This window comes from Cherax quadricarinatus, chromosome 8 (assembly GCF_038502225.1).
Source record: "Cherax quadricarinatus isolate ZL_2023a chromosome 8, ASM3850222v1, whole genome shotgun sequence".
NCBI lineage: Eukaryota > Metazoa > Arthropoda > Malacostraca > Decapoda > Parastacidae > Cherax > Cherax quadricarinatus.
The window spans coordinates 58,749,531-58,893,709 of NC_091299.1; the positions used below are offsets into that span (position 1 = coordinate 58,749,531).

At 42.2% G+C, this 144,179-nt stretch overlaps 1 protein-coding gene across 6 annotated transcripts; it reads left to right on the plus strand.

Annotated features, from left to right (window-relative positions):
* The first annotated feature begins 11,761 nt into the window (after positions 1 to 11,761).
* Positions 11,762 to 87,656, plus strand: LOC138852422 (zinc finger protein 84-like). 6 transcript variants are annotated; one of them, XM_070083061.1, is made up of 5 exons: positions 11,762 to 12,095; positions 38,794 to 38,897; positions 60,121 to 60,323; positions 79,132 to 79,369; positions 85,013 to 87,656. In XM_070083061.1, the coding sequence occupies exon 5, from the start codon at positions 85,133 to 85,135 to the stop codon at positions 86,099 to 86,101; it is 969 nt and encodes a 322-aa protein (XP_069939162.1). In that variant the 5' UTR covers positions 11,762 to 12,095; positions 38,794 to 38,897; positions 60,121 to 60,323; positions 79,132 to 79,369; positions 85,013 to 85,132; the 3' UTR covers positions 86,102 to 87,656. The 6 variants fall into 6 exon arrangements, 5 of the variants coding, with proteins under 5 accessions (XP_069939162.1, XP_069939161.1, XP_069939164.1 ...); XR_011391743.1 differs by lacking the exons at positions 79,132 to 79,369; positions 85,013 to 87,656 and adding an exon at positions 60,973 to 62,030; XM_070083060.1 differs by lacking the exon at positions 60,121 to 60,323.
* The last annotated feature ends 56,523 nt before the right edge of the window (positions 87,657 to 144,179 follow it).

Sequence of the window (144,179 nt, forward strand, 5' to 3'; positions counted from 1 at the left end):
TTGTTGTATACCTCGATACAGTTTTAATTTTCTCAAGTTTTCCATATCTGAGTAGTTGAAGTTTGTCTTCATTGAACTTCATATTGTTTTGAGTGGCCCATTTGAAGATTTGGTTGAAGTCCGCTTGGAGTCTTGCGGTGTCTTCGATGGAGGACACTGTCATGGCAATTTGGGTGTCATCCGAAAAGGAAGACATGGGGCTATGGCTTACATCTCTGTCTATGTCAAATATGAGGATGAGGAATAGAATGGGAGCAAGTACTGTGCCTTGTGGAACAGAGCTTTTCTCCTTAGCTGCCTCAGACTTTACTATGCTTACTATTTTATTTTTCTTTTGTTCTATTTATCAGGAAGTTATAGTTATATCTATTGTGGAAAATTTTTTGATTTTCCGAAACTATAGTGCCTAATAGGTGTTTAATGTGTCTATATGGGTCAAAAATGTATTTGAAAATAAGAGTAGAACCAAGAGTTCCCTTTGCGCATGCGCGGATGTGCGGGGGGGAGAGCGCGTATTGTTTTGAATGGTGGTGAGGAAGCTGAGAAAACATGGAACCACGAAATTGACGTTCACGGTGGCCTAAGGATTAATATAGGCCTCATTTCATAATAAGAAGTGTCGTAATTGTTCCTGGTGGAGAGTGAGGGAACGGGATTTACGGGACCACAGTAATAGAGTGGTAAAAGTGTGATAAGAGAAGGAGCGGGTGACTGACGCGTCACAATGGACTGTGTCCTGGGGAAAATTACCCTTGGATTAATCAGCACTCATCGGTCTCAGATCTTAATGGAGTGACCTCTAGTTTGTATAATAGTTATGAGACGTTAAATCGGCTTGTGAATTGTAATGTAATTAATGATAATAACGCTAAGTTAAGAGAATATGTGAAGTGAAATAAGTCGTTTGCTCCGAGTGAACACGCTAGACCTCGTTGTTAACGAGACGAGGAAGGGAAACTCCTTGAGTCACGATGTCTAAAGCAGGACAAACCAGCGGATACCTCGTCCTGCTGGAATGAGAATCGTGTCGGTGTAGCAGGACATCGAAAATGAGATGGTGAATCAAGAAATGAGGAATATCAATCACCCACAGTTAAGTAACCCTTCTAGTTATAGCAACCTTAGACTGGCCAGTAGTGGTATGTTATAATTAGATAGGTTACGAGTGATCCAGCTACATCAAGTGACCACCAGAGAACATCTGGTAAGTATTGGGATTATGTACAAATGTTTTCCTTGACGGATGTATCCAGGTGTATCCTACCCCCCTCCCCTTCATTCAGCTAAACTAATATAATCTATACAGTCCACAATTAATTAGTAGCACCGTACTTGTGGGTGCTACCCAATCCATACTGGTCTCGGATAGATATGGATAAGATTGTGAGGTCGAGGGGACCACTTGGTGCGACCAGGGGTGGTTAAGTTTTCTCACATGTCTACATGGGGTGACTACGGTAAACAATATGATTGTCTCCCAATGAGATTACTGGTATGTATATAATGTTGAGGTACATACAGGTAAGCACCCTAGAAAATTTTCCATATCTGCCCGTTGGTCCTTCGAGAACGGATGCAATCAGTGAAAAAATTAATTGAATTAATTACTTAATAATTAAGTGACTGATTGAAGGAAGTGGGTGTAGGGTGCACAAGTTTAATCGATCGTGTGATGGATGACAATTAGCCCAATTAATTGCTAGCACATGTGTGGCTAGGATATATACAAGAGTAAAGTGCAAGAATTACTCTTATAAGGCGCCTACTTAAGTTGTATAATCAGTGATTAATAATTCTCTAACCATGACTGGATCTAATGGAGTTAATGTGGCTGACAAGTCCGTGAATTTTAGAGTAATGAAAGCATCATTACAGGCTATTAAAAGCCATGTGACGAAGGCATTTGATTTAGTGAATCAAAGAACCGTGAACCCTAATGAATTAAAGTTATATTTAGATGCTTTAGAGAGGAGATTTGATTGGTACAAATTGTGGTTTAAAGACTGTGAAAGAGATCTGCTAGAGAATTGTGCAGATGGAATGGAAATGAATGTTTTAATTAATCAACATTACGAATTGGAAGAAAAACTGTCTTGTAAAAGTAAGGCTTTGAATAAATTAAAGGGTGTAAGCCAGGCAGTTGATCAACCTATTAATGCAAAGGGTGTGTTTGCCAAAACCTCCATAGTACGGTCTGGAGGAAATCAGACTAGGTCGGCAGGAATTAATTGTTCAATTGCAGACCAGTCAGCCAAACAGTTCTAAGGATATAACACATAATGACTCTGAAGTATCTGTCAAGCCTCAAAAGGGAAAAATAATCCCAGTGGTAATAATCATAGTTAAGAGTTAAATAGGCACATATCAAGTCAGGAATCAGTAATAGTGGTTCCTCACATCAAGGTAAGAGGAATAAGTACCTCAGTAAGTGTAACCCAGTTAATAAGAGGTCAGGCAAGGAAAAGCGAGACTGCCTCTTCTGCCAGGGTACTCATTTCACTAAAAATTGTAATGCCTGTAATTCATGGGATATTAAAGTGGAAAGAATGAAAGAACTTGACAGATTTATCAGATGTCTAGACAATCATAATGTAAAGGATTGTCATACCAAATTGAACAGTTGCTATCAATGCAACAAGGGAAAGCACCATACAGTTATGTGCAGGGTTGTATGTGATTCTTATAATAATGGTGACAATAATGATAATGTTAATAACCCTGACACTACAGTGACTGATGTAAAGGTTGCAGCTAATGGCAATAATGATGGCCTAGCTGAGGTAGCCTTGACGGTGTTGGATGTAAAAATTCAGGATAAAGGGCATAAATCCAAAACCATACGGTGTCACTCTCCTCAACACTGGTACGGGCCATGTAATATATGGCAGACTACCGCCTAGTAATAATGACTAGAGGAAGTAGTGAATACGGTCACGGTGTCTTACTCATGAAAGGTCAACCCAGTACAAGTATTCTTCTATCGAGAATGATGTTGAACCAGTCTAATTTGTGGGAGCTGGACAGCATAGGGATTAATGTAAATGAGGAAAGTCCAAATGATTCCTTTACTCAGGAACAATACCTGAAGGATGTTAAATGTGAATCTGGACATTACTGGGTGCGACTTCCGTGGAAGCTTGACCGTCCAGAATTACCTACTAATTATAGGATGGCGTATGGACAGTTAAAGGGCCCAGCTCTGCGAACTGAGCAAGACACCAAAATTGTTGACTGCTTATAATGATATAATTAATAAGCAGTTAAATAATAAATTGTTCTTACTTCAGGCGACGATAAATGCACACCTTAAATGCACAGGCGGTCCACTGAGCGAAGTAATTGGGTAAATAATCTTATGTGGACAATTTCCGGGTGTGACGTCAACTGAAGAGGAACTAATGAGGATATGTGAAGGGGTTAATGAAATAATGAAGAAATGTGCTGGGACTGACTTGGGATACTGAGAGACTTGTTATTGTTAAAGTCTCAAAATTCCAGTATGCCCAATAAATTAATCCAGGGAGCATAGGCTTATGCCCCTGAGAGAATGGAACACTAATTAGTCCATTTTGAGGGATCAATAAATACAGATGGCCATGGAGTTGGTGCCTATATGCAGTAATGTGCTGGGGCTGACTTGGGATACTGAGAGACTTGTTATTGTTAAAGTCTCAAAATTCCAGTATGCCCAATAAATTAATCCAGGGAGCATAGGCTTATGCCCCTGAGAGAATGGAACACTAATTAGTCCATTTTGAGGGATCAATAAATATAGATGGCCATGGAGTTGGTACCTATATGCAGTAATGTGCTGGGGCTGACTTGGGATACTGAGAGACTTGTTATTGTTAAAGTCTCAAAATTCCAGTATGCCCAATAAATTAATCCAGGGAGCATAGGCTTATGCCCCTGAGAGAATGGAACACTAATTAGTCCATTTTGAGGGTTCAATAAATATGGGTGGCCAGTGAAGATGGGAAAATTGTACTCCACATTATGTAAGTCGTCTAGCAACGACCTCCGCCCGGCCGCAGTGTGGAAAATTTTTTGATTTTCCGAAACTATAGTGCCTAATAGGTGTTTAATGTGTCTATATGGGTCAAAAATGTATTTGAAAATAAGAGTAGAACCAAGAGTTCCCTTTGCGCATGCGCGGATGTGCGGGGGGGAGAGCGCGTATTGTTTTGAATGGTGGTGAGGAAGCTGAGAAAACATGGAACCACGAAATTGACGTTCACGGTGGCCTAAGGATTAATATAGGCCTCATTTCATAATAAGAAGTGTCGTAATTGTTCCTGGTGGAGAGTGAGGGAACGGGATTTACGGGACCACAGTAATAGAGTGGTAAAAGTGTGATAAGAGAAGGAGCGGGTGACTGACGCGTCACAATGGACTGTGTCCTGGGGAAAATTACCCTTGGATTAATCAGCACTCATCGGTCTCAGATCTTAATGGAGTGACCTCTAGTTTGTATAATAGTTATGAGACGTTAAATCGGCTTGTGAATTGTAATGTAATTAATGATAATAACGCTAAGTTAAGAGAATATGTGAAGTGAAATAAGTCGTTTGCTCCGAGTGAACACGCTAGACCTCGTTGTTAACGAGACGAGGAAGGGAAACTCCTTGAGTCACGATGTCTAAAGCAGGACAAACCAGCGGATACCTCGTCCTGCTGGAATGAGAATCGTGTCGGTGTAGCAGGACATCGAAAATGAGATGGTGAATCAAGAAATGAGGAATATCAATCACCCACAGTTAAGTAACCCTTCTAGTTATAGCAACCTTAGACTGGCCAGTAGTGGTATGTTATAATTAGATAGGTTACGAGTGATCCAGCTACATCAAGTGACCACCAGAGAACATCTGGTAAGTATTGGGATTATGTACAAATGTTTTCCTTGACGGATGTATCCAGGTGTATCCTACCCCCCTCCCCTTCATTCAGCTAAACTAATATAATCTATACAGTCCACAATTAATTAGTAGCACCGTACTTGTGGGTGCTACCCAATCCATACTGGTCTCGGATAGATATGGATAAGATTGTGAGGTCGAGGGGACCACTTGGTGCGACCAGGGGTGGTTAAGTTTTCTCACATGTCTACATGGGGTGACTACGGTAAACAATATGATTGTCTCCCAATGAGATTACTGGTATGTATATAATGTTGAGGTACATACAGGTAAGCACCCTAGAAAATTTTCCATATCTATTATTATTATTATTATTATTATTATTATTATTATTATTATTATTATTATTATTATTATTATTATTATTATTATTATTATTATTGCTTCTCAGAGTTAACGACTTTATTTCTGCTGATAAAGTTGTTGAATATTTCACTTCTAAGCTCGTAGCAGTTATGTGTATTGTCCACACCAGAACAAGTGGCTCAGCTCAGAGGCATCTAGCTTCATTCCTTGGCGGAATAATATCCACACTTTATGAGCAGCTGGGCTCAGCTATCACACATACCGCTTATTGAAACCACAGTTTAAGCAGGACAGGTATTTTTGTGTCCCTCAAACCTCCCTCTAGGCATGAGAGACTGACCACCAACTACTAAGGGTGACGGACGGATCACGTCAAAATTAGTCCTACCGTCTCCACTGTTGTATTCGTCTATACTCGACTTAAGAAGCTAGTTGTGCAGGCTAAACGTTTCGGCAATAAAGATACCCAAGTGATGCACATGTATCATGCTCACGAATATACAGTGTAGGTGTGCCAGAGCACTGATTTGAACAATGCTAGTATCACCAGTATTATCATTGTACCATGTCAAATAAAGATCACTTTTGGCTAATGCAACCACTCCAACCCCAGAGAGATGAACCCCATCCCTTGCATACATATCATGCTTGCCATAGAATTTGTCCCAGTTATCAATGAATGGAATTGCAAGTTCCTTGCAGTACCTGTCTAGCCAACAATTTATACCAATTGCCGTAGACAGTCATTCATTGCCCACTCCCCTTCTAGGAAAGATGCTAAATATGATAGGGATCCATCCCTTAGACCTGACTGCTTCTATGGCTGACCTGTACTTATCCAGTAGCTCCTGTCTCCTGCCCTTCCTAATGTCATTTCTACCAACACTAAGACAGATAATGAGCTTGTTCCCATTACCTGACATAATATTATCCAACCTGCTGACTATATCACCAACACCAGTTCCTGGGAGGCACACCCTCTGTCTGACTTTTCTATCTCTGTTACTAAAAGCACGGTCCATATATCTTACGTGAGAGTCTCCCACAAACAGAATATTCTTACCTTGATTAGCAGGGGAGTCAGAGGTACCTTTAACCTCACTAACCACTGTAGTACCCTCGTCTTGGAGACCACAGAATCGATTTCCTACCTTCACATCATCTTTATTAACCCTCCTTATCTTCTTTCTTCCTGAGCTGTGAACCACTTGCCACTTAAAGCAGCTGCCTCTCTCACTGGTGGTAACCATTTCCTCCTTACCAGCACCAACTGTCTCACACTCACTGCCAAACACATCTAGGCGAAGCTTCAGCCTCCTATTCTCCTGAAGAAGTAGAACCTCCTTCTTCAACACCTTAATCTGAGATTCTAAGACACTACAACAAGCCATGGTGCTTGGTAACACACCACACTAATACCCAGACAGTTCAGGACAGGTATGGCCACACGTGACCACTGACCTCAGTGTTATATAGCATGTTCAGTAGGTACTCTATGTTCAGTGTTATATAGCATGTTCAGTAGGTACTCTATGATCAGTGTTATATAACATGTTCAATAGGTACTCTGTGATCAGTGTTATATAGCACATTCAGTAGGTACTCTATGATCAGTGTTATATAACACGTTCCAGGATTTCATTCCTGTGTGATGACATAAGAAAGCCTCTTTGGATCAGCTTCAAATTTTAACTCTGATGTTTACTACACAGAAGAGTGTTGGGACTGTTCTCCAAGTGTGTAGGTATCATTTTATTAATACAATTTTAAAAAGGCGCAGAGGCACAAAAGAACATAAGATAGGAGGAACAGTGCAGTAGGCTTGTTGTGTTGAGAGGGTTTGTTGAGATATGATGGTTAAAGTTAAACATACTTGTTAGATGGTAACACTTATATTAGCAGAGTGTGAGAAGGGGAGCCCAGCCTTTGCCCTGTTGCCTGTTGTAGACCTATGCATGGAGTGAGAAAGGGACAGCACATCCGATGCTCACATGCGGCAACATGTGACATCACACATGCTAGCCACTGAGCCTAGCAAGGGGCCAACTATGTAAAACACATGGATGGTAATATGATACTCAGAGAACATATACATATACAGAGGATCAGCAACTATGCTGACAGCTCAGTCATGTTACATACGTCGTCTCGACATATGAGAGAGCCACAAAATTTGATTAACACAAGCCTATCCGATGTTATCCTGACGCCAAATGACTTCGAACAGGCGATAAATGACATGCCCATGCACTCTGCCCCAGGGCCAGACTCATGGAACTCTGTGTTCATCAAGAACTGCAAGAAGCCCCTATCACGAGCCTTTTCCATCCTATGGAGAGGGAGCATGGACACGGGGGTCGTCCCTCAGTTACTAAAAACAACAGACATAGCCCCACTCCACAAAGGGGGCAGTAAAGCAACAGCAAAGAACTACAGACCAATAGCACTAACATCCCATATCATAAAAATCTTTGAAAGGGTCCTAAGAAGCAAGATCACCACCCATCTAGAAACCCATCAGTTACACAACCCAGGGCAACATGGGTTTAGAACAGGTCGCTCCTGTCTGTCTCAACTACTGGATCACTACGACAAGGTCCTAAATGCACTAGAAGACAAAAAGAATGCAGATGTAATATATACAGACTTTGCAAAAGCCTTCGACAAGTGTGACCATGGCGTAATAGCGCACAAAATACGCGCTAAAGGAATAACAGGAAAAGTCGGTCGATGGATCTATAATTTCCTCACTAACAGAACACAGAGAGTAGTCGTCAACAGAGTAAAGTCCGAGGCAGCTACGGTGAAAAGCTCTGTTCCACAAGGCACAGTACTAGCTCCCATCTTGTTCCTCATCCTCATATCCGACATAGACAAGGATGTCAGCCACAGCACCGTGTCTTCCTTTGCAGATGACACCCGAATCTGCATGACAGTGTCTTCCATTGCAGACACTGCAAGGCTCCAGGCGGACATCAACCAAATCTTTCAGTGGGCTGCAGAAAACAATATGAAGTTCAACGATGAGAAATTTCAATTACTCAGATATGGTAAACATGAGGAAATTAAATCTTCATCAGAGTACAAAACAAATTCTGGCCACAAAATAGAGCGAAACACCAACGTCAAAGACCTGGGAGTGATTATGTCGGAGGATCTCACCTTCAAGGACCATAACATTGTATCAATCGCATCTGCTAGAAAAATGACAGGATGGATAATGAGAACCTTCAAAACTAGGGAGGCCAAGCCCATGATGACACTCTTCAGGTCACTTGTTCTATCTAGGCTGGAATATTGCTGCACTCTAACAGCACCTTTCAAGGCAGGTGAAATTGCCGACCTAGAAAATGTACAGAGAACTTTCACGGCGCGCATAACGGAGATAAAACACCTCAATTACTGGGAGCGCTTGAGGTTTCTAAACCTGTATTCCCTGGAACGCAGGAGGGAGAGATACATGATTATATACACCTGGAAAATCCTAGAGGGACTAGTACCGAACCTGCACACGAAAATCACTCACTACGAAAGCAAAAGACTTGGCAGACGATGCACCATCCCCCCAATGAAAAGCAGGGGTGTCACTAGCACGTTAAGAGACCATACAATAAGTGTCAGGGGCCCGAGACTGTTCAACTGCCTCCCAGCACACATAAGGGGGATTACCAACAGACCCCTGGCAGTCTTCAAGCTGGCACTGGTCAAGCACCTAAAGTCAGTTCCTGATCAGCCGGGCTGTGGCTCGTACGTTGGTTTGCGTGCAGCCAGCAGCAACAGCCTGGTTGATCAGGCACTGATCCACCAGGAGGCCTGGTCACAGACCGGGCCGCGGGGGCGTTGACCCCCGAAACTCTCTCCAGGTAAACTCCAGGTAATACAATATTGTGCTATAGGCTGAACAGGCAGGCTGATTCTATACAATAGCAAAGACATATGTAACTTAGAACTAATGGATGGTATCGTAATTGATGGTAATGTAATGCATTACGAATTATAAGAACAAATCATAGTATAATAAAAGATGGAACTGATCGATCGATCTGTATTCATGCACTCTACAGATTCTGAGGAAGAATATATACATTTACAAAGGTGAAAGTAATTAACAGCAAAGACAGACCAGGCACGCACAGGTCATACTGCTAAATCTCAGAATTCAGAGGGAACGTGAACACACAAAAAAAATGTTTCTGAAAACTGATCAGCTAATATTAAAACACAGAGTTGACAACTTCATTCAACCTGAACATCTAATTATACAGACTATGTACATTTAAACCCAACTCTGCGAGGGTAAGATTTACATATGCAGAATGGTTATCATCTCTGGGAATTCTTTTGCAATGGCTAACACATGCCTTGACTGAGAGTGATCTGAACAAGTATCTACAAAACATACTTAGGGGTTTCTCATTACTTGTCTTTATGAGAAGTGCAACCCCTCTTCCCCCTCTACTCCTATGTTTCCTCAGGATCTGATATCCTGGTTGGATGATTGCATCTGTTATTGTCTCAGTGAGTTTCATTTCTGTGACTGCTATGATGTCTGGGGATTTCTCATTCATTCTTTCATGCCACTCCTCACATTTATTCATTATTTTGTCTGCATTCATGTACCAAACCTTCAGCTACTTTTCTATCACTGTAGTCCTGAGAGAATATTGGGGTTGGGGGAGTGGGAGCCTATGGGGGGTTGTGGTGTGGGTGGGGTTTGTGATGAAGGAGTGGGTTCAGAGTGCCCATATGGGGCAGCTGTTTGTGATGTAGGGGTTGGTGGCAGAGGGAATAGTGTGTGGGTTTTGGTTTAGATTGCTCAGTTGCGTTGGGGTTGTCATAGTTGGAGTCCTTCTGCAGGAATTTCTGGGGGATGGGGTGTTAGCCCTTCCTACTGGGTCTGGGTCCTGCTCATCTTCACCATTGCCTCTCATTTCTCCTTACATCTTTGTACCCTGTCTTTCAGTAACACCCTTTCTCCTTGTGTTCTGTCGTGGTACTCTAGTTTGTCTCTCAGTCGTGCTTTCTCTTGCAGGATCCTGGTTCGAGCTGATTCCTTGAAAATTACTTTGACAGGCCATTTCCCTCCACTCACAAACCACCCAATTCTCCGAAAATTAGTCACCTGGATCATGTTGCCCTCACCTATTGTTTTCATGATACCTGCAATCGCTTTTTCCTCCTCCTGTTTTCTTTCATTGTAGGTTTCCCCTTCGGCTTCTTGGAGCCCATGGACAAAAACTGACCTCTCCCTTTCTTCCTCTCACTGTGTCTCCCTTTCTTCCTCCCACTGTGTCTCCCTTTGCATCCTCTGAGGTATTTTAGTTCCTTCCATTGAAATGTTCCTGCCTTCAATCCCTGTCCTTGCTGAAGCTTCTATGCTCAGTGAACTGCCTTTCATGATCAGCTGTTCCTTGTTACTGCAGTTGGCTGTTAGAATCTCTGCATATAGCATACCTTTTGTTGCCTTCAGAAATGTCATTTGATTTTAGTTTGCTCATCGTCTTTTCCTTGGTCCCATGTGGGTCTGATAAGGCCATCCCATACGGCATATCTCCTTTGTTTCCTATCATCCCATTGTCTGTGTCTGACATAGAAGTTCCTGATGTCACGTCTGTACTGCCATTTGTCTCTCTAATCTGTTTCAGGGCTTTTAGATCCTTTTATAAGCACTGTATCCTAGCTTCTGCTGCTAAGACTTGTAGCCCCCAATTGTAGACGAATGGTAAAGTTAGTTTAATATGTTTATTATGCACCCCATACCCATCCTGTATGGTAAAAAGAACCTACATGTTAATAAATTAGACACATGTTCAACTCTTGGGTATCTTCGTTGAGGAAACGTTTCACCACACAGTGGTTTCATCAGTCCATACAAAGAAGAATCTTGAAGAACAGGAAGAGAATGAGGTAATAAGTCCCTCAACCTTGAGTCTATGTCGTCAGTCCATCAATCTTGAACAGAACACAGAATATGTGCAGAGAAGTAGCTAAAGGGTAAGTAAGTAAGTAAGTAAGTAAGTAAGTAAGTTTATTCAGGTATACACAAATACAGTTACATAGAATTATCATACATAGCAGCATATGTGTAGAGAACCTAGGATAACCCAAAAAAGTCAGACAGGGTGACTTATTTCCATTGGGGTGCTTAGTTAATCTTAAGTTAATTTTAAGCCAGCCCGTAATGCTATGCATATAAGTGGCTTTGGCATGCTGCTCTTACCTGTATTTTTTTGTACCTCTGTATGTATGCTCAAATTACTAAATAAATAAATAAATAAATAAATAAATAAATCAAGTTTCCATTACCACTCTGGGGATTTTTACGGCCATAAAGGAGCCGGTTACTACCTCAGACGCAGTGTAGTCGTATCGCTTTGTTAGGATTTGGGATAAGGACAACCTGAGAAACTAGATCGTTTTTTTTCCGTTTTAATTTTGAGTGAGGGTAGTCACTTCCTTCCTAACAACCACCTAGATAAGGTGATGTTTCTGTCCTGGACACTGGAGGCCAGAGGCTCTATAAGGTGTAAGTTGTAGTGACCCTCAAAACCTGCAACAACAACAACAACAACAACAACAGTGAAGCTGCGGCTGGTGTAGCCTTAGGAAGGTATTGTAGGTGATACAAGTATCCTCAGGGACGACCTTCAGGTGATACAAGTTTCCTCAAGAAGGACTTTCAAATGATACACGTATTCTTAATGACCTTCAAGTGATATATGTATCCTGAAGGACCCTCAAGTGATAAATGTATCCTCAAGGACCTTCAAGTGATACATATATCCTCAAGAAAGACCAGGTGATTCTTGTATTGTCATAGAGAATATTCAAGTGATTCATGTATCCTCTAGAACACAGCTGTAGAGATAACTGGTGAGTACATGCAACTTATCTGTTTTACGTATCTCAGGTAGACAAGAATTTTAATGGAATATTAACTCATTTGCTATATTTTCCTTAATATCAATATAGGTCACACCGTTGACAATATTGAGTCATCCAAGGTTAACTCTAGTGTACTAGAAATGGAAATAAGTCACTCTGGCTTTTTTTGGGTTATCCCAGGTTCTCTACACATATGCTGCTATGTATGATAATTCTATGTAACTGTATTTGTGTATACCTGAATAAACTTACTTACTTTATGTACCAGTAACACCTTTGTGCTCTCATTACTATTATAAAAAATAAAAATGTATTCTGTGTACCCAGATTCTGAAAAAAATCTTTCAGTGCTAATTTGTGTTGAGTGATTGCTGCACATTATTATATTCATGTTTTGTGCCGAGTAAAACATAATTTACCAGGGTGGAGCTGGTATATCGTTTACTTCATAGTGTTGTTTGTAGCTCAGTTGTTAACTGCCTCATGTTGGTTCAACAGTTTGGAACCCTCACCTAGCCAAGCATGTAAGGAAACTAGAGAAAGTGCAAAGGTTTGCAGCAAGACTAGTCCCAGAGCTAAGGGGTATGTCCTACGAGGAGAAGCTTAGGGAAATCAACCTGATGACACTTGGGGACAGGAGAGATAGGGGGGGATATGATAATGACATATAAAATACTGAGAGGTATAGACAAGGTGGACAGAGACAGGATGTTCCAGAGATGGGACACAGCAACAAGGGATCACAGTTGGAAGTTGAAGACTCAGATGAATCACAGGGATGTTGGGAAGTATTTCTTCAGTCATGGAGTTGTCAGGAAGTGGAATAGTCTGGGTAGTGATGTAATGGAGGCAAGATCCATACATAACTAAGAAGAGGTATAATAAAGCTCACGGAGCGGGAAGAGTGAGTGAGTAGCAGCTGGTTGATGAGGCGGACCCAGGAGCTGTGACTCAGCCCCTGTAACCACAACTAGGTGAGTACAACCAAACCATTTTTTTCCATCACTTTACTCTTAAAAGGGGAGTGTTAATATGACATTACATCAGTGAATCCTTGGTGTTTGCCACACGGTTTGCTCCAGCTGGTGCTCCCACAAGGTACTAAGTGGTCCCAGAGTTTTTTAATATGGTGCATACTGAGTATTAAGACCCATTCTCTGCTGACCAGGCATCTCAGGGCAATCGTGCCAAATTTAGAGGCAGGAAAATTAAAACGTGTATATACTTATTTAATAAATGTATGGAAGAGGGTAAGGTACCTAGGGATTGGCAGAGAGCATGCATAGTCCCTTTGTATAAAGGCAAAGGGGATAAAAGAGAGTGCAAAAATTATAGGGGGATAAGTCTGTTGAGTGTACCTGGTAAAGTGTATGGTAGAGTTATAATTGAAAGAATTAAGAGTAAGATGGAGAATAGGATAGCAGATGAACAAGGAGGCTTCAGGAAAGGTAGGGGGTGTGTGGACCAGGTGTTTACAGTGAAACATATAAGTGAACAGTATTTAGATAAGGCTAAAGAGGTCTTTGTGGCATTTATGGATTTGGAAAAGGCGTATGACAGGGTGGATAGGGGGGCAATGTGGCAGATGTTGCAAGTGTATGGTGTAGGAGGTAGGTTACTGAAAGCAGTGAAGAGTTTTTACGAGGATAGTGAGGCTCAAGTTAGAGTATGTAGGAAAGAGGGAAATTATTTCCCAGTAAAAGTAGGCCTTAGACAAGGATGTGTGATGTCACCGTGGTTGTTTAATATATTTATAGATGGGGTTGTAAGAGAAGTAAATGTGAGGGTCTTGGCAAGAGGCGTGGAGTTAAAAGATAAAGAATCACACACAAAGTGGGAGTTGTCACAGCTGCTCTTTGCTGATGACACTGTGCTCTTGGGAGATTCTGAAGAGAAGCTGCAGAGATTGGTGGATGAATTTGGTAGGGTGTGCAAAAGAAGAAAATTAAAGGTGAATACAGGAAAGAGTAAGGTAATGAGGATAACAAAAAGATTAGGTGATGAAAGATTGAATATCAGATTGGAGGGAGAGAGTATGGAGGAGGTGAACGTATTTAGATATTTGGGAGTGGACGTGTCAGCGGATGGGTCTATGAAAGATGAGGTGAATCATAGAATTGATGAGGGAAAAAGAGTGAGTGGTGCACTTAGGAGTCTGTGGAGACAAAGAACTTTGTCCTTGGAGGCAAAGAGGGGAATGTATGAGAGTATAGTTTTACCAACGCTCTTATATGGGTGTGAAGCGTGGGTGATGAATGTTGCAGCGAGGAGAAGGCTGGAGGCAGTGGAGATGTCATGTCTGAGGGCAATGTGTGGTGTGAATATAATGCAGAGAATTCGTAGTTTGGAAGTTAGGAGGAGGTGCGGGATTACCAAAACTGTTGTCCAGAGGGCTGAGGAAGGGTTGTTGAGGTGGTTCGGACATGTAGAGAGAATGGAGCGAAACAGAATGACTTCAAGAGTGTATCAGTCTGTAGTGGAAGGAAGGCGGGGTAGGGGTCGGCCTAGGAAGGGTTGGAGGGAGGGGGTAAAGGAGGTTTTGTGTGCGAGGGGCTTGGACTTCCAGCAGGCATGCGTGAGCGTGTTTGATAGGAGTGAATGGAGACAAATGGTTTTTAATACTTGACGTGCTGTTGGAGTGTGAGCAAAGTAACATTTATGAAGGGATTCAGGGAAACCGGCAGGCCGGACTTGAGTCCTGGAGATGGGAAGTACAGTGCCTGCACTCTGAAGGAGGGGTGTTAATGTTGCAGTTTAAAAACTGTAGTGTAAAGCATCCTTCTGGCAAGACAGTGATGGAGCGAATGATGGTGAAAGTTTTTCTTTTTCGGGCCACCCTGCCTTGGTGGGAATCGGCCAGTGTGATAATAAAAAAAAAAAAAAAAATACTTTTGGGGCACTACTCGTACGAAGTATATATATGTTTGGACCGTTTAGGGGTTAAGAATTTACCTAAAGATGAGTATTTAGATCCATCAATGACTATTTCTGTTGTTTACCTGGAGTTTACCTGGAGAGAGTTTCGGGGGTCAACGCCCCCGTGGCCCGGTCTGTGACCAGGCCTCCTGGTGGATCAGCGCCTGATCAACCAGGCTGTTGCTGCTGGCTGCACGCAAACCAACGTACGAGCCACAGCCCGGCTGATCAGGAACTGACTTTAGGTGCTTGTCCAGTGCCAGCTTGAAGACTGCCAGGGGTCTGTTGGTAATCCCCCTTATGTGTGCTGGGAGGCAGTTGAACAGTCTCGGGCCCCTGACACTTATTGTATGGTCTCTTAACGTGCTAGTGACACCCCTGCTTTTCATTGGGGGGATGGTGCATCGTCTGCCAAGTCTTTTGCTTTCGTAGTGAGTGATTTTCGTGTGCAGGTTCGGTACTAGTCCCTCTAGGATTTTCCAGGTGTATATAATCATGTATCTCTCCCTCCTGCGTTCCAGGGAATACAGGTTTAGAAACCTCAAGCGCTCCCAGTAATTGAGGTGTTTTATCTCCGTTATGCGCGCCGTGAAAGTTCTCTGTACATTTTCTAGGTCGGCAATTTCACCTGCCTTGAAAGGTGCTGTTAGAGTGCAGCAATATTCCAGCCTAGATAGAACAAGTGACCTGAAGAGTGTCATCATGGGCTTGGCCTCCCTAGTTTTGAAGGTTCTCATTATCCATCCTGTCATTTTTCTAGCAGATGCGATTGATACGATGTTATGGTCCTTGAAGGTGAGATCCTCCGACATAATCACTCCCAGGTCTTTGACATTGGTGTTTCGCTCTATTTTGTGGCCAGAATTTGTTTTGTACTCTGATGAAGATTTAATTTCCTCATGTTTACCATATCTGAGTAATTGAAATTTCTCATCGTTGAACTTCAGCCCACTGAAAGATTTGGTTGATGTCCGCCTGGAGCCTTGCAGTGTCTGCAATGGAAGACACTGTCATGCAGATTCGGGTGTCATCTGCAAAGGAAGACACGGTGCTGTGGCTGACATCCTTGTCTATGTCGGATATGAGGATGAGGAACAAGATGGGAGCTAGTACTGTGCCTTGTGGAACAGAGCTTTTCACCGTAGCTGCCTCGGACTTTACTCTGTTGACGACTACTCTCTGTGTTCTGTTAGTGAGGAAATTATAGATCCATCGACCGACTTTTCCTGTTATTCCTTTAGCGCGCATTTTGTGCGCTATTACGCCATGGTCACACTTGTCGAAGGCTTTTGCAAAGTCTGTATATATTACATCTGCATTCTTTTTGTCTTCTAGTGCATTTAGGACCTTGTCGTAGTGATCCAGTAGTTGAGACAGACAGGAGCGACCTGTTCTAAACCCATGTTGCCCTGGGTTGTGTAACTGATGGGTTTCTAGATGGGTGGTGATCTTGCTTCTTAGGACCCTTTCAAAGATTTTTATGATATGGGATGTTAGTGCTATTGGTCTGTAGTTCTTTGCTGTTGCTTTACTGCCCCCTTTGTGGAGTGGGGCTATGTCTGTTGTTTTTAGTAACTGAGGGACGACCCCCGTGTCCATGCTCCCTCTCCATAGGATGGAAAAGGCTCGTGATAGGGGCTTCTTGCAGTTCTTGATGAACACAGAGTTCCATGAGTCTGGCCCTGGGGCAGAGTGCATGGGCATGTCATTTATCGCCTGTTCGAAGTCATTTGGCGTCAGGATAACATCGGATAGGCTTGTGTTAATCAAATTTTGTGGCTCTCTCATAAAAAATTCATTTTGATCTTCGACTCTCAGTCTGGTTAGCGGCTTGCTAAAAACTGAGTCATATTGGGACTTGAGTAGCTCACTCATTTCCTTGCTGTCATCTGTGTAGGACCCATCTTGTTTAAGTAGGGGCCCAATACTGGGCGTTGTTCTCGATTTTGGTTTGGCATAGGAGAAGAAATACTTTGGGTTTCTTTCGATTTCATTTATAGCTTTTAGTTCTTCCCGCGATTCCTGACTCCTAAAGGATTCTTTTAGCTTAAGTTCGATGCTTGCTATTTCTCTGACCAGTGTCTCCCTGCGCATTTCAGATATATTGACCTCTTTTAGCCGCTCTGTTATTCTTTTCCGTCGCCTGTAAAGGGAGCGCCTGTCTCTTTCTATTTTACATCTACTCCTCCTTTTTCTTAGAGGAATAAGCCTTGTGCATACATCGAGTGCCACCGAGTTAATCTGTTCTAGGCATAAGTTTGGGTCTGTGTTGCTTAGTATATCTTCCCAGCTTATATCGGTTAGGACTTGGTTTACTTGGTCCCACTTTATGTTTTTGTTATTGAAGTTGAATTTGGTGAATGCTCCCTCGTGACTAGTCTCATTTTGTCGGTCTGGGGCTCCACGCATACATGTCTGAACCTCAATTATGTTGTGATCTGAGTATATTGTTTTTGATATGGTGACATTTCTTATCAGATCATCATTGTTAGTGAATATGAGGTCTAGTGTATTCTCCAGTCTAGTAGGCTCTATTATTTGCTGGTTTAAATTGAATTTTGTGCAGAGATTTAAAAGCTCGTGTGAGTGTGAGTTTTCATCAGAGCTGCCTCCTGGTGTTATTACTGCAACAATATTATTTGCTATATTCCTCCATTTTAGGTGCCTTAAGTTGAAATCCCCCAGGAGCAAGATGTTGGGTGCAGGAGCTGGAAGGTTTTCCAGACAGTGGTCAATTTTTAACAGCTGTTCCTGGAATTGCTGGAATGTTGCATCCGGAGGCTTGTAGACTACCACAATGACTAGGTTTTGGTTCTCGACCTTTACTGCTAAAACTTCCACTACGTCATTTGAGGCATTAACCCTTTGACTGTTTCAGGCCCCTCTCTGAAACTGTCATTCTATGTCGCTCAATTTTTGAAAAAAAAAAAAATTATTTTTTCTTATGAAATGATAGAGAATCTTTTCCCGATGGTAATGACACCAAAAGTTCGAAATTTGGTCGAAAACTCGTGGAATTATGCTCTCGCAAAGTTAGCGGTCTCGGCGACATATGCGTATCGGCGATTTCGCCGACTTTGAGCCCAATTTTCAGCCAATTCCAGTGTTCCAGTTGACCAAACTCATAGCTATTTCTTTAGAACTCCATTTTATCTATCAGCTGAGTAAAAGAAACCTCCCATTTACTAATTTGGACTACCCAATATGGTGGTCAGAAATTGGCAATTTGGCCAATTTCACGCAAAATAAAAAAGATGCCAATTTCAAAATAGGGTCCAGAATAAACAAGTTAGACATTCGTGGCACTAAAATAACATATGCTCTGTTCATTAGTCACATCTCTAGGCCCCTCTTATATTATTATTGCTTTCTATTTTGATTTTTTATTCATACAAAAAAATACAAAATTTACTGTTATGCAGACGACTGCATTATTGTAAAAATGGTATAAATAATATCAGCGCACTAGTGAAAGAATATTAGACTCCCCAGTTGATGTGTATTGGACGTGTGGTGTGATTTATTTACTCTTGAACATTGGTAAAAATCGAACATTTCCGCTACTTTGAGCTCAGTTTCAAGGTCGTTTTCATCATAAAAGTAAGGAAAATCATCTCTATTTCTGTAATATGTTTTCCATTTTATCACCTAAGACCATGAAAACGCGAATACAACGATAAATACTATACGAAAATACACCTCAAAGTCGCCATTTTATTCCAAAAAAACGATCAGAGTTTTTTTTTTCTCATTACGCAATGTGTGCTGCAGGATTTTTTTTATGTGGTGCACACTGACCACACAGACCCATTCTCTCACATGTGGGCCTACCAGCTTTCTCCCACTTGATTTGAAGCCGCTAGAATTATTGAGTATATATACGTCAGAAACATTGGCTCGTAAGACGTATTTATACGTCGAAAACAGTCAAAGGGTTAAGCAGTTCTGTGCAAACAAGTGACTCTGCAATGTACAGGCCAACCCCCCCCCTTTTGCCTGTTCACTCTGTCACATCTGTATAGGTTGTAACCTGGGATCCATATTTCGTTGTCCAAGTGATCCTTTATGTGTCTGCAGTATTTACACAGATTTCTGCTGTGTTCAAGTAGTCTGTTTCTTCTGGCATAATGTGAGCTTTTTGCTGAGGCCAGTTATTTTCATTAGAGAGTCAGTTCGGTCCTTGGAGCCATAATCTATTATCCACAGATTTCTTGAGTGGGACACCACGTGACAACATGTCAGCTGGATTCTCTTGGGTAGAGACATGGAGAAAGAGATAATTTCTCTGCATCTCTTTTATTTCTGCTACTCTATTCTGTACATAGACCAACTTACTCTTATTTCTTAACCACTGGAGAACTTCTTCATTATCACTCCAGATCACGGTTTTTTCAATAGTGAGATGATCAAGTACTTTGTTGAGATAGACAGCTAATTTTGTACCTACATAGAGTGCTGTCAGTTCCAATTGTGGTACTGTTCTGACCTTCAAGGGTGCAACCCTGGCATTTGAAGTAATTAGTGTACTTCCTTCAGCATTACTCATGTAAGCTACAGTGCCATAACCTCTGGTTGACGCATTACAAAACACATGTAATGTGTACTTTTTCCCTCATGAACTATTTGTCTGGGAAATTGAATTTGATAAAGTTGTTTAAACTCCGTGGATATTTCATCCCATGCTTGACTCATTTCTAGAGGCAAGTTGTCATCCCTTCCGATTTTGAGCTTCCATGGATCTTGCATAAGCATTTTACCTTTTATGGTAATTGGTGAGACACGTCCTAGAGGATGAAAACATTGTGATACCTCTGACAGTAAACTATGTTTGGTGAGTGTACTGCATGATTTATTGTTTATCCTTTTGAGACTCAAAGTGTCTTCATGTGTGTTCCAATTAAGTCCCAGCATATTGTTGCAATCAGGAATTTCAGTTTCAGGGAAATCTTCTTTGATACGTTCCCTTAATTGCATTGAATTTGTATTCCACATCCTTAGAGGCATATTTGCTTCTTTCATCTCCTTGTTAGCTTCTCTGTATAAGGATTTCAAATCCTCCTCTTTATTCACAGTACCTTGAAGATTGTCCACATAGAAACTTTTCTTTAAGATCTCTTTGAAGGGACTTTCAGATTTCTTCAAATGTGTATTTAGAGTAGCTTCTAGTAAGAATGGAGAGGATGTTGCACCAAATAATGCTGATCTGAAACGATAAGTTTTCACAGGACTTTGAGGATCATGTGGATTTTCAGGCCACAAGAATCGAGTATAATCTGTATCTATTTCTTGTAGTCCGACTCTTAGGTCGTATTGTGCCTTTTTTTGTTATTTATCTTAGGGAAGCTTTGGAAATATCAGCCATGTAGGCATATGGGTTTGTGTGAAATTTCATAAGCATGTCTCCAAACAGTCATTAAGACTTGCTACATCTTTATTTGCACGTGCGCTGCAATTATATACAACACATAGTGGAGTGATTTCAGAATCTTTTCTGACTCCATGGTGCGGGAGATAATGAGCTTCTATCTTCAACTTATCTTCGACTACTTCCTCAATGAATTTATTGTCCAACTGTTCTTGTATGATATTATCATAGACAGTCAGTAGCTCTGGATTGTTCCTAAGCTCATGTATTTGTACTTTCATTTTTCCAAAAGCCATGTGATAATTACTAGGCAGATGTGGTGGATTTAATTTCCATGGTAACTTAACCCAATGCTGTCCTTCTTCATATTTGACAGTGTCCAAATATTGCTTATAAGTCTGAGACTCTTGTGAGCTTAGTTTACTTACATCAATAGGTATCGGATGTAAATCCCGCAGCTTGTCAACTGGTTCATTCATTTTTTCCAGTAATGATAGTTTTTGCTGTGGTACATGATCAGCGGTTATTCTTGTTACTAGTACATTTTCCACTGAATCAATATCAGCTTCTTTCCCACTTTGAGAGGGAATGGGACCACATATCATGTGGCCTCCTGCTGTTTTCAGCAAGTGAACATCATGTTTACTTACTAATAGTGTCCGTCTGTATGTCAGGACAGGCTAACTTGACCTTAGCTGCTTTCAGCGCTACAACTGTTTTCTTTAATCCCTGGATCTGCACAGACTTAGGCAAATCATCTACTACCACAGCTTCTACTGTCTATTTCTTGTTTCCTAGACCGATAGTGAATCTGGCTAGGTCAGATGTCTGTTTACCAGAATTTTGGAAAAAAACAGCTATATCTAACTGTACTTTGGCATAAGGTTGTTTATTCATTTTATGTAACACCGTTCTTCCTATGAAGGATCTTTGTGAGCCTTGATCAAATAGTGTTAGCACATTGGTTTTGTGTAATTTATTAGATAACTCAAGTCGAGCTATTGGGAGAGCAGTCGCTTTAAACTTATCTCTCACATTTAATGCTGTTGCTTGCTGACTTCCTACTTCTGTGGAAGTCTTCTGCTGTTCAGCAAAATTATTTGGGCATAATGCTGTACGATGCATGCCCTTGCATTTAAAACACTTCTTCAGTGAGCATTTACCTCCCCTGTGTTCTCCTAAACATGTGGTGCACCTTTTCAGCTAATGAGTATGTTGTTTCTATGTCTTCATTGTTGTGTGTTGACTACAATACTGTGCCCAATATGATCCATCACAAAGTACACATTTTGGAGTACATTTATGTGTGACAGTCTGTTTACTGTCTATTGTATTCACAGCTTGATAAATGCCTACATGGGAGTTCCCATTATGTGGTTTAGTGGGAGTAGGTATACTCTTTTTATACTAAGTTGAAGGTTTGTTATCCACAGGATTTGTGGATGTTTCATCTTGTCTCATCGCTTGCATGCAAGAAACTATTGCTTGTAAACCATTGCTAGTTTCTTCTCAAGTAAAATAGCATTTATTGAACATAATATTTAATCGTTCAATAGTTTCTGGTGACAGCTTATCCTGTACAATACCACTGATAAACCAATCACATTGCCTTAGGTCATATTTAGCACCTTGAGATCTGAGACTATTGTCTGTGATCCTAAATGACTGTAAGTCTGAAAAACAATGTTTGGGTAGCTTCAAGCTTGATATTAAGACTGCATGTTTAACCCGTAAATGGTCCAAACGTATATATACGTTCTCTCCCATAGTGCCCCAACTTTTTTTTTTTTTGAGAAAAAAAATTGTTTTTTTTTTAATAGGAAAAAAGAGCACATGGTACCCAGGCATCCCCAATTATTTTAATATGGCACACAGTGAATGTGCACATCCATTCTCTCATGTCTAGGTGACTCAGGCTTATCGTGGCATTGTTGAATGTATTACAAAAAAATATATACGTTTGGGGCACTAGCGGTAAAAACGTATATATACGTTTGGACTGTTTACGGGTTAACCCTGGCCTTGTCAGCATCAAGGTAATTGTCTGCTAAGACATGTAAGGCTATTTGATAATTGCCTTGGAAAATAGGCAATGGCAAGGTAGGTAAGCTTGGTAATGGGACACCTGTTGTGGCAGTTGTAGTTTCAGGTATAACAGGTGTTTGACCACTAGTTACAGTAGCTCTCTGTGACAGCTTTGCGGCAGGTAGCCTGTTCTCCTTTCCACCTTAATTGTTGATCACTAAAAGTATCCAAAACATTTTTAATATCATCCTCAGATGGATTTGATTCTAGGAATTTACTGTCATATTTTCCATAATCTGAATTAATTATTTCCAGACCCTGTGTAAGTAATTCCAATTTTACCTCAAAATCGTCAAACTCTATGTTTGTATCTTGAGTTAACCCTATACAAACTGACATCAGATTTTCTAATTGTGTAGTCTTAGTCTGTAAAGAGTGAAACCGAGTTTTCAAACAAGCCATTTTAATGTGAATACTATGTGAATAGTAGGTTGGTAGACAGCAACCACCCAGGGAAGTACTACCATCCTGCCAGATGACTGTGAAACAGAAACCTGTAACTGTTTTGCATGATGGTAGGATTGCTGGTGTCTTTTTCTGTCTCATAAACACGCTAGATAACAGGGATATCTTGCTACTCCTACTTACACTTTGGTCACACTTCACAGACACGCACATGCATATATATATACATACATCTAGGTTTTTCGCCTTTTTCTAAATAGCTCTTGTTCTTTATTTCTTCTATTGTCCATGGGGAAGTGGAAAAGAATCTTTCCTCTGCAAGCCATGCGTGTCGTATGAGGCGACTAAAATGCCGGGAGCGATGGGCTAGTAACCCCTTCTCCTGTAGACATTTACAGTGGAACCTCAAAAATCGAACATATCACATATCGAATGTTTCGAAAATAAGACCATTTTTTCGGACAAACTGTGTCCCTATTATCGAACGCGCCCCTATTTTCGGACCACCGGGTACGGGACCTGTCCGCTGGCCCGCTCTGTCCGTGTCCCCGCGCAGGCACCGTGAGCAGTCTAGCTTTGTTTATGCTTGAGTGAACACTAACCTGCGCTCTCATTCACACGTTTTACGATTATTTAATTGTGTTTAGTGCTTGTGGGGCTGTGAAATAAGCTGCCATGGGCCCAAAGAAACTTGCTAGCGGTACCCCTGTGGTAAAGAAAGTGAGAAACACCATAGCTGTGAAGAAGGAAATAATACAGAAGTATGACATTGGTGTGAGACTTGTTGAGCTTGCCAGGATGTACAGAGGACTGTGGACAGTTATTTTGTGAGAAAGAAACAGACGACTGTGGACAGTTATTTTGTGAGACAGAAACAGACGACTGTGGAGTTATTTTGTGAGACAGAAACAGACGACTGTGGAGTTATTTTGTGAGACAAACAGACGATTGTGGACAGATATTTTGTGAGACAGAAACAGATGACTGTGGACACTTATTATGTGAGACAGAAACAGACGACTGTGGAGTTATTTTGTGAGACAGAAACAGATGACTGTGGAGTTATCTTGTGAGACAAACAGACGATTTTGGACAGTTATTTTGTGAGACAGAAACAGACGACTGTGGACAGTTATTTTGTGAGACAGAAACAGACGACTGTGGAGTTATTTTGTGAGACAGAAACAGACGACTGTGGAGTTATTTTGTGAGACAGAAACAGACGACTGTGGAGTTATTTTGTGAGACAGACGACTGTGGACAGTTACTTTGTGAGACAGAAACAGATGACTGTGGAGTTATTTTGTGAGACAGAAACAGACGACTGTGGACAGTTATTTTTTGAGACAGAAACAGACGACTGTGGAGTTATTTTGTGAGACAGAAACAGAGGACTGTAGACAGTTATTTTGTGAGACAGGGGTCCAATGACTCTCAAGCTGGTCCTAGTGGCATTAAAATACAGAGAAGGGAAGCAACCCCAGAGAGGGCTTTGATGCCAGAAGTCCTCATGGAGGGGGATTCTCCTTCCAAACAATAACCCCAACTCCCTCTCTCCTCCTCCCTATCTTCCAGATGCCATCACCAATCTTCAATAAAGGTAAGTAAAAATGTTATTTTATATTACTTTACATAATTAAAGACTATAGCATTTGTTGTGTGTATGTAAAACTGTAATTAATCTCTATAAAATGTATTTTTTTGGTGAATATTTTTGGGTTTCTGGAACGGATTAATTGTATTTCCATTATTTCATATGGGAAATATTGCTTCGAATTTCAGACTTTTCGAATTTAGAACTAGCTCCTGGAACGGATTAAGTTCGAAATTTGAGGTTCCACTGTACTAAAAAAGAGAAGAAGAAAAACTTTATTAAACTGGGATGCTTGAATGTGCGTGGATGTAGTGCAGATGACAAGAAACAGATGATTGCTGATGTTATGAATAAAAAGAAGTTGGATGTCCTGGCCCTAAGCAAAACAAAGCTGAAGGGGGTAGGGGACTTTCGGTGGCAGTAAATAAATGGGATTAAATCTGGAGTATCTGAGAGAGTTAGAGCTAAGGAAGGGGTAGCAGTAATGTTGAAGGATCAGTTATGGAAGGAGAAAAGAGAATATGAATATGTAAATTCAAGGATTATGTGGATTAAAGTAAAGGTTGGATGCGAAAAGTGGGTCATAATAAGCGTGTATGCACCTGGAGAAGAGAGGAATGTAGAGGAGAGAGAGAGATTTTGGGAGATGTTAAGTGAATGTATAGGAACTTTTGAACCAAGTGAGAGAGTAATTGTGGTAGGGGACCTGAATGCTAAAGTAGGAGAAACTTTTAGAGAGGGTGTGGTAGGTAAGTTTGGGGTGCCGGGTGTAAATGATAATGGGAGCCCTTTGATTGAACTTTGTATAGAAAGGGATTTAGTTATAGGTAATACATATTTTAAGAAAAAGAGGATAAATAAGTATACAAGATATGATGTAGGGCAAAATGACAGTAGTTTGTTGGATTATGTATTGGTAGATAAAAGACTGTTGAGTAGACTTCAGGATGTACATGTTTATAGAGGGGCCACAGAGATATCAGATCACTTTTTAGTTGTAGCTACACTGAGAGTAAAAGGTAGATGGGATACAAGGAGAATAGAAGCAACAGGGAAGAGAGAGGTGAAGGTTTATAAACTAAAAGAGGAGGCAGTTAGGATAAGATATAAACAGCTATTGGAGAATAGATGGGCTAATGAGAGCATAGGCAATGGGGTCGAAGAGGTATGGGGTAGGTTTAAAAATGTAGTGTTAGAGTGTTCAGCAGAAGTTTGTGGTTACAGGAAAGTGGGTGCGGGAGGGAAGAGGAGCGATTGGTGGAATGGTGATGTAAAGAGAGCAGTAAGGGAGAAAAAGTTAGCATATGAGAAGTTTTTACAAAGTAGAAGTGATGCAAGGAGGGAAGAGTATATGGAGAAAAAGAGAGAGGTTAAGAGAGTGGTGAAGCAATGTAAAAAGAGAGCAAGTGAGAGAGTGGGTGAGATGTTATCAACAAATTTTGTTGTAAATAAGAAAAAGTTTTGGAGTGAGATTAACAAGTAAGGAAGCCTAGAGAACAAATGGATTTGTCAGTTAAAAATAGGAGAGGAGAGTTATTAAATGGAGAGTTAGAGGTATTGGGAAGATGGAGGGAATATTTTGAGGAATTGTTGAATGTTGATGAAGATAGGGAAGCTGTGATTTCGTGTATAGGGCAAGGAGGAATAACATCTTGTAGGAGTGAGGAAGAGCCAGTTGTGAGTGTGGGGGAAGTTCGTGAGGCAGTAGGTAAAATGAAAGGGGGTAAGGCAGCCGGGATTGATGGGATAAAGATAGAAATGTTAAAAGCAGGTAAAAGAGGGTAAGGTACCTAGGGATTGGAAGAGAGCATGCATAGTTCCTTTGTATAAAGGCAAAGGGGACAAAAGAAAGTGCAAAAATTATGGGGGGATAAGTCTGTTGAGTATACCTGGTGAAGTGTGTGGTTGAGTTATTATTGAAAGAATTAAGAGTAAGATGGAAAATAGGATAGCAGATGAACAAGGAGGCTTTAGGAAAGGTAGGGGGTGTGTGAACCAGGTGTATACAGTGAAACATATAAGTGAACAGTATTTAGATAAGGCTAAAGAGGTTTATGTGGCATTTATGGATTTGGAAAAGGCATATGACAGGGTGGATAGGGGGGCAATGTGGCAGATGTTGCAAGTGTATGGTGTAGGAGGTAGGTTACTGAAAGCAGTGAAGAGTTTTTCGAGGATAGTGAGGCTCAAGTTAGAGTATGTAGGAAAGAGGGAGATTATTTCCCAGTAAAAGTAGGCCTTAGACAAGGATGTATAATGTCACCGTGGTTGTTTAATATATTAATAGATGGGGTTGTAAGAGAAGTAAATGTGAGGGTCTTGGCAAGAGGCGCGGAGTTAAAAGATTAAGAATCTCACACAAAGTGGGAGTTGTCACAGTTGCTCTTTGCTGATGACACTGTGCTCTTGGGAGATTCTGAAGAGAAGTTGCAGAGGTTGGTGGATGAATTTGGTAGGATGTGCAAAAGAAGAAAATTAAAAGTGAATACAGGAAAGAGTAAGGTTATGAGGATAACAAAAAGATTAGGTGATGAAAGATTGGATATCAGATTGGAGGGAGAGAGTATGGAGGAGGTGAATGTATTTAGATATTTGGGAGTGGACGTGTCAGCGGATGGGTCTATGAAAGATGAGGTAAACCATAGAATTGATGAGGGGAAAAGGATGAGCGGTGCACTTAGGAGTCTGTGGAGACAAAGAACTTTGTCCTTGGAGGCAAAGAGGGGAATGTACGAGAGTATAGTTTTACCAACGCTCTTATATGGGTGTGAAGCATGGGTGATGAATGTTGCAGCAAGGAGAAGGCTGGAGGCAGTGTAGATGTCATGTCTGAGGGCAATGTGTGGTGTGAATATAATGCAGAGAATTCGTAGTTTGGAAGTTAGGAGGAGGTGCGGGATTACCAAAACTGTTGTCCAGAGGGGTGAGGAAGGGTTGTTGAGGTGGTTCGGACATGTAGAGAGAATGGAGCGAAACAGAATGACTTCAAGAGTGTATCAGTCTGTAGTGGAAGGAAGGCGGGGTAGGGGTCGGCCTAGGAAAGGTTGGAGGGAGGGGGTAAAGGTTTTGTGTGCGAGGGGCTTGGACTTCCAGCGGGCATGCGTGAGCGTGTTTGATAGGAGTGAATGGAGACAAATGGTTTTTAATACTTGACGTGCTGTTGGAGTGTGAGCAAAGTAACATTTATGAAGGGATTCAGGGAAACCGGCAGGCCGGACTTGAGTCCTGGAGATGGGAAGTACAGTGCCTTCGCTCTGAAGGGTGTTAATGTTGCAGTTTAAAAACTGTAGTGTAAAGCACCCTTCTGGCAAGACATTGATGGAGCGAATGATGGTGAAAGTTTTTCTTTTTCGGGCCACCGTGCCTTGGTGGGAATCGGCCAGTGTGTTGATAAAAAAAAAATAATGTTAATAAAATACTTATAATTCTAGCACCACACTTAGAGTGTTTAAAAAACATTGCACTACTATAAACAGCTGAGTTTTTGTTATGCTCAAGTCAGCAATAATCGAGTCAGACACTACTGACCCACTAAGCTTAACCTCAGGGTCAATGACCTTGAAGGGTACAGGGTACATATGGTTGGACCTTGATGTCAGCTGTCCTGTGTTGATGCGGTCTCAGGTTGAACTGCTGAGTCACAGTAAATAACGTTATGCACTTCATTCACTTAATATCTGTATAAATGTCACTGTATAACTGTAAATCACATGTGTATATTTCTTAAACATATATAAATGTCACTGTTAATATGTATGAAAGCTTACACTTTATATACAGTGGACCGTCATTTAGCACGAGTTTATTTGGCACGGTTTGGGTATGATTGAAGAATTGTGGCACAATTTTATGTAACACTTCGTAAGATGAATTTAAAGCGGTTCAGTTTGCTGGAAGGAAAAAAAACTTCCCTTTTAGACCATCCCAGCATTCGTACTTCATACGTGTCCAGTCCAACTTCTCTGCCACAAGCTTGTGATTGTGAATTGTGTTTTGATCTTTTAATTGCTATATCTTGTATCTGCCAAGCAATCATGACACCCATTAGGCATACCAGTGTTGCTCAAAGTGGCAAGAAAAGGTGTATGCATTTTAGTTTTAGAATTAACGAGGGAAACAAAGATATTAGATAAGACATCCTGTGGCCATAATGAAGTGTTACTTTGTACACATAAAAACGAGGTAAACATAAGTTTGTGACTGACTTACTGAATGACTGACTTTCTGAGTTACTTGACTGACTTATGGAATTATTTGACTGACTTACTGAATGACCTGACTGACTTACTGAATGACTTGATTGATTACCAACAGACCCCTGGCAGTCTTCAAGCTGGCACTGGACAAGCACCTAAAGTCAGTTCCTGATCAGCCGGGCTGTGGCTCGTACGTTGGTTTGCGTGCAGCCAGCAGCAACAGCCTGGTTGATCAGGCTCTGATCCACCAGGAGGCCTGGTCTCAGACCGGGCCGCGGGGGCGTTGACCCCCGGAACTCTCTCCAGGTAAACTCCAGGTAAACTTACTGAATGACTTGACTGACTTACTGAATGACTTGACTGACTTACTGAATGACTTGACTGACTTGCTGAATGATTTGACTGACTTACTGAACAACTTGACTGACTTAATGAATTGACTTGACTGACTTACTGAATGACTTGACTAACTTACTGAATGACTTGAGACTTACTGAATGACTTGACTGACTTACTGAATGACTTGACTGACTTACTGAATGACTTGACTGACTTACTGAATGACTTGACTGACTTACTGAATGACTTGAGACTTACTGAATGACTTGACTGACTTACTGAATGACTTGACTGACTTACTGAATGACTTGACTGACTTGCTGAATAAATTGACTGACTTACTGAATGAACTGAGACTTACTGAATCACTTGACTGTCTTACTGAATCACTTGACTGACTTACTGAATCACTTGACTGACTTATTGAATGACTTGACTACTTACTGAATGAATTGAGACTTACTGAATCACTTGACTGTCTTACTGAATGACTTGACTGACTTACTGAATGACTTGGCTGGCTTACTCAGTGACTTGATTGACTTATTGAATAACTTGGCTGACTTACTGAATGACTTGAGACTTACTGAATGACTTGATTGACTTACTGAGTGACTTGGCTGACTTACTGAATGACTTGACTGACTTACTGAGTGACTTAGCTGACTTACTGAATCACTTGACTTACTTAATCATTTGACTGACTTGCTGTATGACTTGAGACTTACAGAATCACTTGACTGACTTACTGAATCACTTGATTGACTTACTGAATCACTTGACTGACTTACTGAACAACTTGATTGACTTACTGAATGACTTGACTGACTTACTGAATGACTTGACTGACTTACTGAATGACTTGAGACTTACTGAATGACTTGAGACTTACTGAATCACTTGACTGACTTACTGAATCACTTGACTGACTTAGTGAATCACTTGACTGACTTATTGAATGACTTGACTACTTACTGAATGAATTGAGACTTACTGAATCACTTGACTGTCTTACTGAATGACTTGACTGACTTACTGAATGACTTGGCTGGCTTACTCAGTGACTTGATTGACTTACTGAATGACTTGGCTGACTTACTGAATGACTTGAGACTTACTGAATGGCTTGATTGACTTACTGAGTGACTTGGCTGACTTACTGAATGACTTGACTAACTTACTGAGTGACTTGGCTGACTTACTGAATCACTTGACTTAATCATTTGACTGACTTGCTGTATGACTTGAGACTTACAGAATCACTTGACTGACTTACTGAATCACTTGATTGACTTACTGAATCACTTGACTGAATTACTGAACAACTTGATTGACTTACTGAATGACTTGACTGACTTACTGAATGACTTGACTGACTTACTGAATGACTTGAGACTTACTGAATCACTTGACTGACTTACTGAATGACTTGACTGACTTACTGAATCACTTGACTGACTTACTGAATGACTTGACTGACTTACTGAATAACTTGACTGACTTACTTAATCACTTGACTGACTTGCTGTATGACTTGAGACTTACAGAATCACTTGACTGATTTACTGAATCACTTGATTGACTTACTGAATCACTTGACTGACTTACTGAACAACTTGATTGACTTACTGAATGACTTGACTGACTTACTGAATCACTTGACTGACTTACTGAATGACTTGACTGACTTACTGAATAACTTGACTGACTTACTTAATCACTTGACTGACTTGCTGTATGACTTGAGACTTACAGAATCACTTGACTGATTTACTGAATCACTTGATTGACTTACTGAATCACTTGACTGACTTACTGAACAACTTGATTGACTTACTGAATGACTTGACTGACTTACTAAATGGCTTGATTCGCTGAATGACAAAGTTAGACACTCCAGTACAACCATCAACTTCAGTACCAGAACCTCTACCATCCACCTCAGCCCAGTAGGACCACAACATAACTCTCCACTCTCTTCACAATCATCCACAAACACCAGCATCCACAATTTTAAGGTAAGAAATACTATTATTTCTGTTATATTTGTAGTCTTAAGCAGTAAAAACAACAAATACATCACAACAATGAACTACAATTACATATTCACTTTTATTTTTGTAAGAAATGGAGGCCTAAAAAAAGTTGTTTGGCTTTTTTGAGGCTCTCAGGAACGTAAGCCTATTTTTCCCCTAAGTTCTTTAGTTCATCTAACACGGTTTTTACCTAACACAGTGTTTTCAGGAACGTAACTTCCATGTTAAATAACAGTCTACTGTAACTTCCTTTAATATAACAGTTAAATCTATAAGAGCAAACATAAACACACTCTCATCTCTTAATTTCTGTCTATAAACATTATAAACACTGTGTATATACACTCAACACAAACTGAACACCATCTGGCTTGATGCTGTCCTCAGCGATTCTTGAGTTTGGTCACCATTTGGTGGCTTGAGTGGGTGCTTGGGTGAGTCAGCCAGCCCTTGTTTTCTTTGGGTCATGGGTGACAACTGGGTGAGCACCTCTCATTTTCTATTGGCTGCCCATTTTCTTTGAGCCTAGAGGGACTCATTTATACTGATTTATATTGTAAAAACACTATTTTTACACCTTTTTTCGAAGGACCTTGGCTTATTAGTTATTTGTACACTGTAGTACAACATATTTGGACCACCATGTGGCCTTTATCCGGTTCGAGCACGACCAACTGTTGAGGGTAATACTACAAGCTATTTCAAAGATTAAATAATGGACTGAAATGGGACTTAGCTTGAAAGACAGCTTTCGCCTACACAGCTGTCCCTGCACGCGATGTCTTGAGAAGCTGGTCATTGTTATCCCTCAAGGGCTGGAAATTAAATAATTATGTGTAAGTTTAATTACCCCTAGGGGGTGTTATGTCAGTAATTTCATTAATGAATACTGACTGGATCTATTGAATCCTATACTCATGTGTGTGGACTCAAAAGTCCGTACCTCACTGCCGACTATCAGATGACTTCAAACCCCTTGTGACACAAGAACTGCACAGTCCTCTGTATGACAAGATAGTTCAAAACCTACCTTGTTAGGTAAGACACATATGCAACAGTTAGGTATCTTTATTTCGAAACGTTTCGCCTACACAGTAGGCTTCTTCAGTCGAGTACAGAAAAGTTGATAGAAGCAGAAGAGACTTGAAGACGATGTAATCAGTCCATCACCCTTAAAGTTTTGAGGTGGTCAGTCCCTCAGTCTGGAGAAGAGCATTGTTCCGTAGTCTGAAACTACGGAACAATGCTCTTCTCCAGACTGAGGGACTGACCACCTCAAAACTTTAAGGGTGATGGACTGATTACATCGTCTTCAAGTCTCTTCTGCTTCTATCAACTTTTCTGTACTCAACTGAAGAAGCCTACTGTGTAGGCGAAACGTTTCGAAATAAAGATACCTAACTGTTGCATATGTGTCTTACCTAACAACCTGTCGGTATTTTATACCATTTTAATGTTCAAAACCTACCTTGCTCTTGTAGCATGAGCTATGGTGTTGTTTACACCTTACTTGACAGGTATCGGTGACTTGATAGAAGCTGAAGTGTCCTTTGGTGTCCACATCTTCCACAGTTTAGGAATACGCACACTGGTACAGGAGGGCCCCGCTTTACGGCGTTCCGCTTTACGGCGTTCCGCTAATACGGACATTTCAAATTATGACCAAAACTCACTATACGGCTCCCCCCACCTGACTTTCTAATACGGTCACCTTGCCCCACCCTGTTTGTTTACATTCTCCATGAGCTCAGTAAGCACTAAGTCTCTCCATTTTGTCTGGAAACTCCAAAATTTCAAATGTTTTTAAAAGTTATTTCATATTTTATATATACTCTGATAATTATACTTATGTATACCTGTACCTAAATAAACTTACATACATCAAGTCATTTAAATGTCGTATATTACGTTAATATACACATTTTCATTAATCCATCCATGATATTTTTTTCAAAATTATATAATAAACACGATGCATAACATATAAATAAGATAAATACACCCCACAGTAGAATAAATAAACATAAATGTGAGCTGTGTAGCAGACGACTTCCACAAGTGGTGATAATAACAATACTGAGTCTCATTAAATGTCGTATATTACGGTAATATACACATTTTCATTAATCCATCCATGATATTTTTTTCAAAATTATATAATAAACACGATACATAACATATAAATAAGATAAATACACCCCACAGTAGAATAAATAAACATAAATGTGAGCTGTGTAGCAGACGACTTCCACAAGTGGTGATAATAACAATACTGAGTCTCATTAAATGTCGTATATTACGGTAATATACACATTTTCATTAATCCAGCCATGATATTTTTTTCAAAATTATATAATAAACACGATACATAACATATAAATAAGATAAATACACCCCACAGTAGAATAAATAAACATAAATGTGATCTGTGGTAGCAGACGACTTCCACAAGTGACGCCATAATAACAATAGTCACGGAGTCTCATTAAATGTCGTATATTACGGTAATATACACATTTTCATTAATCCAGCCATGATATTTTTTTCAAAATTATATAATAAACACGATACATAACATAAAAAGATGATAAATACACCCCACAATAGAATAAATAAACATAAATATAAGATGTGGGAGCCTGGTTTGTTTACTCTGTGCCTGGCCTGTCACCTCTCATGTACTCATTCTTTCTCTCTCTCATTTATTCGTTTTATCTCATTTACTTACTCCTGACCCTACATTAAGACTACAAATATTTTAAGGTAAGTAATGAGTGAACTGTATATACATTTTATCGCTCTGGGATGCTTAAATATCATAGAATAGTATGTGTGGGTGGGGTGGCCTGGTAAGGTAGCCTGGCTGACTACCATACATACCACACTTGATTTCTTACAATAAATACTACTTGTCTCACCCTAGATTAAGACTATAAATATTTTAAGGTAAGTAATGAGTGCACTATGTGTGTATTGTACCTTTTTATTGTTTTTTGATGCCTGGTTCTATTGCTAACTTAATATATGTTAGTGTAAACTTGTTATCTAGTGTTTGTATGCATTTTTAAGTGGAAAAAAAGGGTGTTCCACTTTACGGCGATTTCCGCTTTACGGCGGTAGCCTGGAACCTAACCCGCCGTATAAGTGGGGCCTTCCTGTACACTATGTTCCACAAGGTTTGTCTTTATTATTCACAATAACACTAAAGAAGCTGATCATACCTCTCTGTAAGAGTTTTGATGAGTTATGGAGATTGTCTGAGGTACAGCAATGCACAATTCACTTCCTTTGTTCGTTCTTAGCGTGAAGTGGTATTTACTGCAGCATTATACAGTGGACCCCCAGTTTACGATCAGCTCCCAATGCAACCAATTATGTAAGTGTATTTATGTAAGCGCGTTTGTATGTGTATGTTTGGGGGTCTGAAATGGACTAATCTAATTCACAATATTCCTTATGGGAACAAATTCGGTCAGTACTGGCACCTGAACATACTTCTGGAATGAAATAATATCGTAAACCGGGGGTCCACTGTATATTGCAATCTGAAGACGCCACAGCACCCTACGCTGCCACTGTCCCACGCCACAAAGAAAGAGCTGATCTAGCACAGTTCCCCTCCTTGCCAAACTTCCCCTATGAAGCAATGCTGAATGCTTGATTCTTGCTGGTAATAAAGTGGGTGCAGGATTTCTTTAATTGCCCTGCTAAGGTAAGAGATTGATTGTCTCTTATTTAAACTACACTACTTGCAACACTGGTCTCTTGCAAAGAGTCGTATGACCATGACACGCTCCTACTGCATCTGGGATCATTTACTTGATGTAGCAGCAGTAAACAACATGCTTGCCCCTTCTGAAAGGGCTGGGCCCCTCTGGGCTGAAAGGGGCTGAAGGGGGCCAATACCCCCTCCTGGAGAAAATTTCTCCACAGGCACCGTGCCACTCACCACCTCTTCCTCCATCCCAGCATATTCACCTTCATTATCACTATCAGTGGTTTGGGTTTTGTATCGTGACCTGCCACGACCCTTGCCCCTGACTGCTTATGGCACACTGCCTGAACGTAGGCACTGCTGCCTAAAAGTACGTTTCGACAAATCCTCTTTGGGCATAAAATTGATTTCATCATTGTCACTTATATCACTTTCACTATCGTCAACACCATAAAGCATGAAAAATGATAATTTCCTCTTGCGGAGTTGCCATTATGTGGTAACACTAGCAACCCCAGAAGTGCTGGGCTGAGGGTCTGTTGTGGAAACTCTGGCCACATTAGCCACACTGTCCACACTGACCACCCCAGAGGTGATGGGCTGAGGGTCATCTGGGTTGTCATCAATAGTTTCACTAATTCCTTGATCATTAGTGGCCATATCAGTGTCAAATGCACTAGACTCACATTCTGTTTCACTGTCCAAGAATAGTAGTGTTAATACGACGAGGTGTGAGTGAATCATTGGGGGGGGGGGTTTGCCATGATGTTCACCCAAGACGGAGCTGAAACTAACTGGCGCTACCACGCAGTACCTCGGTGTCCCTGACTTTTTCATGCTGCACACACTGAGGGCACAGACCCATTCTCTCATGTCTAGGTGACTCAGACCTATCGTGCCAAATTTGAAGGAATGAAGATAAGATAAGATAAGATTTCGTTCGGATTTTTAACCCCGGAGGGTTAGCCACCCAGGATAACCCAAGAAAGTCAGGGCGTCATCGAGGACTGTCTAACTTATTTCCATTGGGGTCCTTAATCTTGTCCCCCAGGATGCGACCCACACCAGTCGACTAACACCCAGGTACCTATTTGCTGCTAGGTGAACAGGACAACAGGTGTAAGGAAACGTGTCGAATGTTTCCACCCGCCGGGAATCGAACCCGGGCCCTCCGTGTGTGAAGCGGGAGCTTTAGCCACCAGGCCATCGGGCCACGAAAAATAAAAAAAAAAAACATAAAACATAGCTCTACTTTCAGAGTGCTACACAAGCAAACGTATATCTATGTTTGGACAGTTTAAGGGTTAACTGACTGACAGATTTGACTGACTTAATTGACTGACTGACTTGATTGATTTACTTGACTGACTGACTGACTTGCTTTACTGACTTGACTGATTTACTGACTGACTTTTTCAATGAAGATGGCCCTGAAAGGCTGTTGAGAGCAGCTGATGCCTTACCTTCAGTTGTATAATGTACTGAGGGGTAAAATAGAACAGAAATCCATTACAGAATTTATGCACACTCCTGTACAGCCATCTACTTCAGTACCAGAACCTCTACTATCCACTTAAGCCCAGTAGGGCCACAGCATAACTCTCCACTCTCTTCACAATCATCCACAAACACCAGCACTCACAATTTAAGGTAAGGAATACTATTATTTCTGTTGCATTTGTAGTCTTAAGCAGTTAAAACAACATAATACATCACGACAATGAACTACAGTTACGCATTCACTTTCATTTTTGTAAAATCTGGAGGTCTAAAAAAAGTTGTTTGGCTTTTTGGGGCTCCCAGCAGTGTAACCCTATTTTTCCAATAAGCTCTTTAGTTTATCCAACACAGATTTACCTAACGCAGCGTTTTCAGGCACATTACTACCGTGTAATATGACAGTCTACTGTATACAGTAGACCCTCATATAGCACGGTAGTTATGTTCCTGAAAATGCTGTGTTAGATATATCTGTGTTATAAAAACTGAAGATCTTAAGGGAAAAATAGAGTTACGTTCCTGGGACCCTCTCCCCAAGAGCCAAACGACTTTTTTTTTAGACATCCAGATCTTACAAAAATAAAAAAGATAATGTTGTTGCTTAAGATAATGTTGAAGATTGAGACACTTGTGCAACATATGGGAATCTTTATTCAGGAAACGTTTCACCACACAGTGGCTTCATCAGTCCAATACAAAGTAGAAAGGCATAAGGAGAGGAGGAGTTTGAGGTAATCAGTCCCTCAGCCTGGAGTCGATGTGTTCAGTCCATCAATCTTGTAGAATGTACAGCATAGGGCCGTAGACGTGGCTTATATACTGTAGTGAGGTGAGGCGAAGCAGGAGGAGGTGGGGTCATAGTGGTATCATCCACTAGTCGAAGTAGGTCTTCGTCCAAAGGTTGGACAAGTGTTGAAGAATTCTTTGTAACAAGATCCCATGATGCTGCAGTGTCTGACAGTTGTGATGAATGGTTTGAAAAACCGACAAGTTGAAGATTGAGACACTTGTGCAACATATGGGAATCTTTATTCAGGAAACATTTCGCCACACAGTGGCTTCATCAATCCAATACAAAGTAGAAAGGCGTAAGAAGAGGAGGAGTTTGAGGTAATCAGTCCCTCAGCCTGGAGTTGATGTGTTCAGTCCATCAATCTTGTAGAATGTACAGCTATGACCCCACCTCCTCCTGCTTCACCTCACCTCATTACAGTATATAAGCCACGTCTACGGCCCTATGCTGTACATTCTACAAGATTGATGGACTGAACACATCGACTCCAGGCTGAGGGACTGATTACCTCAAACTCCTCCTCTCCTTACGCCTTTCTACTTTGTATTGGATTGATGAAGCCACCGTGTGGCGAAACGTTTCCTGAATAAAGATTCCCATATGTTGCACAAGTGTCTCAATCTTCAACTTGTTGGTTTTTCAAACCATTCATCACACATAAGATAATGTTGTTGCTTAATACTAACAAATGCAACAGAAATAATATTTACCTTAAATAGTGGTTCCTGGTGTATGTCAGTGATTGTGAAGAGACTGGAGATGCATGGTGTGGCCCTACTGGGCTGAGGTGGATGGTTGTTGGTTGTCAGCAGAAGTGGATGGTTGAGGTTCTGATACTAAAGTTGATGGTTGTATTGGAGTGTGCATAATTTCTGTAATGGATCTCTGGCTTCTTTTACCCTGCAGTACATAACACATTACTCCAGAAGCTTGAAACTGCCAGATTGCAGTCAGAGTCCATTGATGAAACTAGTTTTTTCATCACTTTAATTGTGCAGTTACACTTGAATGATTTAATAACTCCTCGATTCAGTGGTTGTATTAAAGATGTTGTATTTGGAGGTAGAAATACAACTTTTACATGTTGATCACATCCAGCAAAAGTTCTGGATGAGTATGGGAATTATCAAGAATGAAGAGAGCCTTGAATGCAAGGTTCTTGCTGTGCAGGTAAAACTTGACTGCAGGAATAAAGTGATGGTTAAACCAGTCAATAAATATTTCCTCTGTCATCTATGCTGACTAGGTTGACCTCCAAATTACTGGTAAGGTGTTTTTATCTACACATTTCAAAGCATGAGGATTCTTAGAGTGGTAAATAACCACGGGCTTACACTTGAAATCACCTGATGCATTACTGCAAAGGAGCAAGGTGAAGTGATCCTTTGCTGCATTGATGCTTGGTACACTTTTCTCTAGCTGACTGATGCAAGCTCTTGTTGGCATTTTCTTCCCCAAAAACTTGTCCCATCAGCACCTTGTCTCTGGACTGAGAACCACTCTCGCCCACTGACCATCAGACCATCATACACATGTTGTATTGCAACTCAAAACTAAATTTCTTTAAGAGGGTAAATTCACACTCAAAATTATTTTAGCTCAATGGACTACTGTATAATGTTCAGATATGCTAGAAGAAAGTTCTCAGAAGAGCTGATAGTCTGGATACTTTAATATCAGATATTTAGCATGAGTTAATTTGAATATCTCATGTTGTGATAACCTGTCTTTTGTTTTTACAGATCCACCAAACTTCTAAAGAGGTGCATGAGTACTGCCAACACACAGTTTCGAAGGCTTATGTAACTGGCAAGCTCACATGGATTTATATACTGACACCATTATCGTAAGTTCTATGTGTATGTCATAAGGAAAACACTTTGAAAATCATATCAACATCCTCAGTTTCACCATCACAGCCACTGTTCATATCACTTCGCATCCAGATGTTGCAGGGCTGGATTTATAAGGGGGCAACTGCCCCAGGCCCCCCTGCCAGAGGAGCCCCCAGACGAAGGACTTCCTTTATAAAAGGAATTAACAAAGTGTGTGTGGGGGGCATCAGAGAATAGAAAGAAAGGCTGCCCCTCCACCCTCTCTCCCTTTGAATAACTTGACTTAACTATTTCTGGTTAGCATCAGTTTAGAGGTAAATGACCAGATATTGAAGCCAGAGGCGAACAGGGTGTGCATGCGTGTGTGTGTGTACTCACCTAGTTGTGGTTGCAGGGGTCGAGTCCCAGCTCCTGGCCCCGCCTCTTCACTGGTCACTACTAGGTCACTCTCCCTGAACCGTGAGCTTTATCATACCTCTGTTTAAAGCTATGTGTGGATCCTACCTCCACTACATCGCTTCCCAAACTATTCAACTTCCTGACTACTCTGTGGCTGAAGAAATACTTCCTGACATCCCTGTGATTCATCTGTGTCTTCAACTTCCAACTGTGTCCCCTTGTTGCTGTGTCCCATCTCTGGAACATCCTGTCTTTGTCCATCTTGTCAATTCCTCTCAGTACAGTGGACCCTCGACCAGCGATGGCATCGTCTAACGTTAAATCCGACTAGTGATACATTTTAATGCAAAAATTTTGCCTCGACTAGCGCTAAAAAACTCTACCAACGCAATTCGTTCCATTCGAGACACGTCCACTTGTGGCCAGTGTTTACAAGTCAGCCTGCCACCGCGGTCCCATCCAAACATACAGTTGGAACATTTCATATTATCACAGCAAAATGGGTGAGAATTACTATGGATATGAAGAAAGAGATCATTGCTAAGGGGTTGGAGGTTAGTGGGGAGGATGTGGAAGTGTTGGTGGAGGATGACAATGATGAACTAACCACTGATGAGCTGCAAGATCATCTTCAACAGCAAGAGGCCAGACCTGTGGAAACTGCTCCGGAGGAGGGGATAGAGACATTGAGGAAGTTGCCTACTTCAAAGATTAAGAAAACGTGTGCAATGTGGCTTAAAGTGCAAACCTTTTTTGATGAAAATCACCCTGACACAGCTACTGCAAGCCGTGTTGGCAACCTGTACACTGACAATGTTATGGCCCATTTTAGGAAAGTCTTACTGGAACAGCAGGTATGTTGTGCGACAGAGGTCCAGTGACTCTCAAGCTGGTCCTAGTGGCATTAAAAGAAGAAGGGAAGTAACCCCGGAAAAGGACTTGACACCTCAAGTCCTAATGGAAGGGGATTCCCCTTCTGAACACTAACACAATCCACACACTCCCCTCCTCCCATCCCATCAATCATCACCAGATCTTCAATAAAGGTAAGTGTCTTGTAATTGTACATGTCTTCTTCAGTTTCTGTGTATTAAAATTAATATTTCATGTGGTAAAATTTTTTTTTTCAATACTTTGCGGTGTCAGGAACGGATTAATTTGATTTCCATTATTTCTTATGGGGAAAATTAACTTGTCTAACGATAATTTCGACTAATGATGAGCTCTCAGGAACGGATTAATATCATTGGTCGAGGGTCCACTGTATTTTGTATGTCGTTATCATGTCCCCCTATCTCTCCTGTCCTCCAGTGTCGTCAGGTCGATTTCCCTTAACCTCTCCTTGTAGGACATACCCCTTAGCTCTGACTAGTCTTGTTGCAAACCGTTGCACTTCTAGTTTATGTGCTTGGCTAGGTGTGGGTTCCAAACTGGTGCCGCATACTCCAATATGGGCCTAACATACACGGTGTACAGGGTCCTGAAGGATTCCTTATTAAGATGTCGGAATGCTGTTCTGAGGTTTGCTAGGAGCTCATATGCTGCAGCAGTTATTTGGTTGATGTGCGCTTCAGGAGATGTGCCTGGTGTTATACTCACCCCAAGATCTTTTTCCTTGAGTGAGGTTTATGTGTGTGTGTGTGTGTGTGTGTGTGTGTGTGTGTGTGTGTGTGTGTGTGTGTGTGTACTCACCTATTTGTGGTTGCAGGGGTCGAGTCATTGCTCCTGGCCCCGCCTCTTCACTGATTGCTACTAGGTCCTCTCTCACCCTGCCCCATGAGCTTTATCATACCTCACCTTAAAACTATGTATGGTTCCCGCCTCCACTACGTCACTTTCTAGGCTATTCCACGGCCTGACTACTCTATGATTGAAGAAATACTTCCTAACATCCCTTTGATTCATCTGAGTCTTCAACTTCCAATTGTGACCTCTTGTGTCTGTGTCCCTTCTCTGGAACATCCCGTCTTTGTCCACCTTGTCTATTCAGCGCAGTATTTTATATGTTGTTATCATGTCTCCCCTGACCCTCCTGTCCTCCAGTGTCGTCAGGCCGATTTCCCTCAACCTTTCTTCGTAGGACAATCCCCGCAGCTCTGGGACTAGTCTTGTTGCTAACCTTTGCACTTTCTCTAATTTCTTGACGTGCTTGACTAGGTGTGGATTCCAAACTGGTGCTGCATACTCCAGTATGAGCCTGACGTAAATGGTATACAGAGTCTTGAATGAATCCTTACGTAGGTATCGGAACGCTATCTGTAGGTTTGCCAGGCACCCGTATGCTGCAGCAGTTATCTGATTGATGTGCACCTCAGGAGATATACTCGGTGTTATACTCACCCCCAGATCTTTTTCCTTGAGTGAGGTTTGCAGTCTTTGGCCATATAAAATATATTGTGTCTGTGGTCTTCTTTGCCCTTCCCCAATCTTCATGACTTTGCATTTGGCAGGGTTAAACTCAAGGAGCCAGTTGCTGGACCACGCTTCCAGCCTGTCTAGGTCTCTTTGTAGTCCTGCCTGATCCTCATCTGATTTGATTCTTCTCATTAACTCAACATCATCTGCAAACAAGGACACTTCTGAGTCTATCCCTTCCGTTATGTCGTTCACATATACCAAGAACAACACAGGTCCTAGGACTGACCCCTGTGGAACCCCGCTTGTCACAAGCTCCCACTCTGACACCTCATCACGTACCATAACTCGTTGTTGCCTCCCTGTCAGGTATTCTCTGATCCATTGCAGTGCCTTTCCTGTTATGTGTGCCTGATCCTCTAGCGTTTGCAGTAACCTCTTGTGAGGAACTGTGTCGAAGGCCTTCTTGCAGTCCAAAAAATGCAGTCGATCCACCCCTCTCTCTCTTGTCTTACTTCTGTCACCTTGTCATAAAACTCTAGTAGGTTTGTGACACAGGATTTTCCTTCCCTGAAACCGTGCTGGTTGTCAATTATACACTTGTTTCTTTCCAGGTGCTCCACCACTCTCCTGATGATCTCCATGACCTTGCATACTATACACGTTAGTGATACAGGTCTGTAGTTTAGTGCCTCATGTCTGTCTCCCTTTTTAAAAATTGGGACTACATTTACCATCTTCCATACCTCAGGGAGTTGCCCACTTTCAAATGATGTGTTGAAGATCTTTGTTAATGGCACGCACAATATCTCTGCTCCCTCTTTAAGGACCCACGGAGAGATGTTGCCTGGTCCCACCGCCTTTGAGGTGTCAAGTTCACATAGCAGCTTCTTCACTTCCTCCTTGGTTATATGTACCTCATCCAGCACTTGCTGGTGTACCCCCCTGTTCTGATTTCCTGGAGTCCTATTGGTTTCCACTGTAAATACTTCTTTAAATCTTGTGTTGAGCTCCTGACATACCTCTCGATCGTTTCTTGTGAATTCCCCATCACCCTTCCTCAGTCTGATTACCTGGTCCTTGACTGTTGTTGTCCTCCTGATGTAGCTGTACAACAGCTTTGGGTCAGTCTTGACTTTCGATGCTATGTCATTTTCATATTGTCGCTGAGCCTCCCTTCTTATCTGTGCATATTCGTTTCTGGCTCCTCGGCTAATCTCTTTATTTTCCTGAGTTCTCTGTCTTCTGTACCTTTTCCATTCTCTAGTACACCTAGTTTTTGCCTCCCTACACCTTTGGGTGAACCAAGGACTCGTTCTGTTCTTCCCATTATTTCTGTTTCCCTTGGGAACAAACCTCTCCTCTGCCTCCTTGCATTTTGTTGCCACATAGTCCATCATTTTTTGTACTGGTTTTCCTGTCAGTTCCCTCTCCCACTGAATGTTTTGAAGGAAGTTCCTCATGCCTGAATAGTTCCCCCTTTTGTAGTTTGGTTTTCCCACCCTATTCCTGCTACTCTCTCCACTTGGAGCTCAACTATGTAGTTGAAGCACAGAACCACATGATCACTAGCTCCCAGGGGGCTTTCATACAAGATATCCTCGATGTCCGAACTACTCAAGGTGAATACAAGGTCCAGTCTTGCTGGTTCATCTTCTCCTCTCTCTCTGGTAGTGTCTCTAACATGTTGATGCATGAGGTTTTCCAGTACCACATCCATCATCTTGGCTCTCCATGTTTCGGGACCCCCATGGGGCTCCAGGTTTTCCCAGTCAATCTCCTTGTGATTGAAATCACCCATAACTAGTAACTTTGCTCCCCCTATGTGTGCTTTCCTGGCCACCTCGGCTAGTGTGTCGACCATTGCTCTGTTGCTCTCATCATATTCTTCTCATGGCCTCCTGCAGTTCTGTGGTGGGTTGTACATTACTGCAATTATCACCTTATGTCCCTCAGACTGGATTGTTCCTACTAAGTAGTCCCTTTCACCCGTGCCATCCATTCCTTCCATTTTCTCAAAACCCCACTGGTTTTTAATGAGCAGTGCAACTTCTCCTCCCCCTCTCCTCCCTCTGTCTTTCCTGAGGATTTGATATCCGGGTGGAAAGTTTGAATCTGTTATTATTCTTGTGACTTTTGTTTCTGTGAGTGCTATTATGTCTGGGGATGTCTCCTTGATTCTTTCGTGCCACTCCTCATACTTGTTATTCCATCTGCATTTGTATACCACACCTTCAACTTCTTTTCTAAGACTGTGGTCTAGGAGGTGTATTGGGGTTGGGGAAGTGGGAGACCTGATAAGGAACTATGGGTGGTTGCTGTGGGGGTGGAGTTTGTAATGTAGTGGGTGGGGGCATTGGATGTGGCATGGGTGTTTTGGTTTAGAGTGTTTGGCTGCGCTGGGGTTGACCTGGTTGGGAGGCTTCTATAGGAAGCTGTGAGGGAGGTTGTATTTGATCTTCTTCCTGTGTCTGGGATCTCCTGTCTGTCTTCTCCATCCTCTCTCTTTCCTTCTTTCGCCTTTGTACCATCTCTCTCAGTTTCTGCCTTTCTTCTTGTGTTCTGTCGCGGTCGAGATACACCTTTCTGTATGCTGGCATGTCCCTTAATCGTGCTTTCTCCTGCAGGATCCTGTTACGAGTCAATTCTGCCTTGAAGGTCACTTTCACTGGCCGGGTTCTTTTTTTTACAAACCCCCCTATTCTCCGAAAATTTTCCAGCTGGGTCATGTCGTCTTCTCCTATTACTTTCATGATGCTTTCAATTGCTTTTTTCCCCCTTGTTTTCTTGCTTCATATGTTTCCCCTTCAACTTCCTGGAGCCCATACACAAAGACTGACCTCACCCTTTCATTCTCCCACTGCATATCCCTGTGTATCCCCTCATTCAATTTGATTTCCTCCATTGCAGCTTTTCTTTCTTCAGTTTCACTAGCTAATGTACTTGGGCTCAGTGGCCTGTCATTTTCCCTTCTTGGCTTTCCCTGGGCTCTGCTGTGGTCTGTTAGGGCCTCCACATATAGCTTAGCTCTTTCATTTACTACAGTCTCCACTGATAGAGCTTCTACATGCAGTTTTGCTCCTTCTTTCCCTACAGTCCCCTTATTTGTGACTGAGGTAGCAGTCTCTGTTGTCAATCCCAAAATGTTCTTTAGTTCTTTAGGCTGTTTCAGATTTTTCAGTTCCTCTTCTAAACTCTGTACCCTGGCCTCAGCTGCTTTGACTTGCACCTCCCACTTCCCATTACTATCCTCTCTTCCATTCTCATGCTAAGTTCTTCTAGTTTCCTTTCCCATTCATGTTCCCTTTTTATGAGCTCTGCTGCCCAATCTTCCTTTGCAGCTTCCTTCTCCTGTCCTTTGGTTTTTCTTGTTGCTCTCTGGCAACCCATTTTTGTTTTATCCTGATTGCCTCAGAGTGGGAAACCTATGTAATTCTATGTGTTAGGTTAGTAGTGTGTATGTCAGAGTGTGGGGGGGGGAGATAGAGGAGGAACTGTGGCTATGTGGGAGAGGGGTGGGGAGGGGGAGTAGGAAGAAGGGAGAAGCAAGTGGGTGAGTGGGAGGGGTAGAGGGGAAGGAGGGAGAGGTGGGGAGGGGGAGGGTGAAAGAGGGAGGGAAGGGATCAGGGGAAGGAGTGAGATGTCGGTGGGGAGGGAGGGAGTGTATGTGTGTGTGTGTGTGTGGGAGGGTGTGGGGGTGTGTTGTGTGTGTGTGTTGTGTGTGTGTGTGTGTTGTGTGTGTGTTGTGTGTGTGTGTTGTGTGTGTGTGTGTGTTGTGTGTGTGTTGTGTGTGTGTGTTGTGTGTGTGTGTTGTGTATGTGTTGTGTGTGTACTCACCTATTTGTGGTTGCAGGGGTCGAGTCTTAGTGTGTGTGTGTGTGTGTGTGTGTATGTGTACTCACCTATTTGTACTCACCTATTTGTGGTTGCAGGGGTCGAGTCCTAGCTCCTGGCCCCGCCTCTTCACCGGTTGCTACTAGGCCCTCTCTCTCCCCGCTCCATGAGCTTTATCAAACCTCGTCTTAAAACTGTGTATGGTTCCTGCCTCCACTACGTCATTTTCTAGGCTATTCCACTGCCTTACAACTCTATGACTGAAGAAATACTTCCTACTATCTCTCTGACTCATTTGTGTCTTCAACTTCCAATTGTGGCCTCTTGTTTCTGTGTCCCCTCCCTGGAACATCCTGTCCTTGTCCACCTTGTCTATTCCACGCAGTATTTTATATGTCGTTATCATGTCTCCCCTGACCCTCCTGTCCTCCAGTGTCGTCAGGCCGATTTCCCTTAATCTTTCTTCATTGGACATTCCCCTTAGCTCTGGAACTAACCTTGTCGCAAACCTTTGTACTTTCTCTAGTTTCTTGACGTGCTTTATCAAGTGCGGGTTCCAAACAGGTGCTGCATACTCCAGTATGGGCCTGACATACACGGTGTACAGTGTCTTGAATGATTCCTTACTAAGGTATCGGAATGCTGTTCTCAGGTTTGCCAGGCGCCCATATGCTGCAGCAGTTATCTGATTGATGTGTGCTTCCGGAGACATGCTCGGTGTTATACTCACCCCAAGATCTTTCTCCTTGAGTGAGGTTTGCAGTCTTTGGCCGCCTAGCCTATACTCTGTCTGTGGTCTTCTGTGCCCTTCCCCTATCTTCATGACTTTGCATTTGGCAGGATTAAATTCGAGAAGCCATTTGCTGGACCAGGTGTCCAGTCTGTCCAGGTCTCTTTGAAGTCCTGCCTGGTCCTCATCAGATTTAATTCTCCTCATTAACTTCACATCATCTGCAAACAGGGACACTTCTGAGTCTAACCCTTCCGTCATGTCGTTCACATATACCAAAAATAGCACTGGTCCTAGGACCGACCCCTGTGGGACCCCGCTCGTCACAGGTGCCCACTGTGATACATCATTACGTACCATGACTCGTTGTTGCCTCCCTGTCAGGTATTCTCTGATCCATTGCAGTGCCCTTCCTGTTATATGCGCCTGATGCTCTAGCTTCTGCACTAATCTCTTGTGAGGAACTGTGTCAAAGGCCTTCTTGCAGTCCAAGAAGATGCAATCAACCCACCCCTCTCTCTCTTGTCTTACTTCTGTTATTTTATCATAAAACTCCAGAAGGTTTGTGACACAGGATTTGCCTTCCGTGAATCCGTGCTGGTTGGCATTTATACTCCTGTTCCGTTCCAGGTGCTCCACCACTCTCCTCCTGATAATCTTCTCCATAATTTTGCATACTATACACGTCAATGACACAAGTCTATAGTTTAGTGCCTCTTTTCTGTCTCCTTTTTTGAAAATGGGAACTACATTTGTCGTCTTCCATACCTCAGGTAGTTGCCCAGTTTCCAGGGATGTGTTGAAGATTGTGGTAAGTGGCACGCACAACATATCTGCTCCCTCTCTAAGGACCCACAGAGAGATGTTGTCCGGTCCCATTGCCTTTGAGGTATCGATGTCCCTTAGCAGTTTCTTCACCTCCTCCTCATCTGTATGTATGTCGTCCAACACTTGTTGGTGTATTCCTTGCTGGTGTCCCCATCTGGTCTGTCCCCCCAGAGTCCTTCCTGTCTCTACTGTAAATACTTCCTTAAATCTCGTGTTGAGCTCCTCACATACCTCTTGATCATTTCTTGTGAGTTCTCCACCTTCTTTCCTCAGCCTTATCACCTGGTCCTTGACTGTTGTCTTCCTCCTAATGTGGCTATACAGCAGTTTCGGGTCAGATTTGACTTTCGATGCTATGTCGTTTTCATACTGTCGCTGGGCCTCCCTCCTTATCTGCGCATACTCGTTTCTGGCTCTTCTACTAATCTCCTTGTTTTCCTGGGTCCTATGCCTCCTGTACCTTTTCCATTCTCTGTTGCACTTAGTTTTTGCCTCCCTACACCTTCGGGTAAACCAAGGACTCGTTTTGGTCTTCCTATTATTTCTGTTTCCCTTGGGAACAAAACTTTCCTCTGCCTCCTTGCACTTTGTTGCCACATATTCCATCATCTCGTTTACTGATTTTCCTACCATTTCTCTGTCCCACTGAACCTCCTGCAGGAAGTTTCTCATACCTGTGTAGTCCCCCCTTTTATAGTTTGGCCTGTCCCCTTCAGTTCCTGTTACCTTCTCCACTTGTAACTCTACTATATAGTCAAAACTCAGAACCACATGATCGCTAGCTCCAAGGGGCCTCTCGTAAGTGATGTCCTCAATGTCTGAACTGCTCAGGGTGAACACAAGATCCAGTCTTGCTGGCTCATCCTCCCCTCTCTCTCTGGTTGTGTCCCTGACATGTTGATGCATGAGGTTTTCAAGTACCACATCCATCATCTTGGCTCTCCATGTTTCGGGACCCCCATGTGGTTCTAGGTTTTCCCAGTCGATCTCCCTGTGGTTGAAATCGCCCATTACCAGTAACTTTGCTCTGCTCGAGTGAGCTCTTCTTGCCACCTCAGCCAGTGTGTCCACCATCACCCTGTTGTTTTCTTCGTACTCCTCTCTTGGCCTCCTGCAGTTCTGTGGTGGGTTATACATCACTCCAATGACTACTTTATGTTCTCCGGACTGAATTGTACCTACAATGTAGTCTCTTTCTCCAATCATGTCCATGCCTTCCATTTCCTCAAATCCCCATTGGTGTTTTATGAGCAGTGCAACCCCTCCTCCCCCTCTACTCCTTCTATCTTTCCTCAGGATCTGATATCCTGTTGGGAAGATTGTGTCTGTTATTGTCTCAGCGAGTTTTGTTTCTGTGACTGCTATGATGTCTGGGGATTTTTCACTGATTCTTTCATTCCATTCCTCATGTTTATTCGTTATTCCATCCGCGTTTGTGTACCAAACCTTTAGTTTCTTTTCTCTCATTGTGGTCATGCAAGAATATTGGGGTTGGGGGAGCGAGAGCCTTGGTGGGGGCCTATATGGGGCTGTGGTGTAGGTGGGGTTTGTGTTGATGGGGGTGGGGTCAGAATGCCCATAAGGGACATCTGTTGGGGTGAGGTTTGTGATATGGGGGTTGGTGGCAGAGGGAACAGTGAGTGGGTTGTAGTATAGGTTGCTCAGTTGCGTTGGGAATGTCGCGGGTGGAGTCTTTTGGTGGGAGATTCTGTGGGGTGTGTTTGCCCTTCCTCCTGTGTCTGGGTCCTGCTCATTTTCATTGCTTCTCGTTCCTCCTTGCGTCTCTGTACCCTCTCTTTCAGTGTAGTCCTTTCTTCTTGTGTTCTGTCGTGGTCGAGGTATACTCTCTGGTACCCCTCTTTGTCCCTCAGTCTTGCTTTCTCTTGCAGAATCCTGGTTCGAACTGATTCTTCCTTGAAAGTTACTCTGACAGGCCGTATCCTTCCACTCGCAAACCACCCAATTCTCTGAAAATTTGTCACCTGGGTCATATTGCCCTCCCCTATTGTTTTCATGATGCCTTCAATCATTTTTTTCTCCTCCTGTTTTATTTCTTCAAAGTTGGCCCCCTTGGCTTCTTGGAGCCCGTACACAAAAACTGACCTCGCCCTTTCCTCCTCCCACTGAGTCTCCATCTGCTTCCTCTGAGGCATTTTATATCCTTCCATTGACATGTTCTTGCCTTCAGTCCCTGTCATATCTGAAACTTCTATTCTCAGTGAACTGTCTTTCCTGACCAGCTGTCCCTTGCTACTGCAGTTGGCTGTTAGAATCTCTGCATATAACAAACCTTCATTGTCTTCGGACCTGTCGTTTGATCTTAGTGTGCTCATCGTCTTTTCCCTGGCCCCACGTGGGTCTGATAGGGCCTTCGTGTACGGCATGTCTCCGTTGTTGCTTACCATCCCCTTGTCTGCGCCTGACTTTGAATTTCCTTCATTGTCTTCGGACCTGTCGTTTGATCTTAGTGTGCTCATCGTCTTTTCCCTGGCCCCACGTGGGTCTGATAGGGCCTTCGTGTACGGCATGTCTCCGTTGTTGCTTACCATCCCCTTGTCTGCGCCTGACTTTGAATTTCCTGATGTCACATCTGAATTGTCATTTGTCTCTCTATTCTGTTTCAGGCTTTGCAGTTTCTCTTCTAAGCACTGTATCCTAGCTTCTGCTGCTAAGACCTGTACTTCCCACTTCCTGCACTCTTCAGCTATCTGCTCCTCCATTTTCTTACCAAGCTCTACTATCTTCCTTCCCCACTCTTCCTCCCTTTTTTGGAGCTCTAACTCCCAGTCTTTCCTCCCTGGTTCGTCTACCAGATCTCTGGTTTTCCGTCCTCTAAGGCCACCCATTTTTTTTTTTTTTTTTTTTTTTTCTTATCTTTTTTATTACCACAGACAGAAGGCTAGAGGACGGAGGGGGTGTGGTGGGGAGAAAGGGTAGAAAGAGGGGGAGAGAGAGGAGAGAGAAAGGGTGGAAAGAGGGAGAGAGAGGAGAGAGTATGGGGGTGAGGGATAAGACCAAGGGGGAGAGAGAGAAATGTGAGGGGGGAGAGAAAGGGTAGAGAGAGGGAGAAAGAGAGGGAGAGGGAGAGAAAGAGAGAGGGAGAAAGGAGGGCGAGGGAAAAGGCTATGAGAGAGAGAAATGGAGAGATGGAGAGAGAAGCCTATAGAGAGAGAGGAGGGTGAGAGATTGGGTTATGGGAGTGAGGGAGAGAGAGAGGGAGAGAGAGAGGAAGAGAGAGAGGGAGAGAGAGAGGGAGAGAGAGAGGGAGAGAGAGAGGGAGAGAGAGAGGGAGAGAGAGGGAGAGAGAGAGGGAGAGGAAGAGGGAGAGATAGAGGGAGAGAGAGAGGAAGAGGGATAGGGGGAGAGAGAGAGGGAGAGAGAGAGGGAGGGAGAGAGGGAGAGAGAGAGGGAGAGAGAGATGGAGAGAGGGAGAGAGAGAGGGAGAGTGAGGGAGAGAAGGAGGGAGAGAGAGAGGGAGAGAGAGAGGGAGAGTGGGAGAGAGAGAGAGAGGGGAGAGAGAGAGGAGAGAGAGAGAGAGTGGGAGAGAGAGAGAGAGAGGGAGAGAGAGAGGGAGAGAGGGAGAGAGAGAGGGAGAGAGGGAGAGAGAGAGAGAGGGAGAGAGAGAGGGAGAGAGAGAGAGGGAGAGAGAGAGGGAGAGAGAGAGAGGGAGAGAGAGAGAGGGAGAGAGAGAGAGAGGGAGAGAGAGAGAGAGAGAGAGAGAGAGAGAGAGAGAGAGTGAGTAGGGGGAGGGAAAAAGGCTATGAGAGAAACGCGAGGGAGGAAAAGGTAGGAGGGAGTGAGGGTCTGTGGGGGAGGCGGTCAAATTCCAAGGATCAGCTGTGTGTACTCACCTAGTTGTGGTTTCAGGGGTCGAGACCCAGCTCCTGGCCCCCAGTGTGTATGTGTGTGCGCGCGTGTGTGTGTGTGAGCACGTCAGTTGTTTATATGTCCCAGAAATACAATTCACTTCTGTGTACCCGTAATACTAATGAGATACCATTAACACTGAGAGTAGTTCTAATAATTATAATACTAGCGTGTGTTAACAAGTCATTCTTTCACCCAGTTATGTACTACCTTTTACTACATGTGTACCCAATACTTGCTTCTCAGATTGTACTGTCTTTGTGTCCTAAAACATTATCTCTCGAAACTGTTGTCAGGGCTGTAGTCCCATTAGCCACGACTTAATCCTCCTGCCTAATCCTTGCTCCTACAAATTTTATCTTCCTACTACTGCTAGGTGTTGTGTGTATGATAATCCCTCTGGAGCAGGGTTTAGATAGCGAGCCACCAGTGACCGCAGGGCCGGCTCTACCACTCAAACTTCCCGCCAACCACAAAACAGGTGATTTGTACGTTACAACTCAGAGGGGACGTCCATCCAGATGCCTGATGTACGATGCTCGCTGTACGATGCTCGCTGTACGATGACTCGTGCACCTCGCCCTTCCGCCGCTGACTTCTTCGGCTATTCTTTTCTCATTGCCCTTTTGAGTCCTCATTTACCACACTTATCACTTGTATACTGCTACTTTTATAATTTACACTTCACTTTTGGTAAGTACACTACTTATTTGTGATGACACCCAACCTGTTATGGCGGCGCTACTCCCTCAGGCCTACTGCTGCCACCACCTCTGCTTATATATATTTATGTATATGTATGTATATATATATATATATATATATATATATATATATATATATATCCCCTTTCTGGCTAGCTTGTTCACGCTGTGTGCTACATCACATTTTGTCGTTACCACCCTCTCTTAATTCTATTTGGTCTTTTCTCTTTAGTCACTCGCTTTGTACTTTGTATATGTGTAACAATGTGGCAACAGGTGCCAACTAGGCCTCAACGAACTGGCACTTTGAAATTTTGTTGTATAATTTCAGGCTTTCTCTCGCCTTTACTTTATTTATTTTTGCTAATACATTGGTTATCACTTGTAGGGTTGTTCACTGACGTTGTCACTAACACTGGTTGCTTCTAACTGCTGAAACACGCCCTAAAAGCACTAAGATCCTCGGAGCCTGGCGCTTGTGACCCACTACACTCACTGTGTGTGTAATTATGTGTGGAATTAAGTGTGTGTGTGTGTGTGTGTGTACGTGTGGGGCAGTGTAGAGATCAATGACCAACAAGTCATTTGGTTGCCTGGGGCTTTATATGTGTCTGTGTGTGCTAGGCAATGGTGTGGGGCAGTAGTGTCCATGTTTTACATCTGCGTATTGCCACAAAGGTTTACAATATATCATCGTTTTGCAATTACATCTTATACGTGCACACACACACACACACACACACACACACACACACACACACACACACACACACACACACACACACACACACACACACACACAGTGCGTACAGTGAACCCCCGACTTACGAAGGCCTCATCTTACGATAAAATCGACTTACAAAAGCATTTCAGTGTAAAAAATTTCCCTCTACGTACGAACAAAAACTCGACTTACATCATTCGTCCCGAACGTGTCTACACGTCTCTCTGGCCTCAGCATGCCTTAGCTGCCCTGCCTTCAGTTAGTGTGCCAATGTTTACAAGCCAGTGCGGTCGTTCCCACATATACATTCGGTACATTTTGTATTCCAGTGTTTTTAGTGCTTGTAACTGCTAAATAAGCCACCATGGGCCCAAAGAAAGCTTCTAGTGCCAACCCTGTGGTAAAAGGGTGAAAATTACTATAGAAATGAAGAAAGAGATAATCAAAAAATATGAGAGTGGAGTGTGTGTCTCCAAGCTGGCCAGGTTGTACAACAAACCCCAATCAACTATCGCTGCTATCTTGGCCAACAAAATGGCAATCAGGGAAGCTGTTGTTGCAAAAGGTGCAAGTATCTTTTCGAAACACAGATTGCAAGTACTCGAAGATGTTGAGAGACTGTTATTGGTGTGGGTGAACGAAAAACAGATATTAGGAGTTAGCATCTCTCAAGCGATCGTATGTGAAAAGGCAAGTCAGTTGCATGATGATTTAATTAAAGAAAATGCCTGCAGCTAGTGGTGATGTGAGTGAATTTAGGGCCAGCAAAGGTTGGTTTGAGAGATTTAAGAATTGTAGTGGCATACACATTGTGATAAAGCATGGTGAGGCTGCCAGTTCGGACAAAAAAGCGGCTGAAAAATATGTGCAGGAATTCCGGGGTTACATAGAGGCTGAAAAATTGCAACCCCAACAAGTGTTTAATTGTGATGAAACAGGCCTGTTTTGGAAGAAAATGCCAAACAGGATCTACATTACACAGGAGGAAAAAGCACTCCCAGGACACAAGCCTATGAAGGACAGGGTTACTTCAATGTTGTGTAGTAATGTTAGTGGGGATTGCAGAGTGAAGCCTCCACTTGTGTGTCATTCTGAAACTCCCAGAGTGTTCAGGAAAAATAGTGTCATCAAGGCTAATTTGTGTGTGATGTGGAGGGCAAACAGTAAGGCATGGGTCACTAGGGACATTTTCTATGACTGGTTTTACCACGTGTTTACCCCCCCCTGTGAAAAATTACCTCCTGGAAAATAAATTAGACCTTAAGTGCCTCCTGGTATTAGACAATGCTCCTGCTCATCCTTCAGACTTGCGAGAGCGAATTTTGGGGGAGTTGAGTTTTTATCAAAGTGAAATTCTTGCCTCCTAATATTGACAACGTTTCACCAACACAGTGGGCTTTATCAAGTCAGAAACAAATCTACCTGGGTGAAACATACGAGAGTATTTATAGGATGAGAATGTCAGGTGGAGAAAGCTGCATGTGACAACCTTCCGAGTAGAGTGATAAAGTCTAAAAACTTGCTAAACACCACTCTAAACTTTTGGGCATGATCATTCCAGCACATCTCAAACACTTGGGTTATCTTCTCAATCACATTCGCAACATCAACATTAGGAACAAGAAACTCTCCAGCCTTGACATAACTTCCCTATTCACGAAAGTACCTATAAATGTACCTGTAAATGAGGGTGTGTACATGCGCCAAATAAATGTTACGTACTCTTTGCATGCCACACCCTCACCCCGAGAAGACTCAGGATTAGGCTCCCACCTCCCAGTGGTTACTGTGCTGCCATGGCACAAAATAATGGGGCCACCTTTCCTCTCAACCATCCAACTCTTAGATAGAGCTCAGCTTTTCACGTGACAAAAAGCCAAACCCTAAACTCAGAGCGAGACAGCAGACAGTCGGGCTAGCTTAGGTCCAAGACACAGGCGGACGGTAGCCCACATCCCCTCACTAAAAAAAAAAACCCACACCAGGGGATAAAAAAAAAAAGCTTGGAAGGGGTTATCACAAGTAACCTAACACATCCTAACCTAATATATAATTATTATAAATAATATTGTTAGACTCTAGATAAAAAGTCTGCCAACATATTTTCTTTGCCGGCAATATGTACAATTCTCAGAAAATAGGGTTGCATTCTTAGCGTCCATCTCATGAGCCTTGTGTTGTGGTTCTTCATGGTTTGGAGATATACTAGAGGATTGTGATCACTGTAGACAGTGACCACCTGTGAAGTTTGTCCCACGTATACATCAAAGTGCTCCAAAGCCAGTACCAGCACGAGGGCTTATTTTTCAATGGTAGAGTAAGCGCTCTGATGAGGCTGGAACATGGCCGAGAAGAAGGCAACTCCTTGGCCCCGTTTTGCAACAGTACTGCCCCAACCCCAGACTCACAAGCATCAACCTGTAATGAGAAAGGTTTGGAGAAGTCTGGAAACAAAAGAATGGGTGCAGTACATAATAATCTTTTTGCTTTGTCAAAAGCATCCTGAGCAACTGAAGTCCAAATAAAGGGAACTTTGTGACTGATAAGAGAGGTAAGAGGGGCTACAATATCTGAGAAATTCTTACAGAATCTTCTGTAAAATCCTATCATGCCTAGGAAATGTTGAAGAGATTTCCTATCATGTGGAACTGGATAATCTTTAATGGCAAGAACTTTAGCAAGTTTAGGAGCAACTTTACCACTATCTACTTCATGGCCTAGAAAAGTAACAGTTGCCTGGCCAAAGGAAGACTAAGATAAATTAACAGTTAAATGGGAACTGAAAGGTCTCAAAAAGAGCCTTAAGTCTAAATAGGTGTTGATCTCAAGTATCAGACACCACAACAATATCATCCAGGTACGCTGCCGTGCCTTCAAGTCCTTTAATAGCCTGATGGATAAGTTTTTGGAATGAAGAGGGGGAGTTTTCCATTCCCCACTGCATTGGAGGCAGCCAGGTTGGCTGATGCCTTTGAAACTAACCGCTCCTTGTCCGAGCGGTCCCGTCTCTCTTTTCAACAGCCTGGCATAAGCAGAGATCGTCAACCTTGGAGAATGAAGTGCCAGCCGGAGGGAGAACATCTACGTCAGCCAACTAAGTCCCCTGGTGAGCCACGCTTCTCAACTTATGGTCCACCTGGTGAGAGACAAACTACTCAACATGGTGCATCTCGACAAGAGTATCCAGAGAGACACCAGCCAGAGTGACACCAGTTGCAACGTCAGCAGGGAGTTAAAGGCAAACCTGTCGTCTGCTACATGTGTAACCAAGTAGGTCACATCCGTCCCAACTTCCCCCACAAACCCCAACCCATTGGGAAAATCTCTAATATCCCTAGTAACATGTCCCCGAGAGAAGTAGAAAAAGGGATGGCCCCTTATTATTGTAAGAGTTTTATTTCCCTTCAGGAAAACTCCGAAACAACTTAAGTCAAAACCTTTAGAGATACTGGAGCATATTGCTCACTTATAAGAGAGGTAATATTACCCCTTTCAAAGAACACTTCCTTGAATTCCTCTGTTTTATTGGAAGCATTTGGAGGAGCTATATATTCTGTCCCTTTGCATAAAATTTATGTACAGTGCAAATATTACACTGGATACTTGACTGTGGGTGTATCCGAAGGATTCCCCATGAAAGATGCCATGTTATTACTGGGTAATAACATTACCACTGCTAGTGTATGTCCTGAACCCATAATGATTAATTCTTCTCCGGTGGTGGCCATAACTCAGGCAACATCCCAAGGGTTGTCTAGCGAGAATGTTGACCTATCCTTGGATGACTCCGATCTCGGAATAGCCGCGTTGTTTTACGAGGAAAACCAGCCTGGGCCTCGTAGATCAAGTGAACAAACCCCGATCAAGCCTTTCTATTCCAAGGTTGCAGGATTGCCAGATATCTCTGCTTCCATGCCCGAGGGACTGTCCTTCCGGGAGGAACAACGAAAGGACCATTCTTTAAATTTCGCTTCTCAGGCAGCTATGGGTAAATCCTCTTTGGATGATCCGGTCAATTATGAACTTAAAAATGACTATTTGATCTGCACTGAAACTGGTAAGAAGATAGAGGCCTGGCAATTGTCTTACAGGTTAGTACAGTGGTCCCTTGTTTTTCGTAGTTAATCCGTTCCTGGAGTTGCTACTATTAACGAAATCTATGATTTGCAAATCAATTTTCCCTATAAGAAATAATGTAAATACAATTAATCCGTTCCTGACACCGAGAAGTATTAAAACAAAAAAATTTTTTACATGAAATATACATGTACGTAGTACATAAACAATACAATGGGAAATGATGAATGAAACATTAACAGCATAACACTTACCTTTATTGGAGATTCTTCTTAGTGTATGGGAGACTAGAGGAGGAGAGAGATTGGATTGTTTATGGTTTGGAAGGGGAATCCCCTTCCATCAACTCCTCGGGTACCAATTGCTTTTCTGGGGTTGCTTCTCTTCTCTGTCTCTTAATGCCACTAGGACCACTTTGAGAGTCACTGGAGTCCTGTCTCGCAAAATAACTGTGGAGAGAGCTCTGTTTCTGGCGTCTCTCTAGCATTTCCCTAAAATGGCCCAAGACTTTGTCACTGTACATGTTGCCAACATGGCTTGCAACAACCTTGTCAGGGTGATGTTTCTCCATAAAGCTTTCCATCTTACCCCACATGGCAAAAATCTCTTTAATTTCTGAAGAAGGCACCTTCTTCCATCTCTCTTCCTCCTCCTCTGCAGCAAGATTCTGAGCTGCGATGTGTTGCTGTTCCTGCTGAAGCTCTTGCAGCTCCTCAGTGGTGAGCTCTTCATTGTGGTCTTCCACCAGTTCTTCCACATCCTCCAAACTCACATCCAACCCCATGGAACTCCCCAGTGCCACAATTGATTTAACAACAGACATAGGCTCATCAGGGTCAGTCCCAAACCCTTCAAAATACCTCTTGTCGACACAATCTGGCCACAGTTTTCTCCAAGCAAAGTTCAAAGTCCTGGTAGTTACTCCCTCCCAAGCCATACCTGTAAGGGTTATGCAATGGAGGATGCTGAAGTGTTCTCTCCATAATTCCCTTAGGGTCAAGTGAGTGTCTGTGGTCACAGTCAAGCACCTGTGAAACATTGCTTTGGTGTAGAGTTTTTTAAAGTTTGCAGTGACCTGCTGGTCCATGGGCTGGAGGAGAGGAGTGGTATTCAAGGGCAAGAACTTTACTGTGATGAACCCAAACTCCTCGAAAATTAGGTCATCGAAGTTTGGAGGATGAGCAGGTGCATCGTCCATTACTAGCAGGCACTTGAGATCCAATTTCTTTTCCAGGAGGTAATTCTTCACACTAGGGCCAAACACTTCATTGAACCACTCGATGAAAATTTCCCTCGTGACCCATGCCTTACTATTAGATTTCCAAAACACACACAATTTACTCTTCATAACATTGTTTTTCCTGAACACTCTGGGATTTTCAGAATGGTACACTAGTAATGGCTTCACTTTGAAATCCCCACTAGAATTAGCACAGAACATAAGCGCCAGCCTGTCTTTCATAGGCTTGTGTCCTGGCATTGCCTTTTCCTCCTGTGTAATGAAGGTCCTCTTTGGCATTTTCTTCCAAAAGAGGCCTGTTTCGTCACAGTTGAACACTTGTTCAGGTTCAGTTCTTCAGCCTCTATGTACTCCTTGAATTCATGCACATATTTTTCAGCCGCCTTGTGGTCCGAACTGGCAGCCTCATCATTCCTTACCACACTGTGTATGCCAGTGCGGTTCTTAAATCTCTCAAACCAACCTTTGCTGGCCTTAAATTCACTCACATCACCAATATTTATTTACCAGATCATTGTGCAACTGCCTAGCCTTTTCACAAACAATCGAAGTCATAAGAGTATCTCCTGCTAATTGTTTCTCATTTATCCACACCAATAATAACTTTTCAACCTCTTCGAGTACTGGTGATCTCATTTTTGACAGCATAGTTACCCCCTTTGCAACAACAGCATCCTTGATTTCCTTTTTCTTGGCCACTATGGAACATATGGTTGTGTAGGGTTTCTTATACATCCTGGCCAGTTTGGCCACACTTGTGCCACTTTCATATTGTTCAATGATGTTTTTCTTAAATTCAGTCGTATTTCTCACCTTCTTTACCACAGACTTGGCACTAGGACCTTTCTTTGGAGCCATGGAAATGAGTGGAATATTATGAAATATTTCATGGGAGCACGTGAGGGGACCTTCGCTCACTGGTAAACAATGCCAGACTGGCTGCCGTCCCGGCTCACACCGTGGGTACGCGTCCCGGACGAACTACTACTTGCGAGTCAACCTATGAAAAGCGAGCCCATGTTTATACGAAAATATCCCTATGATTTCCTAAATCTATGATTCCCGAGAACTACGAAAAGCGAGGGACCACTGTAGTTCCAACAAAGTTTAGACCTCAAATATTGAATATAGCTCATAATACTTCATTAGGAGGTCACTGTACTAAAACCTTATATAGAATCACAAAAGAATTTTATTGGCCAAAATTAAAGCAGGATGTGAAGAATCATATCCGGTGTTGCCGAGAATGTCATCAAGTAGGGAAACCTGGACATTCCATTAAACCTGCACCTCTCCAACCTATACCTACTGATGGAGAATCTTTTGCAGATTTAATTATAGATTGTGTAGGTCCACTACCTAGGTCAAAGTCGGGAAATCAGTATTTATTTACCATTATGGATAAGAGTAACTAGATATCCTGAAGCAATTCCCATGCGGAGTATTAATACTAAAGCTATTCTCAAAGCTTTAACAAGATTTATTTCTTGTTTTGGCATTCCTAAAACTATTCAAATTGATCAAGGTACTAACTTCACTGCCAAAGCATTTAGGGAAGCATTAACTAGGTTAGGGATAATCCACAACTTATCCACTGCCTGGTCTCAGACCGGGCCGCGGGGGCGTTGACCCCCGGAACTCTCTCCAGGTAAACTCCAGGTATCATCCTCAGTCCCAAGGCCCCTTGGAAAGATTCCATCAGACATTAAAAACCATGAGAATTTTTTGCATGCGTTTTCCTACAGACTGGGGTGAATCATTACCTTTGTTGCTGTTCTCAGTATGATAAACGGTGCAAGAGTCTACTGGGTATAGTCCATTTGAGCTGATCTTTGGGCCCAATGTACGAGGTCCTCTTCGGGCGCTCAAAGAAGGATGGATGGGAGAAGACGTTAGCTCAACACTCTACAACCCTTCTTCAAGGTTGCAGGTGGCACATCAGTTAGCCAAGGCTAACGTTAAGGCGGCTCAAAATAAGATGAAACAGAGGTATGGCAGAAATGCACAATTCCGCTCCTTCCATCCAGGAGACAAGGTGTTGGTGCAGGAACCTATACCTGGCCACACCTTGAAAGCTAGATTTATGGGACCTATGCAAATTGTAAGTAAATTATCTGATGTAAATTATGTGGTAGCTCCCCTTGATAAGACCTCAAAAACTAAAACTTACCACATTAATCAATTAAAATCTTTTCATTCACCAGATAAAGTCCCAGTAATGACTCTGTTCTCTTCCTCTGAGGATGACTCTGACTCTTTGCACTCTATTTCTGAAATTAATGTCAAACTTCCAAACTGTCCTCCTCAAGGACCCTAGCCCTTTAATGATGGGGCTGTCAGAAACTCAAGCAACAAGTTTAACTGTGCTTCTACAGTCGTACCCTGATATTTTTTCGGATGTGCCGAAAAAATGTACATTAGGTTATCATGATGTAGATGTGGGAAACTCTAAACCTGTTAAACTCTCCCCCTACAGAGCTAATCCTGAAAAGCAGAGACTACTTCAGCAGGAAGTAGAATTTCTGTTACAGCATGGTTTAGTGGAGGAGGAGTCTAGTCCATGGGCTTCACCGTGCATCCTTGTTAAAAAAGCTGATGGAGGGTTTTGTATGGTGAATGAGGTCACAATCACAGATGCTTACCCTCTTCCTCGTCTGGATGACGTAATCGACTTTGTGGGTAAGGCTACTTTTGTGTCCAAGTTAGATCCCCTTAAAGGTTACTATCAGGTACCTTTGACAGATAAGGCGAAGGAAATCTCTGCCTTCGTAATTCCAGATCATTATCAATATACAGTTACCCCCTTCGGAATGAAAAACCCCCCCTCTTCATTCCAGAAACTTATTCATCAGGCTATTAAAGGACTTGAAGGCACGGCAGCATACCTGGGTGATATTGTTGTGGTGTCTGATATACTTGGGATCAACACCTATTTAGGCTTAAGGCTCTCTTTGAGACCTTTCAGAGTTCCCATTTAACTATTAATTTATCTAAGTCTTCCTTTGGCCAGGCCACTGTTTCTTTTCTATGCCATGAAGTAGGTAGTGGTAAAGTTGCTCCTAAACTTGCTAAAGTTCTTGCCATTAAAGATTATCCAGTTCCACATGATAGGTAATCTCTTCAACGTTTCCTAGGCATGATAGGATTTTACAGAAGATTCTGTTTTAATTTCTCAGATATTGTAGCCTCTCTTACCTCTCTTGCCAGTCACAAAGTTCCCTTTATTTGGACTTCAGTTTCTCAAGATGCTTTTGATAAAGCAAAAAGATTATTGTGTACTGCACCCATTCTTTTGTCTCCAGACTTCTCCAAACCTTTCTCATTACAGGTTGATGCTTGTGAGTCTGGGGTTGGGGCAGTACTATTGCAAAATGGGGACAAGGAGTTGCAGCCTGTAGCCTTCTTCTCTGCAAAGTTCCAGCTGCATCAGAGGGCTTACTCTACCGTTGAAAAAGAAGCCCTCGCGCTGGTACTGGCTTTGGAGCACTTTGATGTATACGTGGGACAAACTTCGCAGGTGGTCACTGTCTACAGTGATCACAATCCTCTAGTATATCTCCAAACCATGAAGAACCACAACACAAGGCTCATGCGCTGGACGCTAAGACTGCAACCATATTTTCTGAGAATTGTACATATTGCCGGCAAAGAAAATATGTTGGCAGACTCTTTATCAAGAGTCTAACAATATTATTTACAATAATTTTATATTAGGTTAGGATGTGTTAGGTTACTTGTGGTAACCCCTTCCAAGCTTTTTTTTTTTTATCCCTTGGTGTGGGGTTTTTTTTTAGTGAGGGATGCGGGCTACCGTCCGCCCGTGTATTGGACCTAAGCTAGCCTGACTGTCTGCTGTCTCACTCTGAGTTTAGGATTTGGCTTTTTGTCACGTGAAAAGCTGAGCTCTGTCTAAGAGTTGGATGGTTGAGAGGAAAGGCGGTCCCATTATTTTGTGCCATGGTGGCACGGTTACCACTGGGAGGTGGGAGCCTAATCCTGAGCCTTCTTGGGGTGGGGGTGTGGCATGCAAAGAGTACGTAACCTTTATTCGGTGCATGTACACACCCTCATTTACAGGCTATCTCCCCCAACCAGCGAACCAGGCGACTGAGGGTTGACGATGGGGCCCCGTCGTTCAACCAGTACCCAGGTTCCAGCCAATGAGAAAATGGTTTTGGCAATCGCAGAGGTTATGTGGGTACCACTCTCCTGTTTGCCCTTGTCATAACCATTCTAGAGCTGATTGAAGCATGGTCTGCTCTCTAGGGGCTTGTATTCTGCCTCGCTTACCGTGGAGTGCACTAATACCTATCACTGTACATAGTGTATATAGGGTACATACTTCTGTTCTAAATTGGTGAAGGATAATATAAGTCAAAAGTTTTCTGCTGTGTTTATTTTGCTCCCTTTACACCCAGGATAACAGGCCATTTGGACTCCTGGGTGTTATTACCCACAAAGTCGATTACGTCATCCAGACGAGGAAGAGGGTAAGCGTCTATGATTGTGACCTCATTTACCTTACGATAGTCTGTACACATATGAAACCCTCCATCAGCTTTTTTAACAAGGATGCACGGTGAAGCCCATGGACTAGACTCCTCCACTAAACCATTTTGTAACAGAAATTCTACTTCCTGCTGAAGTAGTCTCTGCTTTTCAGGATTAGCTCTGTATGGGGAGAGTTTAATAGGTTTAGAGTTTCCCACATCTACTTTATGATAACCTAACGTACATTTTTTCGGCACATCCGAAAAAATATCAGGGTATGACTGTAGAAGCGCAGTTAAATTTGTTGCTTGAGTTTCAGACAGCCCCACCATTAAAGGGCTAGGGTCCTTGAGGATGACAGAGTTTGGAAGTTTAACATTAATTTCAGAGAAAGAGTGCAAAAAGTCAGAGTCATCCTCAGAGGAAGAGGACAGAGTCATTACTGGGACTTAATCTGGTGAATGAAAAGATTTTAATTGATTAATGTGGTATGCTTTAGTTTTTGAGGTCTTATCAAGCGGAGCTACCACATAATTTACATCAGATAATTTACTTACAATTTGCATAGGTCCCGTAAATCTAGCTTTCAAGGTGAGGCCAAGTATAGGTTCCTGCACCAACACCTTGTCTCCTGGATGGAAGGAGCAGAATTGTGCATTTCTGTCATACCTCTGTTTCATCTTATTTTGAGCTGCCTTTACGTTAGCCTTGGCTAACTGATGTGCCACCTGCAACCTTGAAGAAGGGTTGTAGAGTGTTGAGCTAACGTCTTCTCCCATCCATCCTTCTTTGAGTGCCCGAAGAGGACCTCGTACATTGTGCCCAAAGATCAGCTCAAACGGACTATACCCGGTAGACTCTTGCACCATTTCTCGTACTGAGAACAGCAACAAAGGTAGTGGTTCATCCCAGTCTGTAGGAAAATGCATGCAAAAAGTTCTCATCGTGGTTTTTAACGTCTGATGGAATCTTCCCAAGGCGCCTTGGGACTGGGGATGATAGGCAGTGGATAAGTTGTGGATTATCCCTAACCTAGTTAATGCTTCCCTAAATGCTTTGGCAGTGAAGTTAGTACCTTGATCACTTTGAATAGTTTTAGGAATTCCAAAACAAGAAATAAATCTTGTTAAAGCTTTGAGAATAGCTTTAGTATTAATACTGCGCATGAGAATTGCTTCAGGATATCCAGTTACTCTATCCATAATGGTAAATAAATACTGATTTCCCGACTTTGACCTAGGTAGTGGACCTACACAATCTATAAATAAATCTGCAAAAGGGTCTCCATCAGTAGGTATAGGTTGGAGAGGTGCAGGTTTAATGGAATGTCCAGGTTTCCCTACCTGATGACATTCTTGGCAACACCGGATACGATTCTTCACATCCTGCTTTAATTTTGGCCAATAAAATTCTTTTGTGATTCTATATAAGGTTTTAGTAATTCCTAAGTGACCTAATGAAGTATTATGAGCTATATTCAATATTTGAGGTCTAACCTTTGTTGGAACTACTAACCTGTCAGACAATTGCCAGCCCTCTATCTCCTTACCAGTCTCAGTGCAGATCAAATAGTCATTTTTAAGTTCATACTTGACCAGATGATCGAAAGAGGAATTACTCATGGCTGCCTGAAAAGCGAAATTTAGAGAATGGTCCTTTCATTGTTCCTCCCAGAAGGACAGTCTCTCGGGCATGGAAACAGATATCTGGCAATCCTGCAACCTTGGAATAGGAAGGCTTGATCTGGGTCTGTTCACTTGATCTACGAGGCTCTGGCCAGTTTTCCTCGTAAAACAACGTGGCTATTCCGAGATCGAAGTCGTCCAAGGATAGGTCAACATTCTCGCTAGACAACCCTTGGGATGTTGCCCGAGTTATGGCCACCACCGGAGAAGAATTAATCATTATGGGTTCAGGACATAAACTAGCAATGGTAATGTTATTACCCAGTAATAACATGGTATTTTTCATGGGGAATCCTTCGGATACACCCACAGTCAAGTATCCAGTGTAATATTTGCACTGTTCATAAATTTTATGCAAAGGGACAATATATAGCTCCTCCAAATGCTTCCAATAAAACAGAGGAATTCAAGGAAGTGTTCCTTGAAAGGGGTAATATTCCCTCTCTTGTAAGTGAGCAATATGCTCCAGTATCTCTAAAGGTTTTGACTTCAGTTGTTTCGGAGTTTTCCTGAAGGGAAATAAGACTCTTACAGTAATAAGGGGCCATCCCTCTTTCTACTTCAATCAGGGACATGTTACTAGGGATATTAGAGATTTTCCCAATGGGTTGTGGTTTGTGGGGGCAGTTGGGACGGATGTGACCTACTTTGTTACAGAGGAAGCAGACGACAGGCTTACCCTTTACTCCCTGCTGACGTTGCAACTGGTGTCGCTCTGGCTGGTGTCTCTCTGGATACTCTTGTCAAGATGCACCATGTTGAGTAGTTTGTCTCTCACCAGATGGACCATAAGTTGAGAAGCGTGGCTCACCAGGTGACTTAGTTGGCTGACATAGACGTTCTCCCTCCGGCTGGCACTTCATTCTCCAAGGTTGACGATCTCTGCTTATGCCAGGCTGCTGAAAAGAGAGACGGGACCACTCGGACAAGGACCGGTTAGTTTCAAAGGTGTCAGCCAACCTGGCTACCTCCAATGCAATGGTTAAGTCACGATCCTGCAGAAAGACTCGAACCTCTGATCCCACAGACTCCAGCAGGTTGTCAATCAGAATAAGCTGCACAAGATCATCGAAGGTAGCAACACCACTTGCTTTATAGCAGCTGGTAAAAGCTTTGGTCTGCTGTCGCACAAAATCAACCAGGGATTGACCAAGCTGTCGTCTCTCTAGCTTGAAAAGCTTCTGATACTTAGCTGGGATACAAGTATATGCTCCCAACACTGTGGTCTTCACTACTTTATAATCGGAAAAATCAGTGTCATTTAACACTGACGTAAATTCCTGTGCCTTACCAAACAATGCTGTGTGAATCAACGATGCCCAATGCTGTTCCAGCCACCTGAAGGCTTGAGCCTGATTTTCAAAAGCTTCGAAAAATTGTTCTGTTCCTCTTTCGATCATCTGGTTCATTGAAGCGGGGAACAAGCTGTACTGCTTTCTGTAAACTAAAGTCATTTACAGAATGCGAAAACTGCCTCCTTTCTTTTCCCCTATCAAATTCTTCTTTTGCAAATGCTCTCTGTTCCCTAGTCTGCTCAAGATTGATTTTTGCCAGCTCAAGTGCCAACGCCGCTGATTCACCTTGAGACAACCCTGCTGCACTAGACTGACGATTTTGTTCCGTTGATATATCATCTTCCTCCTGCAAGAACATGGGAGTTTTGTTCCTAGCTACCGTAGAGGGAGGAGTCTGATGTGCCATCTCTTCTTCTCGAAGTTTGTCAGTGATCAGTGAACGCAGTTGCACAGCTGTAAGAGTGTGTTCGTAATCAATGCCAATGGAACGAGCAATTTGCCAACAACGCTGTAGGGACAATTTAGGTAGGTTAAACAAAGTATATGCCGACACCAGACGTTTGACTTGTCTAGGTGGCATACCCCAATGTATAAGTTATTTGCTATGCACAGTACGATTGCAGAATACCCCAACGTAACACGTTATTTGCAGAACACGCTTAGCTATGCACAGTACGATTGCAGAATACGCATACAAGGTGGATACGCAATAGCAAAGCTGACTGCAAAATCTGCACACCGAACAGGCTAGTAGCGAGCTGTTGAACAATCACACAATAGCAAGGCTGACCATAGCAAAGCAACTGACACGCAAAATTTGTAAAGTGTTGGCAAAGGTGAATGCAATGCCCGACAGCAAGCTACACTCTGTTCCACAAGATTGACCGTAGCGAAGCGAGCACACCGAACAAGCTAGTAGCTGTTGAACGATCATACAATAGCAAGGCTGACCATAGGAAAGTAACCGACACGCAAAGTTTGTAAAGCGTTGGCAAAGCTAAATGCAATGCCAGACAGCAAGCTACACGATGTTCCTGCTTCCAGCTTCACCCTAGGCTCAACCCTTTCTCTAAGTCCAGCTCCAGCTCTCGGACAGGCTACCCATATTACAACCCAGGAGTCCAAATGGCCTGTTATCCTGGGTGTAAAGGGAGCAAAATAAACACAGCAGAAAACTTTTGGCTTATATTATCCTTCACCAATTTAGAACAGAAGTATGTACACTATATACACTATGTGCAGCAATAGGTATTAGTGCACTCCACGGTAAGCAAGGCAGAATAGAAGCCACTAGAGAGCAGACCATGCATCAACCAGCTCTGGAATGAGAATGACAAGGGCAGACCGGAGATTGGTACCCACATAACCTCTGCGATTGCCAAAACCATCTTCTCATTGGCTGGAACCTGGGTACTGGTTGAACGATGGGGCCCCATCGTCAACCCTCAGTCACCTGGTTCGCTGGTTGGGGGAGATAGCCTGTAAATGAGGGTGAGTACATGCGCCGAATAAAGGTTACATACTCTTTGCATGCCACACTCCCTCTCCATAGGATGCTAAAAGCTAGTGATAGGGGCTTCTTGCAGTTCTTGATGAACACGGAGTTCCATGAGTCTGGCCCTGGGGCAGAGTGCATGGGCATGTCATTTATCTCCTGTTCGAAGTCATTTTGCATCAGGATAATATCCAATAGGCTTGTGTTAACCAAGTTCTGTGGCTCTCTCATAAAAAATTAATTTTGATCTTCGACTCTCAGTCTGGTTAGCGGCTTGCTAAAAACTGAGTCATATTGGGACTTGAGTAGCTCACTCATTTCCTTGCTGTCATCCGTGTAGGACCCATCTTGTTTAAGTAGGGGCCCGAGACTGTTCATCTGCCTCCCAGCATACATAAGGGGGATTACCAATAGACCCATGGCTGTCTTCAAGCAGGCACTGGACAAGCACCTAAAGTCGGTACCTGACCAGCCGGGCTGTGGCTCTTACGTTGGATTGCGTGCAGCCAGCAGTAACAGCCCCTTTAGTCAGGCTCTGATCCGGCAGGAGGCCTGGTCACAGACCGGGCCGCGGGGGCGTTGACCCCCGGAACTCTCTCCAGGTAAACACCAGGAGACATCTCAAGATTTGGGGTTGCGACAGTCAAGGGGATAAAGAGTGTTGCAATAATTGGTGACAATACTTGAGAAGCTTTTTTTGTTTATAAAAGCAGGCAAGTTGTTTATGCTTCCTGCCTTGTTTTTGAGGGTGTTGATTATAAGCGAAACATCTGGTGGGTTGGTTGAAGCAAGGAATAGTGTATTTGGGTAGGCACCTATGAGGTAGTCTGATGGACGGGTATTTGAGCTTGGTATTTTGTTCGCTAGATTTTTTCCTATGGTGGAGAAGAAAACATTGAGTCTGTTTGCTGTTTCAGTTGGTGTGAGTAGGGGTTCATCTGATTTTGTTAATTTGATTGTTTTGTTTTTGGATAACTTTTTAGTTCCAAGAATTTCAGATAGAGTTTTCCAGGTCTTTTTCATATCACCTTTGATGTTATGTAATCTATTTTCATAATACAATTTTTTAGATCTTCTTATCAGGCTGGTAAGAGCTGACGAGTAACGTTTAGACTGTTCTCTAGTTATTTGTCCCATTCTGTACTGTTTTTCATATTTGTGCTTTGTGTTAATGGATTTGAGGATGCTGGGTGTTAGCCAGGGACTATTCAATCTCTTTGCTGTGCTCTGTTTAGTTTTTTTAGGGCAATGTTTGTTGTAGAGGTAATGGGCTTTTTTTAGAAAATTGTTTATACATTCATTCATATTGGTGTATGTTTCGAGCTCATTTTGCCAGTCGATGTTATTCAGAGCTGCTATAAAATTGTTAACAGCTGTCTTGTTATGTAGTCTGAAGGTAACTTTAGTAATGTCTTGGGGCAATCTACCTAGATTAGTTATGAGAAAAGTTGGGTAGTGGTCTGTAGTGTTGTCTGTGATTATGCCTGATTTTAAAGGGGATATGGTGTTGGTCCATATGTGGTCTATTAAGGAGATACTAGTCTCAGTGATTCTTGTAGGTTTAGATATTGTTGGTAGCAACAGGCAGTTGCTCATAGTGTTTGTGAATTCAGTTACTTGTGGGTCCTGGTCATGTAGAAAGTTTATGTTGAAATCTCCTGTTAGTGGCAGGTGGTCTTTATTCATGTGTGCATCAGTAATCATGTTTCCTAGTTTTTCACTAAAGTGGTAAAAGTTTGACTGTGGTACTCTGTAGATGTTTATAACTGTAAGGTTTTTTTTGCAGGTCTTTTGATTTAAATTTGGCTATGATATATTCACTATGTACATCCCTTGTGCAAGATTTTTTGATACATTCGAGTTGATTTGAGTAGCATATAGCTGTTCCTCCCCTTGCTGGCTGTCCTACAGTTGTGTATGGCCATGTAACCAGGAATGGCATAGACATCTGTAATATCAGGCTTAAGCCAGGTTTCTGTGAGTGAGATGATTGATATATTGGAATGAAGGGAATTGAGTAATGCTGTGAGGTCGTCATAATGTTTGCTCAAGGTTCTGACATTGTAGTTAAAGATGGTTATGTTATTGTTTGCTCTGAATAATGTCTTTGCTTGGTCTGCTGTATAGCAATTACAGTTGCTGTTTGATTCGTGTAAATCATTTAGTAAAAAGTTTACATCAGGATCTATACCTGTAGTCATAAGAATGAGAGTGACTCTGCAAACTAGATTTTTTGAGTAAAATATTATAAGATTTATAGTTGGTAGGTAAGACACATAAGCAACAGTTGGGCAACTTTATTCCGAAACGTTTCGCCTACACAGTAGACTTCTTCAGTCGAATACAGAAAGTAGGCAGGAACAGTAGAGATGTGAAGACGATGTAATCAGTCCATCACCCTTGAAGTCGTAGAATTTTGAGGTTGTCAGTCCCTCAGCCTGGAGAAGTTCAGTTCCATAGTCAGGAACTATCTAGTTCCTGATAGATAGTTCCTGACTATGGAACTGAACTTCTCCAGGCTGAGGGACTGACAACCTCAAAATTCTACGACTTCAAGGGTGATGGACTGATTACATCGTCTTCACATCTCTACTGTTCCTGCCGACTTTCTGTATTCGACTGAAGAAGCCTACTGTGTAGGCGAAACATTTCGGAATAAAGTTGCCTAACTGTTGCCTATGTGTCTTACCTACCAACCTGTCGGTATTGTATACCATTTTGATGTTCAAGATTTATAGTGAATCTACAACTAGACTTAGGAATAAGACTATGTAAATATTCTAAAACTTATAGAGTACCATACACCAACAGGAGTCAATAAAGGTGTGATGTTAAATGTTCATTTATCCATTTTATTAGTGCTTTATATTTATTTGTCATTGTTTTCTGTATGTATATCTATATTTAATCTCTAAAAAAAATATTTTTTTAATACTTTTGGCTGTCTGAATTGGATTAATTGGATTTCCATTATTTCTTATGGGGAAAAGTAATTCGGCTAATGGCAAAATCAGTTAACCCTTTGAGGGTTTTCGTCGTACTAGTACGTCTTACGCGTAGGGGTTTTTGACGTACTAGTACTCATAAATTCTAGCGGCCTCAAATCTAGTGGGAGAAAGCTGGTAGGCCTTTATATGAAAGAATGGGTCTATGTGGTCAGTGTGCACAGTCTAAAAAAAATCCTGCAGCACACAGTGCATAATGAGAAAAAAAAAACTTTAACAATTTTTTTTTAATAAATCAGCGACTTTGCAGTGTATTTTCGTATGGTATTTATTGTTGTATTCTAGTTTTCTTGGTCTCATTTTATAGAATGGAAGACATATTACTGAAATTGAGATGATTTTGACTGGTTTTACAATGAAAGGTGCCTTGAAATTGAGCTCAAAGTAGCAGAAATGTTCGATTTTTACCAAACTTCAAAAGTAAACAAATCGTGCCAAGCGTGCAATACACGTCAACTGGTGAGTCTAATATTCTTTCACAAGTGCACCAATAATATTTATATCATTTTTTACACTAATGCAGTAGTCTGCATAACAGTAAATCTTATATTTTTTGTGAGAATAAAAATTCAAAGTGGAAAGCAAAAGAATATAAGAGGGGCCTTGAGACGTGACTAATGACTAGAGTAAATGTCATTTTAGTGCCAGGAATGTCTTTCTTGTTTATTCTGGACCCTATTCCGAAATTGGCATCTTTTGAAATTTGTGTGAAATTGGCAAAATTGCTAAATTCTGACCACTGTACTGGATAGTTGAATTTATAAATGGGTGGTTTCTTGCACCCATTCGATAGAAAAAATGGAGTTCTAGCGAAATATTCATGTTTTTTGTCGACTAGTACAGTGAAATTGGCCGAAAATGGGGCTCAAAGTGGGCAAAATCGCCGATGCATAAACATCGCCGAGACCGCTAACTTTGCGAGAGCATAATTCCGTAAGTTTTCTATCAAATTTCAAACTTTTGGTGTCGTTATGATCGGGAAAAGATTCTCTATCTTTTCATAAGAGAAAATAATTTTTTTTTTTTTTAAATTTGGCCGACCCTGAGAACGAGTTTCGGAGAGGGCCTGTCGACCCTCAAAGGGTTAAAGGCAAGCTCTCTAAAACAGATTAATACTGTTACCCGAGGGTCCATTGCATATCTGTGGCCCCTCTACAAACATGTACATCCTGAAGTCTACTCAACAGTCTTTTATCTATCAATACATAATCCAACAAACTACTGTCATTATGCCCTACATAGATATGAGATGGAAGTAAATGGTATAAAATACCGACGCAATGGAAATATAAACACATATTCAGTATAATGTGATTCTTTATTGACAATGTTTCACCCACATAGTGGGCTTGATCAAGTCAAAAACAGATCTACCTGGGTGAAACATGCGCGAGTATTTATAGGATGAGAATACTGGGTCAAGTGGAGAAAGCTGCATGTGACAACCTTCCAAGTAGAGAGATAGAGTCTGAAAATTAGGGTAGCTTTTAATGGCTTACATACTACTTAACCCCTTGACTGTCGAAACCCCAAATCCTGAAGTGTTTCCTGGTGTCAAAAAATATTAAAAAAAAAAAAAATTTTTCTTTTGAAAATTTTAAGATTATTTTTCTGATTGCTTTAGTTAAAAAAAATATAGAGATATAGAGGCATGAAGTTGGCAGAAAATGAGCAGCGTATGGCAACAGTGGCAACTTCCGCTCACTTAGTAAACTTTGGTTTACCTGTATTCGAAGGTTTCTTGTTTTTCACTATTTAATTTTTTCACATGACTTATGTCATGTGTCTTTCAAAATCTCTTCTCAAAAATCACTTACTCACCCACAACTAAATAAATACTGAATAATTGTATCTCATAAATTGTATCTCATATATGTATCTCATTATTGTATCTCATAAATGTCAACTTGTGACCCAGTCAGACTTTGTTACTATTTAACTTCATTACCTAACATAATACTCCATTCTACTGATTACACAGCAACACAGTAAATGACCATATGACCTGTCTTTGTAATACTCATTTGTACTAAATTGTTATCTGTTTTACAATATTTTTTGTACCACTGAATATATCATTGCTTAGTTAATCTTAAGTTAATTTTAAGCCTGCCCATAATGCTCTGCATACAAGGGGCTTTGGCATGCTGCACTTTAAAAATTTTATTCCTTGTACTTCTCTGTATCATGTTCAAATTAATGAATAAATAAATAAAAATAAAAAATGTGGCCTGTGAGTCCAAAGTAAGGTGCAATGTACATATATACACCCATTGTATACAACACAATAAGGGCACAAACATAATTATCAATATATTGTTTACAAAACTTGTTTACACAAACAAGCAATACAAAAATTTTTTTTATTACTATTGTTTTATAATATACAGTGGACCCCCACCTTACAATATTAATCCGTTCCTGAGAGCTCAATGTATGCTGAAATTATCGTAAGGTGAATTAATTTTCCCCATAAGAAATAATGGAAATCAAATTAATCCGTGCAAGACACCACAAAGTATGAAAACAAAATTTTTTACCACATAAAATATAAATTTTAATACACACAAACTGACACTTACCTTTATTGAAAATCTGGTGATGATTGATGGGATGGGAGGAGGGGAGAGTATGGAAGTTGTTAATGTTTAGAAGGGGAATCCCCTTCCATTAGGACTTTAGGTAGCACGTCCTTTTCCGGGGTTACTTCCCTCCTTCTTTTAATGCCACTAGGACCAGCTGACCATGGTGCAGCAACAGATGATGGTGGTGTAGCAGCAGCTGATTGTGGTGCAGCAGCAGCTGACCGTGGTGCAGCAGCAGCTGACCGTGGTGCAGCAGCAGCTGATCATGGTGCAACAGCAGCTGACTGTGGTTCAGCAACAGCTGACTGGTACAGCAACAGCTGACCATGGTACAGCAACAGCTGACCATGGTGCAGCAACAGCTGACCATGGTGCAGCAACAGCTGACCGTGGTGCAGCAACAGCCGACTGTGATGCAGCAACAGCTGACGGTGGTGTAGCAGCAGCTGACCGTGGTACGATAGTACATATTTCTCACCCTTTTTACCACAGAGTTTGCACTAGAAGCTTTCTTTGGGCCCATTGTGGCTTATTTAGCAGTTACAAGCACTATAAACAATGGAATAATACAAAATGTATTGAATGTATGCATGCAACCGGCCACCCTGGCTTGTAAACAATGACAGCAGGGCTGGATGGACAGGTTCAGGACGAGTCATGTTGGTCAGAATCAGCTGATGGTGGTGCAGCAGCAGCTGACTGTGGTGCAGCAGCAGCTGACCGTGGTTCAGCAACAGCTGACTGTGGTGCAGCAACAGCTGATAGTCGTGCAGCAGCAGCTGACCGTGGTACGATAGTACATATTTCTCACCGTTTTTACCACAGGGTTGGCACTAGAAGCTTTCTTTGGGCCCATGGTGGCTTATTTAGCAGTTACAAACACTATAAACAGTGGAATAATACAAAATGTATCAAATGTATGCATGCAAGTGGCCACCCTGGCTTGCAAACAATGATGGCAGTCCAGCTGAGGCGCTCAGGCTAGACGGACAGGTTCAGGACGGGTCATGTTGGTCAGAAACAGCTGATGGTGGTGCAGCAGCAGCTGACTGTGGTGCAGCAGTAGCTGACCATGGTGCAGCAGCAGCTCACCATGGTTCAGCAACAGCTGACTGGTGCAGCAACAGTTGACCGTGGTGCAGCAACAGCTGACGGTGGTGTAGCAGCAGCTGACTGTGGTGCAGCAGTAGCTGACCATGGTGCAACAGCAGCTGACCATGGTTCAGCAACAGCTGACTGGTGCAGCAACAGCTGACCGTGGTTCAGCAACAGCTGACCATGGTGCAGCAACAGCTGATGGTGGTGCAGCAGCAGCTGACTGTGGTGCAGCAGCAGCTGACCATGGTGCAGCAGCAGCTGACCGTGGTGCAGCAGCAGCTGACCGTTGTTCAGCAATTGCTGACTGTGGTGCAGCAGCAGCTGACCGTGGTGCAGCAGCAGCTGACTGTGGTGCAGCAACAGCTGACCGTGGTGCAGCAACAGCTGACCATGATGCAGCAGTAGCTGACCATGGTACGATAGTACGTATTTCCCACCCTTTTTACATATGATCGCTTGAGAGATATCTCCTGCTATCTGTTTTTCGTTTATCCACACCAGTAACAGTCAACATCTTCGAGTACTTGCGATCTCTGTTTTGAAAACAAACTTGCACCTTTTGCAAGAACAGCTTCCTTGATTGTCGTTTTGTTGGCCACAATAGTAGCGATGGTTGATTAGGGTTTGGTATACAACCTGGCCAGCTCCGAGACACTCACTCCACTTTCATACTTAGCAATTATCTCTTTCTTCATTTCCATAGTAATTTTCACCTTTTTTACCGCACGGTTGGCACTAGAAGCTTTCTTGGGGCCCATGGTGACTTATTTTGCAGGTACAGTCACTAAAAACGCTGTGATAATATGAAATGTTCCGATTGTATGCGTGGATGCGACTGCAGTGGCTGGCTTGTAAACACTGGCACCCATGAGGCAGCTGAGGCGCGCTCAGACGAATCGCGTGAGGTGAGGCAAAATTTTTGCGTTAAAATGTATCGTATGGATTTAATGTAAGGTGATGCCATCGTATGGTGGGGGTCCACTGTATATATAAATGTACAGTCACTGAACATGTTCCTAGAAGTTCTGCAGCTTGTGGAACTCTTTGAAACATGGTTTCATACACAATGGTGTTTTACACTCCTTACACATAAAACGAGTGTGTGTGCATTTTTGTGGGCTTTTTTTTTTTTTTTTTTTTAATGTGCAAAGACAAAACACCTTGTATGAGCAGTTTTCTTCAAAGTTTTAGCAGGCAGTTGTGTTACGTAGTTATCCTAGGTAAATGGTCGTGTGTCATTATTCCTTCCTTCCTACCATCCTGCATTCCTTTTCTACCTTCCTTACTTTTTTCCTTCCTTTCATCTCGTCCTTCCTTTCATCTCATCCTTCCTTCCTTCCTCCCTTCTTCCTTCCTTCTGGTTTCTGTAATATATATACACATATATAGTCACTGGATACTTTCATATAGCTGCTATTATCTTCATTCAGCAAGCTTGTGTTGTGTGTGAGTGTGTCGCTTCTAATTGTTCTTAGTCAGGGTAGCAGCTGTCAAAATGATATATTGTCTCACTACTCACTCCCCCTACTGCCTGTCAAAACAGTGGGGTTGGATGCTTGCTTCCCCTCCATCCTATCTAATTATCTTTCTCCCTCATTCTCTCCCTCATTCTTCATTCTCCTTCATTCTTCTGGTATCCTGGGCTATTATCTTCATTCAGCAAGCTTGTGTTGTGTGTAAGTGTGTCCCTTCTAATTGTTCTTAGTCAGGGTAGCAGCTGTCAAAATGACATATTGTCTCATTACTCACTCCCCCTACTACCTGTCAAAACAGTGGAGTCAGATGTTCACTTTCCCTCCATCCTATCTAATTCTCTTTCTCCTTCATTCTTCATTCTCCTTCATTCTTCATTCTCCTTCATTCTTCTGGTAACCTGGGCATTGCTTTTGGTCACAAACTCCTCAAAACCATGAAATTGATCTTCACTGACACTTCCATCTGTGTTAGAGCATCACTTGGGAAGAGTAGAGCCCCAGATTTCCTGGGGAGTCACATATTTCTTACTGCTAGGCATGTTGAACAAGGACTACTGAAATGGCATTCCCACAATGCACCACTGGCTCCCCGATTTTTTTTTATATGGTGCACACTGACCATGGAGACCCATTCTCTCACATGTGGGCCTACCAGCTTTTTCCTGCATGATTTGAAGCTGCTAGAATTTATGCATATTAATATGTCAAACACGGTGGCTCGTAGGACATATATATACAGTAGTCCCTCGTTTTTTGTAGCTAATCCATTCCTGGAGTTGCTACTATTATCGAAATCTACTATCTGCGAATCAGTTTTCCCTATAAGAAGTAATGTAAATACAATTAATCCATTCCTGACACCCAGAAGTATTAAAACAAAAAAAATTTTTACATGAAATATAGATGTAGTACATAAACAATGCAATGGGAAATGATGAATGAAACATTAACAGCATAACACTTACCTTTATTGGAGATTCTTCTTAGTGTATGGGAGACTGGAGGAGGAGAGAGATTGGATTGTTTACAGTTTGAAAGGGGAATCCCCTTCCAGCAACACCTCAGGTGTCAATTGCTTTTCTGGGGTTGCTTCTCTTCTCTGTTTCTTAATGCCACTAGGACCACCTTGAGAGTCACTGGAGTCCTGTCTCGCAAAATAACTGTGGAGAGAGCTCTGTTTCTGGTGTCTCTTTAACACTTCCCTAAAATGGCCCAAGACTTTGTCACTGTACATGTTGCCAACATGGCTTGCAACAACCTTGTCAGGGTGATGTTTCTCCATAAAGCTTTCCATCTTATCCCACATAGCAAAAATCTCTTTAATTTCTGAAGAAGGCACCTTCTTCCATCTCTCTTCCTCCTCTGCAGGAAGATTCTGAGCTGCGATCTGTTGCTGTTCCTGCTGAAGCTCTTGCAGCTCCTCAGTGGTGAGCTCTTCGTTGTGGTCTTCCACCAACTCTTCCACATCCTCCAAACTCACATCAAACCCCATGGAACTCCCCAGTGCCACAATTGATTTAACAACAGATATGGGCTCATCAGGGTCAGTCCCAAACCCTTCAAAATCCCTCTTGTCGACACAATCTGGCCATAATTTTCTCCAAGCAGAGTTCAAAGTCCTGGTAGTCACTCCCTCCCAAGCCATACCTATAAGGGTTATGCAGTGGAGGATGCTGAAGTGTTCTCTCCAAAATTCCCTTAGGGTCAAGTGAGTGTCTGTGGTCACAGTCAAGCACCTGTGAAACATTGCTTTGGTGTATTTCTCACCTTCTTTACCGCAGGCTTGGCACTAGGAACTTTCTTTGGAGCCTTGGTAGCTTATTTAGTACTTGCAAGCACTAAAATGAGTGGAATTTTATGAAATATTTTGTAGGAGCACGTGAGGGGACCTTCGCTCACTGGTAAACAATGCCAGACTGGCTGGGTAGGGAAGCTGCCCCGGCTCACACTGTGTGTACGCGTCCCGGACGAACTACTATTCGCGAGTCAACCTATGATTAGCGAGCCCATGTTTATACGAAAATATCCCTAAGATTTCCGAAACCTATGATTCCCGAGAACTACGAAAAGCGAGGGACCACTGTACGACCAAAGCAATCAAAGGGTTAATGCTAAAGAAATTGGTCATAGTTTGTTTAAGTTGTACATCTTTTTTTTATTTATAGTAGACAGTAATTTTACTCTAATTACAATAGTTTCAATAATAAATACAATGGTTCCTCGTTTATCGTTGTTAATCCATTCCTGGAAGTGCGACGATTATCGAAATAGACGATTTTCGAATCAATTTTCCCCATAAGAAATAATGTAAATACAATTAATCCATTCCTGACACCCAGAAGTATTAAAACAAAAAATTTTTTTACAATTAAATATAGATGTAGTACATAAACAATACAATGGGACATGATGAATGAAACATTAACAGCATAACACTTACCTTTATTGGCGATTCTTCTTAGTATACGGAAGACTGGAGGAGGAGAGAGATTGGATTAGTTACTGTTTGGAAGGGGAATCCCCTTCCATCAGCACCTCAGGTACCAAGTCCTTTTCTGGGGTTACTTCTCTTCTCTGTTTCTTAATGCCACTAGGACCAGCTTGAGAGTCACTGGAGTCCTGTCTTGCAAAAAAAAGTGTCCAGAGAGCTCTGTTTCTGGCATCTCTTTAAAACTTCCCTAAAATGGGCCAAGACTGTCACTGTCCAAGTTGCCGATATGGCTTGCAACATCTTTCTCAGGGTGATGTTTCTCCATAAATCTTTCCATCCTACCCCACATTTCAAAAATCTCCTTAATTTCTGAAGAAGGCACCTTCTTCCATCTCTCTTCCTCCTCCTCTGCATCAAATTCCTGAGCTGTGATTTCTTGCTGTTGTAGATGAAGCTCTTGCAGCTCTTGTGGTTAGCTCTTCCCTGTGGTCCTCCACCAACTCTTCCACATCCTCGCCACTCACCTCCAACCCCAGGGATTTCCCCAATGCCACAATAGATTCCACAATTGGCATAGGCTCCTTAGGGTCAGCCCCTAACCCTTCAAAATCCCTCTCTTGTACACATTCTGGCCACAAATTCCTCCAAGCAGAATTCTAAGTTCTGCAAGTCACTCCTTCCCAAGCCTTACCTATAAGGTTTATGCAAGTGAGGATATTGAAGTGATCTTTCCAGAACTCTCTTAGGGTCAATTCAGTGTCTGAGGTCACTTCAAAGCACTTTTGAAACACTGCTTTGGTGTACAGTTTTTTGAAGTTTGAAATGACCTGCTGGTCCATGGGCTGGATGAGAGGAGTTGCATTAGGGGGCAAGAACTTCACTGTGATGAAACTAAACTCCTCCACTATTTGCTCTTCCAAGTTTGGAGGATAAGCAGGAGCATTGTCCATTACCAGGAGGCACTTGAGTGGCAATTTATTTTCCAGGAGGTATTTCTTCACTCTGGGGCCAAACACTTCATTAAACCAGTCTAGGAAAATTCCCCTTGTGTCACCCATGCCTTATTGTTAGCCTTCCACATCACACACAAATTACTCTTGGCAACACTGTTTTTTTGAACACTCTGGGATTTTCAGATACACCAGTAAAGGCTTCACTTTGCAATTCCCACTAGCATTACTACAAAACATGAGAGTAAGCCTATCCTTCATAGGCTTGTGTCTTGGGAGTGCCTTTTCCTCCTGTGTGATGTAGGTCCTCTTTGGCATTTTCTTCCAAAAGAGGCCTGTTTCGTCACAATTAAACACTTGTTGGGATTTGAATTCTCCAGTGTCTACGCACTCCTTAAACTCCTGTACAAACTTCTCAGCTACTTTTTTGTCAAAACTGGCAGCCTCACCATGCCTTATCACACTGTGAATGCCACTGTGCTTCTTAAATCTCTCAAACCAACCTTTGCTGGCGATAAAATTACAAGCATCACCACTCGTTGCAGGTATTTTCTTTACGAGATTGTCGTGCAACTGCCTTTCCTTTTCACGTATTATCGACTGCATAATACTATCTCCTGCTAACTGTTTTTGGGTAATCCACACCAACAATAACCTTTCCACTTCTTCGAGGATTTGCAATCTCTTTTTTGTCAGCGTATCTACCTCTTTTGCAACAACAGCACACACTATTTCCTTTCCCTTCGCCACGATCGAAGTGATGGTTGAATGAGCTTTGCCATACATCCTGGCAAGTTCTGTAACACGCACTCTGTTCTCATATTTTTCAATGATTTCCTTCTTGAATTCGATCATGTTCCTCGCTTTCTTTACCAAAGGGCTTGCACTAGCTTTCCTTGGGCCTATGGTAACTTATTTAGCAGTTGCAAGCACAAAAAACAATGGATTATTATTAAATATATTGTATGAACCCGCAGGGTGATTGTCACATGCTGGTAAACAATGGCACACTGAGTATGAATGGTGCGGGAGACTGGCTTTGTGTGCGCAGTGACGGGCAGAAGGATACCGGACGGTTGCCGAATCATGAGTCCAATCACGAACCGCGAGGCTAAATTTTGCCAAAAAAACTTCCCGAAAGTCGGATTTCACGAGTCGATGCCGATGAAACTCGGGGGTCCACTGTATTACAATAATGCAATAGTCTGCATAACAGTAAGTCATCTGTTTTTTTGTGTGAATAAAAATTAAAAATGGAAAGCAAGCATAACAAAAGAGGGGCCTAGAGACATGACTAATGAACAGAGAAAATGTTATTTTAGTGCCAGGAATGACTGCATTGTTTATTCTGAACCCTATTTTGAAACTGGCATCTCTTCAAATTTGTGTGAAATTTGCCAAATTACCGATTCCTTACCACTTTATTAGGTAGTTGAAATAGGTAAATGGGAAGTTTCTTGTACTCAATCAACAGAATAGAAGGAGTACTAGCAAAATAGCTATGAGTTTGGTGGACTGGAACAATGGAAGGGGCCAAAAATAGGGCCTAAAGGGGGTGAAATCACCAATGTGTAAATATTGCCATTGTGTTAACCCTTCGACTGTTTTGGTCATTTTTTTTTTTTTTTTATCACACTGGCCGATTCCCACCAAGGCAGGGTGGCCCGAAAAAGAAAAACTTTCACCATCATTCACTCCATCACTGTCTTGCCAGAAGGGTGCTTTACACTACAGTTTTTAAACTGCAACATTAACACCCCTCCTTCAGAGTGCAGGCACTGTACTTCCCATCTCCAGGACTCAAGTCCGGCCTGCCGGTTTCCCTGAACCCCTTCATAAATGTTACTTTGCTCACACTCCAACAGCACGTCAAGTATTAAAAACCATTTGTCTCCATTCACTCCTATCAAACACGTTCACGCATGCCTGCTGGAAGTCCAAGCCCCTCGCACACAAAACCTCCTTTACCCCCTCCCTCCAACCTTTCCTAGGCCGACCCCTACCCCGCCTTCCTTCCACTACAGACTGATACACTCTTGAAGTCATTCTGTTTCGCTCCATTCTCTCTACATGTCCGAACCACCTCAACAACCCTTCCTCAGCCCTCTGGACAACAGTTTTGGTAATCCCGCACCTCCTCCTAACTTCCAAACTACGAATTCTCTGCATTATATTCACACCACACATTGCCCTCAGACATGACATCTCCACTGCCTCCAGCCTTCTTCTCGCTGCAACATTCATCACCCATGCTTCACACCCACATAAGAGCATTGGTAAAACTATACTCTCATACATTAATAAATAACAAAAAGGCACAATGGTCCAAGTCGGACCGAAACGTCGTCGTAAGCTTCTCTCTTTTATGTGCGGGTTATTTGTGTATCTCTCATACATTCCCCTCTTTGCCTCCAAGGACAAAGTTCTTTGTCTCCACAGACTCCTAAGTGCACCACTCACTCTTTTCCCCTCATCAATTCTATGATTCACCTCATCTTTCATAGACCCATCTGCTGACACGTCCACTCCCAAATATCTGAATACATTCACCTCCTCCATACTCTCTCCCTCCAATCTGATATTCAATCTTTCATCACCTAATCTTTTTGTTATCCTCATAACCTTACTCTTTCCTGTATTCACCTTTAATTTTCTTCTTTTGCACACCCTACCAAATTCATCCACCAATCTCTGCAACTTCTCTTCAGAATCTCCCAAGAGCACAGTGTCATCAGCAAAGAGCAGCTGTGACAACTCCCACTTTGTGTGTGATTCTTTATCTGTTAACTCCACGCCTCTTGCCAAGACCCTCGCATTTACTTCTCTTACAACCCCATCTATAAATATATTAAACAACCACGGTGACATCACACATCCTTGTCTAAGGCCTACTTTTACTGGGAAATAATTTCCCTCTTTCCTACATACTCTAACTTGAGCCTCACTATCCTCGTAAAAACTCTTCACTGCTTTCAGTAACCTACCTCCTACACCATACACTTGCAACATCTGCCACATTGCCCCCCTATCCACCCTGTCATACGCCTTTTCCAAATCCATAAATGCCACAAAGACCTCTTTAGCCTTATCTAAATACTGTTCACTTATATGTTTCACTGTAAACACCTGGTCCACACACCCCCCTACCTTTCCTAAAGCCTCCTTGTTCATCTGCTATCCTATTCTCCGTCTTACTCTTAATTCTTTCAATAATAACTCTACCATACACTTTACCAGGTATACTCAGCAGACTTATCCCCCTATAATTTTTGCACTCTCTTTTATCCCCTTTGCCTTTATACAAAGGAACTATGCATGCTCTCTGCCAATCCCTAGGTACCTTACCCTCTTCCATACATTTATTAAATAATTGCACCAACCACTCCAAAACTATATCCCCACCTGCTTTTAACATTTCTATCTTTATCCCATCAATCCCGGCTGCCTTACCCCCTTTCATTTTACCTACTGCCTCACGAACTTCCCCCACACTCACAACTGGCTCTTCCTCACTCCTACAAGATGTTATTCCTCCTTGTCCTATACACGAAATCACAGCTTCCCTATCTTCATCAACATTTAACAATTCCTCAAAATATTCCCTCCATCTTCCCAATACCTCTAACTCTCCATTCAATAACTCGCCTCTCCTATTTTTAACTGACAAATCCATTTGTTCTCTAGGCTTTCTTAACTTGTTAATCTCACTCCAAAATTTTTTCTTATTTTCAACAAAATTTGCTGATAACATCTCACCCACTCTCTCATTTGCTCTCTTTTTACATTGCTTCTCCACTCTCTTAACCACTCTCTTTTTCTCCATATACTCTTCCCTCCTTGCATCACTTCTACTTTGTAAAAACTTCTTATATGCTAACTTTTTCTCCCTTACTACTCTCTTTACATCATCATTCCACCAATCGCTCCTCTTCCCTCCCGCACCCACTTTCCTGTAACCACAAACTTCTGCTGAACACTCTAACACTACATTTTTAAACCTACCCCATACCTCTTTGACCCCATTGCCTATGCTCTCATTAGCCCATCTATCCTCCAATAGCTGTTTATATCTTACCCTAACTGCCTCCTCTTTTAGTTTATAAACCTTCACCTCTCTCTTCCCTGATGCTTCTATTCTCCTTGTATCCCATCTACCTTTTACTCTCAGTGTAGCTACAACTAGAAAGTGATCTGATATATCTGTGGCCCCTCTATAAACATGTACATCCTGAAGTCTACTCAACAGTCTTTTATCTACCAATACATAATCCAACAAACTACTGTCATTTCGCCCTACATCATATCTTGTATACTTATTTATCCTCTTTTTCTTAAAATATGTATTACCTATAACTAAACCCCTTTCTATACAAAGTTCAATCAAAGGGCTCCCATTATCATTTACACCTGGCACCCCAGACTTACCTACCACACCCTCTCTAAAAGTTTCTCCTACTTTAGCATTCATGTCCCCTACCACAATCACTCTCTCACTTGGTTCAAAGGCTCCTATACATTCACTTAACATCTCCCAAAATCTCTCTCTCTCCTCTGCATTCCTCTCTTCTCCAGGTGCATACACGCTTATTGTAACCCACTTCTCGCATCCAACCTTTACTTTAATCCACATAATTCTTGAATTTACTCATTCATATTCTCTTTTCTCCTTCCATAACTGATCATTCAACATTACTGCTACCCCTTCCTTTGCTCTAACTCTCTCAGATACTCCAGATTTAATCCCATTTATTTCCCCCCACTGAAACTCCCCTACCCCCTTCAGCTTTGTTTCGCTTAGGGCCAGGACATCCAACTTCTTTTCATTCATAACATCAGCAATCATCTGTTTCTTGCCATCCGCACTACATCCACGCACATTTAAGCATCCCAGTTTTATAAAGTTTTTCTTCTTCTCTTTTTTAGTAAATGTCTACAGGAGAAGGGGTTACTAGCCCATTGCTCCCGGCATTTTAGTCGCCTCATATGACACGCATGGCTTACGGAGGAAAGATTCTTTTCCACTTCCCCATGGACAGTAGAAGAAATAAAGAAGAACAAGAGCTATTTAGAAAAAGGAGAAAAACCTAGATGTATGTATATATGTATGCATGTGCGTGTCTGTGAAGTGTGACCAAAGTGTAAGTAGGAGTAGCAAGATATCCCTGTTATCTAGCGTGTTTATGAGACAGAAAAAGAAACCAGCAATCCTACCATCATGCAAAACAGTTACAGGTTTCTGTTTCACAGTCATCTGGCAGGACGGTAGTACTTCCCTGGGTGGTTGCTGTCTACCAACCTACTACCTATACCTATATGGTCATATACATGTATATATATGTCTTACGAGCCAGTGTTTCGGACGTATATATACTCAATAATTCTAGCGGCTTCAAATCAAGCAGGAGAAAGCTGGTAGGCCCACATGTGAGAGAAAGGGTCTGTATGGTCAGTGTGCAGTGCATAAAAAAAATCCTGCAGCATGCTGTGCATAATGAGAAAAAAAAAACTGACCGTTTTTTTTTTATTAAAATGCCGACTTTGAGGTGTATTTTCGTATAGTATTTATCATTGTATTCTCGTTTTCATGGTCTCACATGATAAAATGGAAAACATATTGCAGAAATAGCGATGATTTTGATTAGTTTCATGATGAAAACTACCTTGAAATTGAGCTCAAAGTAGTGGAAATGTTCGATTTTTTACCAATTTTCAAGAGTAAGCAAATTACACCACACGTCCAATACACGTCAACTGGGGAGTCTAATATTCTTTCACTAGTGCACTGATATTATTTATACCATTTTTACAATAATGCAGTAGTCTGCATAGCAGTAAATTTTGTATTTTTTGTGTGAATAAAAAATCAAAATAGAAAGCAATAATAATATAAGAGGGGCCTAGAGATGTGACTGATAAACAGAGGATATGTTATTTTAGTGCCAAGAATGTCTACATTGTTTATTCTGGACCCTATTTTGAAATTGGCATCTTGTTTAATTTGCATGAAATTGACTAAATTGACAAATTCTGACCACTTTACAGTGGACCCCCGCATAACAATCACCTCCGAATGCGACCAATTATGTAAGTGTATTTATGTAAGTGCGTTTGTACGTGTATGTTTGGGGGTCTGAAATGGACTAATCTGCTTCACAATATTCCTTATGGGAACAAATTCGGTCAGTACTGGCACCTGAACATACTTCTGGAGTGAAAAAATATCGTTAACCGGGGGTCCACTGTATTGGGTAGTTCAAATCGGTAAATGGGCGGTTTCTTTTACTTAATTGATAGAAAAAATGGAGTTCTAAAGAAATAGCTATGAGTTTGGTCAAGTGGAACAACAGAATTGGCGAAAAACAGAGCTCAAAGTCGGCAAAATTGCTGATGCGTATATGTTGCTGAGACTGCTAACTTCGCGGGAGAGTAATTCCGCGAGTTTTCGACCAAATTTCGTACTTTTGGTGTCATTATCATCGGGAAAAGATTCTCTATCATTTCATAAGTTTTTTTTTTTTTTTAAATTTTGCGACATAGAATGACAGTTTCAGAAAGGTGCTTGGAACAGTCAAAGGGTTAAGTTTATTCTAACCTAACCACTCTGGAATCTGGCAAAATCACTAATCCAGCACCCTACAGGTCCCGATGATGCCGGATTAGTGATGGTCAACCTGTACTGACAAAAAAAAGGACCTGCAAGAAAACTTGTGATAAATCTGATTGTGGGTTGCACGTCAGGAAAACTAATGGATAATGATTGCCAGCGAATTTGTAGGGATGACTTTATACCAAATATAATCATATTATTGTTTTATGGTTCCTTTGTTTTACATGCTCTTTTCCCCATTATCTGTTCAGGTGCTGTATTGAACGAGTCCACCATGTAATGATTCAAGATGAACAACTGATCGCTGAATAATTAATGTTCCCCTGTATAGAAGGTATCATTTGTTGAAAATATTATAACTAACTAGAAATATGAAAGAACATTCAGGAGATAAAATATTTCAGTGTTCAGAGTGTCTTAAAGAGTTCTCTTGTAAGTCTACTCTAGTAGTGCATACCAAAGTTCATGAGGGAAAGAAAACTTATTACTGTTCTGTGTGCAAAAAATATTTTTCTCGTAAAACAAATCTAGTAAGACATACAAGAGTTCATACAGGAGACAAACCTTTTCAGTGTCCTGATTGTCTAAAAGCCTTTTCAAGTAAATCATCTCTAGTATCACATACAAAAATTCATACAGGAATTAGACCATACCACTGCTCAGTGTGTCAAAAAAACTTTTCGCACAAACATAATCTAGTTACACATATAAGAGTTCACACTGGAGAGAAGCCATATCAGTGCTCTGAATGTCAAAAAGATTTTTCAAGTCATAGTAGTCTAGCAGTACATACTAGACTTCACACTGGAGAGAAACCTTATCGGTGTTCAAAGTGTCTAAAAGAGTTTGCAGATAAATCTACTCTGAGAAAACATTCAAAGGTTCATTTGAATAAGAAACCCTATCAGTGTTCAAAATGTCAAAGAGAGTTTTCATTTAAATGTAATCTTGTAACACACATGAAAGTTCACATAGAAGAAAATCTCCTTCAGTGTTCAGAGAGCACGAAAGTTTTTTCAGAAAAATCTGTTTTACCAAAAAATATGAGAACTCCTATATTAAAATCTTATCAATGTGAAGAGTGTTCAAAAGTCTTCACTCGAAAATCACATCTAGAATTACATAGGAGAGTTCATACAGGAGAAAAACCATATCAGTGTGCAGTGTGTCTAAAACACTTTTCATATAAAAATAACCTAGCAACACATATTAGAGTTCACACAGGAGAGAAACCTTATAAGTGTTCAGAGTGCTCAAAAAACTTCTCTGATCAGTCTTGTCTTGTTAGACATACAAGAATTCATACACAAAAGAAATCTCTCAGTGATAACTGTGTCTAAAATATTTTTCACAGTCACTTTGATTAAGTGGAACATTTAAGTTTTTATACATAACAGGAACCATATCACTGTGAAGTATCTAAAAGACAAAAGAAAACTCTCCTTGATATATCACATTGGAGAGATTTATAGGAAAGATATAGGTGTTCTTTCTTTAAATGTGACATCAATCTTCAGTTACATGAGGAAAGCCTAACTGTTGGTATTAGTGCTTGAGAGATTTCATAAATACAGTAGAACCCCCTTATCTATGGATTCTGTATCCATGGTTTCAGTTATCCACAGTTTACTTTGGCCCCCAGAAAATTTTGCTTAATAATGGCCTCAAAGTGTAAAATTAGTGATGTTGGCAGTTCTTCAAAGCCTAAGAGAAGCCATGATACGCTTCCCATCACTTCTTAATTTATCACTTGCTTAATTTATGAATTAAACTTTATCATAGGTATATATGTGGTAGGTAAGTTTGGGGTGCCAGGTGTAAATGATAATGGGAGCCCTTTGATTGAACTTTGTATAGAAAGGGGTTTAGTTATAGGTAATACATATTTTAAGAAAAAGAGGATAAATAAGTATACAAGATATGATGTAGGGCGAAATGACAGTAGTTTGTTGGATTATGTATTGGTAGATAAAAGACTGTTGAGTAGACTTCAGGATGTACACGTTTATAGAGGGGCCACAGATATATCAGATCACTTTCTAGTTGTAGCTACACTGAGAGTAAAAGGTAGATGGGATACAAGGAGAATAGAAGCATCAGGGAAGAGAGAGGTGAAGGTTTATAAACTAAAAGAGGAGGCAGTTAGGGTAAGATATAAACAGCTATTGGAGGATAGATGGGCTAATGAGAGCATAGGCAATGGGGTCGAAGAGGTATGGGGTAGGATTAAAAATGTAGTGTTAGAGTGTTCAGCAGAAGTTTGTGGTTACAGGAAAGTGGGTGCAGGAGGGAAGAGGAGCGATTGGTGGAATGATGATGTAAAGAGAGTAGTAAGGGAGAAAAAGTTAGCATATGAGAAGTTTTTACAAAGTAGAAGTGATGCAAGGAGGGAAGAGTATATGGAGAAAAAGAGAGAGGTTAAGAGAGTGGTGAAGCAATGTAAAAAGAGAGCAAATGAGAGAGTGGGTGAGATGTTATCAACAAATTTTGTTGAAAATAAGAAAAAGTTTTGGAGTGAGATTAACAAGTTAAGAAAGCCTAGAGAACAAAAGGATTTGTCAGTTAAAAATAGGAGAGGAGAGTTATTAAATGGAGAGTTAGAGGTATTGGGAAGATGGAGGGAATATTTTGAGGAATTGTTAAATGTTGATGAAGATAGGGAAGCTGTGATTTCGTGTATAGGGCAAGGAGGAATAACATCTTGTAGGAGTGAGGAAGAGCCAGTTGTGAGTGTGGGGGAAGTTCGTGAGGCAGTAGGTAAAATAAAAGGGGGTAAGGCAGCCGGGATTGATGGGATAAAGATAGAAATGTTAAAAGCAGGTGGGGATATAGTTTTGGAGTGGTTGGTGCAATTATTTAATAAATGTATGGAAGAGGGTAAGGTACCTAGGGATTGGCAGAGAGCATGCATAGTTCCTTTGTATAAAGGCAAAGGGGATAAAAGAGAGTGCAAAAATTATAGGGGGATAAGTCTGTTGAGTGTACCTGGTAAAGTGTATGGTAGAGTTATAATTGAAAGAATTAAGAGTAAGACGGAGAATAGGATAGCAGATGAACAAGGAGGCTTTAGGAAAGGTAGGGGGTGTGTGGACCAGGTGTTTACAGTGAAACATATAAGTGAACAGTATTTAGCTAAGGCTAAAGAGGTCTTTGTGGCATTTATGGATTTGGAAAAGGCGTATGACAGGGTGGATAGGGGGGCAATGTGGCAGATGTTGCAAGTGTATGGTGTAGGAGGTAGGTTACTGAAAGCAGTGAAGAGTTTTTACGAGGATAGTGAGGCTCAAGTTAGAGTATGTAGGAAAGAGGGAAATTTTTTTCCAGTAAAAGTAGGCCTTAGACAAGGATGTGTGATGTCACCGTGGTTGTTTAATATATTTATAGATGGGGTTGTAAGAGAAGTAAATGCGAGGGTCTTGGCAAGAGGCGTGGAGTTAAAAGATAAAGAATCACACACAAAGTGGGAGTTGTCACAGCTGCTCTTTGCTGATGACACTGTGCTCTTGGGAGATTCTGAAGAGAAGTTGCAGAGATTGGTGGATGAATTTGGTAGGGTGTGCAAAAGAAGAAAATTAAAGGTGAATTCAGGAAAGAGTAAGGTTATGAGGATAACAAAAAGATTAGGTGATGAAAGATTGAATATCAGATTGGAGGGAGAGAGTATGGAGGAGGTGAACGTATTCAGATATTTGGGAGTGGACGTGTCAGCGGATGGGTCTATGAAAGATGAGGTGAATCATAGAATTGATGAGGGAAAAAGAGTGAGTGGTGCACTTAGGAGTCTGTGGAGACAAAGAACTTTGTCCTTGGAGGCAAAGAGGGGAATGTATGAGAGTATAGTTTTACCAACGCTCTTATATGGGTGTGAAGCGTGGGTGATGAATGTTGCAGCGAGGAGAAGGCTGGAGGCAGTGGAGATGTCATGTCTGAGGGCAATGTGTGGTGTGAATATAATGCAGAGAATTCGTAGTTTGGAAGTTAGGAGGAGGTGCGGGATTACCAAAACTGTTGTCCAGAGGGCTGAGGAAGGGTTGTTGAGGTGGTTCGGACATGTAGAGAGAATGGAGCGAAACAGAATGACTTCAAGAGTGTATCAGTCTGTAGTGGAAGGAAGGCGGGGTAGGGGTCGGCCTAGGAAAGGTTGGAGGGAGGGGGTAAAGGAGGTTTTGTGTGCGAGGGGCTTGGACTTCCAGCAGGCATGCATGAGCGTGTTTAATAGGAGTGAATGGAGACAAATGGTTTTTAATACTTGACGTGCTGTTGGAGTGTGAGCAAAGTAACATTTACGAAGGGATTCAGGGAAACCAGCAGGCCGGACTTGAGTCCTGGAGATGGGAAGTACAGTGCCTGCACTCTGAAGGAGGGGTGTTAATGTTGCAGTTTAAAAACTGTAGTGTACAGCACCCTTCTGGCAAGACAGTGATGGAGTGAATGATGGTGAAAGTTTTTCTTTTTCGGGCCACCCTGCCTTGGTGGGAATCGGCCAGTGTGATAATAAAAAATAAAATATAAAAAAAAAATTACATATATATATATATATATATATATATAAATAAGATTCATTACTATCCACTGTTTTAGGTACCCACAGTAGGTCTTGGAAGGTATCACCCATGGATCCAGGGGAACTATTGTATACGCAAAGTTTCATAGAAAGGTGTTTTAACTTTTTTTAATGATTAATTTACATTTTTTTTGCTTTTTAGTGTTTGCATTTGGCACAGTTTTATGGTGGGCATTGTCTGATAACAAGTGTTAATGATTTAACATCTGTATTCCTTGTAACATCTTGGGAAATGTGCTTTAACTTTTAGAAGCATTGAGCTGCAGTATAAACATACGAAACAACCATCTTTTGTAATGTTGTTTTCTACACAAATATTTCATTTGTAAGTTGAAAAACTATAAATGCAATTTATTTGAGGATTATGAACCCCCTGTAAAATTTTATGATGCTATTCATATAGAAACTCAGTTATCAAAAATGTGTGGCAAATCATATTCAGAAGGAAGTGAGGAAAATGAATTATTGTGGTGAGATTTAGTCAAGGAAGTGCAAGATGAGTGAGGAGAATGAAGATGAAGCCAAAGCTATGAGTGTTTTACAGTGTGGCCAGGTTGAAGACTTCTTTCTGGCAGTTAACGAGAAGCTGTTTTTTTGAGGTGAGGCATATTCAAATGCGAGGAGTTTTTATTATTAGCAAAATATTGCCTTAACTCTGAGATACTGTACTTATTGTTATTGCTGTGCAATTTATTTTATGTTTTATTTTTCATACAGAGATATATCATCAGAATGAATGCAGTAGCTTTTAACTGATAATTGTATTATTAGTTAGTATCAGTAAATTGTTACTGCTTATGTGATGCTTAAATTGTATAGATATTTATGAATGTATGGTAGGCACCTTAACTCAGTTCCAGACTCTTATTGTCTCAAGCTCTGCAGAATGCTGACAGTCTGTTTATTATTTTTATTATTATTATTATTTTCCTCTGTCGGTGGTTTGTTACCTGCATCACTGTCAACCCATGAAGACCCCTATTTTTATTATTATATTTAGGGAGAAGCTCTAAATTCATAGGGGTCATGTAGCACCTATGAAATAGGAAATTATCAGTATTGTTCCAAGGAAGGGGAGAACAGCTCCAATTTCTTGGATCAAGAGCCCCTCAGCATAAAAGAAAGGTCCTTGAGGGGTTGAGGCCTCCTAACTATAAAAAAAGATGATATACAAAACCAAATTAGGTATAAAATAAAATAAGACAATTTCTATATTGTACACTATTTTATTAATTAAGACACTTCTTACCCATATTATCAGTGCCTCTGCACTGATAATATGGGTAAGATTTCTAGCATTTATGCAGTGACACAGATGTTCAGCATGGTGAGTGTTTTCAGGTTCTTGTTCCACAGGTGACCTGTGATAATTTTCAACTGCTTCAACATATTAACCCCTTCAGGGTCCAAGGCCAAAATCTCTTTAATTCTTACAGAATTAAAGAGTATATTTTTGTGAAGGTAATAAAACAAAAAAAAAAAAACTTTTCTGATCAGTACTTACTGAGATACAGTGCTGAGAAGTTTACCCAAAATGACCTGGTGGCGGCAACATTGACGATTTCCACATACGCACATTAACGTTTTTTGTAGTTTTTTCTTTTCTTTTCAATTTTTTTTCTTTTCCTACTAACATTTGGGGCCTGAGAGACCAATACTGTATATACAGTAATGTATATATATAAACTCACTGTATTGAACACAATAACTGCACTAAAGTTATTATCATATTATTGTTTACCACTTTTGTTTATTACAATAAACATGCACAAATCTTGTATAATACTAATGTTCTATCATATATTTACATATTTACAATCACTGGACATGGTTTTAGAACTGCTGGAGCTTGTGGAAGTCCTTGAAACAAGGCACCATACACAGAGGTACCTTACATTCCTCACACATAAACCGAGTGTCTTTGTGTCTTTGTTGCCGTCGTTTTGTTTGTGCACAGACAACACATCTCTTCTGAGCAAATTTCTTCTTAGTTGAAGGAAGCTGTATTATGAAATGATCACCTTCCCTCCTCAAACGCTTGGGTATATTCTCAGGAATTCGAGGACCTTGTTGTATAGCAGGTGTTGTTACCTGGTACTTCATTATGAGTTGTCTGACAACAGACAAACAAAATTCACCATACGGTGGTCTGTTGCCAGTCTTCATTTGGTACATATTATATGCATTGAGCGTTGAAATGTCCACGAGATGGAAGAAAAGTTTCATGTACCACTTGTAACTCTTACGAACACAATCAACAAAGCCAATCTGCATGTCATATTTATCAACCAAACGCATGTTTTGTGTATAATCAATCACTGTCACTTGTTTTCGAATACGTTCATTAGTCACTCGATCAACTTTGCCACTGTCTTGCATTTCGTTACGGTGAATGGTTGTCAACAATGTGACATCTCGTTTGTCATGCCACCGTAATGTGATGATGTCATTGGCAGTAAACACCTGCACGTCATCACCACGAGCACCTGCGTTGAACCTGGACATATGTTTAAGATTAGAACGCACTGTGCCACACACATCTGTCTTGTTCAGTCGCAAGAAATCACTGAGTAAAGGGCTTGTGTACCAGTTATCGGTATATAATGTATGCCCCTTACCAAGATAAGGTGCCATCATGCTTCTCACTATGTCACCTGAGACACCCAATAACATCTTGGTATCTTTCAATGTTTTACTTCCCATGTATACAACAATATCCAATACCAGGCCACTGTCACAGTCACAGAGTACAAACAGTTTTATACCAAAGCGTTTCTTCTTGCTTGGTATATACTGCTTGAATGACAGCCTACCTTTGAACAAAATCAAAGACTCGTCAATTACAAGATTCTTGAATGGATAAAAGTACATGCTGAACTTTTGTTTTAGATACATAAAAACATTTCTAATCTTGTATAACCTGTCACTTCTGTCAGGCCTGGTTTTGTCAGAGAAGTGCAACATACGTAACAGTAAGATAAACCTGTTCACTGGGATGATTTCACTGAAGACCGGGGTAGAAATTAGCCGATCTGTGGGCCAGTATGCTTTTATATTATGCTTATAGACATGAGGCATAAGCATTATTGTTGCAAAAAGCAAATACATTTCTGCAACAGTCATCTCTTTCCACCAGTGTAGTCTTGACTGTGGTGATATGATCGTATTTGTCATGGTGTACTCAAAATACTTGTTACTTTCCCTGACAATAATTTCCATCAAGGGCTGGTCAAACAATATTTCAAAAAATTCTAGTTCATTGACCATGTTTCCAAGGGAACAAGTAGGTAGATTTCCACTTTCAGAGTCATCAAATTGGTGGAGCTTGGGAACAAAATTGGGATTTTGCTGCCAATCCCAGATATGGTTTGCTGGTGCATACTGGACATCATAGGCTGGTTGTGCAGGTAGTTGTGGTTGTGGTGGGCTGGTGGCTGATGCTCCGCTTTGTCCTTGAACTGTGGAGTCAGCAGCGTGGGTCCCAGCCTGGGCTGGTGAGTCACACATGGCTGTGGCACTACCATCACCACTACCACCATATACTGATGCCTGTGGTCTATCCATGCCAAGTGTAGCCACATTATCCTCACTTTCACTGTCTATTTCTGGCGTAGGGCCATGGGATGTACTCCGGGATGTACTCCGTCCCCTGGGCACTGCATAGGGTACACTACCCGAGCGCATGCGGCGGCGTACATACCGACGCTTCACTGGTGAATGTGTTTCCTCACTATCACTACTCGAATGATCGTCAAGAGCAATAAAATCACAATCCACGTCACTATCATCATCATTACTGAAGCCAGAGGCCTGGCCATGCGAAAATAATAGTTTTCTCTTGCGTTGAGGTACAACTGACCATGACTGAGGAGTGCCCACACCAGAGGTAGAAGGTTGAGGACCGTCAGGGTTTTCTGGGCTATTATCAATATCATGGTCATTCCTTTCAGTCACTAACTGATCAAAGCCAAAGAATTCGTCTTCATTTCCACTTCCATCAGTGTCAGAACTATCAGATAGGAACAGGAGAGTCCCAATTTTCCTTGGAGTGAGAGCTGCCTTGCGACAAGGCATGGTGAACAAGGATAACTGAGCCAGCATTCCCACAATGCTATGCGGGCGCCAAAATTTTTGTTTATGGCGCACTCCCACCATGCAGATCCGTTCTCTCACATGTAGGCCTATGAGCGTTTTCACGCTAAATTTGACTGCACTAGAATTTTGGCATAGATCTACGGTTTGGACACTGAACGTGAAGCCGTAGATCTACGGGACGGACCCTGAAAGGGTTAAAGATGTGTTCAGTGAAACTAGTGATGCTGGTAATCTGACAAAAATATGGAATTCAATTGTAGTATTAGCTAAAAACTGATAATAAATCCTTTTGTTTGTATTCTTATTTAACCCTTTGAGGGTTTTGGCCGTACTAGTATGGCTTACGATCCAGGGTTTTTGACGTACTAGTACGCCTAAATTCTAGCGCCCTCAAATCTAGCGAGAGAAGGCTAGTAGGCCTACATATGAAAGAATGGGTCTATGTGGTCAGTGTGCGCAGTATAAAAAAAATCCTGCAGCACACAGTGCATAATGAGAAAAAAAAAACTTTGACCGTGTTTTTGGGATAAAACAGTGACTTTGCACTGTATTTTTATATGGTATTTATTGTTGTATTCTAGTTTTCTTGGTCTCATTTTATAGAATGGAAGACATATTACAGAAATTGAGATGATTTTGACCGGTTTTACAATGAAAAGTACCTTGAAATTGAGCACAAAGTAGCAGAAATGTTCAAAAGTAAACAAATCATACCAAGCATCCAATACACGTCAACTGGTGAGTCTAATATTCTTTCACAAGTGCGCTGATATTATGTATACCCTTTCTACACTAATGCAGTAGTCTGCATAACAGTAAATCTTCTATTTTTTGTAAGAATAAAAATTCAAAGTGGAAAGCCAAAGAAATATAAGAGGGGCCTGGGGATGTGACTAATGAACAGAGAACTTGTTATTTTAGTGCCAGGAATGTCTTTCTTGTTTATTCTGGACCCTATTTGGAAATTGGCATCTTTTGAAATTTGTATGAAATTGGCAAAATTGCTAAATTCTGACCACTTTATTGGATAGTTGAAATTGGTAAATGGGTGGTTTCTTGTACTCATTCAATAGAAAAAATGGAGTTCTAGCGAAATAGTTATGATTTTTATTGACTAGTACATTGGAATTGGCCAAAAATAGGGCTCAAAGTCGACAAAATCTCCAATGCGTAAACATCGCCGCGACCAATAACTTCGTGAGAGCATAATTCCGTAAGTTTTCCATCAAATTTCATACTTTTGGTGTCATTATGATCGGGAAAAGATTCTCCATCTTTTCATGAGAAAAATTTTTTTTTTTTTTTTTTTTTTTTGAACTTTGGCTGACCCTGAGAACAAGTCTCGGAGATGGCCTGTTGATCCTCAAAGGGTTAAAGTTCATTGAATGTATGTGCTGAAGAAAGATGACTTCACCAAAGTTTTTTGAGATTTGTTGCTAACCTTGTTCAGCTGCTGATCGTAAATCTTCATTGAGCTGCCACAGAAACTAGAAAAGGATACAGATTAGATGCAATGACTCATACCTGCATGTAAGTCCTGAAATAGAGACAATGATTACAGATCTCACAGAGGAAGTTCTGTGATGCAGGTAACGAGTTCATGATGTAAGAAATTGGACCTATCCATTCCTTCCATGAATCAAATCTATTTGCCTCCCATTCTTCCAGGTGCTGAATGGTCCTCACAGGTTTAGTGCTTATTCTTGAATTTAATAATAATACAGTGGACCCCCAGTTAGCAATATTTTTTCATTCCAGAAGTATGTTCAGGTGCCATTACTGACTGAATTTGTTCCCATAAGGAATATTGTGAAGTAGATTAGTCCAGTTCAGACCCCCAAACATACACGTACAAACGCACTTACATAAATACACTTACATAATTGGTCGCATTGGGAGGTGATCATTATGCGGGGGTCCACTGTACTCTCATAGGTTTAGCACATGGTTTTGATTATACTACAACCTCTCCTCACTTAGCGATGTACTCATTTACCGACGACTTGGACTTACGATGGGCTCTCTGACCAATATGCATACCAAAATAATGCATATTAGAGCTGATTTCCTATACAGTGGACCCCCGGTTAACGATATTTTTTCATTCCAGAAGTATGTTCAGGTGCCAGTACTGACCGAATTTGTTCCCATAAGGAATATTGTGAAGTAGATTAGTCCATTTCAGACCCTCAAACATTCACGTACAAACGCACTTACATAAATACACTTACATAATTGGTCGCATTTGGAGGTGATCGTTAAGCGGGGGTCCACTGTATTCTGTTTATTACAATATACAGTACACTACTGTATAAACATTTAAAAATATACTAAAAATGTTATAAATAGTGCAAAGGTGACATTAAAACAATACCAAATCCTCTGCCATGTATAGTTTGCTCCTTGCTTAGCGACGAATTCATCTACTGATGTGATCTTAGGAACGGAACTCCATCATTAACCCATAAACAGTCCAAACGTATATATACGTTTTTTCAGCATTTGAAAGTATGTATCTTTTTTTTTTTTTACATTTGAAAATGTGTAAAAAAACTTTGACCTACTTTTTTTTTTGTTATATTTGAAAATATGTAAAAAAAACCTAGATCTACTTTTGGAGCACTACACATGTGAACATAGATCTGCTTGGACCATTTACGGGTTAAGTGAAGAGAGGCTGTAATGATAATAATAATAATAATTACTGTTATTGCAAAGAAAACTTTATCCTGTAAGTTACACTTTGTTGAAAACTTGAGTGAATTTTCAGTATTCTGTGTTACAAATTTGTGCTCAGTGAGCATTTCATCCCAGCATTCATAAACTTGTTAAGTGTTGTCTGCAAGACATCGTTGCTCTTTTATCCAGTGCAGCATTGTGTGCTTCAGTAACCATATTTGCTTGGTGAATTACAGTGAGTAACTTCATCCATGAAAATAACATTAAAATGCATTCATGTTTTGACACAAATTTCTGATTAGACTTTTGGTTCTGTTCAAGCCTCTGAGTAAATTTGAGAGGTTTAATCACATTTAAAGCCTTTGTCACTGAATTCAGATTCTGAGCAACTGTTTGATGATGACCATCAGTTTGTGTAAATCATCTAGTTTTGACTATGTTGTGCATGGATACAGGAAGGTGATGCTTCAGAATTCCCCACCTTTGTGGACTGCTACTCGAGTTTGTACATTTCCTAAACAATTCCAAAACACATAACAGCCTCTTTGCATGATTCAGCACAGACAATGCCCATAAGATTTAGTGTGTGATTTCCACAGCTGGAGAAAATGCAGTTCAAATTATGCTCATATATTCCTTTGCATTTTCTAGCAATATTAGATCTGTTGCAAGCATGAACAATGTTGTATTGAAAAATGTAACTTTAAACCTAGAATTGTTAGTATTTGAGCAGCATTTTGTTTTCCATTATTTCTTGTGATTCTCAAACATTTAATATGCTCAGATGAAAGTGGTTCATATATACTGAGCAGCTCATTTATTTCTTGAAACTTCTCATTTGTATGATTGCAGTACAGATAGTGGAACCATAAGATTTATCCACACTCAGCAAGAATTACATTAACTCTTTCACTGTTGGTCCAGTAATATTACAGCTTGCAAGCCAGTGTCGGTCTTGTAATATTACGCCAAAATTCTAGCAGCTTCAAATCTTGCTGGAGAAAGCTGGTAGGCCTACATACGAGAGAATGGGTCTGAGTGGTCAGTGTGCACAGTATAAAAAAATCCTGCAGCACGCAGTGGATAATGAGAAAAAAAATTCCAACAGTGTTTTTCGTTTAAAACACCAACTTTGTAGTGTATTTTCATATGGTATTTATGGTTATATTCTCATTTTCTTGGTCTCATTTGATAGAATGGAAGATAGAGAAATAAAGATGATTTTGAATGGTTTTGGGAATAAAAGTACCTTGAAATTGAGCTCAAATTAGCATAAATGTTTGATTTTTGCCGATGTTCAGGAGTAAACAAATCACGTCACACGTCCAATAAACGTCAACTAGTGGGTCTAATATGGTTTCACAAATGTGCTGATATTATTTGTACCATCTTTACAATAATGCAGTAGTCTGCATATCAGTAAATCTTTTATAATTTGTGTGAATAAAAGTTCAAAATGGAAAGCAAGCGTAATAAAAGAGGGGCCTGGAGACGTGACTAATGAACAGAGAAAATATTATTTTAGTCCTAGGAATGTTTGTATTAATTCCAGACCCTACTTTGAAATTGGCCTTACATGCATTGTATATTAAATTGGCCAAATTACCATTTTCTGATCACTATTGGGCAGTTGAAATCGGTAAATGGGAAGTTTCTTTTACTCAGCCGATAGAACAAATGGAGTTCTAGCAAAATAGTTATGAGTTCTGTTGACTGGAACATTAGAATTGGCTGAAAATAGGGCTCAAAGTGGGCGAAATCGCTGATGCGTAAATATTGCCAGTGTGTAATTCTGTAAGTTTTCCATCATATTTCGTACTTTTGATGTTTACCTGGAGTTTACCTGGAGAGAGTTCTGGGGGTCAACGCCCCTGCGACCCGGTCTGTGACCAGGCCTCCTGGTGGATCAGAGCCTGATCAACGCCCCCGACACTGAGCCTGGCTGGCTGGCTGGCCAGCCAGCCGGCCAGCCGGCCACTGTCACAGTCACAGAGTACAAACAGTTTTATACCAAAGCGTTTCTTCTTGCTCGGTATATACTGCTTGAATGACAGCCTACCTTTGAACAAAATCAAAGACTCGTCAATTACAAGATTCTTGAATGGATAAAAGTACATGCTGAACTTTTGTTTTAGATACATAAAAACATTTCTAATCTTGTATAACCTGTCACTTCTGTCAGGCCTGGTTTTGTCAGAGAAGTGCAACATACGTAACAGTAAGATAAACCTGTTCACTGGGATGATTTCACTGAAGACCAGGGTAGAAATTAGCCGATCTGTGGACCAGTACCTCTTCAAGGGGGGCTCCTTGGCGTGGTGAAGAGGCTCTTGGTCTGAGGAATTAGCCCTGTCGGTCTTCTTCCTCAGACCGAACCTAATTACCCCCCATTCTCCCCTCCCCTATCCCATCCTCCCCTTTTTCCATTCCTCCTCCTCCTCCTCACCCCTCCCTTTTGCCCTTCCTCTTTTTAGCCTTCGTGATTTCTCCCACAGGCGCGCTAGTTCCTAGGTAGGGGAAAGGACACCGGGGTCCATCCCATTCCGTTGAGGTTTCTTGGCGGTGGCGTAGTTTGCCGTGGAATCTGGATTGCCTAGGGATGTCCCGATCCCTCTCCGGTATCCCGGAGTAGCTTTGGGTGTCTTTTGGGCGACGGGTGTATCTCTGGAAGCCACCTTTCGGATTCCGGGGGTGGTGGCTGAAGGAGGTATGCTTTGTGGCGGATATCCGGCCGCCCTCTCTTTTGTCCACCGAGGTAGCTCGGCAGATGTGAGGTTGCTATCCCAGATTGCTGGTTTACTGGCATGAAGGGTAGGGTATGGCACGGGTTCCATGCTGCATCTGCGCTACTTGCGGTGTCGAGTCCTCTTGGGCGCGGAGGGGGATTTCCGGCCCTTTCATTCCTCCTGGGAACTATTCCTCCCCGCTCCCCCCTTTTTTTATTCTTTTTTTTATTTTTATTTTCTTTTCTTCTTTCTTTTTTTTTCTTAAAAACAAAAAGCAAAGGAGTAACCTAACCATGGCAGCCCTAGTCCATGAAACCACTACCCCCGGGCCCCTTCTTGATACCGCACCCCATTCTGACCCTGCCTTGTGTTTAGACCACTCTTCGGACACTCCTGATGCCCCTGTACCTCTTGCTGGTGCTGTTTCCTCACCCGCTTCAGGTACCGGGGCTTCGACTGACTCCTTCGATTTGTCTGAACTCCGCTCTCCTTTGACTATGCTTCCGGCTTCTCCCTCTAGGGTACGGCAATTTTCGAATCGCCCACCCATTTCCTGCCGGACCAACTCCGGTCCTACTCCTAAACGCCAACGTCAATCTCCTGATGATGCTCCGTCGTTACCTTCCCATTCTACTCGGAAACGACCGACATGTCAAGCACTCCCTCTCCACGCTCAGTTTCGGACCACACAATGGACTAAATTCTTTACTTTAAGACCAACTTCTTCTTCTGCCTACCTTTCTGACCATAGTATTGCCAAAGTGCTCCTGCGTCATGTTGGCAGAGATATTTCATTTCACGCTCTCAAGAGCGGTACGCGCATCGTCACTGTCCAGAATGCTACCCAAGCTCATGATCTTTCTCTCCTTTCGAATATCGATACTACTCCTATCACTATTGAAAAACATCTTTCTCTCAATTCTTGTAGTGGTACTGTCATTCTGCCCCATACCATAGTCCAACAGAATTTCCAGTCATGTGGCAGTGACATTTTTGAACAGCTGGAACTCCAGGATCTCCCAATCCTCAAAGTAGACACTTATGTCCTTCCTGCCCGGGGGCGGAGACGTTACCCTTGCAATGTGGCTCGTTTAACTTTTGACAGCCGAGAACTCCCGTCCTCTGTATATGTCGTGGGACATCGGTTACAAGTTCGAAAGGTGATACCTACACCGCAACAATGTAGAAATTGCTGGCGTTTTGGTCACCCAGCGAAATATTGCAGATCTATGGCCGAATGCCCAGTCTGTGGTGCCGACGACCATTCTAATACATCTTGCAGTCAACCTCCATCTTGCCTTAATTGTAATGAAGCTCACCCTTCGTACTCCCGCCGTTGCCAGGTCTACTTAAATGAACGTGAAATCCGTTGCCTCAAAGAGGCAGAAGGTCTCCCTTATGCTATGGCAGTTACTCATCTCCGCCTCCAAGGGAGACTACCCCGTGTTTCTTATTCTCGTGTTTCCAAACGTCCCCCCACTTCTGGGGTCCCATCTTCTGCAGCCTCCTCTGTTGTTACCCCTCCCATAGCCACTACGGCATCTAATCCTTTTGCTGTCCTTGGCTCTGACGTCCCGACTACAACTCAGTCTGTTCTCACATCTTCGCGTCCTTCCTCACAAGCCCCAGTATCGACAAGACCTCGTACGACACCTAATACCAATCGCCCCTCTACTCAGAAGTCCAAAAAATCCACATTGCTCAAATCTTCTTTGCCCCTTCCTTCCCTTCTTCCACCTCCACACTTTACCTTTCCAGTCTCTGTACCTAGTTCTTCCCCTCTCTCTGGCTCTATTACAAGTGTGGAGATTCACCCTCCTCCTCGTACTATGCCTTCCACCCCCGTCCCCTCCCAAGTTTCTCCCTCTTCTGTCACCTCCCAGGTTTCTACCTCTTCTTTCCCCCCGCACACTTCATCTCCAGTCCCTTACACTTTTCCCTCCCCCTCTACTTTGGTACAGTCCATTACTGTCCCAATCTTTACTCACCCTCCTCCTCCTATCTCCAATATGGTTTCCCATACATCTTTGAATTCAGAAACACTTGAAGCCATTTCAGAATATATTGCAGAGACTAAACCTTCAATGGACACTGATTCACTTCCTGTTCCTTCTCTTCCCTCTCCTCCATCTTCACAACCCCATTCTTCGCAACGCTCCGTTCCTTCGCTACTTGAACATCTTCCAATGCCACCACACGTTGACTTTTCTAACCCCTCTAGTCCGTAGGTGCCTTTACCTACAGATTCCTGATATTTTCTTCATCGCCAATAATGGCCTATTTACAGTGGAATATCCGCAGCCTCAGGGGTAATCGGGGTGAGCTTCAGATGTTGCTTTCCAGGTTTTCCCCTGTTGGTGCTTGCTTACAAGAACCAAAATTACACTCGGCTGTTTTCCAACCTATCTCAGGCTATAATTTATTGTATTCTTCGGATCCTTTCTCAGATGTGACCTTTAATGAAAGTGCCCTTCTTCTACGCAATGATATTCCGTACTGTCAACTATTTGTCCATACCTCGCTGCATTACACTGCAGCCCGTATCCACTTGAATAAGTGGTTTACAATATGTTCTTTATATCTCTCTCCTTCTCGAGCATTTTCTATCCCAGACTTTGCCTTTCTTGTTTCATCCTTACCACCACCACTTCTGTTACTTGGTGATTTTAATGCCCACCATTTCCTCTGGGGGGGGTCTCATTGTGACTCACGTGGCATTCAGTTGGAGGCTTTTCTTGCCTCTCACCCCCTCCATGTTTTAAATACGGGTACTCCCACCCATTTTGATCCTCGTACTCATACTCTCTCTTGCATCGATCTATCAGTCTGCTCTTCCTCCACTGCACTAGACTTCACCTGGTCTGTTCTACCAGATTTACATGACAGTGATCATTTTCCGATCATTCTTACTTCTCCTTCCTATTCACCACCTTTCCGTAGCCCTCGCTGGCAATTTGATCGGGCAAATTGGGATCTTTACTCACACCTCACTGCTTTTAGTGAGGTTCCTTCTTCCTCCTCTATTGATGAGCTCCTACACATCTTCTCGACATCAGTTTATACCGCAGCTTCTCATTCTATACCCCAAACCTCAGGCAGGCATTCTCAGAAGTGCGTGCCTTGGTGGTCTCCTGCTTGTGCTCGTGCAGTACGTTTGAAACGTGCTGCATGGGGCAGGTACCGGTACAATAGAACCGCTGAGAGACTTGTTGATTTTAAGCAGAAGCGTGCGATCGCTCGCCGTGTCATCCGTGAAGCTAAACGCACTTGTTGGCGAGACTATGTTTCCACCATCACCTCTGCTTCTTCTATGAGTGCAGTCTGGAAAAAAGTGAGGAAATTGAGTGGTAAATACTCTCCTGACCCGGCTCCTGTTCTACGGGTCACTGGTGTTGATATAGCAAACCCTCTCGACGTTGCCATTGAACTTGGCACACATCTGGTCCGTATTTCCCGAGGGCTCCATCTATGCCCCTCGTTTCTTTCCTCAAAGTCTGCCAGAGAGTTAGTACCCTTGGACTTTTCTTCTCTCGGAGAAGAACAGTATAATGTGCCTTTTACACTTCAAGAACTGGAGGCAACGCTCTCAGCTTGCCGATCATCGGCAGCTGGGCCTGATGACATTCATATTCGTATGTTACAACATTTACATCGGTCAGCCCTTGTAGTCCTCTTACACCTCTTCAATCTTATTTGGGCACAAGGAGTTCTTCCCCAGCTGTGGAAATCTGCCATTGTTCTCCCTTTCCGCAAACCGGGTACTACAGGACATGATGCCTCCCACTATCGCCCCATCGCTCTTACAAGTGCAGTTTGCAAAGTGATGGAACGCCTCGTAAATCGACGTTTAATGTGGTATTTAGAGACTCACAACAGTCTCTCCGCTAGTCAATATGGCTTTCGTAAGGGTCGTTCTACCATAGACCCCTTACTACGCTTGGATACGTATGTTCGTAATGCCTTTGCGAATAATCACTCAGTTATTGCAATATTTTTTGACCTTGAGAAGGCATATGACACAACTTGGAGGTATAATATTTTGGCCCAGGCCCATTCCTTAGGTCTCCGAGGCAATCTACCATCCTTCCTTAAGAACTTTTTAACTGACAGACATTTCCGTGTTCGAGTCAATAATGTTCTTTCCCCGGACTTCGTCCAAGCTGAAGGTGTCCCTCAGGGATGTGTTCTAAGCACAACACTTTTTCTCCTTGCTATAAATGATTTGGCCTCTGTTCTTCCACCCAATATTTGGTCATCACTCTATGTTGATGACTTCGCTATTGCTTGTGCAGGCGCTGACTGTCACCTTATTGCAGTTTCTCTCCAGCATGCGGTCGACCGTGTTTCCACTTGGGCCACCACACATGGGTTTAAATTTTCAAGTACCAAAACTCACCAAATTACTTTCACTAGACGCTCTGTTATCTCCGATCATCCTTTGTATCTCTATGGCTCCCGTATCCCCGAACGTGATACAGTCAGGTTTCTAGGCCTTCTCTTTGACCGTCGGTTAACCTGGAAACCTCACATTACCTCTCTGAAGGCAACTTGTCACAGCCGGCTAAACCTTCTTAAAACCCTTGCTCATCTTTCCTGGGGAGCTGATCGTCAAACTCTGCTTCGCCTACATTCAGCCCTCGTTTTATCGAAACTCGATTATGGTGACCAGATTTATTCCGCGGCCTCTCCTGCTACTCTCTCTAGCCTTAACTCTATCCATCACCAAGGCTTACGTTTGTGCCTTGGTGCTTTTCGCTCTTCCCCTGTTTAGAGCCTCTATACAGAAGCAAATGTTCCATCCTTGTCTGATCGCCGTGATGCCCATTGCCTTCGTTACTATGTACGCTCTCACGATCTACACAATCCTTCCATTTATAGAATGGTCACCGATATTAGTAGACATTCTTTATTCGTTCGCCGCCCCTGTTTGCTCCGTCCCTTTTCTCTTCGCCTACTTTCACTCTTGTCTTCCCTTCAGTTACCACCTTTATATGTTCATGTAGCATCTCACTTTTCCCTACCCCCCTGGGAAGTTCCAGCTGTTCGGGTCTGTTCTTTCTCACTCCCTTGCTCGAAAGCTCAACTGCCTACGGGGGCTTCCCGCTCTCTTTTTCTTGATCACTTCCACTCCCATTCTCATGCCACCGCTGTGTACACAGATGGCTCTAAGTCTTCAGACGGCGTCGGATTCGCAGCAGTGTTTCCGGACAGCGTCGTACGAGGGCATTTACTATCTTCAGTTAGCATTTTTACTGCTGAACTGTATGCCATTCTTGCAGCACTTATTCGTATCGCATCTATGCCTGTGTCATCATTTGTAGTAGTCTCAGACTCCCTTAGTGCTCTACAGGCTATACGAAAATTTGATACATCTCATCCCCTAGTTCTCCGTATCCAACTTTGGCTACGCCGTATCTCTACCAAACATAAGGATATTGTTTTTTGTTGGGTCCCTGGTCATGTCGACGTACAGGGCAATGAACAGGCAGACACTGCTGCGCGGTCAGCAGTATATGACCTACCAATTTCCTATCGAGGTGTTCCATTTCTGGACTATTTTGCTGCAATAGCTACCCACCTTCGCACCCGTTGGCAACAACGTTGGTCAACTCTGCTCGGTAACAAACTTCATTCTATTAAACCGAGCATAGGTTACTGGCCGTCTTCTTGTCATCAGTGCCGAGGTTGGGAGACCACTCTCTCCCGCCTTCGCATTGGCCACACTCGTCTTACTCATGGGTATCTCATGGAGAGGCACCCTGTTCCTCTCTGTGAGCAGTGTCAAGTTCCAGTGTCGATTAGCCACATTCTGTTAGACTGCCCTCTCTATCAACGAGCACGCAGAATTTACCTCCAACGTCGTCTTCGTTCTCCTACTCTCTCTTTACCTTCCCTTCTTGCTGATGGACCCTCCTTTAATCCTGACTCTCTCATTGACTTCTTGACAACGACTGATTTACTCCACAAACTCTGATGATACTTTTCGCACTCCCCTCAGCCCTTTCTGGTTCAGTCTCTTGCTGCCCTTTCCCCTTTCACCATCCACTGCCCCGCTGTTATCCGTAACATGTTGCTCATCCATCTCCCTTTTGCCACCTGATGCCCTCGCTTCCTTCCTGCCCTGCAGCGCTGTATAGTCCTTGTGGCTTAGCGCTTCTTTTTGATTATAATAATAATAATATATTTGAAAATATGTAAAAAAAACCTAGATCTACTTTTGGAGCACTACACATGTGAACATAGATCTGCTTGGACCATTTACGGGTTAAGTGAAGAGAGGCTGTAATGATAATAATAATAATAATTACTGTTATTGCAAAGAAAACTTTATCCTGTAAGTTACACTTTGTTGAAAACTTGAGTGAATTTTCAGTATTCTGTGTTACAAATTTGTGCTCAGTGAGCATTTCATCCCAGCATTCATAAACTTGTTAAGTGTTGTCTGCAAGACATCGTTGCTCTTTTATCCAGTGCAGCATTGTGTGCTTCAGTAACCATATTTGCTTGGTGAATTACAGTGAGTAACTTCATCCATGAAAATAACATTAAAATGCATTCATGTTTTGACACAAATTTCTGATTAGACTTTTGGTTCTGTTCAAGCCTCTGAGTAAATTTGAGAGGTTTAATCACATTTAAAGCCTTTGTCACTGAATTCAGATTCTGAGCAACTGTTTGATGATGACCATCAGTTTGTGTAAATCATCTAGTTTTGACTATGTTGTGCATGGATACAGGAAGGTGATGCTTCAGAATTCCCCACCTTTGTGGACTGCTACTCGAGTTTGTACATTTCCTAAACAATTCCAAAACACATAACAGCCTCTTTGCATGATTCAGCACAGACAATGCCCATAAGATTTAGTGTGTGATTTCCACAGCTGGAGAAAATGCAGTTCAAATTATGCTCATATATTCCTTTGCATTTTCTAGCAATATTAGATCTGTTGCAAGCATGAACAATGTTGTATTGAAAAATGTAACTTTAAACCTAGAATTGTTAGTATTTGAGCAGCATTTTGTTTTCCATTATTTCTTGTGATTCTCAAACATTTAATATGCTCAGATGAAAGTGGTTCATATATACTGAGCAGCTCATTTATTTCTTGAAACTTCTCATTTGTATGATTGCAGTACAGATAGTGGAACCATAAGATTTATCCACACTCAGCAAGAATTACATTAACTCTTTCACTGTTGGTCCAGTAATATTACAGCTTGCAAGCCAGTGTCGGTCTTGTAATATTACGCCAAAATTCTAGCAGCTTCAAATCTTGCTGGAGAAAGCTGGTAGGCCTACATATGAGAGAATGGGTCTGAGTGGTCAGTGTGCACAGTATAAAAAAATCCTGCAGCACGCAGTGGATAATGAGAAAAAAAATTCCAACAGTGTTTTTCGTTTAAAACACCAACTTTGTAGTGTATTTTCATATGGTATTTATGGTTATATTCTCATTTTCTTGGTCTCATTTGATAGAATGGAAGATAGAGAAATAAAGATGATTTTGAATGGTTTTGGGAATAAAAGTACCTTGAAATTGAGCTCAAATTAGCATAAATGTTTGATTTTTGCCGATGTTCAGGAGTAAACAAATCACGTCACACGTCCAATAAACATCAACTAGTGGGTCTAATATGGTTTCACAAATGTGCTGATATTATTTGTACCATCTTTACAATAATGCAGTAGTCTGCATATCAGTAAATCTTTTATAATTTGTGTGAATAAAAGTTCAAAATGGAAAGCAAGCGTAATAAAAGAGGGGCCTGGAGACGTGACTAATGAACAGAGAAAATATTATTTTAGTCCTAGGAATGTTTGTATTAATTCCAGACCCTACTTTGAAATTGGCCTTACATGCATTGTATATTAAATTGGCCAAATTACCATTTTCTGATCACTATTGGGCAGTTGAAATCGGTAAATGGGAAGTTTCTTTTACTCAGCCGATAGAACAAATGGAGTTCTAGCAAAATAGTTATGAGTTCTGTTGACTGGAACATTAGAATTGGCTGAAAATAGGGCTCAAAGTGGGCGAAATCGCTGATGCGTAAATATTGCCAGTGTGTAATTCTGTAAGTTTTCCATCATATTTCGTACTTTTGATGTTTACCTGGAGTTTACCTGGAGAGAGTTCTGGGGGTCAACGCCCCCGCGACCCGGTCTGTGACCAGGCCTCCTGGTGGATCAGAGCCTGATCAACGCCCCCGACACTGAGCCTGGCTGGCTGGCTGGCCAGCCGGCCACTGTCACAGTCACAGAGTACAAACAGTTTTATACCAAAGCGTTTCTTCTTGCTCGGTATATACTGCTTGAATGACAGCCTACCTTTGAACAAAATCAAAGACTCGTCAATTACAAGATTCTTGAATGGATAAAAGTACATGCTGAACTTTTGTTTTAGATACATAAAAACATTTCTAATCTTGTATAACCTGTCACTTCTGTCAGGCCTGGTTTTGTCAGAGAAGTGCAACATACGTAACAGTAAGATAAACCTGTTCACTGGGATGATTTCACTGAAGACCAGGGTAGAAATTAGCCGATCTGTGGACCAGTACCTCTTCAAGGGGGGCTCCTTGGCGTGGTGAAGAGGCTCTTGGTCTGAGGAATTAGCCCTGTCGGTCTTCTTCCTCAGACCGAACCTAATTACCCCCCATTCTCCCCTCTCCTATCCCATCCTCCCCATCCTCCCCTTTTTCCATTCCTCCTCCTCCTCCCCACCCCTCCCTTTTGCCCTTCCTCTTTTTGGCCTTTGGGATTTCTCTCACAGGCGCGCTAGTTCCTAGGTAGGGGAAAGGACACCGGGGTCCATCCCATTCCGTTGAGGTTCTTGGCGGTGGCGTAGTTTGCCATGGAATCTGGATTGCCTGGATTGCTCTCGCTTCACACGGCGAGGGCCTGGGTTCGATTCCCAGCCAGAGTAGAAACATTGGACGTGTTTCTTTCCACCTGTTGTCTATGTTCCCCATCAGTAAAATGGGTACCTGGGTGTTAGTCGACTGGTGTGGGTCGCATCCTGGGACACTGACCTAAGGAGGCCTGGTCACAGACCGGGCTGTGGGGGCATTGACCCTCGGAACTCTCTCCAGGTAATCTCCAGGTAAATCCCTCTCCGGTATCCCGGAGTAGCTTTGGGTGTCTTTCGGGCGACGGGTGTATCTCTGGAAGCCACCTTTCGGATTCCGGGGGTGGTGGCCGAAGGAGGTATGCTTTGTGGCGGATATCCGGCCGCCCTCTCTTTTGTCCACCGAGGTAGCTCGGCAGATGTGAGGTTGCTATCCCGGATTGCTGGTTTACTGGCATGAAGGGTAGGGTATGGCACGGGTTCCATGCTGCATCTGCGCTACTAGCGGTGTTGAGGTCCTCTTGGGCGCAGAGGGAGATTTCCGGCCCTTTCATTCCTCCTGGGAACTATTCCTCCCCGCTCCCCCCTTTTTTATTCTTTTTTTTATTTTTATTTTATTTTCTTCTTTCTTTTTTTTTCTTAAAAACAAAAAGCAAAGGAGTAACCTAACCATGGCAGCCCTAGTCCATGAACCCACTACCCTCGGGCCCCTTCTTGATACCGCACCCCATTCTGACCCTGCCTTGTGTTTAGACCACTCTTCGGACACTCCTGATGCCCCTGTACCACTTGCTGGTGCTGTTTCCTCACCCGCTTCAGGTACCGGGGCTTCGACTGACTCCTTCGATTTGTCTGAACTCTGCTCTCCTTTGACTATGCTTCCGGCTTCTCCCTCTACGGTATGGCAATTTTCGAATCGCCCGCCCATTTCACGCCGGACCAACTCCGGTCCTACTCCTAAACGCCAACGTCAATCTCCTGATGATGCTCCTTCGTTACCTTCCCATTCTACTCGGAAAAGACCGACACATCAAGCACTCCCTCTCCACGCTCAGTTTCGTACCACACAATGGACTAAATTCTTTACTTTAAGACCAACTTGTTCTTCTGCCTATCTTTCTGACCACAGTATTGGCAAAGCGCTCCTGCGTCATGTTGGTAGAGATATTTCATTTCATGCTCTCAAGAGCGGTATGCGCATCGTCACTGTCCAGAATGCTACCCAAGCTCATGATCTTTCTCTCCTTTCGAATATCGATACTACTCCTATCACTATTGAAAAACATCTTTCTCTCAATTCTTGTAGTGGTACTGTCATTCTGCCCCATACCATAGTCCAACAGAATTTCCAGTCATGTGGCAATGACATTTTTGAACAGCTGGAACTCCAGGATCTCCCAATCCTCAAAGTAGACTCTTATGTCCTTCCTCCCCGGGGGCGGAGACGTTACCCTTGCAATGTGGCTCGTTTAACTTTTGACAGCCAAGAACTCCCATCCTCTGTATATGTCGCGGGACATCGGTTACAAGTTCGAAAGGTGATACCTACACCGCAACAATGTAGAAATTGCTGGCGTTTTGGTCACCCAGCGAAATATTGCAGATCTATGGCCGAATGCCCAGTCTGTGGTGCCGACGACCATTCTAATACATCTTGCAGTCAACCTCCATCTTGCCTTAATTGTAATGAAGCTCACCCTTCGTACTCCCGCCGTTGCCAGGTCTACTTAAATGAACGTGAAATCCGTTGCCTCAAAGAGGCAGAAGGTCTCCCTTATGCTATGGCAGTTACTCATCTCCGCCTCCAAGGGAGACTACCCCGTGTTTCTTATTCTCGTGTTTCCAAACATCCCCCCCACTTCTGGGGTCCCATCTTCTGCAGCCTCCTCTGTTGTTACCCCTCCCATAGCCACTACGGCATCTAATCCTTTTGCTGTCCTTGGCTCTGACGTCCCGACTACAACTCAGTCCGTTCTCACATCTTCGCGTCCTTCCTCACAAGCCCCAGTATCGACAAGACCTCGTACAACACCTAATACCAATCGCCCCTCTACTCAGAAGTCCAAAAAATTCACATTGCTCAAATCTTCTTTGCCCCTTCCTTCCCTTCTTCCACCTCCACACTTTACCTTTCCAGTCTCTGTACCTAGTTCTTCCCCTCTCTCTGGCTCTATTACAAGTGTGGAGATTCACCCTCCTCCTCGTACTATGCCTTCCACCCCCGTCCCCTCCCAAGTTTCTCCCTCTTCTGCCACCTCCCAGATTTCTGCCTCTTTTGTCTCCCCCCACACTTCATCTCCAGTCCCTTACACTCTTCCCTCCCCCTCTACTTTGGTACAGTCCATTACTGTCCCAATCTTTACTCACCCTCCTCCTTCTATCTCCAATATGGTCTCCCATACATCTTTGAATTCAGAAACACTTGAAGCCATTTCAGAATACAGTGGACCCCCGGTTAACGAACTTTTTTCATTCCAGTAGTATGTTCAGGTGCCAGTACTGACCGAATTTTTTCCCATAAGGAATATTGTGAAGTAGATTAGTCAATTTCAGACCCCCAAACATACACGTACAAACGCACTTACATAAATACACTTACATAATTGGTCGCATTTGGAGGTGATCTTTATGCAGGGGTCCACTGTATATTGCAGAGACTAAACCTTCAATGGACACTGATTCACTTCCTGTTCCTTCTCTTCCCTCTCCTCCATCTTCACAACCCCATTCTTCGCAACGCTCCGTTCCTTCGCTACTTGAACGGCTTCCAATGCCACCACACGTTGACTTTTCTAACCCCTCTAGTCCGTAGGTGCCTTTACCTACAGATTACTGATATTTTCTTCATCGCCAATCATGGCCTATTGACAGTGGAATATCCGCGGCCTCAGGGGTAATCGGGGTGAGCTTCAGATGTTGCTTTCCAGGTTTTCCCCTGTTGGTGCTTGCTTACAAGAACCAAAATTACACTCGGCTGTTTTCCAACCTATCTCAGGCTATAATTTATTGTATTCTTCGGATCCTTTCTCAGATGGGACCTTTAATGAAAGTGCCCTTCTTCTACGCAATGATATTCCGTACTGTCAACTATTTGTCCATACCTCGCTGCATTACACTGCAGCCTGTATCCACTTGAATAAGTGGTTTACAATATGTTCTTTATATCTCTCTCCTTCTCGAGCATTTTCTATCCTAGACTTTGCCTTTCTTGTTTCATCCTTACCACCACCACCACTTCTGTTACTTGGTGATTTTAATGCCCACCATTTCCTCTGGGGATGGTCTCATTGTGACTCACGTGGCATTCAGTTGGAGGCTTTTCTCGCCTCTCACCCCCTCCATGTTTTAAATACGGGTACTCCCACCCATTTTGATCCTCGTACTCATACTCTTTCTTGCATCGATCTATCAGTCTGCTCTTCCTCCACTGCACTAGACTTCACCTGGTCTGTTCTACCAGACTTACATGACAGCGATCATTTTCCGATCATTCTTACTTCTCCTTCCTATTCACCACCTTTCCGTAGCCCTCGCTGGCAATTTGATCGGGCAAATTGGGATCTTTACTCACACCTCACTGCTTTTAGTGAGGTTCCTTCTTCATCCTCCATTGATGAGCTCCTACACATCTTCTCGACGTCAGTTTATACCGCAGCTTCTCTTTCTATACCCCAAACCTCAGGCAGGCATTCTCAGAAGTGCGTGCCTTGGTGGTCTCCTGCTTGTGCTCGTGCAGTACGTTTGAAATGCGCTGCATGGAGCAGGTACCGGTACAATAGAACCACAGAGAGACTTCTTGATTTTAACCCTTTGAGGGTCGACAGGCCCTCTCCGAAACTCGTTCTCAGGGTCGGCCAAATTTAAAAAAAAAAAAAAATTATTTTCTCTTATGAAAAGATAGAGAATCTTTTCCCGATCATAACGACACCAAAAGTTTGAAATTTGATAGATAACTTACGGAATTATGCTCTCGCAAAGTTAGCGGTCTCGGCGATGTTTACGGATCGGCGATTTTGCCCACTTTGAGCCCCATTTTCGGCCAATTTCACTGTACTAGTCGACAAAAAACATGAATATTTCGCTAGAACTCCATTTTTTCTATCGAATGGGTGCAAGAAACCACCCATTTATAAATTCAACTATCCAGTACAGTGGTCAGAATTTAGCAATTTTGCCAATTTGACACAAATTTCAAAAGATGCCAATTTCGGAATAGGGTCCAGAATAAACAAGAAAGACATTCCTGGCACTAAAATGACATTTCCTCTAGTCATTAGTCACGTCTCAAGGCCCCTCTTATATTCTTTTGCTTTCCACTTTGAATTTTTATTCTCACAAAAAATATAAGATTTACTGTTATGCAGACTACTGCATTAGTGTAAAAAATGGAATAAATATTATTGGTGCACTTGTGAAAGAATATTAGACTCACCAGTTGACGTGTATTGCACGCTTGGCACGATTTGTTTACTTTTGAAGTTTGGTAAAAATCGAACATTTCTGCTACTTTGAGCTCAATTTCAAGGCACCTTTCATTGTAAAACCAGTCAAAATCATCTCAATTTCAGTAATATGTCTTCCATTCTATAAAATGAGACCAAGAAAACTAGAATAAAACAATAAATACCATACGAAAATACACTGCAAAGTCGCTGATTTATTAACAAAAAAATGGAAAAAGTTTTTTTTTTCTCATTATGCACTGTGTGCTGCAGGATTTTTTTTAGACTGTGCACACTGACCACATAGACCCATTCTTTCATATGAAGGCCTACCAGCTTTCTCCCACTAGATTTGAGGTCGCTAGAATTTATGAGTACTAGTACGTCAAAAACCCCTACGCGTAAGACGTACTAGTACGACGAAAACCCTCAAAGGGTTAAGCAGAAGTGTGCGATTGCTCGCCGTGTCATCCGTGAAGCTAAACGCACTTGTTGGCGAGACTATGTTTCCACCATCACCTCTGCTTCTTCTATGAGTGCAGTCTGGAAAAAAGTGAGGAAATTGAGTGGTAAATACTCTCCTGACCCGGCTCCTGTTCTACGGGTCGCTGGTGTTGATGTAGCAAACCCTCTCGACGTTGCCATTGAACTTGGCACACATCTGGTCCGTATTTCCCGAGGGCTCCATCTATGCCCCTCGTTTCTTTCCTCAAAGTCTGCCAGAGAGTTAGTACCCTTGGACTTTTCTTCTCTCAGAGAAGAACAGTATAATGTGCCTTTTACACTTCAAGAACTGGAGGCAACGCTCTCAGCTTGCCGATCATCGGCAGCTGGGCCTGACGACATTCATATTCGTATGTTACAACATTTACATCGGTCAGCCCTTGTAGTCCTCTTACACCTCTTCAATCTTATTTGGGCACAAGGAGTTCTTCCCCAGCTGTGGAAATCTGCCATTGTTCCCCCTTTCCGCAAACCGGGTACTACAGGACATGATGCCTCCCACTATCGCCCCATCGCTCTTACTAGTGCAGTTTGCAAAGTGATGGAACGTCTCGTAAATCGACGTTTAATGTGGTATTTAGAGACACACAGCAGTCTCTCCGCTAGTCAATATGGCTTTCGTAAGGGTCGTTCTACCATAGACCCCTTACTACGCTTGGATACGTATGTTCGTAATGCCTTTGCGAATAATCACTCAGTTATTGCCATATTTTTTGACCTTGAGAAGGCATATGACACAACTTGGAGGTATAATATTTTGGCCCAGGCCCATTCCTTAGGCCTCTGAGGCAATCTACCATCCTTCCTTAAGAACTTTTTAACTGACAGACATTTCCGTGTTCGAGTCAATAATGTTCTTTCCCTGGACTTAGTCCAAGCTGAAGGTGTCCCTCAGGGATGTGTTCTAAGCACAACACTTTTTCTCCTTGCTATAAATGATTTGGCCTCTGTTCTTCCACCCAATATTTGGTCATCACTCTATGTTGATGACTTCGCTATTGCTTGTGCAGGCGCTGACTGTCATCTTATTGCAGTTTCTCTCCACCATGCGGTCGACCGTGTTTCCACTTGGGCCACCACGCATGGGTTTAAATTTTCAAGTATCAAAACTCACCAAATTACTTTCACTAGACGCTCTGTTATCTCCGATCATCCTTTGTATCTCTATGGCTCCCGTATCCCCGAACGTGATACAGTCAGGTTTCTAGGCCTTCTCTTTGACCGTCGGTTATCCTGGAAACCTCACATAACCTCTCTGAAGGCAACTTGTCACAGCCGGCTAAACCTTCTTAAAACCCTTGCTCATCTTTCCTGGGGAGCTGATCGTCGAACTCTGCTTCGCCTACATTCAGCCCTCGTTTTATCGAAACTCGATTATGGTGACCAGATTTATTCCGCGGCCTCTCCTGCTACTCTCTCTAGCCTTAACTCTATCCATCATCAAGGATTACGTTTGTGCCTTGGTGCTTTTCGCTCTTCCCCTGTTGAGAGCCTCTATACAGAAGCGAATGTTCCATCCTTGTCTGATCGCCGTGATGCCCATTGCCTTCGCTACTATGTACGCTCTCACGATCTACACAATCCTTCCATTTATAGAATGGTCACCGATATTAGTAGACATTCTTTATTCGTTCGCCGCCCCTGTTTGCTCCATCCCTTTTCTCTTCGCCTACATTCACTCTTGTCTTCCCTTCAGTTACCACCTTTATATGTTCATGTAGCATCTCACTTTTCCCTACCCCCCTGGGAAGTTCCAGCTGTTCGGGTCTGTTCTTTCTCACTCCCTTGCTCGAAAGCTCAACTGCCTACGGTGGCTTCCCGCTCTCTTTTTCTTGATCACTTCCACTCCCATTCTCATGCCACCGCTGTGTACACAGATGGCTCTAAGTCTTCAGACGGCGTCGGATTCGCAGCAGTGTTTCTGGACAGCGTCGTGCGGGGACATTTACTATCTTTAGCTAGCATTTTTACTGCTGAACTGTATGCCATTCTTGCAGCACTTATTCGTATCGCATCTATGCCTATGTCATCATTTGTAGTAGTCTCAGACTCCCTTAGTGCTCTACAGGCTATACGAAAATTTGATACATCTCGTCCCCTAGTTCTCCGTATCCAACTTTGGCTACACCGTATCTCTACCAAACATAAAGATATTGTTTTTTGTTGGGTCCCTGGTCATGTCGACATACAGGGCAATGAACAGGCAGACACTGCTGCGCGGTCAGCAGTACATGACCTACCAATTTCCTATCGAGGTGTTCCATTTCTGGACTATTTTCCTGCAATAGCTACCCACTTTCGCACCCGTTGGCAACAACGTTGGTCAACTCTGCTCGGTAACAAACTTCATTCTATTAAACCGTGCATAGGTTACTGGCCATCTTCTTGTCATCAGTGCCGAGGTTGGGAGACCACTCTCTCCCGCCTTCGCATTGGTCACACTCGTCTTACTCATGGGTATCTCATGGAGAGGCACCCTGTTCCTCTCTGTGAGCAGTGTCAAGTTCCAGTATCAATTAGCCACATTCTGTTAGACTGCCCTCTCTATCAACGAGCACGCAGAATTTACCTCCAACGTCGTCTTCGTTCTACTACTCTCTCTTTACCTTCCCTTCTTGCTGATGGACCCTCCTTTAATCCTGACTCTCTCATTGACTTCTTGACAACGACTGATTTACTCCACAAACTCTGATGATACTTTTCGCACTCCCCTCAGCCCTTTCTAGTTCAGTCTCTTGCTGCCCTTTACCCTTTCACCATCCACTGCCCTGCTGTTATCCGTAACCTATTACTCATTCATCTCCCTTTTGCCACCTGATGCCCTCGCTTCCTTCCTGCCCTGCAGCGCTGTATAGTCCTTGCGGCTTAGCGCTTATTTTTGATTATAATAATAATAATAATAATTATGTGGACCAGTATGCTTTTATATTATGCTTATAGACATGAGGCATAAGCATTGTTGTTGCAAGAAGCAAATACATTTCTGCAACAGTCGTCTCTTTCCACAGGTGTAGTCTTGACTGTGGTGATATGATCGTATTTGTCATGGTGTACTCAAAATACTTGTTACTTTCCCTGACAATAATTTCCATCAAGGGCTGGTCAAACAATATTTCAAAAAATTCTAGTTCATTGACCATGTTTCCAAGGGAACAAGTAGGTAGATTTCCACTTTCAGAGTCATCAAATTGGTGAAGCTTGGGAACAAAATTGGGATTTTGCTGCCAATCCCAGATATGGTTTGCTGGTGCATACTGGACATCATAGGCTGGTTGTGCGGGTAGTTGTGGTTGTGGTGGGCTGGTGGCTGATGCTCCGCTTTGTCCTTGTACTGTGGAGTCAGCAGCGTGGGTCCCAGCCTGGGCTGGTGAGTCACACGTGGCTGTGGCACTACCATCACCACTACCACCATATACTGATGCCTGTGGTCTATCCATGCCAAGTGTAGCCACATTATCCTCACTTTCACTGTCTATTTCTGGCGTAGGGCCATGGGATGTACTCCGGAATGTACTCCGTCCCCTGGGCACTGCATAGGGTACACTACCCGAGCGCATGCGGCGGCGTACATACCGACGCTTCACTGGTGAATGTGTTTCCTCACTATCACTACTCGAATGATCGTCAAGAGCAATAAAATCACAATCCACGTCACTATCATCATCATTACTGAAGCCAGAGGCCTGGCCATGCGAAAATAATAGTTTTCTCTTGCGTTGAGGTACAACTGACCATGACTGAGGAGTGCCCACACCAGAGGTAGAAGGTTGAGGATCGTCAGGGTTTTCTGGGCTATTATCAATATCCTGGTCATTCCTTTCAGTCACTAACTGATCAAAGCCAAAGAATTCGTCTTCATTTCCACTTCCATCAGTGTCAGAACTTTCAGATAGGAACAGGAGAGTCCCAATTTTCCTTGGAGTGAGAGCTGCCTTGTGACAAGGCATGGTGAACAAGGATAACTGAGCCAGCGTTCCCACAATGCTATGCGGGTGCCAAAATTTTTGTTTATGGCGCACACCCACCATGCAGATCCGTTCTCTCACATGTAGGCCTATGAGCGTTTTCACGCTAAATTTGACGGCACTAGAATTTTGGCATAGATCTACGGTTTGGACACTGAACGTGAAGCTGTAGATCTACGGGACGGACCCTGAAAGGGTTAAAGATGTGTTCAATGAAACTAGTGATGCTGGTAATCTGACAAAAATATGGAATTCAATTGTAGTATTAGCTAAAAACTGATAATAAATCCTTTTGTTTGTATTCTTATTTAACCCTTTGAGGGTTTTGGCCGTACTAGTACGGCTTACGACCCAGGGTTTTTGACGTACTAGTACGCCTAAATTCTAGCGCCCTAAAATCTAGCGAGAGAAAGCTAGTAGGCCTACATATGAAAGAATGGGTCTATGTGGTCAGTGTGCGAAGTATAAAAAAAATCCTGCAGCACACAGTGCATAACGAAAAAAAAAAAAACTTTGACCGTGTTTTTGGGATAAAACAGTGACTTTGCACTGTATTTTCATATGGTATTTATTGTTGTATTCTAGTTTTCTTGGTCTCATTTTATAGAATGGAAGACATATTACAGAAATTGAGATGATTTTGACCGGTTTTACAATGAAAAGTACCTTGAAATTGAGAGCAAAGTAGCAGAAATGTTCAAAAGTAAACAAATCATACCAAGCATCCAATACACGTCAACTGGTGAGTCTAATATTCTTTCACAAGTGCGCTGATATTGTTTATACCCTTTCTACACCAATGCAGTAGTCTGCATAACAGTAAATCTTCTATTTTTTGTAAGAATAAAAATTCAAAGTGGAAAGCCAAAGAAATATAAGAGGGGCCTGGGGATGTGACTAATGAACAGAGAACTTGTTATTTTAGTGCCAGGAATGTCTTTCTTGTTTATTCTGGACCCTATTTGGAAATTGGCATCTTTTGAAATTTGTATGAAATTGGCAAAATTGCTTAATTCTGACCACTTTATTGGATAGTTGAAATTGGTAAATGGGTGGTTTTTTGTACTCATTCAATAGAAAAAATGGAGTTCTAGCGAAATAGTTATGATTTTTATTGACTAGTACATTGGAATTGGCCAAAAATAGGGTTCAAAGTCGACAAAATCTCCAATGCGTAAACATCGTCGCGACCAATAACTTTGTGAGAGCATAATTTCGTAAGTTTTCCATCAAATTTCATACTTTTGGTGTCTTTATGATCAGGAAAAGATTCTCTATCTTTTCATGAGAATTTTTTTTTTTTTTTTTTTTTTTTTTTTTTTTTTTTTTTTTTTTTTTTTTTTTTTTTTTTTTTAACTTTGGCTGACTCTGAGAACAAGTCTCGGAGATGGCCTGTCGATCCTCAAAGGGTTAAAGTTCATTGAATGTATGTGCTGAAGAAAGATGACTTCACCAGAGTTTTTTGAGATTTGTTGCTAACCTTGTTCAGCTGCTGATCGTAAATCTTCATTGAGCTGCCACAGAAACTAGAAAAGGATACAGATTAGATGCAATGACTCATACCTGCATGTAAGTCCTGAAGTAGAGACAATGATTACAGATCTCACAGAGGAAGTTCTGTGATGCAGGTAACGAGTTCATGATGTAAGAAATTGGACCTATCCATTCCTTCCATGAATCAAATCTATTTGCCTCCCATTCTTCCAGGTGCTGAATGGTCCTCACAGGTTTAGTGCTTATTCTTGAATTTAATAATAATACAGTGGACCCCCGGTTAACGATATTTTTTCATTCCAGAAGTATGTTCAGGTGCCAGTACTGACTGAATTTGTTCCCATAATGCCGTCAACATGACGGCATTACGTGTCATTACGATTTCTTGAGTCATGTTGACGGCAGTGAAGGGACTTGAGCTAGAGTTCGTCACGGCCACGCTAGCTGGAGATTCGTCTGTAAAAACTTGCATTTGTGGTCACAGTGGTGCCTGTGCTAACCTTCCTATGGTGTAGAAATATACCTAGTTGGATGAATCTTATTGTAGCTAGCTGGTCTAATGGCTAACGCGACGGGCTGGAGTTTTGAGACTCTATGACCGCGGGGTCAATCCCGGCCGGGGGTATGGTTTTAACACATTACATATCATGTAGCATGTAAACATAGCATATAAACATGCAATGTTTATATGTTATCGAGTGGAGAGTAGGATGGAGAGTAAACATTACGTTTTCTCTGATTCAGCGTTAGAGAAAACTATGAATCTGGCGACTGGTGCAGTAACCGCCTTTCATATGCATTTGTTTACAATTCTTGGCATGAATTATTCATTACTTCTCCCTTTGTTTATGATGGCATCTAAAGGTAGTTGTTAGAAATGATTAAACTCAGTGAATATGGCAATAATATGGCTGTGTAGTGTAATAATATGGCTGTGTATTGTAATATAGCTGTGTATTGTAGCCCAAGGGGGAGGGCTACATACGTGTACTGTACCTACATCTTCTGCTGCCTACACAGACTTCCTACATATAAATACTACTCACCTCTTGCCCTACATTAAGACTACAAATATTTTAAGGTTAGTAATGAATGTACCGTAGCAGTAAATGACAGATAAAAGAGGTGTGTGCAATGTGGACTAGGGTGCAAGCTTTTGTAGAGAAACACCACACTGACCAAGCTGAAACAAGCCATATCTGCAACAGGTTCAGTGACAAAACCCTGTCCCACTTCAGGGAAATCTTAGATGCCAGAAACAGACCTCTATGGACAGATTTGTTGTGAGGCAGGGGTCCAGTGACTCTCAGGCTGGTCTTAGTAGCATTAAAAGACAAAGAAGGGAAGTAACCCCAGAGAAGGCTTTGCTACCTAAAGTCTTTATGGAAGGGGATTCCCCTTCCAAACACTAACTCTTCCCTATCTTCCAGAAGCCAGCATTAGCCTTCAATAAAGGTATGTAAAACTTACATAATTGTTAAAAAAAATTATTTTTTTGTGAATATTTTTGTCTGGAACGGATTAATTGTGTTTCCATTAATTCTTATGGGAAATGTTAATTCGGTTTTCGGCCATTTTGGTTATCAGTCGACCTTCTGGAACGGATTATGGCCGATAACCGAGGGTCCACTGTATATATTTCTAGACAATAGTATTTGTACAGTTATTGTGTAGTATACAACGAGTGCATATATCCAAAATTTGACTTATATTGGTCTCACAGACCATAAAAGTTACTTGAAAAATTAAATGTTAAAAAATAAAAGAAAAAAGAAGAAGAAATAAACTATTACCACGTGACCAGCAGTCGGCGATGTTGCCCTAATCGGCTCACTTTTGTCAACTTCATGCCTCCATATCTTGGTAAGAAATGACCACAAAAAATTTTTTTAGCTTATAACAGTCACAAAAATATGCACTGTCATTTCATAAGAAATTTTTCATTTCTTTTCTTTTTTAGGATATTTTTCAACCCTGAGTGGGAGTTAACCCTTTCAGGGTCAACAGGCGCTCTTCCAGACTTGTTCTCAGGGTCGAAAATTTTTCGAAAAAAAAGTTATTTTTTCTTATGAAATGATAGAGCATATTTTTATGAGTTGTTAGAGGCCCAGAAAATTTTTTTTGCTATCAGTACTTACCAAGATATGGAGGCCTGAAGCTGACAGAAAGTGAGCTGCTTATGGCAACATCGCCGACTGCCAGTCATGTGGTAATAGTTTTTTTCTACTTTTATTTTTTAATATTTTATTTTTTCAAGTAACTTTTATGGCCTGTGAGACCAATATAAGCCATATTTTGTATATACAGTTGAACCTCTACTTGCGAGTTTAATCCGTTCCACGACCTTGCTCTCAACTGGATTTGCTCATTTGCAGAGTCAATTTTCCTCATTTAAATTAAATTGAAATGCAATTAATCTGTTCCAGTGGAATTCTGTACTTCAATAATTTCGCTAATATCAACTCTACGGCTTATTTATCTATATCACTTCATCTAAAATGACATAATAAACAATATAAATAACATAGATATATACTCTAAAATGAATAAAATATGTCATTCATGTAGTGGTATGGGAGGTGTCGGCAGTGGACAAGAGTTTGTCTGGAGACCGGGCAAAATACTTCATGAATAATTTCGCTGATATCATCTATAACGCAGGCGGGAGAGATACATGATTATATACACCTGGAAAATCCTAGAGGGACTAGTACCGAACTTGCACACGAAAATCACTCACTACGAAAGCAGAAGACTTGGCAGACGATGCAACATCCCCCCAATGAAAAGCAGGGGTGTCACTAGCACGTTAAGAGACCATACAATAAGTGTCAGGGGCCCGAGACTGTTCAACTGCCTCCCAGCATACATAAGGGGGATTATCAACAGACCCCTGTCAGTCTTCAAGCTGGCACTGGACAAGCACCTAAAGTCGGTTCCTGACCAGCCGGGCTGTGGCTCGTATGTTGGTTTGCGTGCAGCCAGCAGCAACAGCCTGGTTGACCAGGCTCTGATCCACCAGGAGGCCTGGTCACAGACCGGGCCGCGGGGGCATTGACCCCCGGAACTCTCTCCAGGTAAACTCCAGGTACGGCTTATATCATGTGGGAGTTCGAACATGTGGATTGGGTAAAGTAATACTCACGTAGGCTGGTAGTACGTATAATTACAGATAATGTGGGGAGCGCCCTTACAGCCGTACCTTGTCTCTCTTGCTCACTCTCGTCAACTGACTGGCCGCCCACAGTACCCATATGTGAGGGGGTCTTTGAATAGTGCTAGGTCAGCACAATTGAGTTCAGACAGTGACTCAGGCAGAGATGGTTGGCAGTGAGTCAACCACCGGTACACTGGTTACTGGTAACTGGTTACTACTACTGAGAGCTCGGCGACGCTAACGTATGTCGTCCCGACATACAACTAATACAAACTAGAGATGGCAGGTGTACGGCCTGGGCTGATTCTATACAATGTCAAAGTACACAACAATTAAACATTATAACATACATAAGTAGAACATTGGAATGGAAGCTTACGTAACTGAAACTGTAATGCAATACAAGGTATAATATAGCACAACTTAAAACTCAACATTGAGATTACACAATAGAAGTGATAAAAAAAAATTTGATCGATCGATCTGTATTCATGTGATCTACGGATTCTGAGGGAGGAATATATACAAAGAAAGAGTGTTTAACAGAAAGGCAGATTCGGTGCACTCAAATCTAGACTGTTAACTCTCAGAATGCGGAGAGAACATGAACACAAAAAAAAATTCTTGAATACTGATAAGTTGATACTGTAATTATTCATCTATACAGGTTATTTACATTTAACCCCAACTCTGCTAAGGTGAGATTGACATATGCAGAATGGGTGTCATCTCTGGGAGGATCAAACTCTGTAGCACTGGCTAACTCATGCTGTATTTGAGGCAAATCTGAATTGGAAGTTACAAATGATACTTGAGGATTTCTCAATACCTGTCGTGTACGTAGGGAATAACGACATTCAGGTTGATCGTCTGACTGAGTATCAGAGGAAGAGAGTACAGGATCAGGAGGATTGTCAGAGTCTGTCACATTAGTCTGGGTTGGAACATCATTATCATCACATACTAACTTCATATGATCTAAATGCGATTCTTTATACTGACCAGTACTAATCTCTCTAACCTTATACTTATTACCAGTGATATGTTCAACTACTCGATAAGGACCAACAAACTTTTGATCAAGCTTTGGCATTGCAGACGTTTTGTTAAAGTTAATCAGCATAACTCTCGAACCTACTTTGATTTTGGACGGCTTTGCTCGAGTGTTTGCGACTCTTGTAAATTCAGCTGTTGATTTATGAAGTGTTTCACGGATTCTTCTAAAAACACTTTGAGCTAAGCTGGTACGAGTTGCTATGAAATCATCAGGGTTGTAATTTGGTTTCGGATTAGAATATAACAACTCATAAGGCAAACGTTTATCTACACCGTACAATGCATAATGTGGAGTGTCACCTATAGAAACATTGTAAGCAGAATTTATAGCACACTGCACATCAGGTATAACTTCATCCCAAGTTTCACTGTTGGGATTGATAGTGGCTCTCAAGACATCAAGTACTTTCTTATTGGTTCGTTCCGCTAACCCATTGCTGGCAGGATGATGAGGAACAATGGTGGATTTAGAGATCTTGTACAAGGTGCACAAATTTTCAAGAATCTCATTACAGAATTCACCTCCATTATCTGTTACTAGGGACTTAGGGGTTGTATGCCTGCAGATAATGCGTTCTTTAAACACTTTAGCTACTGTCTCGGCAGTCTTATCTGCAATAGGAACTAACTCACAATATCTGGTGAAATGGTCTACCATAACACACAGATGTTTGTTACCTTGGAGGGAACATTGGAAATTAGTTAACAAATCTAGCGCAACTCTTTCCCATGGTTCGCTAGTAGTTGGATATACTTGGATTGGATTGGGACCATTAGCATTACCTTTATGTTGCATGCAGACACTACATTTCTTAACATACTCAGAAATATCAGTTGCCATACGAGGCCAAAAGTATTTCAATCTGGCTTGTTTTACTGAACGATCCATACCAGGGTGTGCAACACCTGGTACATCGTGAACTAGCTGTAAGGCTACATTCACTAGTGACTGTGGAATTACTAACTGGTATACTCTTCTGCTAGGAGTACCCAACTCGGCTGTTCGATACAGTAATTCTTGGTTCATGACAAAGTCACTGATGGGTGCTGGTGGCTTCACAGTCAGAATAAGATCTTCCTGGAGCAGGAATCGAATCACACCAGACCACATGGGATCTGTTCGTTGAGCATTCTTTACATCTTCAGCACTAAATGGAGGGTCTGCAGTTACTATACTAACATGTCGTGATAAGGCATCTGCGACTACATTTGACTTGCCAGGTAAATGCTCAAAGGTGGGATTGAACTCTTGGATAGTCAAGGTCCATCTGGCTAACCTTCCAGTAGGTTGTTTGTTCTGGAATAAGGGTATCAGTGGAGCATGGTCTGTCAAGACATGAACAGAGTACTGATAAATAATGTCTCGGAAGTGCTTTAAAGACCATACTATTGCTAAAGCTTCTTGCTCAGTTACTGTATAATTACGTTCAGCCTTCGTAAGGACTCGGCTAGCAAATGCAACTGCGTTGTACTTGCCATCGGTCTTCTGAGCTAGTACGGCACCTATGCCAATTGAACTAGCATCAGTTGTCAGATAGAAGGGCTTAGAAAAATCTGGAAATTTCAAAATTGGAGCAGATGTTAGCTTTTCTTTTAGAGTTTGGAATGCTCTTTCTTGACGGAAGGTCCAAACAAAAGGAGCATCTTTCTTAAGCAACTCAGTTAGAGGAGCAGCTATGGAAGAAAAATTGGCAATGAAAGATCTATAAAAATCTGCTAAGCCCACAAAGGATCTTACGGCATCAGCAGTTTTGGGAGTTGGAAAATTTAGTACTGCAGTTACTTTGGTCAGTCGTAACCCCTCTAGGAGTGACTACGTGACCAAGAAACTTAATTTCTGATCTGAAAAATTGACATTTAGACAGTTTGATCTTTAAATTGGCTTCTTCAAGCTTACCAAGTACTACATCAAGTCTTTTCAAGTGTGTATCCACGTCTTTAGACATGACGATTACGTCATCTAAGTACACCATAAGTGCATTACCTATGAGACCTCTAAAGATATTAGTCATGAGCCTTGAGAACATGATAGGGGAAGATCGTAATCCAAACGCCATACTGAGGAAGTGATAATGACCTGTAGGAGTGGAGAATGCAGTTAGCTCTTGGCTGTCCTCGTGAAGAGGGACTTGCCAAAACCCTTGTAACAAATCTAGGGTTGAAAAGACTTTGTTATCTCCGATGTTATGTAAAAGATCACCCAGTACAGGAAGTGGGAAGCGATCTGGAATGGTTTTCGTGTTTAACTTCCTAAAGTCAATCACTGGGCACCAAGTACCATCCTTCTTAGGTACTAGTATCAAGGGTGCATTCCAAGGGGAATTGCTAGGTGCAATAACTCCATCATCAAGCATTTGATTGATCAATTCTTCTGCGACAGCAACTTGTGAATGAGGCATTCTGTAAGCAGGTATGTAGATAGGTCTAGTACCAGGTTCAAGTGGAATATGATGGGACAATAAGTTCGTTATACCCATCTTCTCACCTGGTAAAGCAATGGCTTTACGACGTTTGTTCAACAGAGTCAACAAACGCTTGACTTCATCTGGGAAGTCAGTGGGAGCTAAGTCTTTCTCCTCAACTGGTGGAACAGATTGATCCAGTGAAGTGGATGAGGTCTCCCCAGTAGAAATAGCACCGACCCACTGGTCAGGTGACAACTCATCCTCTACCTGAACAGGGTAAGGATAGTGAACAAGGTCAACAAGATTGGTATTTGCTCTGAGGCGAACACTGTGACCAGATAACCGCTGCAGCATACGGGCGCCTGGCAAACCTGAGAATAGCGTTCCGATACCTTAATAAGGAATCGTTCAAGACACTGTACACTGTGTATGTTAGGCCCATACTGGAGTATGCAGCACCAGTCTGGAACCCACACCTGGTCAAGCACGTCAAGAAGTTAGAGAAAGTACAAAGATTTGCAACAAGGCTAGTCCCAGAGCTCAAGGGAATGTCGTACGAGGAAAGGTTAAGGGAAATCGGACTGACGACACTGGAGGACAGAAGGGTCAGGGGAGACATGATAACGACATACAAGATACTGCGGGGAATAGACAAGGTGGACAGAGATAGGATGTTCCAGAGAGGGGACACAGGGACAAGGGGTCACAACTGGAAGCTGAAGACTCAGACGAGTCACAGGGACGTTAGGAAGTATTTCTTCAGTCATAGAGTTGTCAGCAAGTGGAATAGCCTAGCAAGTGAAGTAGTGGAGGCAGGAACCATACATAGTTTTAAGAAGAGGTATGACAAAGCTCAGGAAGCAGAGAGAGAGAGGATCCAGTAGCGATCAGTGAAGAGGCGGGGCCAGGAGCTGAGTCTCGACCCCTGCAACCACAATTAGGTGAGTACAATTAGGTGAGTACACACTTTAGTTTAATATCTTTATTATGTACCCCATACCCATCCTGTGGGCGGTAGTCAAAAGATTACAAAGGTACATAATGGGTCCAGTGACTGGACCCCAAAGTTATGATAGCTGAACTAGTTACAAAGGTAATGAACTCCAGGTAGATCTGGTCACAGTCATGGCAAGTTACAGAGGTAATGAATCAGCTTCACTCCTATACACGGTTACAGTCATGAGCAAATTACAAAGTAATGAACCACTGATACGTCCACACCTAGTCACAACTGTAATGAGTTATAAATACAAATATTAAGTGGATCATACACCCACACTAGCGCGCGCGCACATACACACACAAGGGTGCACGCAGGGACATGTGCACATGAGTGTACAAATATATGCATACACACAAGGACGCGCACCCACACACCCACACACCAACACCCACACACACCAACACCCACACACACCCTCACACACACCCACACACACACCCTCACACACACCCTCACACACCCACACACCCTCACACACACCCACACACACCCACACACACCCACACATGCACACACACACACACCCACACACACACACACACACCCTCACACACACACCCTCACACACACCCACACACACACCCTCACACACCCTCACACACACACACACACACACACACACACACACACACACACACACACACACACACACACACACACACACACACACACACAGAGGGGAGGATGAGCCAGCAAGACTGGATCTTGTGTTCACCCTGAGCAGTTCAGACATTGAGGACATCACTTACGAGAGGCCCCTTGGAGCTAGCGATCACGTGGTTCTGAGTTTTGATTATATAGTAGAGTTACAAGTGGAGAAGGTAACAGGAACTGAAGGGGACAGGCCAAACTATAAAAGGGGGGACTACACAGGTATGAGAAACTTCCTGCAGGAGGTTCAGTGGGACAGAGAAATGGTAGGAAAATCAGTAAACGAGATGATGGAATATGTGGCAACAAAGTGCAAGGAGGCAGAGGAAAGTTTTGTTCCCAAGGGAAACAGAAATAATAGGAAGACCAAAACGAGTTCTTGGTTTACCCGAAGGTGTAGGGAGGCAAAAACTAAGTGCAACAGAGAATGGAAAAGGTACAGGAGGCATAGGACCCAGAAAAACAAGGAGATTAGTAGAAGAGCCAGAAACGAGTATGCACAGATAAGGAGGGAGGCCCAGCGATAGTATGAAAACGACATAGCATCGAAAGTCAAATCTGACCCGAAACTGCTGTATAGCCACATTAGGAGGAAGACAACAGTCAAGGACCAGGTGATAAGGCTGAGGAAAGAAGGTGGAGAACTCACAAGAAACGATCAAGAGGTATGTGAGGAGCTCAACACGAGATTTAAGGAAGTATTTACAGTAGAGACAGGAAGGACTCTGGGGGGACAGACCAGATGGGGACACCAGCAAGAAATACACCAACAAGTGTTGGACAACATACATACAGATGAGGAGGAGGTGAAGAAACTGCTAAGGGACATCGATACCTCAAAGGCAATGGGACCGGACAACATCTCCCCGTGGGTCCTTAGAGAGGGAGCAGATATGTTGTGCGTGCCACTTACCACAATCTTCAACACGTCCCTGGAAACTGGGCAACTACCTGAGGTATGGAAGACGGCAAATGTAGTTCCCATTTTTAAAAAAGGAGACAGAAAAGAGGCACTAAACTATAGACCTGTGTCATTGACGTGTATAGTATGCAAAATTATGGAGAAGATTATCAGGAGGAGAGTGGTGGAGCACCTGGAACGGAACAAGAGTATAAATGCCAACCAGCACGGATTCACGGAAGGCAAATCCTGTGTCACAAACCTTCTGGAGTTTTATGATAAAATAACAGAAGTAAAACACGAGAGAGAGGGGTGGGTTGATTGCATCTTCTTGGACTGCAAGAAGGCCTTTGACACAGTTCCTCACAAGAGATTAGTGCAGAAGCTAGAGCATCAGGCGCATATAACAGGAAGGGCACTGCAATGGATCAGAGAATACCTGACAGGGAGGCAACAACGAGTCATGGTACGTAATGATGTATCACAGTGGGCACCTGTGACGAGCGGGGTCCCACAGGGGTCGGTCCTAGGACCAGTGCTAATTTTGGTATATGTGAACGACATGATGGAAGGGTTAGACTCAGAAGTGTCCCTGTTTGCAGATGATGTGAAGTTAATGAGGAGAATTAAATCTGATGAGGACCAGGCAGGACTTCAAAGAGACCTGGACAGACTGGACACCTGGTCCAGCAAATGGCTCCTCGAATTTAATCCTGCCAAATGCAAAGTCATGAAGATAGGGGAAGGGCACAGAAGACCACAGACAGAGTATAGGCTAGGTGGCCAAAGACTGCAAACCTCACTCAAGGAGAAAGATCTTGGGGTGAGTATAACACCGAGCATGTCTCCGGAAGCACACATCAATCAGATAACTACTGCAGCATATGGGCGCCTGGCAAACCTTAGAACAGCATTCCGATACCTTAGTAAGGAATCGTTCAAGACACTGTACACCGTATGCAGCACCTGTTTGGAACCCGCACTTGATAAAGCACGTCAAGAAACTAGAGAAAGTACAAAGGTTTGCGACAAGGTTAGTTCCAGAGCTAAGGGGAATGTCCTATGAAGAAAGATTAAGGGAAATCGGCCTGACGACACTGGAGGACAGGAGGGTCAGGGGAGACATGATAACGACATATAAAATACTGCTTGGAATAGACAAGGTGGACAAAGACAGGATGTTCCAGGGAGGGGACACAGAAACAAGAGGCCACAATTGGAAGTTGAAGACACAAATGAGTCAGAGAGATATTAGGAAGCATTTCTTCAGTCATAGAGTTGTAAGGCAGTGGAATAGCCTAGAAAATGACGTAGTGGAGGCAGGAACCATACACAGTTTTAAGACGAGGTTTGATAAAGCTCATGGAGCGGGGAGAGAGAGGGCCCAGTAGCAACCGGTGAAGAGGCGGGGCCAGGAGCTAAGACTCGACCCCTGCAACCACAAATAGGTGAGTACAAATAGATGAGTACACACACACACATGCACACATGTGGTAATGCTTTATTTACAGCTAGCAAAGTCAGGGTATTTCTCCAGAATGGTCTGCAATATACCACTGTGGATAAAATACTTTGCCATTTCTTGAACATTTCTGAGTGAGTTGTTTCTAAATTCATTAATTTGATCACACTCCAGTACATAATGACGCAAGGTGTGACAATAGTCCATCTGGCAAAGTTTACATTTCGTTTGGTCTACATCTGGTGGTGGTGATTTAACCTGCCAAAGATACTTGTAACCCAGCCGGAGCCGGGCAGTAGTGACATCCAAGAGTCTGCTTATTTTGTTGGATGCACCATAGACATGTGGCTCCTCCTGCATGATAGAATGATGATAGATGGACTGACTTGTGTCAATCTCCCTAAGTCTTAAGTCAATAAAGTTCATTTGAAGTTCTTTTCGTATTATTGTTCTCAAACTGCTAACTGACAACCCAAGATTGTAATCTACCCCCTCTTTGAAAGCATACAGCTTAGCCAATTTATCAGTTCTATCATGCATCTGAAGACCAGTGTGAGATGGAATCCACAGCATGTGCACTCTGACTCCACTGTCCACAATCTTACCATATGTATGTCTGGCTTCTGACACAAGCATGCCACAATTTATACTTAATGAGTTGAGAGCATTTATGGATGCAAAATAAACAATAATGAGTGATGTGCCAGCAGCAAGTAAATTCAGAATTGTCTATTGCTTGGAAGGAGAATCCCCTTCCAGAAGGACTTCATTTCCATCGTAATTCTCACTCTTTTTAATACAGGCTTGGCACTAGAAGCTTTCTTGGGACCCCTGATGGCTTATTTAGCAGTTACAAGCACTAGAAATAGTGGAATTATCCAAAATATATGGGAGTCACATGTGAAAACTGATAGCAACAGCTTGTAAACAATGGCACACTGACTTGGAGTGGCTGGGCCCGTGCTCCCGCACATCGACACATTCCAGACAAACGTCGTTGGTTAAGTTTTTCGCCGTTGGTTAAGGCATTTTTTCTATAGCAAAAAGCTCCGTTAAACGAAATTGCCGTTACTTAATGCTGCCGTTAGTTGAGGGTCGACTGTATGTCCTAGAATCTGTATTGATAAAGCCACTGGATGGCAAAAGTCTACAATAAAGATAACCAGAAGTTGCACAAGTGTCTTAACTTTCATCTTGTCGGTATTGTATACCTGTCTTGCACAGTCACAGAGCTGTCAGGAATGGAATAGTCTGGGTAGCAATGTAGTGTAGGCAGGATCCATACATAGGTTTAAGAAGAGATATGATAAAGCTCATGGAATGGGATGAGTGACTGAGTAGTGGCCAGTAAAGAGGCAGGACCAGGAGCTGTGAATCGACCCCTGCAACCACAACTAGGTGAGTACAACTAGGTGAGTACACACAGACAGACACACACACACACACACACACTCACACACACACACAGACATACACAGACACACACAGACACACACAGACACACACACAGACACACACACACACACACACACACACACACACACACACACACACACACACACACACACACACACACACAGAAGTAAGACAAGAGAGAGAGGGGTGGATCGACTGCGTATTTTTGGACTGCAAGAAGGCTTTCGACACAGTTCCTCACAAGAGGTTACTGCAAAAGCTAGAGGACCAGGCACACATAACAGGAAAGGCACTGCAATGGATCAGAGAATATCTGACAGGGAGGCAACAACGAGTCATGGTACGCGACGAGGTGTCAGAGTGGGCGCCTGTGACAAGCGGGGTTCCACAGGGGTCAGTCCTAGGACCTGTGCTGTTCTTGGTATACGTGAACGACATAACGGAAGGGATAGACTCAGAAGTGTCCTTGTTTGCAGACGATGTGAAGTTAATGAGAAGAATCGAATCGGACGAGGATCAGGCAGGACTACAAAGAGATCTGGACAGGCTACAAGCCTGGTCCAGCAACTGGCTCCTTGAATTTAACCCTGCCAAATGCAAAGTCATGAAGATTGGGGAAGGGCAAAGAAGACCGCAGACACAATATAGTTTAGATGGCCAAAGACTGCAAACCTCACTCAAGGAAAAAGATCTGGGGGTGAGTATAACACCGAGCATATCTCCTGAGGCGCACATTAATCAGATAACTGCTGCAGCATACGGGCGCCTGGCAAACCTACGGATAGCGTTCCGATACCTCAGTAAGGATTCGTTTAAGACTCTGTACACCATCTACGTCAGGCCCATACTGGAGTATGCAGCACCAGTTTGGAATCCACACCTAGTCAAGCACGTCAAGAAATTAGAGAAAGTGCAAAGGTTTGCAACAAGACTAGTCCCAGAGCTACGGGGATTGTCCTATGAAGAAAGGTTGAGGGAAATCGGCCTGACGACACTGGAGGCCAGGAGGGTCAGGGGAGACATGATAACGACATATAAAATACTGCGCGGAATAGACGAGGTGGACAAAGACGGGATGTTCCAGAGATGGGACACAGACACAAGAGGTCACAATTGGAAGTTGAAGACTCAGATGAATCAAAGGGATGTTAGGAAGTATTTCTTCAGTCATAGAGTTGTCAGGCCGTGGAATAGCCTAGAAAGTGACGTAGTGGAGGCGGGAACCATACATAGTTTTAAGGCGAGGTATGATAAAGCTCATGGGGCAGGGAGAGAGAGGACCTAGTAGCAATCAGTGAAGAGGCGGGGCCAGGAGCTATGACTCGACCCCTGCAACCACAAATAGGTGAGTACACATAGGTGAGTATACACACACACACACACTAGAGAATGGAAAAAGCACAGAACACAAAGGACCCAGGAAAATAAAGAGATTAGTCAAAGAGCCAGAAATGAGTATGCATAGATAAGGAGGGAGGCTCAGCTACAGTACAAAAATGACACTTCGTTAAAAGTAAAGTCTGACCTGAAGCTGTTGTATAGCCACATCAGGAGGAAGACTACAGTCAAGAACCAGGTAATCACGCTGAGTAAAGAAGATGGGGAGCTCACAAGAAACGGCTAAGAAGTAGGTGAAGAGATTTAAGGGAGTATTTACAGTGGAGACAGATAACGACTCCAGGAAGTCAGAATAGGGGGTACACCAACAAGGGATATACCAACAAGTGATGGATGAAATACATACAACCAAGAAGGAAGTGAATTAGTTGCTAAGTGAACCTGATACCTCAAAGGCGGGGGGACAAGACATCTCTCATGGGTCCTTAGAGAGGGAGCAGAGATGCTGTGTGTGCCATTAACAATTTCCAACACACTATTGAAACTGGGCGACTACCTGAGGTATGGAAAACGTCAAATGTAATCCCCATTTTTAAGAAAGGAGACACACAAAGTACTAAATTACAGACCAGTGTCACCGACGTGCATAGTATGCACAGTCAGAGAAGATTATCAGGAGAGTGGTGGAGCACCTAGAAAGGAACAAGGTTATAAACGACAACCAGCATGGATTCAGGGAAGGAAAATCCTGTGTCACGAACCTACCAGGCAGGTATAACAGAAGGCACTGCAATGGATCAGGGAATACCTGACAGGGAGGCAACAACTAGTCACTGTATGTGACGAGGTGTCAGAGTGGACACGTGATGAGCGGGGTACCACAGGGGTTAGTCCTAGGACCAGTGCTGTTGTTGGTATATGTAAATGACATAACGGAAGGGATAGACTCAGAAGTGTCCCTGTTTGAAGATGATGTAAGTTAATGAGGAGAAATAAATCAATAAATCGGATGAGGATCAGGCATGACTACAAAGAGTCCTGGATAGGCTGCAGAATAAAGGTTAGGGGAACTCAGCCTGACGACAGTGGAGGACAGGAGGGTTAGGGAAGACATGATAACGACATACAAAATACTTCGAGGAATTGACAAGGTGGACAGAGACAGGATGTCTCAGAGATGGGACACAGAAACAAGGGGCCACAATTGGAAGTTGAAGACTCAGATGAACCAAAGGGATGTTTGGTCAGGAAGGAAAGTAGTCTTTCATGTGACGTAGTGGAGGAAGGAACCATACATAGTTTTAAAACAAGGCATGATAAAGCTCATGGAGCAGGAAGAGAGAGGACCTAGTAGCGCTCAGTGAAGAGGCGGGGCCAGGAGCTGAGTCTCGACCCCTGCAACCACAATTAGGTGAGTACGCACACACAGGTGTTTGATATCAGTTATCCGTTGAAGATACAAGCTAACAAGAACACAGTATGGGATAACCATAACGGTCACAGCTTCCGGCAGTCTGCCACTCGCCTCTACCTCTCTCTTCTATATATATATATATATATATATATATATATATATATATATATATATATATATATAGATAGATAGATAGATAGATATAGATAGACACATACATACATACTTACATATAGATACATAGAGAGATCGATAGATATCAAGAATAATAAGGTGGCTAAATCGACTGAACTCATCTAACCTAACTTATCGTAATTTATTTATAAAGATTCTTCTAAGTATAACATTGAATGGTATAAATTTATTTACTATTACTTACAGTAACTGATATATATTTTCTGGTAGTAGGGGATATGGCGGCTGTATTATGGGTCACACTAAGGTGGCTGTATTATGGGTCACACTAAGGTGGCTGTATTATGGGTCACACTAAGGTGGCTGTATTATGGGTCACACTAAGGTGGCTGTATTATGGGTCACACTAAGGTGGCTGTATTATGGGTCACACTAAGGTGGCTGTATTATGGGTCACACTAAGGTGGCTGTATTATGGGTCACACTAAGGTGGCTGTATTATGGGTCACACTAAGGTGGCTGTATTATGGGTCACACTAAGGTGGCTGTATTACAGGTCACACTAAGGCAGCTGTATTATGGGTCACACTAAGGTGGCTGTATTATGGGTCACACTAAGGTGGCTGTATTATGGGTCACACTAAGGTGGCTGTATTACAGGTCACACTAAGGCGGCTGTATTATGGGTCACACTAAGGTGGCTGTATTATGGGTCACACTAAGGTGGCTGTATTATGGGTCACACTAAGGTGGTTGTATTACAGGTCACACTAAGGTGGCTGTATTATGGGTCACACTAAGGTGGCTGTATTATGGGTCACACTAAGGTGGCTGTATTATGGGTCACACTAAGGCGGCTGTATTACAGGTCACACTAAGGTGGCTGTATTATGGGTCACACTAAGGTGGCTGTATTATGGGTCACACTAAGGCGGCTGTATTACAGGTCACACTAAGGTCTGACTTTTGAAGGTGTGACGCTGCGTCAGGGATCATCAGTCGAATAATTTTTGTCCAAGATTTTCTTTTAAGCAAGACCATTATTGTCTTGGACCATTATTGTCTTGGACCATTAATGTCTTGGACCATTATTGTCTTGGACCATTAATGTCTTGGACCATTATTGTCTTGGACCATTAATGTCTTGGACCATTATTGTCTTGGACCATTAATGTCTTGGACCATTATTGTCTTGGACCATTAATGTCTTGGACCATTATTGTCTTGGACCATTAATGTCTTGGACCATTATTGTCTTGGACCATTAATGTCTTGGACCATTATTGTCTTGGACCATTATTGTCTTGGACCATTATTGTCTTGGACCATTAATGTCTTGGACCATTATTGTCTTGGACCATTATTGTCTTGGACCATTATTGTCTTGGACCATTATTGCCTTGGACCATTATTGCCTTGGACCATTATTGTCTTGGGCCATTATTGTCTTGGTCCATTATTGTCTTGGACCATTATTGTCTTGGACCATTATTGTCTTGGACCATTATTGCCTTGGACCATTATTGCCTTGGACCATTATTGTCTTGGACCATTATTGTCTTGGGCCATTATTGTCTTGGTCCATTATTGTCTTGGACCATTATTGCCTTGGACCATTATTGTCTTGGACCATTATTGTCTTGGGCCATTATTGTCTTGGACCATTATTGTCTTGGACCATTAATGTCTTGGACCATTATTGTCTTGGACCATTATTGTTTTGGACCATTATTGTCTTGGACCATTATTGTCTTGGACCATTATTGTCTTGGGCCATTATTGTCTTGGTCCATTATTGTCTTGGACCATTATTGTCTTGGACCATTATTGTCTTGGACCATTAATGTCTTGGACCATTATTGTCTTGGACCATTATTGTCTTGGACCATTATTGTCTTGGACCATTATTGTCTTAGACCATTATTGTCTTGGACCATTAATGTCTTGGACCATTATTGTCTTGGACCATTATTGTCTTGGACCATTATTGTCTTGGACCATTATTGTCTTGGGCCATTATTGTCTTGGTCCATTATTGTCTTGGACCATTATTGTCTTGGGCCATTATTGTCTTGGTCCATTATTGTCTTGGACCATTATTGCCTTGGACCATTATTGTCTTGGACCATTATTGTCTTGGGCCATTATTGTCTTGGACCATTATTGTCTTGGACCATTAATGTCTTGGACCATTATTGTCTTGGACCATTATTGTTTTGGACCATTATTGTCTTGGACCATTATTGTCTTGGACCATTATTGTCTTGGACCATTATTGTCTTGGACCATTATTGTCTTGGACCATTAATGTCTTGGACCATTATTGTCTTGGACCATTATTGCCTTGGACCATTATTGTCTTGGACCATTATTGTCTTGGACCATTATTGTCTTGGACCATTATTGTCTTGGACCATTATTGTCTTGGACCATTATTGCCTTGGACCATTATTGTCTTGGACCATTAATGTCTTGGACCATTAATGTCTTGGACCATTATTGTCTTGGACCATTATTGTCTTGGACCATTATTGTCTTGGACCATTATTGTCTTGGACCATTCATTCACATACCCCTGCCGCCACCGGCACCTTCTCTCCTCCACCTCTCATCACAATCTCCCTCTCACTTCCTTTCACCTTCCTCCTCAGCCTTCATCTTCCTCACGTCCCTTCCCCTCGCTGCTCGGTCTGAGACCAGGCCTCGTGGTGGATCAGGGTCTTACCAATCAGGCTGTAACTGCTGGCCGCACGCAAACTGACGTACGATCCACAGCCCGGCTGGTCAGGTACTGACTTATTGAAGACAGTCAGGGGTCTATTGGTTATCCCTCTTATGTATGCTGGGAGGCAGTTGAACAGTCTTGGGCCCCTGGCACTTATTGTGTTGTCTCTTATCGTGCTAGTGGCGCCTCTACTTTTCATTGGGGGAATGTTGCATCGTCTGCCGAGTCTTTTGCTTTCATAGGGAGTGATTTTCGTGTGCAAGTTTGGTACTAATCCCTCTAGGATTTTCCAGGTGTATATTATCATGTATCTCTCTAGCCAACCTAACTCCATTTTCTCGGATCAATACTTCACCTAAGACCAAGACTCACCACCAACACAACCTCCAGGATCAGCCTAACTTTTTTTACTCGTATCAGAAGTCCACTAGATCAAGCCTCACCCCCACCCGTTCCCTTCCCCTCCGTTCTCCATCACTCCTCCTCCTCCTTCCCCTCCCATCTCCATCGCTATTCTTCCTTCCCCTCTCCCATCTCCATCATTACTCCTCCCCCCCCCTCACGTCCCCCTGCCATCGCCATCACTCCTCCCCCACTCATGGCCCGCCCCACCAGGCTGGACGCTCACACTAGGACGCAATACCAGCTATTTTTACCACCCGTGCTCTATGTTCCTAACTCTCACACACACAAACTCTCTTTTATTTATATTTTCTATAAAATTACTAAGCTGAATACATCTCTTGAATAACATTGAAAAGGTAAGATTTACAGCTTAGATTTTTAGATTTTGCCACTAAAGTGGCTAGTTTATTGTGCACTCCATATCCATCCTGTGGACGGTAGCACAAGAGCATGTGGATACACAATAGGCCTAGGAACTAGGCCCCAAAAGGGGTTAACAGATGTACATGTGGATTTATATTTACATATCTATAGTTCACTTAACTGTTACAAGCAAATTTAGGAAATTTGCTTTGAATATCTGGTATATTAATAAGATATCATTAATAAGATATCTTGACATGTCACATAGGTTATTATACTGTCTCTTTCCGTATTCCTCATTAAGTGGACAATTAAGCACATAGTGTTCAAGATATTGACCATATACCTGATCACATAATTTACATTTACTTTGATCATCATCTGTGTGTCTCCCAAACTGTTGTTAGGTAAGACACATATTCAACAGTTAGCTATCCTTATTTCGAAACGTTTCGCCTACACAGTAGGCTTCTTCAGTCGAGTACAGAAAAGTTGATAGAAGCAGATGTGTATTACCTAACAACCTGTCGGTATCTTATACAATTTTAACGTCTCCCAAACTGCCAGAAGTACTTGTAACCAAGACTAAGCCTGGTCACTACAACATCAGTTAGTACTTGTAACCAAGACTAAGTCTGGCCGCTACGACATCAGTCAGTACTTGTAACCAAGACAGTCTGGCCACTACAACATCAGTCAGTACTTGTAACCAAGACTAAGCCTGGTCACTACAACATCAGTCAGTACTTGTAACCAAGACTAAGTCTGGCCGCTACAACATCAGTCAGTACTTGTAACCAAGACTAAGTCTGGCCACTACAACATCAGTCAGTACTTGTAACCAAGACTGAGCCTGGCCACTACAGCATCAGTCAGAACTTGTAACCAAGACTAAGCCTGGTCACTACAACATCAGTCAGTACTTGTAACCAAGACTCAGTCTGGTCACTACAACATCAGTCAGTACTTATAACCAAGACTAAGCCTGGTCACTACAACATCAGTCAGTAATTGTAACCAAGACTAAGTCTGGCCACTACAACATCAGTTAGTACTTGTAACCAAGACTAAGTCTGGCCGCTACAACATCAGTTAGTACTTGTAACCAAGACTAAGTCTGGCCACTACAACATCAGTCAGTACTTGTAACCAAGACTAAGTCTGGCCGCTACAACATCAGTCAGTACTTGTAACAAAGACAGTCTGGCCACTACAACATCAGTCAGTACTTGTAACCAAGACTAAGTCTGGCCGCTACAACATCAGTCAGTACTTGTAACCAAGACTAAGCCTGGTCACTACAACATCAGTCAGTACTTGTAACCAAGACTAAGTCTGGTAATACAACATCAGTCAGTACTTGTAACCAAGACTAAGTCTGGCCGCTACAACATAAGTCAGTACTTGTAACCAAGACTAAGCCTGGTCACTACAACATCAGTCAGTACTTGTAACCAAGACTAAGTCTGGCCACTACAACATCAGTCAGTACTTGTAATCAAGACTAAGCCTGGTCACTACAACATCAGTCAGTACTTGTAACCAAGACTAAGTCTGGCCACTACAACATCAGTCAGTACTTGCAACCAAGACTAAGCCTGGTCACTACAACATCAGTCAGTACTTGTAACCTAGACTAAGTCTGGCCACTACAGCATCAGTCAGTACTTGTAACCAAGACTAAGTCTGGCCGCTACGTCAGTCAGTACTTTTAACCAAGACTATGCTTGGCCACTGCAACATCAGTCAGTACTTGAAACCAAGACTAAGCCACTACAACGTCAGTCAGTACTTGTAACCAAGACTAACCCTGGTCACTACATCATCAGTCAGTACTTGTAACCAAGACTAAGTCTGGCCACTACAGCATCAGTCAGTACTTGTAACCAAGACTAAGCCTGGTCACTACAACATCAGTCAGTACTTGTAACCATGACTAAGTCTGGCCGCTACGTCAGTCAGTACTTTTAACCAAGACTATGCTTGGCCACTACAACATCAGTCAGTACTTGAAACCAAGACTAAGCCACTACAACGTCAGTCAGTACTTGTAACCAAGACTAACCCTGGTCACTACATCATCAGTCAGTACTTGTAACCAAGACTAAGTCTGGCCACTACAGCATCAGTCAGTACTTGTAACCAAGACTAAGCCTGGTCACTACAACATCAGTCAGTACTTGTAACCATGACTAGGTCTGGCCGCTACAACATCAGTCAGTACTTGTAACAAAGACTATGTCTGGCAGCTACAACATCAGTCAGTACTTGTAACCAAGACTAAGTCTGGCCACTACAACATCAGTCAGTACTTGTAACCAAGACTAAGCCTGGCCGCTACAACATCAGTCAGTACTTGTAACCAAGACTAAGCCTGGTCACTACAACATCAGTCAGTACTTGTAACCAAGACTAGGTCTGGCCGCTACAACATCAGTCAGTACTTGTAACCAAGACTATGTCTGGCAGCTACAACATCAGTCAGTACTTGTAACCAAGACTAAGTCTGGCCACTACAACATCAGTCAGTACTTGTAACCAAGACTATGTCTGGCCACTACAACATCAGTCAGTACTTGTAACCAAGACTAAGTCTGGCCACTATAACATCAGTCAGTACTTGTAACCAAGACTAAGCCTGGCCACTACATCATCAGTCAGCACTTGTAACCAAGACTAAGTCTGGCCGCTACAACAACATGTTCTTATGTTCTTAAGTTTAGGTTAGGTTAGGTTAGGTTGGTTTAGGTTAGGTTAGGTTAGGTTTGGTAAGGTTAAGTTAGGTTAGGTTAGGTTAGGTAAGGTTAGGTAAGTTTAGGTTATGTTAGCTTAGGTTAGGTTAGGTTAAGTTAGGTTAGGTTGGCTTAGGCTAGGTTAGGTTAGGTTAGGTAAGGTTAGGTTAGGTTAGGTTAGGTTAGGTTAAAAATGGGTATAAAGTCTGAGGCAACACATACAGAGTCTGTCTGGATAGAATTTTCAGAGGGGCATAAAAAGTTGATTCTAGGAGTGATATACCGTCCCCCAAACTTAGATAGGGACCAAGGGAAATTACTGTGGGAGGAAATTGTTAAGGCCTCAAGGCACGATTATGTAGTATTTCTAGGGGACTTTAACCTTAGTCACATTGATTGGAATTTCTTGACTGGGAATTTAGAATCAAATGACTTCTTAGAAGTAGTTCAGGAATGTTTTTTGAAGCAGTTTATGACAGAACCTTCAAGGGGAAATAACCTACTTGATTTGGTTCTGGCGAACAAGGAAACCCTTGTTAATAATTTAGAAATTAATGAGGAACTCGGCACAAGTGATCACAAATCAATTACCTTTAGCATAGAATGGAAGTATGATAGTAGGGACAACTCAGTAACAGTTCCAGATTTTCGCTTAGCAGATTACAATGGGCTTAGAGAACACTTATCATCTGTTGACTGGGGTAACGAAGAGAGCTATCAATATGACAGTTTTCTGAACACCATACATGCTGCTCAAAGAACGTTTATCCCGTATAAAGAAATTAGATCAAATAGAAATGACCCAAAATGGATGAATAATAGGCTGAAATATCTACTAGGGCATAAGAAAGGAATTTATAGGCGTATTAAAAGAGGTGAGGATCATCTTATGAATCAGTATATTGGCATTAAGAGGGACGTTAAAAAGGGGATAAGAAAAGCTAGAAGGGACTATGAAATTAAAGTTGCTAGGGATTCTAAACCTAACCCAAAAAGTTTTTTCCAGGTCTATAGAACAAAAGTTAGAGATAAGATAGGTCCCCTTAAAAATAACTATGGGCATCTTACTGACAAAGAGAATGAAATGTGCTCTATTTTAAATAATTATTTTCTCTCGGTTTTTACACAGGAAGACACTAGCAACATTCCAGTAATTAATATTTATAGTGGGCCAGAAGAAGATAAATTATGTAACATCACAGTCACTAGTGAAATGGTTATGAAACAAATAGACCGATTGAAGCAAAATAAGTCGCCGGGTCCTGATGAGCTTTTTTCAAGGGTTCTTAAGAAATGCAAAATAGAACTATGTGAGCAATTAACTAATATTTTTAAATTATCTCTTCAAACAGGTGTAGTGTCGGATATGTGGAAGATGGCTAATGTAATTCCTATTTTTAAAGCAGGGGACAAGTAGTTACCATCAAGTTACCGCCCAATAAGCCTGACCTCGAATGTAGGCAAATTGCTAGAGTCGATTATAGCTGAGATTATAAGATGCCATCTCGATAAGCATAGCTTGATTAATGATACTCAGCATGGATTCACGAGAGGTCGTTCTTGTCTAACTAATTTATTAACTTTCTTCAGTAAAACTTTTGAGGCTGTTGATCACGATAAAGAATTTGATATTATTTACTTAGATTTTAGTAAGGCTTTTGATAGAGTTCCGCACCAAAGACTGTTAAAGAAAGTGGCAGCTCATGGCATTCAGGGAAAAGTGCTCTCATGGATCGAGTCATGGCTCACAGACAGGAAGCAGAGAGTGTCCATAAATGGGGTTAAATCCGAGTGGGGATCTGTAACAAGTGGTGTACCACAGGGATCAGTCTTAGGCCCGTTGTTGTTTATAATATATATCAATGACCTTGATTAGGGTATTACTAGTGATAGGAGCAAATTCGCCGATGACACAAAGATAGGTAGGATAACTGATTCAAATGTAGATGTTAGGGAACTTCAGGAGGATTTAGACAATCTCTATTCTTGGTCAGAAAAGTGGTAGATGCAGTTCAGTGTAGATAAATGCAAGGTTCTGAAGCTTGGGAGTGTCCATAACCCTAGCACTTATAAGTTAAATAATGTAGAACTTAGCCATACAGATTGCAAAAAGGACTTGGGAGTTATGGTGAGCAGCAACCCAAGACAGCAGTGCCTAAGCGTACTGTACTTAGCTCAGTGAGGACGTGTCGAGTGTGCTCTCTACGGACTGAACCAAGATGCCCTCCATCGAGCAACTTTACCAACAGCTTAAGGAAGAATTGAGGATGGCGAAGATGGAGATTCGGCGACTGACCGAGGAAAACAAGAAGATTCGTAGTAGTCCTCCTGTTTTGAGTCCTCAGGTCAAAAAGGGAAACTGGTCAGTGGCTGGACAGCATGGAACGAAGTTGACGATCAAGAAGACGAATGGAAAGGTGGAAACGATGAAGAAGAAAGAGACTGCTGTGGAATCTGTTGTGGAAACATCTAATGCTTTCTCCGTGCTACCCGACGAATGTGAGTCGACTATTGGGAACATCACAACGAACGACACCAAGGAAGATAAGAATATTGTTGTTGTTGGGGATAGCCAAGTTGGGTACATGGATAGGGCATTCTGCTTGAAGGACAGGAGCAGGAGACAGAGGGTTTGCTTTCCTGGGGCTGGGATGGAGGATATTGTTAGCCGTCTGGATGACATCATGAGAGGTAATGGGAGGAATCCCATTATCTGTCTCAGTGCTGGAGGCAATGATGTTGGCAGACGTAGGAGTGAAGACCTGATTAGCAGGTATAGGTCAGCAATAGAAATAATTAGGAGGAAGGGTGGGAACCCTGTCATATGTGGTATTTTGCCAAGTAGAGGAGTTGGAAATGAATGGTTGTCCAGGGCAATTGGTGTCAATTGCTGGCTGGACAAATACTGTAAGGAAAATGCGGTAACATTCATTGACAACTGGGACCTCTTCTATGGCAGAAATGACATGTATGCCAGGGATGGGGTTCACTTATCTAGGTCTGGGGTGGGGGCACTGGCAACTGCAGTGGAGGGAGCTGTTAGGACTTTAAACTAGGAATAGTTAGTGGTATGGGTTTTGGCAGGAAAACAGTGAAGTCCCAGTGTAGTAATATTATGAGTTCTAGGGGGACTAGTAATAAGCAGAACGAGGTGGATGTTGAGAAGCCAGTGACACTAGGTGATAAGGACAGTAGTAGGTTTAGTAGAAAAACAGAAATGAGCAGGAAGGGTAAAGAGAAAGAAGTCTTTCAATGTACTTGCTAATAGCCGTAGTGCTAGGAATAAGATGGACGAATTGAGATTAGTTGCTAGTGCAGGAAACATTGATGTATTTGCCATAACTGAGACGTGGTTTAATTCAAAAAGTCGGGACATACCTGCGGAATGTCACATTCAGGGTTTTAAATTGTTCCAAGTAGATAGAAGTATCGGGAAGGGGGGTGGGGTGGCATTGTATGTCCGAGATCGCTTGAACTTTTACATAAAAATGGGTATTAAGTCTGAAGTAACACATACAGAATATGTTTGGATAGAATTTTCAGAGGGGCATGAAAAAATGATTTTAGGTGTGATATACCGTCCCCCTAACTTAGATAGGGACCAAGGGAGACTACTATGGGAGGAAATTGTTAAGGCCACAAGGCACGATAATGTATTAATACTAGGAGACTTTAGCTTTTGTCATATTGATTGGAATTTCTTGACTGGGAATTTAGAATCATACGACTTCTTAGAAGTAGTTCAGGATTGTTTTTTGAAGCAGTTTGTGACAGAGCCTACAAGGGGAAATAACCTGCTTGACTTAGTTCTGGCAAACAATGAATCCCTTGTTAATAATTTAGAAATTTCAGAGGAACTGGGTGCTAGCGACTACAAATCAATTACATTTAGCATTGAATGGAAGTATGATAGTAGGGATAACTCAGTAACAGTCCCAGATTTTCGCTTAGCACATTATGATGGGCTTAGAGAACACTTATCGTCTGTTGACTGGGGTAGCGAAGAGAGCTATCAATATGACAGTTTTCTGAACACTATACATGCTGCTCAAAGAACGTTTACCCCATATAAAGAAATTAGATCAAATAGAAATTACCCAAAATGGATGAATAATAGGCTGAAATATCTAGTAGGGCATAAGAAGGGAATTTATAGGCGTATCAAAAGAGGTGAGGGTCATCTTTTGAATCAATATATTGACATTAAAAGGGATATTAAAAAGTGGATAAGAAAAGCTAAAAGGGATTCGAAAACTAACCCAAAAAGTTTTTTCCAGGTTTATAGAACAAAAGTTAGAGATAAGATAGGTCCACTTAAAAATAACTATGGGCATCTTACTGACAAAGAGAATGAAATGTGCTCGATTTTAAACAATTATTTTCTCTCGGTTTTTACACCGGAAGACACTAACAATATTCCAGTAATTAATTTTTATAGTGGGCCTGAAGAAGATAATTTATGTAACATCACAGTCACTAGTGAAATGGTTGTGAAGCAGATAGACAGACTGACGCAAAATAAGTCGCCGGGTCCTGATGAACTTTTTTCAAGGGTTCTTTAGGAATGCAAAATGGAATTCTGTGAACCATTAACTAATATTTTTAATTTATCTCTTCAAACAGGTGTAGTGTCTGATATGTGGAAGATGGCTAATGTAATTCCTGTTTTTAAAGCAGGGGACAAGTCGTTACCGTCAAATTACCGCCCAATAAGCCTGACCTCAATTGTAGGCATATTACTAGAGTGAATTATAGCTGAGATTATAAGAAGCCATCTTGATAAGCATTGCTTGATTAATGATACTCAGCATGGATTCACTAGAGGCCATTCTTGTCTAACTAATTTATTAACTTTCTTCAGTAAAGCTTTTGAGGCTGTTGATCATGATAAAGAATTTGATATTATTTACTTAGATTTTAGTAAAACTTTTGATAGA

Excerpts from the sequence above, each read along its gene's own strand:
- LOC138852422 (XM_070083061.1), top strand. The coding sequence starts at position 85,133 with ATGAAAGAACATTCAGGAGATAAAATATTTCAGTGTTCAGAGTGTCTT.